The sequence below is a fragment of the Gambusia affinis genome, linkage group LG13, assembly GCF_019740435.1.
Source record: "Gambusia affinis linkage group LG13, SWU_Gaff_1.0, whole genome shotgun sequence".
Lineage (NCBI taxonomy): Eukaryota > Metazoa > Chordata > Actinopteri > Cyprinodontiformes > Poeciliidae > Gambusia > Gambusia affinis.
In genome coordinates, this window is record NC_057880.1 from 8,349,922 (window position 1) to 8,494,100 (window position 144,179).

The following is a 144,179-nucleotide window of genomic DNA, read 5'->3' on the forward strand; positions in this document are numbered from 1 at the left end:
AAAACAACAAAAAAACCCAAAACAAACTAAAGAAAATTCAATCAAAGTCTTGTGACCCCTGAGTATTTTCAACTTTTCCATATAAAAGCCAACAAAGTAACTTTATGATGAAAATGATATGAACATTTTAAGCCCAGCCATAGCCCTTGTTACCTGGAGAAGACTGCAAACAAGCTATTGATTCACAGTCTGAGAGTTTTGGACAGCTTTGCACAGTATTGTCATCTTATGTAGGAAATTTTTCAAAAGAAGATTTACTATTGAAACTGAGTCAAAAGCTTCAACAAAGTCCGAGTCGGGTGTGCATTATTATGCAACCAGCTAATTGCAACTTTTTCTTTTTTTCTTCTAACAGATTTGTTTTCTTTCTCAGTTGAATTTTACAACATAAATATAACAGATGCAATAATAATAATAATAATAATAATAATAATAATAATAATAATAATAATAATAATAATAATAATAATAATAATAATAATAATAATAATAATATGGCTCACTTTAATTCTCATTGGAGATTGAACCTTTAGCTTTGGCGCCCCCTGCTGGCTGCTTATTCATTCGTATAGTCCAAACAGAGCAAGAAACGGCTCCAAGTACTGTGTGGTTGAAGCAGACTGTGGATTTTCTTTCTCAAAAGACAAGAGTTGTTCAGATTATCTTTACTCTTTCAGCCAGTTTGTCAGTGTATGATATCGAAGTGTTCCTCAGTAATCACACAAGACATTATAGCATTTGCTGCCATCAGCAATCACTTTTCCGGATGTAGGTATAAATGTGATGGCGCCCCCTATTGACTCCGCGTAAGATGGAACGATAAAACATTTACAAGTCTACCCTTATAGCTGATGTTGGACAACTCAGTTTCCTAAAAGATAAATACTCTAAGCTCTTTTTTTAAAATAGCTTCTACTGAAATTGCACTCAGACTAAATTTTTTTAGTGTTACTAAATCAACTTTTTCTTTTATCAAATGTCTAAAATTTACTTAAACAGAAATCCTTCACGCTGGTTGAAAAAGCGTTTCAGACGTATTCCAACCTGTCACTTTCTTCACATGAGAGCTATATCCAGATGGGCGAGATCTGATACTATGGAGGACGGTGCATCAGTCCATAGGGTACACCCTGAACGCCTCACCAGTACGTTACAGAGCAACACTGAGACACTATGGAGCAATGTCATTTTGAAGCCATCATACCTGTGGTGGTGTCACTGTGCAAAATCTAAGAAAAGTTGAAAACATATGTTAACTTCAATAAAAGCAAGCAAACATAAGCTAGAACATGTTTCTATCTAAATACAAGCTTATCTAAATAAAAGGCAACATTAATTCTGATATTTTGGAAGGTTTAAGTCGCTCTTTTTAACACACATTTAACCTAGAAAAATATTAGCGACTTTCTTGGCACATAAACTGTGGAGTTCAGCGAGCTCACAGTACTACAACTCCCACCATTACTTCGAGTTTACGGAAGTGGGAACCTCAGCGAGCCAGAAGATGGATGCTTCATTTATTGAACGACAGCACACTGTGATGATTTGGGAGGGGCGGTGATGTCGACTGCCATATAAATGAAGAATACGGTTTTTGTAAAAAAGCTAGTGTGTAATAACAAACACTGCCTTCGTGAGCCTTGGTTACCGTTATGACGTGTTGGGAATGATGGCTGTAGTTGGGTTGTTGTATGTAGCCTAGCAGGTTTATTGACTGTCTGAATGTGGTTTATTGACGGTAATATTTCAATGAAACCATTTGACTCGGATGACGAAGAGGGAGAGCAGCTGGGAGTCAAGCAAAAGGAGCTGAGACGTAAGCTAACACTTTGCTGAGTCGCGTTTGCTAACTCCCTAAGTAGCAGCCAAAATGTTGTTAATGTGTTAAAAGGCTAATTACTGCTCTGCGTTTATTTATAAGCAGAGTTCATTGCAGTTGAATACGAGGAGGTTTGCTTGGCCACAATATCTGAACAAAACTTTTAGGCTTTAGCTGTTGTTAAGCACAAATATGAGTTCAAAGTGAGATATCTGTTATTGTTTGGCGTCAATTGCTTAGAGGATGTGAAATACTTTTTAATTCCACGTAAATAGGGATTAATTAATGCCTTTTCTCATAGCAAAAGCAAAGCTCTTTTCAGAAAATGTGACGTCTTGAATCAATACGAGCTTAGAGGAGCTGAGTGAATAATTTTCCAAATATATGAACTCGTATATTTGAGAGATTCCTACTGAGCCTGTCTAGAGACATGGGAGAGAAAAAAAATCCCATGACTTGTTTAATTGGTAGGCATGACTTAATAATAACATTAATTATTATCATTAATAATGATACTCCGATCTCATTTCGTCTTATTTCAGTCTTGGAATGAATTATAATCACATTCTTCCAACAAGGTACAATGTTAAAATTGGAAAGAAAGAATAACATTTAATTCTCTATATGTTCAGTGTAATAATCGTTCAATGATAAATAATTGAAATTGAAAAGCTATACCACTGTATTACAGTGGCATAGGAAAGCTACGCTGTAAGGATAATATTTAAACAATAATTTTATCTGACATTTTATTTTTCCCCACATTTAAGTTATATTCTTTTTATTTAATAATCTATTGAGAGATTCTGATAATTGTAGCTTTATTTTTATGTATTTAAAACAGGCATTTCCAAATGTATGTAAATTATTATTTATTAACTTATTTATTCTCTGAGTTGTGGTACTTTAGTCCCTTCTAACCATCCAGAAGGAGAGTGACATTTTTGTTTTTACTTCAGCTTCTAAAGTCTGCTGTATTTTCCATTTGTATTTTCTATAAGTAAATATTTTTGACCTTTGTGTTTACACTGGCTTCAGAACGAGCAAACCAGAGCCTCCAACAGCTGAGCGGTGCTCTGGACCAGCTGGACCCTGATGAAGAGGATGTCCGACCCGCTGCAGGTGACGTCTTCACTGAGGAGGACAAGACAGCATGGAGTCACAAGACTCAGAGTGAAGCAGGTGAGTCACTATTACACTATCAATTTGCTGTCTGCCATCGACATTGTACTTGAAGCGCACCACTTCAGATTGTGCCTGATCATGGTCATGTTGTTGGAGCTGAACTGAAAGCTTTGCTTTGTTTGTTGTGTGTGCAGTCAACCAGCTGAAAAGCCTCCTATTGAAGCAAGGCAGAGAAATCCCCACCTCTTTTTCCCCTTCAGGGAAGCATTCTCCATCTAAGGTAGACATGTGTCATTAAATCTTTACAGATTTTAGTCCCTAATATGAAGAGTTTATTAGAATAAAATGCCTCGTTTCAAAAATCATGCAGGCTTATCTCGGTATTCTCAGTATTCAGTATTCTGCTGGTGTTTCATTTTATAACTCAGTTTTATCTTTCTTCTCCTTAGAAAGTGCGCCTGGATGGCAGGTCCAGTTTACCAGCCTTTCGGGACTTGGTTCCAATGAATTATGACCAGTCTGAGTACATTCAGCACCTAGAAGCTGAAATAAAGTTCTGTAAGGTTTGTGCTTAAAAAAAAAAAAAAAAAAAAAAAGTACAAAATCCTTAATGTAAGCTTACCTTTTAAGACAATGCTATAATCTCACACTTGTAATCCAACCTTTTATTTTGGTCAAACTTTTCAGTGGAGGAATAATTATGTATATTATTCACAATAAAATTGTATATAATTTACAAATTCACTAAGGGGAACAATTACTGACACACTTGTCGGTAATATCTTATGCAGGCGGCTTTTGCCTTGGCACAAAAAACAATTATGTCATATCGTGAAATATATTTTTCCCTACATGCTCATAAGGCTGCATTTAATAAAATAGTTACACTCCAACGATAAATATCGTTTGAAGGCATTTGTTTGAAGGTGTTACACATATCTTATAATGCTTATATATAATATAAATGTACATTTTTAAAATGAAAATTCTAATTTGCCTAAGTTTTGACCAGTTTACTGTTCACTCACTGTGTCTTAGGAGGAGCTGCAGGGGCTGAAGCAGCGGATCAGAGTGGTGGTGGTTGAAAATGAGAAGCTGCAGTCTGAGCTCAAATCCAGGATCGTGGATCAGTCTCTGAAAGATTATCCAACCCATAATTCTATGGTAGTATAGTACTAATTATCATCCTGATTGGTTAAAAGTAACGGGGAAAAAAATAGTTAGAGGCTTCATTATGTTTCCTGTTGGCTTCTTTAGGTGCAAAACAACAACTTGACCTCAAAAACGGAGCATAACACCTGGAAAAATGACCTGGTAAGGACACAAATCGTGTTCTCTTCTGTTATCCAGTTACTTTTAAACTTTACAAGTCCATCGAAAGATGTTTTAGCCTTTTTTGCATGTTAAAGGGAAGCCTCTTCAACAACATAAAGCAGTCCACATGAACCATAGAAATACTTTCAAAAAGGGTTTTGCCTCCTTACCCACTGCTTCTATTTTTACTTTTATGTCACACTGAAATCTTTTATATCACCAACTGAGTTTTATTGTCTAACTCACTCTTTGCAAAATCTTGTAGTTGTCAGCTGGGTGTGGTCAGTGAAATTAAACTCAGCTTTCTAACAAATTTTAAAAGTTAATCTATGACCTGACAAGTGTAGTTTATTCCTTTTTCCACACAGAGCCTGGTTGGTTTAGCTAGCCCCCCCACCCCCTTACGTCAATCAAATCCTTATTTAAAAACTGCTTTTTGTATTTACTCAAGTCTTATTAGTCTAATGTAAAAAAAAAAAACCTTGATCTAAAATGCAAAAGTGTGGCAAAAAAAAAAAAGATCTGAAAGGGAGCAAATACTTCTGTTCTTAAGTCTAATACAGTCAGTCAGCAGTGGCTTAATCCCTTTGTCGTCAGAATGCTGTTAAAGTTCAACTATGTGACACACGGTGGAGTCTTCGTGGTTCATAGCAGAGCTTTAGAACGTGTTGACTCATGTGGTAGTACATTTAATTTTTTTAGGGGTGGGGGAGCTTTGTATTTTTTGCTAATTCTGCATTGAAATTGCTGCATGTTTTCACTGGAAGATTGTTTATACAAACATCATCTCCTGACTCAGTTTCTGTCCCATCACACACTGATAAAGGAGCAGTTAAAAGTGATCCACCAGGCCCAGACAGAAAGCTTGGAGGCTCAGCTCATCTCTCTCAGGTCAGTTTGATGCATCCTAAAGAAGAATGTAGCATATTCTCCCTCATCATTTCCTTTGACCTTTTCATACGTGTTGCTTCTGTTAACAGAAAGGATCTCTCAGTGAGTCAGAAGGAGTGTGAGGAGGTGAAGGTTCGTCTGAGACACAAAGAGCAGCAGACTGCAGAAGCGTCGAAGGCCGATGGAGCTGCCCGAGTAGCCGGGTTGTGTCTGCAGTGTGCGCAGCATGAAGCGGTGGTGGCTGGAACTCATGCAAATCTGCATGTGCAGGCTATTGACAGGCTCACAAAGTAAAGCAAAGTTAGCTCAACCAGGCTGGCACTACGAGATAGAGCTCGTGGTGCTCATGTTGCTTCGTTTGTGTGTGTCAGGGAACGGGACGAATTGCTGGCAGCTCTGCGTGCAGTGCGGGCGAGTCAACAAGAGGCCCAGCAGAGAGAGTGGTCAGCCTGCCTGCAGGTCAAACAGGCTGTGGAGATAGCCGAAGAAGCCAATCTACAAAAAACTAGGGTCAGTGCCTTTTCACATGGATTCATTCTGGATATTCTTTAATATACTATCCCTGAGTTATCTGCAAATATATTCTATCTCCACCATTCCTGCCTCCGTTTGCACTCGACTAGGTGGAGATGCAGTGCGAGCAATTATCCAGGGAGCTGGCGCGACAGAGGGAACAGCTGGACAGAGAGGCGCATGCAGTGCGGGCCAAGATGGCGGAGGCCCGAGAGGAGGGCCGGGCTGAGGCACGCAAACAAAAAGAAGAGCTAGCACAAACGGTACATCATGAAGCCAAATACGTCAGTGTATTTTATTGTGATTCAGTAGTTATCAAGAAGAAAATGATACATGACTTTGAAGATGTGAAAAGTGCAAATATATTCCAAGAGGTGATTCAACAAACTGTTGACTCAAAGTGCTGAATATGAATTTATCCCGCAATAAAAGAAGCATTTTACAATGTGTTCATTCATCCATTATCAATCTCAATAAATTCTATTGAAGTATGTCATTGCAATGTTTAATATGAAGACATCATTTCATATTTCATATTCAAATTATGTATTTATGTGTTATTACTATTACTGTGTTGTAGGCGTCCAGCCTGTCTCAGCGGGTAGCCGAGCTGGAGGGGCAGCTGGACCGAGCTCACAGAGACAGGAGTTCACTGACCAATCAGCTGGAGGATACGCTCAGCAAGCTGACCAATCAGGAACAAGACAATGCCAAGGTGCACTGATTTATTTGTTTGAGAAAAACTTCATTCACTCTTCACATTTTTACAGAAAGCAGTGCAGAGTTTGAGTTGAGGCGAAACATAGAACGTCGTCAGGCTTCGTTAACTTTAGCACAACACAGCATTAAGACTGAAACCCACATTTGGTGCCGGTCGTTTTCCCTGATCAAAAGATGGTTACACTGCATATTCATCAAGGGAAGGCGGTCTCAGTGCTCAACACTCAGATGAAGCCAGCAGCATTTACTTGTAATGTTCTTGTATTTCCAGTAGATGGCAGCAGAACATCTGTTTTAGTGTCAGTTTTGCTCTCGAACACAATAGTGAAGAATTAAATCATCCTAAGTTTTGATATATTTAGGTAAAGTTTTAGTTGTGTTTATTGAAGCATCTCGATGAGATGAGAGGTAAAAGTATTTCTATGTAGGTCAGAGAGCTGTAGTGAGGAAAGCTATATAGTAAATGTCAAAGCATATTAAAAGCAGAGGTATTACAAGGTAGTTTGAAACCAGTTAATTATAAATTAGTGGTAATTATAAATTACCAGGTTTTCCAATCAGGTATTGTAAAACCTGATTGTGTTGCTGTCTTCTCCAGGTATGTATGGATCTGCGGTATCAGCTTAGCAATGCCAGCCTGAAGAAAGAGGAGGCTGAGCGAGAGCTCAGAGAGCTGAAGGCCAAGACGAGCAGGCAGAGGGAAAAAGCTGCACAGGTAAGTTTTCATCCAGCCTCTGAATTTATTGTGTTATATCTGTTGTTTTAACAGCAAATAAATTAAAATAATTTATCATTTTAATTAATAGTTGTAGCATAAAACGGTAGATGGACTGAACATATCTAGCGCTTTTCCAAACATTTTAACCATTTGAAGCACTTTACACTAGAGTCACATTCACCCATTCACACTCACAAACGCACACACATTTGTACACTGATCGGAAGGCAATTTAGGGTTAAGTGTCTTGCCCAGAAACACATCGACATGTGGCAGGAGGAATCAAACCTACAACCTTCCGATAGCAAGACGACTACTCAATCCACAAAGCCACAGTCACCATAAAAACTCATCCAGGGGATAGCATGTAATTATTTTGAAACTTTTAATATTGTTGTGCATAAAATTCAAGGATAATCTTAAAATAATAGGCTATCAGCAAAAAGTTTATTTATTTCTGCAATTCAATGTAGAAGGTGCTCAATGTTGATCTCACGTCTTCCCCTTGAAATTGCTTTATAGCTTCTCTAAACTGTGGAGTTTAGATCAGGGTGTCTTGTTGGTTAATCAAGCACAGTAACATCGTTATGCTTAAAGCAGGTGTTGGTACCTTTGGCAGTGTGGGCAGGTGTTAAGCCCAGCTGGAAAACTAAATCAGAATCCCATAAAGGTTGTCAGTAGAGGGAATCATGAAATGCTCTGTAATACTCTGTTAGACGGCAGCTTTGACTGTGAACTCGATCAAACATAGAGGACCAACACTAGCAGATGACATTGTTTCCTAAATCATCAGAAATGTCTCTCTAGACCTCAGGCAACATGGATTGTTTGCCTCTCCAGTGTTCCATCTATCCATCCATCTATCCATCCATCCATCCATCCATTTTCTGAATACCCTTCGTTCCTAATGGGGTCGGGAGGGTTGCTGGTTCATCTCCAGCTACGTTCCGGGCGAGAGGCGGGGTTCACCCTGGACAGGTCGCCAGTCTGTCGCAGCTCTCCAGTGTTCCTTGAGACATAACTACACATGTTTTCCTACCATACAACTTTCCTTTTATAGGCTTGGACACAGCAGTTTGTGAACAAACATCTTCTCTAACAGTAACTCTTTGTTTATCCACCATACGCAGGGACATCAACTACTTTCTGCCTAGTCTAAACTCTCTTTATTTATACTTTATTTATAGTTTATCTCTAATCCTGATCACAGTTTTCTTCCTGTGTTATTTTGGGAGTTGGAAGTTAAATAGTTTTGGTAAAACTCATCTATTGCTTTATTTATTTGTTTGTTATGAAATATGTGCACCGTAACACCATTATTTGTTTTCTTGACTTACCAATTCTTCATGAGATTGCAATCTTGGTTTGTTGTGCTTAATGCGTGATGGCAGAAGATGGGTGTTGTGGAGGATTTCCTCACCTCCGCTAACTCCTCTTCTTCCCTCTCTGTGGGACAGGAAGTGGAAAGTCTGAGCTCAGAGCTGGTTTGCTGTCGGCAGCGTTTGGAGGCGGCCCAAAGGGTTGGGAGCCAATGGCAGTCCAAAGCTCTGAGCCTGGAAGAACAGCTGGCAAATGCCCAGCGCCAACTGCACCTCACCAGGTAGTACCTAATCCTATTATACATGCCACCACACTCACACAAACACACACACACACACACACTCATGGGCACACAGCACTCCCCTCTGCCCAGCTCCTGCCCAGCTCAGCCCAGTCCAGTTCAGACCAGCAGACCAACTGTACCGCACCAGGTAACGGTTAATCCTATTATACGAGCCACACACACACACAAATGTGCATGCGCGCCGCTGTGTGGCGGTCCCGGTACCAACTGGACCTCACTAGGTCACCTCTAATCCTGTTAAGCATGCCACAGCATAATGCAATAAACACGTTCAGACACACGCACACACACCGCTTCGTGCCACCAGGCCAGTGCCCAGCCCAGCAGCAGCTCCAGCAGAGCCAAAATGTCGCCTAAGCCTTTCTCCTATCCCTGGCGTGCACACGCACACACGCCTCAACACACACAAGCACAACAGCGCGGCTGATGGTCACTGGACAGCTTGGCCTCCGTGCCACCCGCCTGAGCTCTGCACCCGTCCTCGCTGCGGGCGCTACCGGCGCTCTCTGTCTGTTTTTCTCATATTTTTCACATTTTCTGTATTTATTTTCGTACCTCCTAATTCCTCAGATAATTTTAGATGTTTATTCCACATATTTATCTGAAGGATTATCTGTGTTTTCCTCTTCCAGCTCAATGGTTTTTAGGTTTTGAGATACTTCCTCATGCTCCTTAATAACTTAAACCTCTCCTATGGTTAAAATAAAAGGGATAATTATTTCACGTGAATTGTTACACACTTTTTCCTCTCCTTTTCTTTGCCCTTTTCCTTCCCCTTCCTTTTCATTTTCCTTTCCTTTCCTTCCCTCTCTCTCCTTTCCTTCCCTCTCCTTTTCTTTTCTTTCTTTTCTCTGTGTTTCTCCTGTCCTCTGCCGGCTTCTGTTTCCCCCTCACCATTCCCTGCCAAGCCCTGCCAGACCACGCCAGCCACTCAGGTCTCTGTCTCGCCCCCGTTGCCCACAGCCGACGTGTGTGAGATGGGCACAGATGTGGCAGAAGTGTCCCGTGGTGCTGGGGGCTGTGGGGTGCTAGTCTGCGTGATCTGTGTGCGCTTGTGTGGTGATGCGTGTGTGTCAATGTCCGCTTCAGCTCCTTGCTCTAATCTGTGCTAAAGTGTGTTGGTCTGTCAGCTTGCCAGCACTTACACATTGGCTCCATGGTGGGCTCTTGTGTGTTTAAATCCTGAAACGAACGGTGTGTGTGTGAGAGTGTGGGTGTGTGATTTTTTCCACCAGCTGTGGAGAATGATGTGCATATTAATGTGGCAAACAATGACTTTGACCTGCATTGGAGGAGCCACTGTACTGAAGCATTTAACGCCGCGTGTGTCAGTGTGTGCATGAGAGAGTTTATAGTTTTATCTGTCCTCAGACGCATGCTAGGTGTTTGACAGCTGTTGACTTGGCCTTGCATGTAGCCATTAAAATTCAATTTTGGCCATTATAAGCAAAAGCCACTTCTAATTTTAAATTATATTGAAGTATTTCTCTTTTAACAACTTATTATTCTTGTGTCTTAAACAAATCATTGCAACATTTAAAACATGGAAATAACAGCAATCAAAATCCGACAAACCTGAGCTTGGACAAGTTTACCTCTTCAGAAACATGACCCCATTTTGTATCCATGTGTCGCTGTTTTACCTTTTCTTCTTGCATTTTGTGCACATGAGCCACTTAAACTATATGGTGCCTGGCCAGTTCATTTCTTTGTTATAATAGTTGAATATTTTTGTGAGTTAAATAGATAAATTGACAGAACAAGTCTCTAATCTTGCGTTCAATACAATTTAATTGCATATTAAACACCCTATAAATTTACAATGCACAATAACTAGGCGAGTTGTATTTTTGTGGCTCCATTTTGTTACCTAACAGTTAAAGTTTTTGTCTGTGTTGGGAACATATCTGTGTGCACAATTATACGGCAACAAATGGAGAGTGGGATTACGATACTACTGCGTTCTTTTCAAAAATTATTAAAATGCTTCTGTTCATCCAGTCTCTGTTTCTAAAGGTGTCGACAACTAACTTTCTGTGCAGCAGCAACCTGAGGCTCACAGGCCGTGTATAGAGTAGCGGATTGTTTTCCTTCACTGTAACTCGTCTGTTTTAAAGAAGTCCATAAGCTCTGAACAGGGTTTGGGTTTGGTGAGGAAGGGGATCATGCAATTCAACACAGTGCAACATCACGTTGTTTCTAAAAATAAAAATAAAAATGAAGACTTTATTTTATGTCCTACTGCTTGAGGGAAAATGTATTTTGAAAGCTGGCAGTAGATCTGGAAGTACATTTTTGTTTTTGGTCCTTCTTTAACCCAAAAGGGTTCAACTAGCCCATCTTTAGTAAAACCATCCTATTCCACCTGAAACTGATTCATTAATGAGTGAATTTAGGGTCCAGGTCAAGAAAGTCATCTCTTAAACTGTTTCATTTTATCACACCACAACAGTTAGATTTAATGTATTTCATTTAAATCCTTAAATATGTTAGACCTACAAAAAGTAAGCCAAATGTATAAACCCGCGTGAAGGGGTCAGGGGTTGAGATCCACATTTCAGGTTGGAGAATTTGTTGATGGGATAACTATCATTAATGGACTTCACAAGAAACAAAACCATTAGAAACGTGTAGAAGAAAAAGAAAATGATCTGGTTAATTGGGGCCTGAAATGAACATTAAGCCTTTATGAAAAATCCTGCGACTGGAGGAAAACGTACACCGCACATGTTGTGATGACTCTCTCCTTGACACAGTGAAACATGGTGGTGGCAGCATCATGATGTGGGGAGGTTTTTCTAAAGCATGTTCAGCGAAGCTGTTCAGAGCTAATGGTAAAATTAATAAAGCTAAATAAAGGAAAATCCTGGAAGAAAACCTCTTCGAAACGACAAAAGACTTGAGACGAAGGAAAAGGTTCACTTTCCTGCAGGACGTCAACCTTGAACACACAACCAATCACGATCTACTACCATAGCAATGCTGTATTTCTTCATCTTCTATTTCTGTTTTTATAAAGGTTTTTTGGGGAACACATTCACTTTATTTATACTTGCCATCTACAAAGCCTTTGTGAGCCTTTGTAGCCTTAGTGGGCTCGTATGCATTGCTGTGCGGATCGTAGCAGGAGTGTGAGATCCACTGCAGCTAAGCTGGAAGCTATTCATCAGCCTCTGAGTTCAAAAGCAGGATTTTGATTATCTTTTTGCAACTTCTTCCCTCCCCTCTTTCATTCTGCTCCCCATTCATGAGCTGAGTGATCATAGCTGGCCTCCAAATAGTGGACAGAAGCATGGGCAGCTATTTCAATTTTATTAGCCCTCCCTTTCCTCACTGTGCAAACTCACACTTGCGCGTGTATTTGTTCAAGAGCATTTCCACAGACGCTGATATGCACATCAGCTGAACCCACATGCCTGCACACGCAGGCATTAATATAGGCTCTCACACACCCGCAGATGCAGGCACGCACGCGGGGGTCCCACGGCGGCTGGTGCGATGCGCTGTGCTCCAGGATTGGATCATCAGCCAGCTGTGAGTTGGACAGCCCAGGATCTGTCCTAATCCCCAGCACTCTGTTCACATCGCCTCGCGTGTGCGCACACACTCGCTCCAGTCCCGGCCCCAGCCCAGCAGAGGGCTTTACAAAGTTTGGTTTTGTTTGTTTGCTCCAGTCTTTCTTTACCTTCTTTCCTCCTTTTCTTGCTTCCATCCGGCCTCGGATCTTCCCTTTGTTGTGTTCGCACATCCCAAAGGCCGTCCTGAAAAAGCGACCAGCATAACTTCTGTCCCCACACATGCCAGGTAGAAACGAGTGGTGGTTGTGCATTTGCATGCGTTAGGGAGTCATGGCTGGCGGCCTGCTATGGTTCGGGATAAGTTCGGTATCTGCGAGGCACCAAATCTTCCACCAGTTCTGTTATCTCCATGAAATCAGGCATTCATGTTCATGAGAGTGACAGCAGAGAACGGAGCTGGTCAAAAACATTACTAGGATGGTTACTCTCACCAAACTTAAGGTTCAGGGTTCCAGTAAAATGAACAATTCATAAAATGTCATTTATCGACATAGAGCTGAAAAACAAACTTGCTAATGAAAGCCTAATGCCAGTAAAGTAGATGGGTCTGGAATAATGAAACTTGTCTGACATTGAGAAATATGAAAAAAGAAGTTATGGACACATTCGGATTGTGCATAGCTGGAACGTTAGTATTAACAAAATCTGTAGCTTGAATTTGAGTTCATATGGTGATGTTGAAAATGAAGAAATCAACATGATTGGTCATTTGAGGAGGAATAGATCAGGAGCAATGTTTTCTAGCAGCTTGGTGACCTAACAAGCCTGCACTCTTCCTGTGGTTTTGGATGCACAGTTGTCTCTAAGTCTGTCTGTAACGGTGACAAATAAACATCTGCCACAACAACTGTCACTGAAAAGGATAAATTCTGGCAACATTCAGATACGTGATGTAATTTCTACTTCAGTGCCGATCGGCATTGTTTTACTGATATGCATGTGTGTGTGCCAGGCCTCTCTGTCCTGAAACATAGAAGTAGTGACTGGAAGCAGCAGAGATTCTTCTCTTTTTTTCACATAACCAGTCTGCTCTTTACACTGGAGCGTTCTTTTGGGTTTTTCATTTTATTTTACCAGGCAGGACAGATTAGGAAGATTCTTATTTACAACTTCTGCCTGGTCAAAAAACGAGACCTTTTGACTGAAACGGGAATAAGGTCTTGCCTTTGAAGGAACAAAGGTCTTAGAAAATGCAGTGGTTTTCACATTAATAAATGTTAATATCACATTTTTTATATTTGAGCTGCCACATCACACCTTGCCTTTAACGTTTTACCCATTTATACTTTTGTTTTTGATGCACTTACTAATCGCTCACACCTACAGACATAAAAAGTGTCATTTTGCTGCTTCAGATTCAGGTGGAACTAGACTTGTGTCCTTCAAACGACATACGAAAACAGCTATTTTATTTTGGACGTTTTGCATAAAAAATAAAGTTTATGAAGTTTTGAAAGCGGAAATCACATTAAAGGTTTGATTAAGCCGTCTTTCTCCTGTTGGCATAAAATGTCATTGATTATATCCTTTACCACTTTGATGTCACAATGTTTTATCAGAGAGTAAAACAAGTTGGTTGGCTGTTTGATTTGTGATTAACCATTGAAGTTGATGTGATGTTGATGATATTGATAAATGATGTAGTCTACTAAAGAAAGTATTGAAGAAACAAACAAAATGACAATTTGAGATGGAAGTAATTTTTGTATTTCTGTTCTTCTCCCTGAGACTCTAAAATCCTAAGATGGACACTCAGAGACAGTCTTAGAGACAGATCTCGTGACCATCTGCTGCGACCCTCATGTACCCTAAAACTTTGCAGAACTCGATTAAACATGCCACGCTGCTCCTCACTCTGCACCTTGACTTTGTTCTCATTTCTCTCCCCCTCCTCGGTTCCGACTCGTGACAGCGAGGCCTGGAAAGGCGGTGAATCGAGCTGAGTGTGTGTGCGAGGGCGGAGAAGTGTAAATGAGGAAGGTGAGGCAGCAGATGCCTCGTCCCGCCAGAGGCTCGCTTTGAGCAGCGAGCGAAATCTGGGCGCGACAAAACTGCTGCAAACCAACTCCGCGGGAGGCACTTGTCCAATCACGGCCCGGAATAAAAGGGCCGGGGCGCCATGCGGGCTGCAGCCACTCAGGAGGAGCGGGGGCCATAATGAACCTCCGAGCGATGCCAGCGAATGCTCACACATTTGAACACGCCGTCGCTCTTGCTACCTGGCATTAACAGTGTCTAACCTCTGTCACCACATGTAGACATGCACTGCCTTCTGCAGCAACTCTGTTTGTGTGTGTGTGTGTGTGTGTTTGTGCGCACATTCTCAGAGCATGGCTGCGTGTTGATGTGTGTGTTTGCGAGCGGTTTGATGAGTTTGTGTGCATCTCTTTGGGGGAATGTTATGTGTTGATACCTTTGGGCTACACCTGTGTCTGTGAAGTTTAATGTGTGTGCGTGTGTATGTGTGTGTGAGAGAGAGAGAGGGAGAGAGAAAAATGGCAGCAGGGCAGTGCCAGGTACAGGGCTTGTTGTGTATCTCTGTGTGTGTGTTTATGGGCGTGTGTGCTTCTCTGGTCGGCGGCCATGTTGTTGGGTAGCAGATGGCACCATGGTTGGCAGGAGAGGGGCTGCTTAGCACAACTAATCAGACAGTTACGGATAGGGCAGCTGGGAGGGCTGTGGGCCAGCCGTGTGCACGTATGTGTGTGTGCACCGCAGAGTGGCATGATGTTGACAGTGGTGGGCCCGTTGGCCCGGTGACGAGACCTTGCTGCGTTCTTCCCTCCTCGCTGTCAGAGTGCCCTCTCTGCCATCCTGCTCCTCACCTCCCTCCATCTCTTCGCTTCTGTCTGTCTCCCTCAATCTGTTGAGACCTACTTATGTTTTTAAATAATATTTTTTGTTGCTTTGATTCTGTCACGGTTGGCGACTGTCTGACTTGTTTGTGGACTTAGCTGATCACCGGACTAAAACCTTTGTCATTTATTTGTGGAAACCAGTTTAAGGCCAATATAAAAACTTATGTTCCTCAAAGTCTTTATAAATATCATATAAATATACATTGTAGAAAGCATAAATGGTCTAGGAAGTAATTTTAAAAAAAGCACTCTGGCAATTTAGACTGTTCCTACTTCTGATTATACCGTCATTCCTGAAGCGTTAAACTTTAAGCTTATATCATGCTACTTTATCTTGGATGTAGGTGCTTAAAACCTTTGCTCCTTTTTTTGATGGAAACTTGCCTCCAATACTTCAGTATTTTACCCAGTCTTGGGCTGTGATTATGCATCTAGTCAGAGAGACTAAGCAATGCATGAAATTGGGTGTAGGGATGCTCGGTATATCGCCACTGACATCAATATCGACCGATATTGGTCATTTTTTTAACATATCGGTATCATCTGGTAAATCAAACTGTTAACAGCCGATGTTTATTATTTGCTTGGTCATGTGACAATGAGTGTAACTGAAGCACAGAAGCGGCGGTGAAGTCAGCGGTATCAAAAGAGTACTGAAATCTATATAATATCGCTAAATATTGGTGATCGGCTTTAACAATGGTATTAGTATTGTCCAAAATTTATACATCAGTTCATCCCTACTTGGGTTCATGAAGATGAGATGAAATGTTTTCATTTAGGTTAAGTGGTACTTTGTTGATCCTGAGGAAATTACGTTCAGTACTTTAGGTGAATCTAGGAATCCAGATTTTTTTTTTTCTTCTCCAACAAATAGATACTCTGAATTTATTTATTGTTTTTTCTATACATATTCATCACTCTAACACACTCAAAAGAGCACAAGTTTAAGATAATGAAACTGATAGCCACAGATTCTCCTTCAGGATTTTCTCGTAGAAAGCAGAATCCAGGTTTCCGTCAATTACGTCAAGCCGTCCAGATCACGAAGGAGCAAAGCAGCCCAGACCATCACACTACCACCACCATCTCAGTAAACATGTTTTTCTAAAGATGCAAAGGGAAACGCATCTTCCATAAAGTTCCACTCTGGTCACATCAGTCCACTTAGGATTTCCACAGACATCTTTGGTGATCATGAAGGTTTTTTTTTGGAATCACGAGACAGCTCTTTGTCTTCTTCCTGTGCTGCCATGGCCCTTCCACTTTTCTCCTAGCTCTTGCAAGCTTTGTGTCGTACATTGTTCCCTTTCTCACTCAATGCACACACTTAGTTAATTTGTGTCTAAACCTTTCAAGTTCACACGTTTCAGATTCAGTAGTTGCGCTTCTCTTTAAGTACGAAGACTCTCAGAATGAATCGTTATCATCTGGCCGTCCGGTGGGGCCGGGTAACGAAACAATAGACAGATCGCTGACTGTGAGACCTCAGGCAACGTGGAGGCAAATCTGTCGGCTACAACTGTTGCCACCCCAGCCAAGTGTGCCCTGGGACACTGGCCTACATACACACACTACTGCTGGGGGACAGAGCGAAAGAGAGCACCAGCCCTCTGTCATGTATCTGCTGCTGTCTTCACCTGATTCTCTGCTTGCCTCTTTCTTTAAGATCCCTCTTTATGCTACACCTAGTTTCCGCCAAGGTTGTTTTTTTTTTGTATTTATCTATTTTTTCAGTTTATTAGGAGAGTTTGTACATTATAAAAGGGTTCCACTGTTTCCATTATGTGGCATATTCATGGATTTTAAATAATTACTGTGTGTATGTGTGTGTGTGTCATCTGGTCAACTTCGGGCCTTCACACACCCCTGCTGTGTGGGTGGCAGCATCAGTGGCTTTACACAGTGCCCACTGCCCAGTAGGCACAGCTTTCATCCAACATGACAGAGCCTCTCTCTGCTCCTCCTTTCCCCTCATTGCTTTCTTTTATCACTGTCACTCTCTTACCTCATTCATCTCTCTCTCTCTCTTTTTTTTTTTAGCTTTTCATGGCTTTTTATCTTTCATATATCACCTCTTTGCTTGTGTTTTGTTTAAACTATTGCCTTCAGTCCTCAGCCTTCTCTTTGTTTCCCTTTACGGCCACAGCAGTAACCAGGTCTCGTGGTGTCTCCGTCATCTGGTTGTACCAGGAGATGCTCAGAGGAAGGAGCAAAACTCAAGACTCAGGAAAGTCAACAGAAAGGCAGGAACTGCAGGGAGGAAATCCACTCAGTAGGGAAAGGAGAAACAAAATGGAAAAGTTAAACGGAAACTGAAAAACTAGGAAAGAACAGAGGGTTTCTAGAGGATTATCTATTGACTTCAGATATTCTTTGTAATAGTAAAAACAAAACATAGTCAATATCATTTCTAAAAAAGAAAACATTTATTGAATTTTTGAAAAAATACCAAATACAGTAATTTTTGCAAGAAATGTAGTCAGTCTAAGCAGTCATATTTGTAGATTTGCAAGAGCTTTGAACCTCAGAAAGAACTGAATAAGTAAATGTAAGAAATAGAAATTGTTTATTTAATTTTGAGACTCCATGCTTCTTATGCAGTTCATTTCAGCTTTATTCAGTTCTGTTTGTTTCAAAACATCTGTTTTGAAAGCGCCAACTTGCAACAAGGATAATCTCTAGTCACTTCTAAAGGAGGTCCAGTCCTCATGCAGCCCAGTAGAATTTGAATCAGATCACATTAGGACTTCATGACGATGAGAAATCATCTGATTACTATACTATTTCTCAGAGATCACCAATAAATCACAGGAAAAACAACCATCCAGACTCATAGATCTAATGCCAATTTACTGGTTCAGCTTTAAGAACCATAAAGTTCGGCTTAATGGTTCTGTACTACAGGAGGAAACCCAAGTACCGTACTCGGAGAGAACAATAAAAGAACATGCAAACTATATACTGAAATAGCCTACATTGGGATTTGAACCCTGGACATTTTTGCTGCAAGTCAACACTGCTAACAACTGGGCCACTACTTCAACTTAACTTACAATATTTACCTACTTTGGACCAACAAATACTTTGTTTTTGTCCATACAAGACCTCGTCTGTTTCAGCTACACTGAATGCACAATGCAACTTTTTAAGAACACGCTGTTTGTATTGGATTTAAAAAGAAAACTCACTTTCTGACACTTCAGCAACAAAACTAATTAAAATAATTGGCCTAGGAGAAATTGGCAGAAGGCTTGAAAGGAAAAAATGCGGGGTAGGTTAGCAGACTGAAATGGTGCCTGTGCCTTCCTGCTGGTTGGCCCCGTTATCATGACAGTTTGGGAAGGTGAGTTGTGTTTCAGACATTATTACTGATGTCTCAGGTGTGAAGTAAATTTCAACGCAGCTGAAACGAGCTCAGCACTGAAGAGTATTTGTTTGCTTTTCTTAATTATGTTCTTTGTTCTTAATAATGTTCTTTAAAAATATTATAATTAAATCAAATTCTTTTCTTTTATCCATCAGTTTGAAGGGTAATAAATTATTTTTCATAATCAGGGACAAATAAGGTGACATTTATCCATTCTACAAAACACGTCTTTTAGAATGACAACATTGACACTTCAATTGAAATGAAATAATTATGTTGTGACTAAATCTGTTTGTCATAACACATTTGAAAATGAATATTGAGAGCATTATTAGCTGATTAAATGTCTTACTTTATGAGTTCAAGTCTTATCAATGCATATCTTTCTCTGAAATGTTATGCAAAGTTTTAGACATAATTTGTAGCTCCAAATCCCTGAATGAAGTTTAAGAAAATGTTTCAAAGGAGGAAGACCATTGAAGTCTAGCAGGTTCCATTAGCAGAAATCCTCAAGCAAAGGCTTTACTATTGACCCGAACTTTAAGTCACCTCTCAATGAACCGGACCGGGTTCCTGGACCCGTGGTTTTGAACTGCCCATTTCTCGGGTCAGTGGATGAGACATGCCGGCACAAAATCTGCTCAATCTGGCCACAGGTCTCTACAGGGAATCACTGGATGTTTGTTGGTTTCTCTCTTTTGAGTTCTGAACTAACAGCAATAAAAGTTGTAGTAATAAGATGGATTTTGTCTCTGTCACTGGTAGAGAAAGAAAAACAAAACTGGTCTTAAATATTCATTAAGATGAGCAGGCTTGAGAGAAAGGTTGACTGTGTACATTACACACAGATCAATAGTTTTCTCTTTTTCTAAAATAAATAAAAAAGATAAATTCAAAACGTAAAAACGTTTTTATTGACCCTTTGAACAATTACTGTGGAGAAGTATCAACATGGTTGCAAAATCATATATTTGATTTTTAGTGTCCATATTGTCCGATTGTGGCAATAGTGTCATCCTTGTTTCTATAATTATAAAAAAATTTTTTTTTTGCCATTTTCAACAAATTAACCGTCTTTCAATCTCAGCTGAGTTTTCAGACAAGCAGGAAAACTCTAGAATGCATTTATTTTGAAAGCCTTTTGAGTTCAAAACTAATAGGAAAAACAATACTGTAACGAAATATTTTGACTTACATTCACAGTTTTATAACTGGTCCAGTCATAAACAACAAATAATGTGGTAAACATTATATCAGGTCAATCTGAGGTTAGAATAAAGACTTTCTGCAAAGGCTTGTCACATGAATGCAAAAATATTGTTGTTTTTTTTTCTTTCTTTGAGTGTCCAAATTGCTTCAATATAACCTAATTAATGAGTACTTTTTGCATAAATCTGACCTTCAACATTTCCACATATGTTAACCACAACCCTCTCCGCAGGGCACAGATTTGACATTGACGTTGAGTCCGGCGATCTGGATTGGGTCGGTGTGGGAGCATATTGTACGTATGCTGCGTGTTTATTTTTAAAATAATCACAGATGCCTGCGCTGCCAGGCTGCTTCTCTTGTGTTAAGACCATCAGTCGCCTGTGCCAATTAAGATTTTTAAACTTCTCTCGCTCTGTTTTGTGACTAGACGAGATGATGACAGAGGCCAATCAGCAGCTAATTACTTCAATCTAGAGCCGGGCTCCTCTCTGTGGGAATGTGTGCTGCAGCAGCAAAATGTTTGTCTCTGTTTGCTGCTGCCCCCGTGTAAATGCCCACAGCACCGAACTGCATTGTAAGACAATCAGATTTGTAGCATTGTCCAAACTTTTAGGGTGGAGATAATAATTAACCGCTGCTGTTTTCTGCCTTTTTTTTTTTTTTGCGGGGGGGGCAAAATTGGCTTATCGCTAACCTTCATGACAGCAGGGGGGAAGATGGGCCTTTAGCGTTCCTTGAAGAAGAAACGAAGCTCGGGCCGCCCGCTGTAAACAAAGTTGACTTGCTAACAGATGGATTGAATGACAGAGGGGCTAACCGAGCCAGGAGCGGGCCTGGCAGCATCGCACCGAGCAAAGAGGGAGGGAGACAAGGGGGGGGGGTGAGGGGTGGGGGGGGAGAGAGGTGGCCAACAGGAGAGGAGGTGTGAACAGGTGCAGGGCCGCTGAAGGAAGAACCAGCAGATGGAGAGAGACACAGCCAGTTTAGTTACAGGAAAAAAAGGGTGGGAGGAGAATGAGGAGGGAGCGATGGAAACAGCAGAAAAACTAGATCAGGCATAGATGGAGACGCTCTGGACGGATAGATGGACAGATAGGTAGAATTAAGAACCGGGCACGCTGCAGACAGGCTCTCAGGCTCCATCCAGCTCCGCCTGTATTTGATTTGTTTGTTTAATTTGGTGGAACAGCGACATGAAGAGGAGAATAAAAAAAATGAGCATAGTGTGATTGATTAAACCCAGAGGTTAAATGAAAATGTGCTAAAACGCACCGAGGTGTTTGTTACCAAGAAAGAAAAAAAATATATGACACATGGATTTTCTTTTTATACACAAAATAATTCAGATGTTTATTGTGTGCTGCTTCATAGCAAGCGCTCAATATGTCGTCGTATTTCCTCCGCCGTGCTCTTATTGTTGTTGGCAGAACCAGAAGACAGGCCTTCACAAGGCCTCTGGCTAATCATGTCTCAGTTACCAATGCGAACAGGCACACTCGCATACTGCAAGCAGAAAGCATCTTTGTAGTTCAGCACCACAAACTGTTGAATATGGATGCAGGTCTGACTGATGCGGTCCATCACAGACAGCTGCAGTGGCGCTCGGCAAGAATGAATCATCGTTGTGGTTTAAGACCAAACAGATGTGGTTTTATACTACGCTACCACCTCACCACAGGAATATTGGCAGTTTTATTTTGAAGAGTATCAAAGCTACAAAACTGGATCCTGTAATGCTTTGGAATGAGTCCAGACCTGTGTATCTTTACACTTTGTCACGTCCCAAGCACAAACCTCAGTTTATTTTATGTTGTAGACCAGCACAAAGTAATGCATAATTGTAATTTTGAAGGATAGGGATGCATGGTTCTCAGTTTATAATTTCACCAATTAAAATCTTAAATGTTTGTATGCATTTATCTTCACCCCACCATTAATTTTTGAATTCATAAGTCTGAAGCGTTTTACTAAATGTCTCCAGCAGTTGTCCACATTTAGACAGAAAAGTTTTGGCCCATTTTATTTTTTTAAATATCTCAAGCTTAGCTAACAATAATTTTTGAATTTTGCACAATCAGAGCAACTTTACTACATGTTAAACACAACATCTACAAATTGCAAATAGGACTTCTTTGGTCTTTCTTCATCTCGGAGCACAACCAATAGATGTTTTACCACTGATTCTCCTACCTGAGCTGTGGGTGTATGCAGCTCCTCCACAGGTACCACTGGCCTTAGCTGCTTCCTTAATTATTGCCTGGACAGGTTTCCTATGCTTGCTTCTATTAGTAAAGTTGTAGATGAATACGTACTAGGAATAGTAGAGGCGATCCAAATGTGACCTCAAATCAGATTGATTTGTATTTTGATTGATTTAGATTTCTCTGGTTCTTCTTAATGAACTCACCATAATCATCAGGATCCGAGGCAGTTGTTGTTGTTTTTTTTTGTTTTGTTTTTTTTGCTGTGAACAAAACTTGTGTTTGAGCCGTAGGCTCAGTTTACAGCCTGTTTATCGTCATATTTATTTCACACCTGTTAGTGTGTAGCAAGAGTAGCCACAATGAATATGCATTAGTTTGATGAACCGTTTCTGTTGCTTTGCAATTGCATGCTAAAGAAATGATTGCTTAGTGTTGCAACTTAATGCATACTTAATGTAACTTTCTGGTTTATCTGATTTGAATGAAACCAAGAGATAGGCTGCACCAGCTGCTCCCGCCACCCTGCATGGACAAGCAGTGTTAGACGATGGATGTTTCACTCTCCAGACTTTATTCCTGATTGAGACTCTAGAATGCAACCAAGTTTCTTAATTATGCAACTAATAAAAAAAAAAAAATCTGAGCTTGCACAGATGCGACCAGTCCGTCGAGGAAAATGAAAAGTCTCTGCAACACTGAAAGACCTTCCTGTGGTGCAACAACAGAGCAACCCAGTCACAGAGCAGTATTTTTTATAAAAGTTACACACTACAGCTTTAAAACACTTTAGAGACTTTGCCAGTAAGCTATCAGTCTTAATCGATCATTTACCTTACCTTGCACCTAACTTCTGTGCTGCTGCATCTAAGGAAAGAAAGTTAACAAAAAGCTAGTTTACAGCCCTGCTGATTATCAAAAATACTGGAACCCATATTTCAAATCTGTTTGCTAAATTACAAACCATTCATCCATTTGCTTCTGGAGACCAAACACTCACTAAAAATGCATCTTGATTCAAAAATCTAGTCCTGATTTTTGTCAATATTTAGTCACATTACACTGTTAGATGGTGATTTTAAAACTGACTCCATTTTAGTTGCCAAGTAAAGCATTGCAACTGCTATGTTATTCCTGTTCCCACACAGAATAAAGTTATCAAAGCTCACAAGCTGTGCTTTAAAGAGCCTGTATTTACAGTCGGATGTTCCAGTCCTGGTTTGACAGAAGTGTTATAGATTTAGATCTTAGATAGTAGAGATAGTAATTTACTTTGCCTCTTTATCAGAAGTTGGAATTCAACATGCAACATGTTCTTTAATGATTGGTGCAACCCACTGACCATCCAGTCCAACAACATGAACATTTTGCACTTAAATATCCACAATGTTATGAAAGCTGATGGAAAAACCAGTTGATTTTATTTTTCCTCTTGTCATTTAATCCTGAATTGTGTGTGTTTGTACCTGAGTGAGTGTAACTGGAGGTCGGGGTGTCTGGCATCGACAACTTTCTTCTGATTCCTCCAAGTACACCGTCTGAGTTTAATTTGTGGTCGTCCTTTGATGAACCGCGGCATTTGGTGGTTCTGGCGTGAGATGCCGGCTTCACCATGGGGTGCAGCAAACTCTGCGCTTGGTCAGGCCCTGGCTCCACACATGTAATGGGCAACAGCTTGAATAGTGCCCACTTAAGCAGGCTGTGTGGACTGGGCTCCCTTTTTTCCTTCCTCACGGCTCCAGCCAGCTAGCCGGCCAGCCGCCGCCTCTGCCACCTCCCACTTACCCAGCAGCCACTGTACCTGGCTGCAGCCCCAGAGCCATTCCAGCCTACCTTAGGCCGCTGGCCCATGCAGCTCCCGCCATACTTATCAAGCTGTCCTGCAGTGCAGCGGGCCATGCATATACAAACAGGCGCAGCTATCTGCTAACTGAACATTCAGTCTATTGCCTCATAGGCCCAAACAAGTTCCAGAGACCATTCACCAATTAACTGGCTGGCAGATTATCGCCCAAGGAGATCTGAGCGGCTCCAGCCCTCCGTATCCAGCCTCTGCTCACGCCGGCGCCCCAAACACCTGCTCCAGGTTGGCTTCCCGCTGACACCTCTTTTTATGCTTTCATTTGGTGGTAGCCATTTTGTGCTTACTTTTAATTGGGTGAGCAGAATGGCGTGGGCTGCCTAAACCACATTAATTAGATTTACTAACTTCAGTTTGAATTTAAGTCAAGTTAAAGTCGATCCAGCCCCCCCACCCCGCTCTCCCCCTGTACTCCAACCTAAAGAAGTAGACGTTTTAATCTGTTTATCCTCTCTGCCTCGGAAGGTAATGGAGAGAAGCATGAGCAACCAGATGCCAAATGTTTAGCTCTCTTGTCTTTTTTGCTTCCCTATCTTCAGTTTTTGTCACCCTCCTCTTCATCACCACCACTCTATAGCTGACTGCTGGAACTTTCTGGCGATCTGTCTGATGCTAATTGGTGGGTAAACAGGTCTGGTGTGAGCTCCCCCTCCGCCCCCCTGTTCCTGATCACACACATACACACACACGCACACACACAAGCTCGTCGTACACACACACACGCACACAGACGAATACAAGGCCCCCTGGAACCTCTTGCAGGACCAAATGGCTGGCAATGCCTGCCCGCCGTCTCCCGCTGAGCCCTGGTGTGCGCTTTGGTGGCTCAGGCTGCTGTTCAAGCCCAGCGGGGGTTCATACACTCACACTCATATGCGTACAGACACACACAGTCTCCTTGTGTCCCCTGCACACCCGCCACCCGCTTTCACACCCCAGACAGCAGGACAGCAGGAGAACACACACACACACCCGCACACGCCGACACACACACACACACACACACACACACACACACGAAGGAACAGACAGACGCGGTCACTTTAGAGATACAGGCCAAGCGCTGTAGGGGAGAAAAGTTTTCACTTAAACTGGAGAATTCTCTCTTCATTAGCGCCTTTGGACTTCAGGAAGAGTTCTGTTTATTTGTTCGTTTTTTTTTTTTTTTGTGCGTCTGTGTTGTGTTTTTTTTTTTCCCTTCTGTCTTTGTAGTTTTTCTTCTCTCTCTTTCTTTGTCTGTCTCTCTGTTGTGTCAATGCGATTGGACTTAGTTGAACGATAAAGTTTGATTCAAGCAGGAACAGAATGCTACCTTGGTTTGGATCTTACCTGCTCGGTCCGGATGATTAAAAGGGTTTGAATGAAACCAAGAATGTCTGCTGCTCAGTCAGTAGGTTCTGGAGCGACTTGAGTCGAGTATGTCAGGAGTTGATCGTGCTGCCGTTGCATGCAAGAAAACAAAATGCACAGTTTTAGGTCTGCGACAGAAATGTTTTTTTTTTTTATTATAGAAGGAATTTTAATCAAGTTTTCAGCCTTGGCTTTGAACCTCTGCAGCAATTCAAACCAGTCTGCAGTGAAACAGAGGTTTATGTGTCACCCATGGGTCGCCAGGCTGGCGGGAGCGTTCAGCCCCTCATGTGCCATCAGTCCTCTCCTCCTCCATCATCCTCTTCCTCACTCTTTCCTGCACTTTCCTATAACTTGTGTCAGAAACACACGTTCAGCACACCGGAGCACAGCTGTCAACTCATGGCGGCACCCTTCATTTTGTTTAAAAACTTTGTGATTGCAACCAGTGGAGACTTCCTAACAAACTAAGCCTGATTTTATTTAATCTGATAAACCAACACACAGTCGTTCACAGTTGAGAAGCAGAACGAAAAGGTTAAATGGTTTTGGAAATGACAATGTTAATAAAAATGTGAAAAGAGTCATTTGCATCCCTTACACTTTGCCCCAAAATGACATCTAGTCCACTTAATTTCTTTTACTAGTCACCTAATTAGCACATGGTTTATTTTACAATTCATACTGAGCTTTACAGAGTTTCCTAATTTGCTGCTGATCCAGTTTCTGGAATCGTTTGGATATTTTTTCTACCAGCTTTTACTCCTAAAGACGATGATGTTTACACTGCTTGTAAAATAGCTCAAGCTCACTTAGATTAAATTTAGAGCAAAAATTTAGTTTTTGCCTCGAATTCTCAATTTTACTTACTTCTGAACTTTGACTGGGCCATTCTGACACGGTGCGCTTTGAGCTGAACCATTATAACTCTGATCCAGCCTCACGTCTTTTGCAGGTTTTCTTCCAGAATTGCCCGGTGTGCAACTCCAGATCCATCTCTCCATCAACTCTGAGCAGCTCGTTTATCTAATGAAATGCATCCCCAGAGCATGATGCTGCCATCATGAGTTTTCTTTTTTTTTTTATGCCTCACATTGCAACTTTAGGCAGAAATACACTTTTGGTTTTATCTGACTGGAGGGGTTTCTTCCTCATGTTTTCCTGTGTCTTTTCCATTGATTACGTTTTCTTGCACTTCACAATTATGTCCCTCAAAAACAAATATACTTTAGTTGAATAAAATGGGAAATGTTTTAAGTTTAGTTAAATAGACTTCATTATGTTTTAACCTATCATGACTATTTTGGGGCCTTTGTTAATAATTGGATCTGGTCGGCGTTGTAGAACCGGGTAGCATCAGATACTTTACTCTACACATTTGTAGTTTTGGATCAATACATGTATTTCCTTTCTGTTTTTTCCACATTTTAATCACCACCATGTGATTGTGATCTGAATCCAATCATGTTCGGTTTTAAGGATTTCTTCCTTTTAGTTGTGACACCATCATGCTTGTAGTCTTTGGTCTGGAGTTTCAATGTGCAGGTTTCCAAAGTTAAAAGGTGCATTTGATGCACCTCCATGTGGCTGATGCTAGGAGAACATTGACTGTTGGTGTTTTTGTGCGTTTTTTTCCTCAGACAGGACAGAGAGAGTGCGGAGCGGGCACATGCAGAGGAAATGGCGTCTGTGACCCTTTCAGCGCGGGAACGGGGGGAGGCGCTGGCAGCCATGCTGCAGAAATCGGAGGCTCAACACCTGCAGAGAGGTCGGTGCTTCAATGCTCAGGTTTTAAACTCCATTTTGTTTTGTTTTTTACTATTATCCAATAACTTTGAGTGTTAGTTCTTGAACTTTTTTCTCTTATCTTGGCATCATCTCCAGTCTTATTTGCCTTATCCTCACCATGCCGTTTTCATCTTACACATTACTCCTTCGTGTTAGTTTTCAAATAGCTTTCACATGCATAACACTCCTGTCACATTTTGTTTAGCTTTGTTTTGCACACAGTTTTCAATCGGTGAATATATTACTTTTAGATTGCAGATTGGCAGATGCTCATACCTCACGTACTCAACTACTTGATGCTACAACCTTTCTACTGCTGCTGTTGGCTGGATAGAAGTAAATAATAATGATGATTAAATGCTAAATATGGAACATCTGAATATAGATACACGTATGCCCTTATGGTGATTGTAAGGCAGGTGGGAAGTGGGCGTGAATCTTCATATATGAAGGTTTTCGGTGACAAACCACGCTTTTTAAAATCTTGACTTTTTACCCACAGGTTTCTCTGCAAATGTGCATTTTGAAAAAATATTCTGTCATAACCTTGCATTAGAGACATAATAACATAGCCAGGAAACTGATCGGATATTTAACAAATCTATCAAATGGTAATATTGATCAATATCTTAGGGGCTGATATTGTTCTACTGAATTGATAATTTTGTAAATATTTATCTACACACCATTACACCACAATGGCTTTTTCTTGACACTGCAATGTTTCAGATCCTCAAACAAACTTGAATATTACGCAAAGGTAACCTGAACAAATCCACTGTGACGATCAGTGATTGCTTTTTATTCAAGGGGAAAAAAGGCACCCAGAACTTTGACTAGGCTAATCAAAAGTCTTCATTTTGTCATGTGTTGAAGATCCAATCAGAGATGGTCTTGGTGACATGTCTTGGCTCACTGCTTTGCTTTTATAGACAAAGTGTGCAGGAAGTTTAGGTAACAAACTGATGATTACATATTCTAGTTTAAGATGTACTTGGTAAAGTCCTGAGTTCAGAGTCAATGACGAAAGGTTTTTCTGGTCCCGATGCAGCAAAACAACCCAAGATCATCATACCAGCACTACCACCATGTTTTACTGCTTTTGCTGAAATATGATTAGTTTACAATGCTTTGACACATGTACTCAGATTAGATAAGAGCATTCCCGTACAGTGAGAGCTGGTTGAGCCGGACCAAAACAAGAACCAGAGCAACCTTGAGCCGGCCGCCCTGGAGATTCATGGCTTCCATCTCCTCCGGAAGGAGATCCCAGCGGGGCGGATATTTGCTGGAACAGGATCTTAAATCTTCCACTGCAATATGTAGTGGAATAAATTCCAGCTGAGTTGAAGTGACCTCAAAAAGATTAGGACAAGAAAAAAAAAAAAGACAGAAGAGAATAGAGTCTCTTAGAAGAGAATAAAGAGTAGCCAAGCGAAGGGAAGATGGGAAGGTGATGGGAGCGGAGCAGAGAGAGAGAGACCCGGCTCGGAGCTCCCTGTCTGTCTGCACAGCAGAGCTGCTGCTGTTACCACATCTGCTGTGCCATCTGGATCCCCCCACCACCCCCAAACACCCACCACCCACCTTCATCCACCCTCCCTTCCCTCGCCTATCTTATCTTTTTATTTACCTGTGGTTCTCTTCAACAACTAGGGAGCCTGCTGGTACGCAGAACAAAGATGGAGGGTATAGAGGGAAGAGTGGATGGTTGGGGGGCGTAAACAAAGCGTTTCTTTCTGGCGCGTGTCGGCGGCACACATGTTGTCTAAAGAGAGCTGACATCAGAGCACAGCAGGAAGCTGTGGATGGGGAGGGGATGGAGGGGTGGATGTCCTTTAGTAACTCGCATCACTTCCTATCCCCATGCAGCCCAACAGACGAGCTGGATAATTAGCTTTCCTGCTCTCCAAATCCCGCCTCTTTGTCCATTCGTTTGTCCTTCCATCCATCCGCCCCCCTCCCTTCTTCGTCGCTCCCCTCCCACCTTTTTTTTCTTTTTCTTTTTTTCATGTTTCTGTTTTTGAGTAAATGTGTACAGACCAACCCCTAGATGATATCAGATATTTGTCCCTCCAACCCTCCCTCCTTCGCTCCCTCCCTCATTTTTCCTCTGTTTGTTTCCAGTGCCAGTTCTGCTGTGTTTCTGTGTCCCAGGGTTCTTTTTGGCCTACACATGGCAAGATATATTCAAAGCCCGCTCAGTTAATTAGCATTCTTCATACAACTTTCTGCAGCCCATGACCAAAACTTCGCTGAGTGTGTGTGTGCGTGCATGTCCGTGGGATTTTGTACTTTTATAGTTTACCGCTCCGTAGCATCCGAGTTCTGCAGGAGCGCTACATTGGCTGAGGCTGCGCGCACATTAAAAACAGTTAATGGGCAAACAAAACGTCACATTTCACCCAATTTAATCATCGTTTGTAGGTAACTTTTAACAAAACACTTCAAGCGAAGGGTCAGATTTCAGCAATGCGATACAGTGCTGCTTTTTGGCTCAAACGAAGACTGCACGCATAGCAAAAACAAACATTATCTGAGTGACTTTTCAAAGTCATCGGTGTTTTTTTTTTTTGTTTTGTTTTTTTGGTTGTGTTTGACAGTAACAGAATGCCGAAGCAGGTGGATCATTCCCACAATCCAAACGGCAGCCATTGTTTTTTTTTTTTTGTTTGTTTTTTTTTTTTCTCCTCTTCTTTTTAAAGAGCAGACATATGTTCGAGAGAGAAACGTAGACCGTTTCAAAGGAGCGATGAAAGCCCGGTGTTGGATTGTTCAGAAAGAGGCCCCCATGTGTGGATGAGGACGTGGCAGGAAGGCTGCAGGAAAAAGGAGGCAGAAAGCATGTTCAAACACAAATCTCGCTCCTTTTACCCTTTTTTCGCACACTTTAGATTTCCACTCTGTCTTCAATGTACAACTGGTTCCCTCTGCATGGCGACTCCTGTTGTTTGAGCACTTTTGATGTTAATGAGAGTGTTGACAAGCGTATTTTTTGGATATCCATTAAAAGAGACATATGTATGTTGCTTTTGCTGCAGTATTCCTCACAATAGGTGTCAGTGCTTTGCTGTGGCCATAAGGTAATGGTTGTCCTCTGATCCATCAGTCTGTTCTAGTTTCGTCTTTTTTTTTTCTTTTTTTTTTAAATTATGTATCAACTGTATAGCCTTTTGAAACCGAGACATTTAGTTTTTTTCCCCCCCCGGTTTGTAGATGTTTGCATAAAAGTAGTTTCTCAGATTAATTTAACTGAAGAATGAAAAGAACTGAATTACATATCATTACTTAATAGGAAAAGTCAGACTCAAATCATTTTTCTCAGAGAGAAATCTTTTGCATCACAGTGCTTGAATTTGTGAATTGCATGTAAAATAGAGAGTTGTAAAGAATCACCAAGCCGTGCAGTCTATCATTTATAGAGGAGGAAAAAGACAGATGTTTCCCTTTCCTGATTTTCTCTTTCTGATCAAGATCGTGCTCGACTGTTGATCACACGACTTGTGTGATGCGAAAAAAGTGTTTCCATTGCAGTTTTGCCAAAAACACGTCAGCATTCAAAACCACTTCATCCTCGCACAGAAAGTTTTTAATTTGAAACGTGAGTTGTTGTTTTTTTTTTAGAAATCGGCAAGTTTCCATTAAGCAAATTTCTTTTTGTAATTCAAACCTGCGCAATTTTATGCTCAGTGGAAATGTGTGATGACACATCTGGGAGAAACTCTGTTACGTGTTCCTCACAAAATATAACACAATATAACACAATACACAATATAACACAATAATACACAATATAACACAATAATACACAGCTACCAGTGGCTGTCCAACTCTTCAACTCCTCTCTGTGACCATAATGGACTGTCGCTAACGCCAGTTTGTTTTTAACAGCATTGTTATTCGTTTTAATTTAGGATAACAGATAGATTCTTATATTTCTGGCTTTTCTATAGCACATTTATACTGAATAACTGAGCCTGTCGTAAAAGTTTAGCCATGCATCGCTTGGAGCTCTACTGCCCATTTTGGATGTTTTTTTGCAAAGCTTTTACCTGTTCATATTAAATTCACTCAATTCTGATTTCCCTTTAAAAACTGCATGACGATATAGAAAGAAATTGCTAACTTATATTAGCAATTATTTGTTAGACCCTACGTTGAAACAGCTATCTTTATTTGTTAATATTGATTCATACTTTCCAAACTAAATGACTCATTCAGATTAAAACATCTATAACACGGTTACTTAACTGAGTTTTATTCAACCTTCCTGTTATCTGCCTTACGGCTCGCTCTCTCCCACAGCCTATTAAAAACAGAAATGTCTCAACATGTAGTTTTTGCTTGAACTGCTTCGTGCATTCTCTCCCTTGTGTAACATCTTCCACCCCAAAGGCTGCTGTGGTTAGTTGATGCATTCAATCAGAAACCACTTTTTCATTTTCTCTCAAGTCAGGAGCTTTTAAGCTGAAAATCAGCCAATTCTGTTCCCCTGTGGTATAAATACCGCTCACGCTCCCTGTCATGCGTTTGTTTCTAACAGTTTTTACCAGAGCTTGAAGCAGGTGTCTGTAAGCGGCTGGTTTTTAAGAGGAAAAATAGACTAACTTCATCTTTTTGGTCATTTCCTCCAGTCGGAGAGATGGAGAATCTCATGGGTTCCCAGAATTCCCTGATCGGGAAGCTCAAAGAGGAATGCTGCAAACTTGGGGCCAAACTGGAAGAGTTGTCTCATCAAAGCAGGTCAGTGTTTCCTCCTAAACATTTATCCCCTGAATTACCCTCTCATTTCCCTCCCCACGTCGCCTGGTAACTCAGTGGCAGAAACTTTTGTTTGTCGTTTTGTTTTCTGTTTCAAGGGAACAGTTGTTTGTTCTCTCACTCTGCGCTTTATTCCCTCCGTCCGTTTGACGGCCGTGTCATCGTTTCACAAAATCATCATCCGCCCCGGCTGTCGGGCAGAACATGTGAAAAAGCTACAAACTGCTCTGCAGTCTGACCTGTTTTCTTGTTAACCTGATGCTACAATAGTCACAGCAGGCCTGCCCAGCTCTCCATCTGGGCTGCCCATGTGTGTTTCTCTGTGTGTGTGCGCGTGTGTACGAGCCTAACCCTGGGCCCAGAGTCCTGTCAGCTGTTGGAGCTGTGCTACACATTAGTCACATGACAGCCCTCAATCTGGCCGAGACAGACCGTACTGGCCTCACCAACCACAGGACAGACACACACACACACGCACACACACAGTCTGAAGTACAGTACTTTCTTGTGGTACACTCTGTACTCCTTTATGCATGTTATAAAGTAATATGCCTGTGTAGACTCTGCTGCAGCGTGTGAAGCTGCAGCAGAGCGGTGTTTGGTGCTGCAGGCTGTTTGCGCTCCTGGAGTCCAGGTCCACTCTAGCGGCTAAAGTCCTGCTGGACGGCTAAGTGAGGGCGCACCAAGACAGCTGCAGCAGGACGAGCAAATAAACTCATTAATTTCAGTAGTTGGTCTCGCTGATGTTGTGTTAACCAGACTTCAGGCTGCTGGTCTGCGGGATGTGACTGATGTGACTGAAGCTGATTTTTAAGGGTTTTAAGGACATTTCTGTTGTTTTCACTGCAAAAACACGAAATCTTACCAAGTATTTTTTTGGTCTAGTTTCTAGCGCAAATACCTTGGTGCACTTGAAATAACTTACAAGTAACTTTTCAGCAAGATATAGAAGCTTGTTTTAAGTCAGTACTTGCACAATATTGATGGAGAAGTTCTTGTTATTTCATCTATAACAAGACATTTTCCCCATGTTGTAAGTGAAATAATCTGCCAGTGGAACGTCTACGTTTTTTTAATCAATACTAAGGAATTACTGACTTATAACAAGATCCTATATATTTCTGAGAAGTTGCTTATAAGTTGGTTTCTTTCATATTTCAAGTTTTACTACGATGTTTGCAGTAGAAACTAGACCAAAAATACTCGGTAAGATTTTGTGTTTTTGCAGACTACAGTGTTTACCATCTCCTGTTTTTACTCTCACTGTTAATGATAACCTTAGTAAGCAGTTTTATGTATTCAAAATTATGAATTATACCTAAACAGTCTGCAGGGATTTTAAATACATTACTGGCTACATTAATGTGGGAAAAACACAAGAGTACACTTGAAATATGACAACTTTTCAGCAGAATACCTGAGCTTGTCTTAAGTTAATAATTCCTTATTATTAATAAAGATTACTGTTCCCACTGTCATAACATGTTACTTATAACATGGGAGAAATGTCTTGTTATAGGATAAATAATCTGCCAGTTGAACTTTTGCTTTATTTTGATCGGTATTAAGGAGTTGTTGAATTATTGAAGGAATTATCAGAGTTTCTATTCAGCCAGAAAGTCTTAAATTTAATTTAAGGATTTTCCAGGTAGCGGTATGGAAAAGAAGAACAGAAAATGGGAACATATTTGAAATATTAGTTGTCAATTATTACTGACTGCAGATTTAATGAAGCAATTCTGCACTGTATGTTTCCTTTTTTCTTTTCTCTTCATTGTTTTCAACATGCCTGTATGTGCAGCACAGGCTGCACTTTCATTTGTTCATCGTTTGCATTCCTGTTGCCTGTGCACAGGAGCGAGCTGGAACAGCTGGCTCTGGAGAAGCAGCACTCGGAGGAGACGGTGAGGAGTCTGAGAGCGCGCTGCTCGGAGATGGAGGAGCAGTGTGTCCAGCATGGACGCATGCACCAGCGCATGAAGGACAGGTGTGGAAACTTTACGCAGAACGTTCTCACCATCACTCAAGCTGAGTCTAAAGTTTCTGCCAAAGCCTGGTGTGGCATCCTAACCCAGACAAGTTCATATCTGCTGCGGGTTTTCTTTTGAAGGAACAGGATTTTGACTGTATTTTGCATGGTTTGCATTTGAGCGTTAGGGGCAAGGATAGAAAAATGTGGAAATTATGGAAGATTTAAAATGCACAGCTGTGGGTCTTTAAGTGACCAAACACTTAAAATGTGACTCATTCAAAACTGCAAGGAAACTTTTGCCAACAGATGAAAACAAATGTTGTCTTTTTTTCTTTTTTTCTTCAGCTGCATGAATTAGAGAATAACTCCTCCCCCACCTGTTGCTGCACACCGAAAGACTCGGCCACACTTTTATTTTTCTGCAGATGCAAAAAAAAAACCGTGATGGTCATTATTAAGAAGCTAACAGGAGAATAAAGGCTGGCTTGTTATACTTCCTGTGCTTCTCTATAAAGAACAGAACTGTGAAAAATAGGTGTCAATAGATATTTTTCATATTTTGCTTAAGTTTGTGCATTAAAATAAAAATAATTAATAGATAGTAACATTATTACAGCTGTAATATTCAGTGTTTTATCATTTTAGCATCAGTGGGAATAATTGTTTCTTCTTTAAATGCCAGTTCTCAATTAGAAACGTTTTGCGTCAAATACTTTTGGTGATACAGTGAAAACATGACACAGTGGTATTTTTTCTTCATGCCTCAACTTATGGCTTGAATTTCAGAAACAAGACATAGTTCCTTAAATCAAGGCACAAACTGAACTGCGTCATAAAAAATTATTAGTGAAAAGAAGAACATGGATTCTCATGTTTTCGTATTTTGTTCAACGTGGCTCTATTTCGATGATCAGATTAATATTTCTAGTTTTTACGTGTTGAAGTTGACTTCTTTTTTTTTTCTTTTTTTTTTTTTCCACTTTGAAAAGCTGCAGTTAAAAGTTGCTCCGTCGCCACGGCGATGCGGGGGTCTCTTCCTCCTGAGTGCGGAGCCCAGTTGGTGCGCGTCTCGGCAGGGCGCCTGGCGTGCAGCCTGGCTCTGCCAGTGTGGGCGTGGGTGTGTGGGTGTTGTTGCCCCACTCTGCAGGATCTCTACCCCAGTACCCCCCCGCCCCCCCCCCTTCTCCACAACCCACCACCACAACCTTCCACGTTTGTCTCACACACACACACACACACACGCGCGCGCGTGCACGCCCACCATCACTGACACTACATATTGTCTTCCTCCCACCGGTGTTAACCTGCCGACAGTCGGGACGCCGCCAAAAAAAACAAAGTTTACCGAGTCACAGCTGTCTCCCGGTCGTGCCGGACTGTTTTTTTTTTTTGTTTGTTTTTTTTTGTGCGTGTAAAAGGGAAAAACAATTTTAAGTTGTCACGCGCTGCAGAGCTTGAATCTTCTGTATGTTTCCGTGCATATGCTGTGGTGGTATTTCTTTCCTCGCCGTGCGCGTGAGCCCGCGTTGCGCGCCTGTGTGCATATGGGTAGTAGCTATTGCACGCTCTCAGGAGGGTAAGCAGAGTTGGATTCCGGCTGCCAAATGTGGGATTGGCTGGGAAGTTGGCACCAAACTTCTCTCTTCTCCCAACTGAACCACGATAATCACTCTTGGCATTTATGAAGTTTTATTTTCTGCTTTGACACTCAGTTTGTTGATGAATCCTCCTGGTAGTTCGAAATCTCCAGAGTTCAGCTCTAGCGGAGGTCAGTTTGGGAGCGAGTTGCTGATCTGCTGACCACGTTTCTGCTTCCTAAGGTGCGCGTGTGTGTGTGTGTGTGTGTGTTTGGAGGGGTTGGAGTGGGCAGGGAAAGTAATTTGTTTGGTTTAAGCAGGAAATTCATGTAGTTTGGATTTGGTTTTGTTGATTTGTTGTTAGGAGGCAGAGCAGAGATGATGGAAAGCTTTTTATTGTTCCTTTTATTTGCAGATGGGATTCTGACGCCTTTCAAAACCACAAATATTTCATTTGCAGCCGAACGAACAAAAAAATACGTAGTTCTCCCGTGTCTATCGAAGCGTTATTGGAGTCTTGCATTTTACTTTGGAGCCCCTGAACTTTCAGCTCTCTTTCAGTGCGTCAGTTTGTTCACATAGTCGCCTATAAGCCGGAACATCATATGGTTCTTTCCTTGCGCTGAACAGCAAATCTCCTGTTAGCGTTCAGGTCTATCCATCGAGTGTTGTTCGCTGCTCCCTGCAGGCCCCGGTTGCTCAGCGGGCCCCCCGCCGCGCCGTTCGGGGGTTAAGGTGTACGTGTTAACAATCTGGTGTAAGTGGGTTCACTATCCAGCGCCCCGCCCCTCCCCACAGCCTCTCCATCGGCCTGCAATCTGTGCTGCGAAGAGCGGCAACAGCGCACCACGCACAAAACATTTGGAAAATCAGCTTGATTTATTTTTACATGGGCAAGCTGATTGCCAAACTACACAGGGGTTTTAGCACACAATGTTTTTGCTGCGCCACTTAATTATTTATTTCACTATTTCTGTGTTGCTGCTTCTTTTCTCTCTCTCTTTTTTTAAGTTGGGAATGAAGCGGACGGGAGTGGGGAAGAGCTGGAGCGGGACAGCAAGGGAGAGTTAGAGCCAGACGCTGCAAAGGATTAATTCACTGTGACTGGAGATGTTTAAATGAAGATAGTTTATATTAAAGTACAGGAACAGAAGTGAACTTTTTTATTTTGTGAAATTGATGTTTTGGATACTTTTTCAGTTTATAAAGCTAGAAGTCGAACAGATTTAAATCGGCTGGTGATTTCCAATTTCCAATTCAGTAAATGCATTGAATCTAAGCAGCCCCATAAAAAACCACATGAAGGTTTGGTACGTATGTTCTGGTGTATATATTTTAAAATTTTCTGTTGCATACAATATTGCTGCATCAATCACAGAACCCACATTGTATTTTTCTCTTTTTTTTTATGGCCGATTGTTGTTCAGCATGAGCAGAAAACAGGAATTGGGTATCGCCTTGGACAAATCTAATGAGAGTGTGCCTTAGATGAATATTTGGAAAAGAATAAAATAATCAATTGACACCTATGTTTTTCTGAAACAATGTCTGCACCGCTCGGGTTTTAGCTTCTGGGGAAATAAAAAACCCCCCAGGAAAACAGGACAGAGTTCATCCAAATGGACAGATATAGATATGCAGAGCCTGACTGTGTGACACGAACTTATTGTGTCGTGTTCGTCCATTTCCCTTGTGATGCTAACATTATGACAACTTCGACGCGTCTACTACCAAAGAGAAGCAAAGGTTGATTGTCTATTTTTGCACAGATGAGTTGTTTTTCTACCTTGAATTTTTCAAATATAATATTTTTCATCTTTACGTAACCTTACCCCAGAAATACTGTGAGAATTACACTAATATTGTGCAGCAAAGGCATTTCCAGAAAGAGAAACATTTCCACATGACATGATCTGCTGGGATAAAAGTTAAAACTGAGTGGAAACATATTCACTCCAGATTGCTCTTCGTGTCGATTTTTCGGTCACATTTCGGATCTAAATCCGGTTCCTCAGCTGCGCCTGCCCTCCTCTTCCTCACCTCTCTCCTCCACTCCAACTTTCTTCCTCTCTCCTCCTCCTCCCCTCGTCCTTCTGTACCGAACACCTCGCAACCTTTCCTCGCCTCACAGCTGTTCACAGGCTGTTTCACCAATTATCACGACGCACACGTACACTCAGGTCGCACACACTTATCCGACAGACCAACAGTTGTTTAAGCTCACATAGCGGCAGCAGAGTGTGTTTGCCGGAGTCGGGTTGCGTGGAGGTGCGGTCTTATACGGAGAGCAGCAACATATACGCAGATGTGCCTGCAGATCCACAGGCTTCGCTCGGCCATATGGCCTCCACCAAGAAGGATTGTGCCTACGTCTGGAGGAAAAAGTGGGAGGGAGGGACGGCGGAGGGATAGAGGGGCCGTGTGTGGCAGGAGCTGTGCAAGCAGTTGTTGAAGTATGCACGCCTGTGGATGTGTGCGTGTGTTTGCACCAGAGGCTCCAGCAGATCGGCTAATGGAACAAATGGCCGCGGCGGGCCGAAGGAGGAAGGAACAGGCTTGCTGCTACCGCAGGCGGACGGCGAGCCTCGGGCGAGGGCTGCTTCATCTGCTGCATACACACAGACACACACACACACACACACCCGTTCTGCTGCTCTCCTGATTCCCTCTCTGCCCCCGTCCTCCTCGCTCCCTAACACTCAGTGTGCTGCCATGCCCCCAGAAGCAAAAGGATGCTCCTCGCAAAACTTTTCATTTGCAAATGAAGTTGGCAGCGGCCGAGCAGAAGAAAGCAGGGCAGCTTTCGTTTGGGATCTGAGAGAGGTACAGATAAACAGAGGGATGATGAAAGAGTGACAAAAAAGGCAGCCCAGTTTTCTTTTCTTTTTTTTTTTCTCTTTTATTGTTGGTTCTGATTCGCATTATGCCGCGAGTATTAACAGGACTCCTGTCATCGTTTTTTAGTGCAGTTCTCAGCTGCATTCTGCATAGAGATCACACGTTTTTACACTTTCTTTTTTTCTCCAAATAAAAGCTCTGCAGTGGGATTTTTCAGCTGTTAATGGTTACAAAATAGCATCAGCTTTGAATGCATTTTTTATTACACATTTAATGTCCTTCATAAGGATGCTAAACGTCCATCCGGTAGTCGTGTTCTTGGACTGCGGGAGGAAGTGCACAGCAAAAACACAAAATGTTAAGTATTTTGGATTTTGCTTCTAATGAAAATATCTCAGTACACTTGAAATAAGAATAAACTGACTTAAAGGTAACTTTTAAGCAGGAAACAGAAGCTCTTTGTTCAAGTATTGATTCCTAAATATTGATGAAAATGCACTAGTTTCATTGTCAGATTATTTCTCTTAGTCATTTATAATCAATATTAAGAAATGATTGACTTAAAACAAGCTCACATTTCTTTCTGAAAAGGTACTTGAGTTAGTTTTGTCTAAGATATTTGCACTAGAAGCGAGAGCAAAAATACTTTTTAAGATTTTGTATTTTCGCAGTCTGTCAAAGAGAAACCGTGCATGCATATGAAAAAAAAAACAAGAATTAAAAAAAACGATTTGAATCCGTTTTCTAGCTGCTGTTATCCGCTGACGCACAGAGGAACCTTCACTTCCTATCATCTCTCTGCGTCTCTCACATGCTTTGCGTTCTTTCCCCTGGATGGCGCTGGTTAGTCGTCTTCCTCTTTCATCTCTCCCATCTCCGCTCTGCCCAGCTGGCTTTTGTAGCCAAGAGCGACCGCAGGGCAGCCTGCTGAAAGAGCATTGTCAAACGGTGGCTTTACAGCTCACACACACTCACACACACACACACACACACACACGCACGCATACACGCATGGAGACGCACAGATTTGCAGCTCAGATGTCGGGCCGTAGCCAGAGGCTCGCAAGCTGGAGCGTTAACCACGTATAGCGACACATCTAGAGTCCCAGTCGCTGACACTGAGGCGACTTTATATAAATATAAATGGAAATGTGGGGCAGTAACACCTGTCCGTTTTGTCGGGGGAAAGAAGTGAAAAGAAGCATCAGCAGAAATGCTTTTACGTTAAAACACGAGACATAAAAAGAGCGAGCTGGCCTCGCAGCCTTGACGTTGAGTGGGAAGATTCAGCCGCCTGCAGCAGATCGGCCACCTCCGTCAATACAGCAAAAATCAACAAAGTCTGAGCCCATCCAGAGCTGCAGTCGTCAGATCGTTCCTCCCTCAAACTTTCCAATGAGGCTTAATAAAAGTACCAGCCAAGAGCGTTTTTATTTCACGCTGCTTGATCCTGTGTCAGTCGACGCTGAACTCCTGCCTGGAAACGTTAATAAACACAGGAGCGTCTGGCTGCAGCAGGTTGTCAGGCCAGACGGATAAAAAATAAAAAACAATTTCTTTCATTTATCGTTTTTTTTTTATTCCTAGTTTTTTTGTTGTTGTTGATAGAAAATTGTCAGTTTTTATTTTTTTTATTTTTTGTACAATAAAATAATCTGTCTAAATGTTAGAGTCATAATAAAATTAAATTATGAAAGGAATAAGACTTTTGTGTGGCAAAATGATGGGAAACAGTAAATGGAGCACAGCAGCAGGAGGTTTGTGAGGCCCGCCTGTTTTCTCTCTCTCTAATCGACATGTAAATCACCCTGCATGGTAAAATCAGCTTTATAGGTCGATGTTTCACATATTTGGAGCAACATGTCCGTAACACATTTTCTTAAATATTTCGTACTGACGATAAACCAGTTCAAAAAATTATTGTGTGAACGACTTTTTATAGATTTCCATCTCAAATCCTCAAAATAAAATATTAAAAGTTACTTCAATTAAAAAAAAAAAGAAAAAAAAGTTCCATCAAGAACTTAAAAGCACATCAGAAACAGCAACGTCAGCCTGTTTGTAATGCATTTGTTTTATTATGACAATGTAACATTTTAGAGTCTCTGCAGCCCGGTAGAAATGAGGCAAATGTTTGCTCTCATTGGTTTGTATCTGTTGGATATAAAAAGGCATCAAGCGGAACAGTGGCGAATAAGTAATACAGTTTACAGACTTAGTCAGGAACTATTATTGAAAAAAAATCAAATACAATTTAATATTGTTGAATTTCATTGTCTTACTTTTACTGAAAATAACTAGTTAAATATCGTCAACAGTGGAGACGACCTGTTTTCTAAAGTGTGAAAAGATTACATCTGGGAAATGGTTATTATTATTATTATTATTTCTTTATTTTTAATAGACTTTATATGAACATATTGCCCAATTTCAGATGGGCTGGGATGTTAATGTGTGACTAACATCTGGCGCGTCAGAGCTGCAACAAAAACCGTATGAAAGCGGAGCGTTCGGCACAGCTGGAGAACAGCTGGGAGCCGGGAAATAAATGAAAAACAGGACTCGGTTTGTGTTTGTCTTTTTGGATGCTAATTTTAAACATTAAGATAATTGTTTGTTTGTTTTTTCATGTTTGAGGAGAGGACAGGAAGGGTGGTAAAGATTAATTTTGTATGTTAGAAAGTGACGGGCTGCGTTTAATGAGAGCAGAGAGGCACGACGTGTGTGGCAGCCTCATCCTCCTCCGTGTCACCAATCGCGTTCTCGTGTCAAATGTGCATGTTAGCGAGAGCAACAACTGGCATGACAGGTTGGTGGAGAAGACGAGGGCCATGGCCGTCAGGCAAACACACACACACACACGCACGCACACACATGGTGTACAGTTGTGTGCCAGCCAAGATTTTGCTCGAATGCTGGGGTATGAGGGTGGATTGTCTGGGTCTGGGTGTAACGTTGATGTGTGTGTGTGTGTGTACCAGGTTTTTATTCTTATGGGAACCTATTCCTGTCTACAATGTGGGGTTACGGGGACCATTGCTCCTTGTGGGGACATTTTCTCGGTCCCCATGAGGGAAATTGTTGTTTTTGGGTTAGTGGTTAGCTCTGTAATGGTTGGGTTTAGGGTTAGGATTATGGTAAAGGTTAGGGTGTATTAATCAATGGAAGTCAATGTGAAATCCCCACAAGTGATGAAAACACGACTGTGTGAGCGTGTGTGCGTGTGTGTATGTGTGTGTGTCAGCTGTACCCGCCAGGCCTCTGGCAGTGTTTCCGTAACCAGGAGAATTGAAGGCGTCTGCCTGCGTTCTTCACCCCCTCTGGACGATTAAGCCCCTCAAACAAACGGACACGGAGCTTCACTGCGTCAAATACCTGCTGCTTAAATGAGGCTATGCTTCAGTTTTACACCTGATTTCCGTTTCATTTCTAATTTTCCCTGTACACAAGCTTAAGGTGAAGCTCTTCGTGTGTCTTGTTGCACATCTTGTTCAGACCCAGAACCAGTCTGGGTCACCAGTGTCCAGGTGGCAGAAAGCTGCGGTTTAAAATGCCCGAGTTTTCTGATGAAATGCCACAGATTGTGACTATGAACCGTTCCCTTCCCCCACCTATTGCTGAACATTTCCACCAATACAAACTGCCTTACAGGCACATGCTATTTGTATGTGATGAACCAAGGTTTTAATAAACTGCCTTATGTTTGTGTTACATTTAAAAACCGCTGAATGTTTTCCATCATGGCATCCCTTTATCTTAACGCCATTTGGATCAGAATAGAAGGAAATTGTCAGAATGACTGGCTGAAATCAAGTGACTTCCATTGTTCCTTTAGTCACATTAGAAACTAATTTGGCTGTTAAGAAATATTTCCAGCTGCAACAAAGTGCAGACAGACATGGTGTGAAAACCATAACAGTGCCACTCATCGCTCTTATCGCTAAAACAACAACCAGCAAGCTACACATTGCGATCTTGTTAAGCAGCTGACTGGAGGCTCTACCGGAGCAGAAAACCTGGCTAATTAAGCTAATTGTATTTGTTACTCTGAAAAGAGCAAAGCAGCAAATGTATTCTGTACTCAACTTAAAAACTGACTCCTTATTATTTGGATTTCTGTTCTAATGTGAGCATCAAATAAGTTAATATTGCAATCATTTTTCTGCAAATTATTAATACACGATTTGCAGATCATTGTAGCCTTTCTATTTAATAGTGCTGTGTGATTTCATACAGCTTTGTGTAAATGCTGTGATACTATTGGGTATACACATGCCACTAACATCGATATCAACCGATAAATCAAACTGCGCCGGTGTTAACAGATGATATTTATCTCCATCCTGCTGCTGTTCGTTTCTGGAGGGGGAGTGGAGCAGGATGGTGATTTTGTATGGTCATGTGACAGTGATGCAGCAAAGGATTGTGGGAGTTTAACTGAAGCAGAGAAGCAGTGGTGTGGTTCTTTTCTTCAAGGTGTCTAAAGTGTAGCGATATCTGTTCTCTGAGATAGCAATATAAACATCGGATTTCAACATTGGCCCAAATTTTCATATCAGTACGTGCATAGATACTATAGTGGTTTTTGTAATCAAGGTTATTATGCAGTCAGAATCTCATACTGGCCTAGAAATGATTTTGTCTCTAATTTTATGGTTAAAGAACCTCCTTTGACTCCAGTTTAGATCGTCTCCCCGGTTGACCTCCCATCTTACTTGTGAATCAGATGAGTGTTGCTGTAAAAGCAGCCGCTCCATGTGAGCGGCTGAGTGACAGACCTGAACGCCGCCCGCAGATCTTCTGGATCAGTGTTTCTCCGACGTGGCGTTAGCACTTTCCCTTCAGACCGTGCCTCCAGGACATATGCTCCCACCTGTAAATAAATATGCAAACACAGACAAACACAACAGAGTTCAGACTCTAGCTGTGGGCTATGACTGATACACGCCACAGAGAGGTAGGTCTGTGTGTTTGCGTGATGTAATTAAGCTCCTCGGTTGCAGCAGTCAATAGAGAGCGCTGCGGTTGGAGGTGCAGAGTTTGATTATTGGGCCGTCAGGGGAAATTACTGCAAAGTGCCTCCCAGCAAAACTTCCTTCTTCACGTCTGCTGGAGAGCTAAACACACACTTGGGCTACGTTCAAACAACAGGCGAATGCAGCCCAAACCTGCTTTTTTTCTTTTTTGGCCCAAACGCGACCTATATCCTGCTTTTTCACCGCAGTCTGTTCGGTCCAATTCTGATCTTTCCACTCCACCCCCCAAAAAAAAATCTGATCTGTGCCAATGTGGCAGTAAGTCAGATACGAATCTGATTGTTTTCAAAATGCCTGCAGTCGCATTTTATCCAGCTTTTATGTCATTGATGTGAGACGTGCATCATAATTCTCCACCCAAAAAAAAAAAACATCTGGGTGTGCCTGAGTCACATCACTGACGGTCCAAACAGACTCCTCCATAGTAGCTGCAGACAGTGCTCCTCAGAACGCCATTGCTATGAGTTGTTCTTTCTTTTTATTAGCTTCAATAGTGTTGTTATGATATTGTGACGATACTGTCGGCTCTCGCTGCTGAATAAACTTTAAAATTGATCCATTCGTGATTATTTCCTTAAACCATGTGTGTGTGTGTGACATCTACGTTTCTCTTCGGCGAATACTGTTCACTTTGGGTTCTTGAAACCGTTCATACACAAAAGTCTCATTGCAGTCGGGTTTAATTAGTATGAGCAGCCGTGGAAAAAAAAATTGGATTTTAGCAAAAAAATAAATAAAAAATCATAATTGAACATCAAGAACTGCTGTGTGAACGTGGCCTTGAAGGCTGTTTCAGGCAGGGATTTCCCACTCATTTCAGTGCAGATTGAAGTGAACCGTTGGCTCCAGCAGGTGGTGTTGTTTCCCCGGGTCAGGAAGGAAGCTCTCCCCGTGTGACCCCGAGCTCTCCGCTGTCCGCCCCGCCGGCAGCAGCAGCAGGGCGACGGCTGGAGACCGCTGCCTCTCCATCTCTGAGACCGCATATCGTCAACCCTCATCTTTCAGCGTCCGCAGACCCCGTCAACTCAGTCAATCCACAAATCCGTCCAAGCCTCCAGCCCTCCTTCTCACTTCCCAGCAGCCAGATGAGTGTGTGTGTGGGTGTGTGTGTGTATGTGTGGATGGATTAGTGAGGGGCAGTGTCTGCGCATTAGGCTGTATTAAGCCCTAATTAAAGATTGTGCCAGTCGATGGAGGCCAGTTATTGGATTTGCTGCTTTAGCGGCTGGAAGGAGCGCTACTTTAATCATACACACACACACACGCACATACACACTCGCCTTGCCTCTCAGGGACAGAGCAGGAAGGTGAGATGAGGTGGATTAGAGCGAGGCCAGAGGTTGGCAGCTCTCCACTCCGACAAACACGGCGCGTTTGGTCGTCTGCGTAGCCGGGTCGCAGCTTTTACTCACCGCGTTGCATAAACCTTCAGCTTACAACCTGCGGCCGGTTTAAACATCTCAGGCCGTGACCTGACCGACTGATTTACTGGCTGGGCTGAGACGGAGCCTTTTACACAGCCATGCCAACGTGTTCACAGCCCTTTAACATGTTCGCATTGTGTCACGTTACCTCAATGTGTTTTTATTGGGGTCCCAGGGGACAGACCAGGGGTCTGCAACCTTTATCCAGAGACGTAAACCAGAGGATGAATACATCTGAAGGTGAACGTGAGACTGACATGATGCCGTCACATGCATGACATAACATCTGTCAGGAACATGAAGGAGTCTTCATGAATGTTGTGATGACGTATAATTTCAATTATGGGGTAAATAATGACACTTGTGTGTGGTGATGCTGCGTCTGCCTGTATTGAGGGGTTTGATCAGACTCCTTACAGCTGAAAATCTTCTGCGTAAAACCAGAAGATGAAATGGCGCTGTGATCCTCGGCGACGGCAGATTCTGGTTCTGTTTGTCTTGGCAGGATGTCGTCTGGTTCACTTCTGAGGAATAACTTCCCAGACTGACAATAAATCCTTTGTTGCAGTGTCACATTTATCTCCGGCAGAAGACAAAAGTGTAAAACTTTTCTTGGCGAAACATTTTCATGCCTCTCTCACCGTGTCACAAACCCACAGCGGATTTTACATCCAGCCACTCGTCGCGACAAATTCTCCGCAACGAGCTTCTGGAAGTTTCTCTTTGATCGACTGGCAGCGTCGGGTGGATTTCTGTGCTTCGGTGAGGGGAAGCTGTAACTGGATAAGGACTGACATTTTCTGTGTGTGTGTGTGACTCAGATTAGCTCGGTGGTGTGGAGCTGAAGGCCTGCAGTCGGAACATTCTCAACACTTCCCTCATCAAACCTTTACAGAACAACAGGCTCTGTTTCTGACCTTTAGGCTGATGTCTGCCGCTCTTCGTGAGCAGAACATCGCTGCTTTGGACTCTTTCTGTGTTTGTGTTTGTGTGTGTGTGTGTGTGTGTGTGCGATGGTTGTGTGATGTCGTGCTGTGCAGTGGCGTAGGAGGGAGAGGCAGAGTGGGAGGAAGCAGCGAGGGGGCGGCTGGTCAGGACAGCTTGGAAGCCGGCTGCAGGAGCGCCAGGCGGGGAGGAGGGTCGCCGCCCTCGGCCTCCAGGAACCGGACCGAGCCGCAGGTCTGGGATAAAACACTCCCTCAGGCGGAGGGCAGGTTAACGCTGAGAGTGTGTAAGGAGGATGATGCTGAAGAAGATGTGTGTGTGTGTGTGTGTGTGCTGGGGTTTCCAAATGAAGAGGTAGAGGAGGATTAAAGTGGAGACCATGCAGGGCCTGGTGAGGGCGGGGGAGCAGGGAGCAGATTGTGTCGCAGAGTTGGGATGTTCGCCTCCTCCGTCTGTCACACCGAGGCAGGGAGGCGGGCCAGCCGCTGCCAACATGACCAGCAGGGTAGGGCCGCTTGCCCCAAGCCCAAAACCCTCATCATCATCATCCTCTTCCTCCTCCGTAGCTAGCCATCTTCCTGGCTGCCATTTGAACCCGAAGCTGTAGTTGGCTTGGCTTCTGTTCTTTAAAGGGGACATGTTATGCATGTTTCAAGATTCTTATACAGGATTCAGTTTTTGGATGTTTTTGTACTTCCATTTGATTCTCTACTGATTCTGAAAACAGCTAAACACCTAAAAAAACAAACAAAAAAAAACAGCTGTTTTCTGGCAACAAGTCAATGATTTTTTGTGTCTGGGTGGGTTTAACACTGAGCTGCTGGTGGGAAATGTTCAGGAAGATTCTTTCCCCAAATACTCACATTATTTTTCCAGCCTCACCCTTCAGCCACACACACACACACGCACACACACGCACACACACACACACACACACACACACACTCTAATCCCAGTGAGCAGTGAAAGGGTTCATTGTCTGCAGGAGCCGCTGGGTCAGAGGGGTCGCACTAATTGGAATATTTTGGTGAAACTACACACATTCCTACAATTCTCTTTGTAAAACCAAAAAAATAAATCAATTATGCATTTTAAATTATGCATTAGATGACTAATAAAACAGTTTTGAAATAAAAGTTCATATATGCATGAACATCTGTAGTAATGTTCCTGTGTTGTTTGCTGTAGCAGCTTCTGTCTATCATATTTTATTAAAAATATCTGCTTGCTTCTTAGACTTTCAGCTCGAACCGTTTCACTTGCCGTTTCTTTTTAGGGGTTGAAAATAATGTGCTTTTTCTTCTATTACATTTTTGGAAATTTTTATTTTTATTTTTATTATAAAGCCTGAAAATAGAAATAAAATGTTGGTTACTCAACAGGTAGATATTCATCAAAAACAAGAAAAAGCCTCTTCAAAAAGTAACGTAACATTTGTGGCTTTAAACAAGCTTTTGTTTTGTTTTCCTAATTGGACTGTTAAATTAAAATTAAAAACCTCTGATCTAAATTATCACTTTGTTCTCTTATTCTTTCACGGTTCCCTAACAACAAAGGTCTGTCAAATTTAGCTGCTTAGTTTTTTAACCTTTAAGAAAATGTTTATTTTACTGCAAACATCTTCTACTCCTTGGGGATTCTTCTTGTCTATATTCTTCATCTCGATTCCTCCAGTACTTGTTTTCCTGAATGTCTGATTGGTGGTGAGTCTGATGCAAACCGCTCACCTTTCACCTCTTCACACAATCCCGGAGCTTTAGGTCTAATTAAAATATTTATCCTGACGTAGAAGGTATTCTCTTCATCTGAAGTATATAAAAGTTGAACTGAGATAATCATTGATCCACTCCTGTGCTAAAAGATGCTTTCTTTACATGAAAACCTCCATTAGCTCATCAGACGATGAGGATCCATCTGACTAGTCTTGATGTTCTCCTCCACTGTCTCAAACACATCTGGCCTACGTTTCCTCTTTCCACCACAGTGCCATCGTCTCCTTGTCAGCAGTGTTGATTGTTTGAACAACACAAAGTCCAGTGAAATTAGAAGCTCTTCGTGGATCCAGCTCTGTTTCAATATTTAACATTTGATTTTATATTTGTCAGGAGAGCTGGTTATTCCCCAAATACTACAGTGAGGATCCACTGCTTCTGACGGAGACCGAAGCCTGTGGAAGGTTATGGGTTAGAGCCCTAAGATGTAGAGTTTTAGGTTATGTAAATGGAAGTCAGTGCAAAGTCTCTGTGAAGATAGAAAGTCATACTGTGTGTGTGTGTGTGTGTGTGTGTGTTGCAGGCTGCAGCAGTTGGACCGACACTGTCAGAGCAGCGCCCAGCAGGTGTGTGAGCTTCTGGCCAAACAGAGCCAGCTGATGCAGGAAAGAAACGCGCTTAGTGAGGAGATGCAGAACCTACGCATCGAGGTACACACACACACACACACACACGACGAACTGATCACTAATTAAATAAATCTGGAGTCGACTTCATTCTGAGGATAAAAGTCAAAGTGTTGTGTTGTTTGTTTTTTTTTATACCACGTTTAAACTAATGAATCATCTGGTTGTGGATTTGTGGAGGGTCTCTTTATTCTGCTTTGCATCATTATGAGCTGTGCACACACACACACACACACACACAGTGTTGGTATTAATTATTGTTTGTTTTTGTTTTTTTATCTTTCTAGATACCCAATCTGAGACGAAATGAACCAGTGAGCACATGAGCACATCGGTTCCGGTTCCTCCTCTTCAGTCTTTCGTTCTGGATGTTTTCTACTCTGTTAAACAGAAACAAAACAGACAGTTTTTCTACTCTATTCCCCATCAGGATGTTGTTTTATGTAACTTTCACTGTGAATGACGTGTTTAAGGTGTGACGTATCAAGGACTATGGTGCTTAACATTAATAAAACCCAAAGCAACACTTTTAAAATTACTTGATTTGCTTTTCTTCTCATCTTGTTTATTGGAGTTTGGGTTACTCTGTTGACCTGTGAAATTGATCAAATATTGTTTTTACCTCAAACTATCTCAGAATTTGTCATTGTCAAAATTTCCCTTCCCTTTCTGCTTTTGTGCTGTAAATTAGAGTTCACAGCAAAAAGAACTCTGTGTAGTTTTGACAAAAAGCATAATGATGGACAGTGGCAGCTAATCCAGTAGTTCATAAAAGCGATGTCAGCATTTATGCAGGCGAAACACTTTTTTGTATGTTTAATATACATTTATTTCACTGTGACTCCCAAAAAACATGAGCTGAGTTATCAAAGAGTCATATCAAAACCGAGAGCTAGCATTAGCTGGCCATTTTAGCTAACTGCTCCCTATGCAAAGATCCTCTCTAAAAGCGAGATGTATTTACTGAGGACTTTGTAGCCCTATATGTCATGTCATAAACTCCTCAGTATCACATGTTTATCTGAAACACGAGACACTGATGAACCATGTTCTTTATATGTATATCAACTTTTAAAAATGTGTTGGAAGTAAATTCTGAATCATTTAACTGTAGAAAAACTGGAAATATTACTTTGCTCATAAAACATTTTTTATTGAAATTTGTTGGCTTTTGTATTTAAGTGGAGAATAGTTGATTACATAGATAAATGTGGCGTTATGGGACTTCATAAATGTAAAATAAAGGTAAAAAAACAAAACAGTTTGGTAGCACTCTTGGACTGACAAAAACATATTTTTGTTAATTTCTTAATAAGTTTAACTTCAGGCCTAATCATATACAATGATTTATGAATAGTCTAAATGTTTCCCCCCTTAAATGTTAGTTTCAGACATTAAAGGTTCCCTTGTTCTTTCAGACCTTTTTGGCAATAACACATATGCAAACTGGTAGCTCTAAAGGTACACACACACACACACACATATATATATATATATATCTTCACCTGGTGGAAAACAAGAATATGTGACATTTTGAGGGACTTAACACCAGGAAGTAAAGTTTTAAAAAATAAATCTTTACTGCAAACGTTTTGTATTTGAAAAGACATATACCGGTAATTCAATTTTGCACTTAAAGATATAATTCAATTCCCCTACACTTGTTTGATAAAATACAAAAGCCATCCATTAAAGACAAATGAAAGAAACTCACCACAGCTCAGCAGATTGACATAGTGCTTTATTGAAGCCGTCTGTAAGAAGGAAAATAATGTGCATCCCTATCTGATACATCTTATGTGTAAAAATACTAAGGATGTACAGAATAATAATTAAAAAAAACAGCTCCATGTTGATGGTAATGTGTTCTCACATCCTTGTGGCCACTCTGGCCCAAAACCACGGCAACCTGACGGCATGAAGGACAGAAAGGCTGCTTGATCCGCTCTGCTGTCATTTCCTGTCTTGGAAACACGGCCTTCCCCCCTCACTACTGTTCAGCTACAGTGGGTAATGGACATGGCGCTTTAGTATTTATACATGTTTGCTGCTTCTAAACTCAATAAATGACTCTCATGCTGTTAATAATCAGGTTGACGGAGGTAAACCGGGGGAGGAATATGCTGCAGAAAGGAAGTCTCATCTCTTCAGCTCGGTCCGTTTCAAACACAAGCCCGCTTGCTGTTTGGCGGCGGCGCGGCGAGCATCGGGTGAATTTTGGCCGACGTCAACGGAACGAGACGGACGCAGAGCAGCTGAGACGCGACTGGAGTCGGAGCACTAGCGTTGGGAGGTGGAAGGTACAAACGGCAGCAGCTTTAGGACGGACAGCGCGGCGTCCCGGATTTCACACGCCGTTTGGTTACGATGATGTCGTGGTGGTGGAGGTGGTGAGGGATCCTGTAAAACTGCGAGGAAGCAGAAACTGGCTTTCTGAGACGCCTGCCACGGTCAGGGAAAAAAAAACCCCCACAGTGATTAGTATCGACAAGTAGGCTACTCTTCATCATCTCAAGTCAAGTTCTTCACGCCTGACCCCAGAATCCGCCCAAACACGGAGAGCTGGAGGCTCACCGGACGAAAAACTTTTCAGTGCAATTGACGATCAACGTTTGGGTTTCTAAACTGCCTCACCGCCGGCCGACTGCTGCGCGCTTCAGCCACGTCTGTTAAATCTAGACATCAGAGCCAAATGGTTGTATCTGGAGATTTGTTTAGTGGTTAAAGATCGTCGTCTTTGTTTTTTTTTTTTTTTGTTTTTTTTTTTGTTCTTTAAAAACCTTTTTAAAAAAAGCTAAAAATCTTGCTTTGAAGCAGGGCTGAATCAAATTCCTCTGAATCGTATCAAAAAGTGATGGGATGCGAAAAGTGCTGTGTTCAAAGCTATAAAGCCGTATTTTATGAACTCTGGTTGTTTTTTTTGGTTTTATTTCCTAATGGTTTTTGGCGTTAACGTGTTCGCACACAGCTAGAACTCCTCAGCTGCTCGCCGACCTGAGTCAAGTCAAAGCTGAAATCCTTCCAAATACTTGAGAGCGCTTCCTTGAGCCTGTCAGGGGTGCCAGCTGGGTGGGATTTGGACTTTTCCCGGCTACCAAACAGGCCGCGTCGATCACACACTCTCACGAGTATTTTTCATCGGAGTTCAGAGCGCCATTTTGACTCGGGGCTGATGGACGGAGGAGAACTGCAGCATGCAGGCCAGCGCCGTCCATTTTTTTTAATTTTCATTTTTTTGCTTCTTTTCCTTTCTGAACTTTCTGCCATTAAGCGGGTTTGCTAGCTATTTGCAGTTTAATGGTAGTGCAACAGTAAAGCATGTGGACTTGAGAGCAGCAGAAAAACAGGTAAGAGGTTGTGTGTAAGACGTACCTTTAAACAAAGAAAAAATTAAAACATTTATTTTAAGAACAAAACTACAACCTCGCCTTACTGCTAAAGGCCCAAAACAAAACAACAACGACAACGAATAAATTAAATAGAAAACAAATTCAAGTTATCCAAAGACATTCAAATAAATAATATACTGGAGTAATGTTTTCTCTGCCTCAGAGCAACTCCCCTGATACCCTCGGTGTGTGTAAGCCAGATGCTAAAAACACAACAGGTTGTCTTTGATTATTATTTTTTTCCTCTCTCTTTTAGACTCAGACGTTTTTGACCTTGTGAATGAAGTGAAACCATCAGGCTTCCCCAACAGCGACTGGAGACAGAGAAATCGAGGGGAATTTCTAAAACGGCACGGCACGTTTTAGGAGACGGCACGGGCCGAAGACATCAGGGGTCACGGGTCGGTCTGCCATCGACATTCAGGTAGAGGTGCACCGATCACAGGTTTGTGGCCAATTTCAGATTCAGACAAAACGATTTATCTTCGGCAGGGTTTGAAATATTTGTTGCCAGCCTTACTGTCGTTAGCCAATGCTAATCAGTCCAGTTAGCATTTATAAAACAGCAATCTGCTCCTTGAGAGAAAGATGACTCCTTTCATTTTAAAGGAGTCAACGCTATTATAAATTAAAGGTTTCAGACTCTCCTAATTTAATTTACACTTCATGGTTATTGACAGCATGTTAGTCTATTATAATCAGTGTTTTTAAGCCAAATCATCTTGTTAAATGATCAATTTGCCTTTACAAAGGAGCATGAATAACATAATGAGAAGGCCTTGATATTGCACTCCAAAACAAATCACAATGGACTGGTTTCAGATGCACAATATGTAGGTTCAAAGGTGACTTGCTGGGCTATTGAGTTTCTGTTGTTACAGTGTAATAACATCTGAATTCCTTAACCAGATCATCAACAAACAGAAGTGAATGTTGGAAACCTACCCTACTTCTAAACACTGTGAATGAATATTCACATCCTGGATGTTGTCAGACTTTTAAAGTCGTTGGCAACAGGACTGAACCGCCATAGAATCTACTGTTTCATTCACATAGCTTAAAACATCTCACACACTTCCTCTGATTTCCTTTAAATGTCTCTCCTGTCCTGAAAACAGCCAGTTATGAGTCTTCTCTCTGTAACAACTTCCACAGGAAGAGGGTTACTGTTAAGTCCTGGTAGTGGTTGGGTACGGTGCATTCACTGACTGGAAAGAATCTGAAAACTGCCTGTTTTCAGTCATCCGCCAACTTCTCGGTGACTCTCTACCTTGCATACTAAACTCTTTTTGTCTCTTTTCTCAACACACTTACACATCACCCTTCCTCATTCTCCCTTTGATCCACTTCCACTTCCTCTCTGAACGCCGCCTTGGCCGTCACCAAACACACGTCTAACAAATAAAAATCAGGGACATTCAGGCGTCAACATGAAACCGATAAGCCGTCTTCAGTGTGTGCCGTCTCCTCCGGCCGTCACATTTTGGTCACAGAACAACACAAAGCCTAAAATAAAAAAAAAAACAAAGAAATGGAGCAGGAAGGCTTTCTGCTTTCCCTCCGACATTCTTGAGCCATTTTTGTTTCTTGAGGTGCAATATTTCTCTCAATCTTAAGAAACAACAATATACTTTTTAAATCATGTAATAACAATAGAAAAGGTTAAATATAAAACCAATGTGTAGAGCAATAAATAGAACATATATATATATATTATAGCAATTGTTGTGATTCTTGTAAACTCACATCAGCTTCTGTTTACTTCCTCACAGACAGTGTCGTTTTAAAAACCGCCTTAATTAACTTGCAGAAAACAGTAGCTAAGCTGTTACCTCACTACATCATAAGTGATCACATTATAAATCATTATTAATATTGCATTTTTTTTTTCCTCCCCACCTCGTCGCTTCTAATAACAGTCCCTTTCCTAAATCTGACATTCCGGATTCACCGCTAAGAGGTACAGCCGTGTGGATCCCAAAGCCGTGATAACCGCGAGTCACAGTAAAGCTGAGAAAGTACCATTTCAGTTAAGCTTTTCCCTTTCTGGAGATTTAAGGTAAATTCAAATAAAAGAAAGAAAAAAAAGATAAAGAGAAAAAAAAACTTCGGTTGGGGAGGGGGAAAACATTCAAACCAGCTGTTTTATTCTAACTTTCACTTCTTCTTGCATTTCCGCCGCATCGTTGGTGACGTAGTAAAGCTAACTGTATTAGCCGGAGCTTCATCTGCTTGGACTGCTGTGCTTTGAGTTGCCAGGAAAGAAAAGCCCATGGTGATCATCGGTTGATGACATTTAAGAGCAGCAGAGTAAAAGGTAGCAGCTGGACGAGCATAGTTTGGGGCGTTTAGCTGTCGCCTGGGTAACGGTTAGCTGGAGGTGTAGCACCGGATTTCAGTAGTAGCAGTAGAAGAAGAGCGGTACCTGTAGTCGTTGTGGTTGTAGTTGAAATAGCAGCAACAACATGACTTGCACTGAGCAGCACCTGAGGGAAGGAGTGTGTGGGGTCCCCACGCTGCTCAGTCCGACCCGGAATCACCGAACCGACGACAAGTCGCGACACACAAACGTCTCTCCGAGTTTGTGTTCGCGAAAGCCTGAGTTACGACCCGCTATGGCAGTTTGGGTTCCAACAACTGAAAGCGCTGAATCGCTGTCGCGCAGATACGAACACTACCTGAAAACTGCGCCGGCTAATATCTTAGAGCTTGGGCTTTTCTTTTTTCTTTTATTTTTAGAGCAACAGGTGTCAAAGCACAGCAAGGGGCCGGTGAAGCTCCCGTCGTTAAAGGGTCGTTAAAAAAAGTCAACCTATCGCGTGCGTCGCAGTTCAGAGTGCAGGAGTGAACTCAGATTTTGCCTCGAGGTTTTGACCTCTGAAGAGATTCACAAAAAAGAGAGAGAGAGAAACAAATCAATAAAGTAACAAGCAGACTGAAGAGTAGGAATGGAGGAGAAAAGGGCAAAAATCCTTCAAGTCTGGGTTGGTCCGAAGCTGCGGGGTCTTCGTGTCCCACGCTGGCGGCCTCAGAGACCAGCTGTGACAATGTCACCGTGATGGACAGTTCATTCTCGCCCGCTGGCCGAGTACGAGAACTGCGGGAAGTGCGGTCGCCTCTCGTTGTCCAGACAGTCCATTCCATCCTCATCGACTAATGAGGGGAAGATTGACAAGTAAATAATGTCAAGAATATTTGCACCGAGCTTTTGTTTTATATCTATATTTTTAACAGCGCATCTACAGCATCCTGCTAAAGTATTCATATAGCCTTCGTGACATTTCCACATTCTGTCATGTCACAACTACTTTAATGTAATTCATTGAGATTTTAAGTTGTGAAATTGTGCATAATTGTAAGGCAGAAGGGAAATTACAATGATTTCAAAGTTGTCTACGAATGGAAATCTGAAAAGTGTGGTGTGCCTTTGTTTTTAGCCTGAACTCACCACAGCGGACATGGATGGTGGTGGCAATATTATGTTGTGGGCATCCGGAGCTACAATGGAATGTCTTGGATCATGTGTTTGAATGGAACAAAGCCCAGCCCTGTCTAGAAATCCATGGCAAGGCTGAAAAATTAATGTTTCACACAGTCCGAGTCAAAGGTGAATGTTTCTATTTTTATTTCTACGAGTTTTTATTTCCTTGTCACAAATATCCACCATGTTGTGTTGGTTCACTGGATAAAATCTCAACAAAACACATCTAGGTTAATGCGTTGTAACATGACAAAATATGAAAAAAAATAATTATTTATTTTTTGAAGACAGTACTAATATTTGTTTTAGTGGTGAAGAAGTAAACTGAGAACAATTCAATTAACAAGCATGCATCTGATGTGTGAAACTCCTGCAGTGTTGTGTGAGCTGCAGATCACTCATGCATAATTCAGTGCAGAACACACTGAAAACAGCAGCATGTTCTTAAAAGTGTGCAAAGAAGAAGTGCTAGTGGCCGGAGGACTAACGGAGACATCGATTATTTCTTCATGCAGTTATTTTGAAAACAGGAAATACTGTTGTTGTTTTTTTTTAGACATGTCTTTGACGACACAGGACATTCATGTACACCAGGGAGGATCAGAAAACATGGAAGGGACTCACATTTCTCTGGTGGAGTGATTGTGATGGTCTGAGCTGTGAACTCCTCGTCGAAGTACCTGGTGTCCGTCTCCGACGTCACCTGAGGCTTGAAGGGAGGGACGAGCTGGGACACAGAGGAGACATCAGATCAGTGCTCCGCATGTGCAGCAGAGATGACGACGACGACAACGACTGTCGGTTTTAGATCATGGAGTTGACGGTCAGACATGTCGACAGGTTTTTAGACGTCCTGGTGTCTGACAAAAGCACCGGGCTGCTTGATTTTGTCGCTTGTGTGTCAGAGTTGCAGACGTACCAGAAAAACAAAAAAAAAATGATTAATTGCGTTAAAGTTTTTAGCAGATTAAAATCAAATTAATCAACGGGACTTAATCAGTGCTCATGTCCCGAGTCCTATTAAATACCAATTTAACCAGTTATGGGTTAGGTAGGACTTTTTTGCCTGAAAATCTGTCGGTCACGTAAATATTATTTTCCTGCAAACTCCACCAATATGCAGTTCGGGCAAAAATTGTTGATAAGTTTTTTGTTGTTGTTGTTGATCAAATAATTTCTGTGACTCTTTGGAAGCAAATACATTTTTATATAAATTTCATTAACTGCACGGGTCTAAAAAAATTAAATTAAATAAGTATGGTATTTATCCTTATAGTTTCTGATTTAGTTTAGTGTGTTGTCAAAACAATCACAGCGCCACATGGTTTTGTTATTGGGTGTCCGTGTCATTGAGTTAGCTTGAAATGCTTCACAAATGCAAAAAAAAAAAAAAAAAAAAAAAAAAACACAAAGGAGAAGGAAAGGAGGAGAAAAACAGAGCGAGGAGTAAGCAGGAAGCTCAGCACCTGCGAAAGACGCCGCAGGTGCTGCCTCCCGGGACACAAGTCTCACTCAGTAGTGTGTGAGCAAACACTGATTCTTAGGAGACAAAGTCACACCTCTTTGTGACGCTGCATGTTTTTAACAGCTGCCTATCGGCTCCTCCTATAGATCTGCTGCATGACAACTGTCGCACAGTCTTGACCTCTGTGCAGAATTTACGGGCAAGCAGTTCAATAAATCTCTCGCATAAGAAAAAAGTGGATGCTGTTACGCTTCAGAGAAAGCCGCCACAGCCGAAGTAAACCCCGCGGTTTTTACCGTGGCGTACCTTTTTGTCGTAAACGTCCTGCCAGTCGATGCCAGAGAAGAAACTGTGCCTCATTATTTCTTTAGCGTCTTCTGGTCCGCCCCCGAGCCTGGTTCAGGGAAGAGGGAAACAAAACAAAAGCTGGGATTAGCAGAGCGCTTCATGTTTACTAAAATGATGGAGCAAAACACAATCGCATCTGCCTGGAGATGAAGAATCAGAACCGGAGAGTGCAAAAAACCTGAGCTAATGAATGAAAAGTTTTATTTTAAACATAGAAACTCTTGAGACTGGTAAAATGACGTCAGAAGAGAAACCTTTTCTACCCTACCATCACAAACATAAACGTGTGGATTTTGGTAAACTCATTGGATGTGCTCTGGTCGGACCAGACTGAGACTTGAAGGGCATGAAACAAAGGATGAAGGAGTAGAAAACCAACTCAAGTCCTTTATAAGAAGAGCAGAGAACCTGTGATGCTGTGGATGTGTTTCTATTCCAAAGGCTTTGGGAAACTCGTCAGTGTGCATGGGACAGCTTGGAAAAGTCTGATGTTTTATTTATGTTTTTTTTTTCCAAATCTGGAAAAGTACGAGATGATTTTTCTTAAAGAAATGCATCCATCTTGATTGCCTTTTAATTAAATTTATTCACAAATTCAGTAATTTAGGAGCTTGTTTTAAGTCAATAATTCCTTAATATTGATTTAGAAAAAGGCTTTTAAAAAAGTAATTGTTCTACTGGCAGATTTTCCCTCATAGTATGTAACAAAAGTTTTATTATAAGTGAAATAATCCACCAGTGGAACTAGTGCTCTTAAATAAATATTAAGAAATGACAAAAAACAAAGACCTATATCTTGCTGAACAGTTACTTGTAAGTTACTTTTGTTTCATTTCGAGTTTACTAAGATTTTGGACTGAAAACTAGACCAAAAATACTTGATGAGCTTTTGTGTTTTTTTTTGCTTTTTTTGGATTTTTCAAAACGTTTCACTGTGAGATTATTCTCCTGCCATAAAAAGCACAGCACTTTTTCATGATAACGTTAAATTGTGATCCACCTTAAAGATGCCGATACATGACGACTCAAGAGACAGCTGCATCAGTAGAGCCACACCTTTTGTTTGGGTCTTTGATGAGCAGGCCGGACAGCAGCGACTTGGCGTCGGCCGACAGCGTGCGCGGGAACTTGATGTCCTCCATGAGGATGAGCTCGAACAGCTTCTCGTGGTCCTGGTTGTAGAACGGCAGCCGGCCGCACATCATCTCGTACGTCACCACGCCCAGCCCCCACCAGTCCACGGCTCGGCCATAGTCGTTGTCCTCCAGGACCTGAGGACAGCGGCGGACGGAGGGGCAGAGGGACAGAAATGCACGGTTTCTAAGAGGGATCGTTCGTTTTATCGGACATCTGCGTTCAGTCTTTTTTTTTTTTGGAGATGATGCCGACTGCAAAGAGACAGATGAAGAAGAAAAGGCGGGACGGGAGAAGAAGTATGTCGAGATGCTTCCAGGGAGAAGTAAAAGCTGAAAAGTTGTTTTGGAGTTAGAAGTGAGTAGAAGCAAAACATCATGAGGTGCATACACCGTAAAAAACACAAAATCCATTTTTGGTCAAGTTTCTAGTGCACATAACTTTTGTTGTAAGTCAATAATTCTTTAATATTGATGCAAAAGTTCTAGTTCCACTGTCATTATTTCACTCATAACTAGCACTTTTTCATCAATTTTGAAGAATTACTGACTTAAAAACAGGCTCTTCTATCTTGCGGAAAAGTAACTTGTAAGTTAGTTTTGTTATTTCTAGTGCACTAACATATTCACACTAGAAACGAGACAAAAATACTTGGGAAGATTTAGTGTTTTTGCGGCGTACGGCTCCTCAGAGGTCTGTGGTCCAGGGAAAGCTGCCAGCTCTCCCTGGACCACCGAACCCTCCTGGCAGCCGCAGACAGGAAGAATCCTGGATGGGGAAAACGTAGGGACAGCCCTCAGCCGGAGTCAAGGCTGTCCTGACCTCTAAGCTGGGCAGCGCAGGTGCTGCTGAACCGTAAGATCTGCTGAGAAGAAGATGTGCGGGGGAGAAAGTCATCTCTACATGAAAGTCTTTATCTGGGCAGATTCCCCTGTCTCCGTCCTCTGTTCACGTCTTCCTTCCTCTCTTTCATCGAGAACAGAGGTAACTCAGGTGCTGTTGACTCCCTCATTACCATAATAAGCTTATTACCATGATGAGTGTATGTGTTGTGCCTGAGCGCGTGGGACAGACAGACAGAGATGGAGAGAAGCCAGAACAGCATATGTTGTTCATCACGCCAATAATAATAACATCTCACTCACTGTTAATGGACCAGTCAGACACAAGGACACAAACATTCACAAACACACTCACAGAAAACCTGTTCAGAACGCGACAATTCTCAATTACAGCAGACAATTACGCCGAAGATGTCACAACAGGAGGAGACTTAGAACTGCGGCACACGCTGAAGCACCGCCAGCAGGGAGCAGGAGACAGAAAGGGCCGCCGTTGCAAATATAGAAACTCACACACACACGCAGACAGACACACACACACAGTGATCAGAGGACAGACGCGTCTATATGAGCGGCGCCCTAAACGTAATCCGTCTGTCTGATTTAAATTTGCTCTGATTCGAAAAAGGTGAACAAGTGGGACCATCGCATAAAAACACTAGCTTTTATAGATAGGCAAGCAGAAATGAATGGAAAATACATTTTCCATCTTTAAAAGTTATTTTGCAGAACAACGTCTGTATCGCTGAATTTGGCAACAACAAAAAAAAGTCTAAAAAAGCTGAAACCTTTGGGCTTCATTGTCATTTTTTTGGCCTCAGGGTCAATTCTCTAATTGGCCAATTGCCATTTTATGATCATAATGAAACCCGTTGTGTACACATGTAGCGACCCATTTCAAATCAGCTCCTTTCTTTGAGTAGTTTAGTATTTTGATACGGTATGAATTGTAAATAATTATAAAATTGATTAAATCTGGGCTATAATTTTCAAAGCTTTTATATTACTTCATATTTTGGCCTGATTCTTTGAAAATATAAGAGAAATAATGTTTCCTCATCAAAACAGAGAAAAACTCCAGCTTAAAGAGTCACAAAACTAAATATGATTACTGTGGGCTTTGATTTAAAAAAAGACCTTATAATCATTAGCTGCCTAACATCATCATAAACATCCCAGAAAAAAATGGCAGCTTTTTATTGTAAAAGGTTTGGATAACAGGCCATATCTGACGCTCTAAAGAATGAGATGATGAAGCAGCAAAACCAAAAAGTAATTTGAACACATCCTCTATAACTCCAGTCTGAAGCTTAAACTCAAAACCTCACTGAAACAGCTGCTATTATCGGTTCCTCTCTGTGCCTGTAAGTCGCATCCAGAAATGATGGACCTTTGCGATTTTAATCTGAGTTCATGTGATGCGTGGAAGAAGGAAAACGATTCATGGTTCTCAAATTACTTAAACAAAAGCATGAAAAGTGTGCCATGAATTTGCATTCAGTCACATCTAGAGTCTCACTGTTGTTTGCTTTTCACTCATTTTTCTTTGTGAAACAGGTCCAGCTCAAATGAAGATGAATTTGTTTTACTGTCACAAATTTGATTTGGGTTCTCTACTTTGACTGGACCGTTCGAACACGGGAATATGGTTTGATCTAAACCATTCTGTTGTAGCTGTATTTCCCTGTGTTTAGCGCCACCATGTTACCATCAGCTTTTAACGGTTAAGCTGTTCCTGAAGAAGAAATTCTTCCCATTTCTCATCCGTTTCGAATCTCATAGCATGATGATGCCACCACCATGCTCTACTGTCGTTATCGTTTCCTCTGGGTCATGTGCACTGATGGTTTCCATGCAGCTTTTTTGCACGCAAGTCAAAAAGTCCCCATGTTTATTGTGACAAACCGAACCTCTTCATTTCTTTCAACAAAGATTTTTTTTTTTTTCTCCTTCCAGTTGTGTTCTGCTTCATACGGCTCTATAACATAAACTCCTAATAAAATACATGTGACAGAATGTGGAGGAAAAAAAAAAAAAAAAAAAAAGCTGAAGTGGTCTTAATTCTCCTGCGAGGCGCCGCGCGTGGAAGTAAATAAGTGAGTTACGAGAGAGATTTTTTCTTTTTTTTTTATGTGCGAATATGTTTGCGTGTGAATCAAGCTGGTCACCCAGTTGGCAGCTGCAGGGAAGAGCCGAGGGAATGAAGTGCGCCGCCAGCTCCAGATACACACTTCTGACTGGTACGGCTGGAGGGATAACACCGGCTTAGACTGCTGGGAGACTGTCAGACACACACTCATACACGGCAGATGGAATATTTATCCATCCTCATCAAATTCATAAAGTTTGGAGAGTGAGGCAAACTGGGAGATGTTTCGTGTTGTTTCAGTGCACACACACACACGCACACACACACGCACACACACACAGAGGGCTGCAGTTTATGAAATTCAGAGCAGCTTGGAGGTGTGGGGGACTGCTTTTGGTGCTAATCTACTCTAAACTGTACGTTGCGCCTTTTGCATAAAGAAATAGCACAGAGATGTAGATAAATCAGTTTTTCACTCGCTAAGGCATTTAGTTGATTTCTTTCCCCCACATGATATAAAATGATTTTTTTAAAACAAATTCAAAATAAAAAGCATAAATTGTTGTTTTTCGCATCAACTCTAGTCAGCTTTCCTGTCCCTCCTGATCAGCATGATGCTGCCACCACCACTACGTTTCTCTGTACAAAAACCTGGTGAAAAAAAAACGCCTAAAAGTTGAGTTTTAGTTCCACCTGAGCAGAGATGAACAGTTTTCCTCTACATGGTTTGCAGCAAACCGTAAACATAACTTCTTTCATCTGTCTCCCAGCGATGGCTTTATTCCTGCCACATCTGTTAAAGTGCACAGCTAAGCTCTGTTACTGAGCTGTGGATCTCTGCAGCTCCTCCAGAGTCGCCGCTGACCTCTTGGCTGCTTCTTTGACAAATGCTCTTCTTGCTCTGCCTCTCAGATTACATGGACAAACAGGTTCACAGCGGTGAGTTACTCGTTCCAAATTCCTCCCTGACCTTTCTGATAGGTTCCTCAGTCTCCATCACATCAACAATTCTCAGAAAAGCTCATTTTTTACTGACATTTTACACACAAATGAACTTTGTTTACTAATTTGTTGCATCTGGAGCCAGTTAGTTGCACTGGCTTTATTTTATGGATGTTGGAGTGACAAGGAATTTCATACGAGGAGGATTAGCAGTGCTCCGTGTGGAGGATCGCCTCCACTGCCCAAATATTAAACCATTAGCATGTCATGACAGTCATGAGTCACACAGCAGCAGTCTTCAGTCAGAAGCCTCTTTAGATTTGTTGCGAGACTGACAGCTACCGGAAAACGACTCTGAAAATATTTGGATGATGTAAGTTACGAAAACATTTTGTCCCTTTGGGATAAATAAAGTATTTTTGAAATTAATGAATACATCCACACGCACACACACGCAAACAAGAGTAAACTATGCCACACTTTCCTATCAAACACCAACATTATGCGCCACTAGTATCAAATAAAATACACCGAACTTTGAAGTTGCGGCGTGACAAAACGCAAAGAGAAGCTCAATGGGAGTGATTTTTTTTCTTTTTTTGCAAGGCTCTGTACACATGTGCATGTAGCTGTGTGTTTTAGGCTGACCCATGACTGAAGGAGGTGGTGGCAGCTCGGCTGCAGGCAGGGAGCAGATTAATCCACACAGAGCCAGAATGCTGCCCTAGAGCCCCAGGCGCCGAGGCATCGGGGTGTGTGTGTGTGTGTGGGTACAATTTAGCGACAGGGCTGACAAATAAATGGGACAAGACGAGTTATGGACAATTTGAACCATCAGCAGGAAAGATGGAGCCGAGATTAAAAGCAGCAGAGAGGGAGAAGGTCCCGACCCGTCCCCACCGGGGCCGCCATGTGGCAGCTAGCTGCTGTCCGCCGGACGGGGGGCTTTGGCAAAGCGGGCATGACTACACGGGACAGGACAGGCGCACAACGCCTGTGGCTGCACCAGCACAGATAGCCAGCAGGGGAGCACACACACACACACACACACCCACACACGCACACACACACTCTCCCACATACACACACCTCATATACTGTGGCCATACAATCCCATATTGCTGATGTCAGACACAGACCTTCTCTCTGCACAGTGTCATTATTTGGAAACGGGTCTACCCTGACAATCTGCTAGCGTTTCTCAAATGTTCCGCTAACAGCTGAGTGCGCCGCTATGTTTGTAAAACATTTACAGTAGAAAGGTCACATATACGGCACACCAAAATAAAAGAGAAACGCAGGAATGGAAAAGGACCAGATCCACCCCCTTTTAACACTTGCAAAACTGCCACAAAGAAATGTGTCAAACACAGAAAATATGGAGGAAAGAGCAGAGAAAACACTCCCCACGTGTCCCATCTCTCTGTTCATTATTCTCACGTTGATGTTCTTTCGTTTTTTATTATTTACTGTGGCCGTCCTTGAAACAACAACACCTCGAGTTAACGCTTAGCGTCTTCAGTGGTGCAGTGAGTCGGTCTTCCTTCACTCCTCATCTGCCCCTTTCCACAGACAGCAAAAAAGCGGGAACCATCCGACTTCCTCTCCTGTAACCCTGAAATATTTTCTCGTCTTCCTCCAGGCCCCCGCCTCACCCCCTCCCTGAGCCCCCCTTCCTCTTTTTAATCCCGGCTACTTTGCATCTCTGTAACTTGGCTCCGAGCGAACCGTGTTATTTTTACATGCGGGCGAGCAGAGTGTGCGGGCGGGCGGGCGGGCGAGTGGCGGTGGTGTAGATTTCCAGGGTTTTTTTTTTTCTTCTTCTTTTTTTTTTTTTCCGAGCACCTTCCTCCAACCTCGCCCATCTGCCGCCATCTGCCTCGCTTTAGCCCGCACTTTCCACAGCACTGACACACACGCACATAAATGCACACAGAGACGCACATCCTGTGAAAAAAATAACCAACAGCCTCCAATCAGCTTTTGGCACGCAAAGGAAGGGACTACAAAAAAAGGCACAAAATGCTGCGCCAAATTGTCCTCCATACTTTTTTTTTGAGTGGGATCTACACTCTGCCTCTTTTCTCCTCCTGCCTTTACATCCACATCTCCATCGCTCCGTCTCCCACCACCTACAGTCCCCCGCATCCATCTCGCCAGTTGATCCGCTGGCCTCCCGCTGAGGCAGCGCTGACGGCTGGACAGCGTACGGCAGCAAAAAGAAGAAGAAGAAGGAAAAAAAAAAAAAGGAGCACAAGAATGTGGCTGTTTCGGTGTGTTCCCTTTTCCAGTTCAACCAGCAACACCCTCATTCACACTCAGGAGCTGCATATTTACTCTTCACCCTGATATTACGAAGTCTGAGAAAAACAAATTCAAACATACTCACAAAAGGAAACACAATATGTGTTTGTGAGAGCCACCGGAAATTAGTGTGTACCCAAAAACTGTAGTTATGAAGTTATGAATAACTTCATAATTATTTATGTTTTCTTTCTGTTTTATTTTAAAAGGGCTTCCACTTCCACTGTTAAATGTTCACTAGTGTTTACAGCTATCTGATCCTTGAGGATGTGCTCTTGCATTATTGTGCCATTACCATTGTATTACTTGAAAATTACAGTACATTACAATATTACAATATAATCATTTATCGCAATAAGTTCTGGGCCAATTGATCGTCCGGCTAAATTTGTTATCATGATTGGCCGACTCAAGAGTAGCGAAACTTTATTAAAAAAAAACGAAGAAAATAAGCTACTCAATAAAAAGTAAAAAGTATATAGCTTAGAAAGAAATTACACACTGCTTAGTCACCATGTTCAACTAACGTGGTACAACCGCACTTCATGTCACATCTGTTATTCTACCTTTCATATGCAGCTCATTTTACCTCATCTGTGGCTCATCTTGATGATTTAAAGAGACATAGCTCATCCTAGGCTACGTCTACGTCTCACCCACCTGTTGCTGAGCACTGCCGGTCAGCTGACTGTGAAAGCGCTTTGATGTTTTAAACATACTGACAGAAAAAAAAAAAGAAAAAAGCTATTTGGTTGTTACCAGTAGCAACTCAAGGAGCCCCACCCATCCCACTCATCTAAGTAAAGCCGCTTTAAAACTACAGTTGCCATGCCACCAGCTGGTTGGCAAGCTGTTTCACAGAGGACCTATGACAAATGCAAACAGTCACGGTGTGTAAACCGAAGGAGCATCAGCTATCAATCTCATTAGATTAACACCTTTTTATAGAAACTATGTTTTCCTGATAAGCAGCAAGGCAGCACGATATCAAGAAAACCTATAATCCTGACCGTACTACTGAATATCGATTATGATTAACCCCCATTTTACCAACTAATATTAACCCGACATACTTACATTGACTTCAGTCAATGTATAACAAAATAAAATGTTATAGCTAGTGTTACTCTAGCTGCATATAATCTAGATTATCAAATGAAAATTAATTTGATAATGTACGTTTAGATCACATACATGTTTGTTTCACTATTTCTGTGAGCAGTGAAACAACGAATCTCTAAAAAAAATTGGAATTTCATTCAAGGCTTCTATACTATAAGCACTTTGATTTGCCTGGTTGCTGAAAATGTGCTTTAAAAATAACCTTTACCTTTATCTATACATGTCAGTTACTGTTTCTGGTCCATTCTTAGCTGGTCCAAAACGTAAAAAACGACCCAAAACTGGACGTTTGGATGTTACATGCAAGACCTTTCTCAATAAATATTAAAAGAATACTTATTATTATCATTTATTATTGCAGTAATATAATCCTGGACAATAACAAAATGGCACAGAGAATTTCTCTATCTCATTATCCATCAGAGTTTGTAGGTAGATAGATTTTCAGGTCTAGGTTGGGTTTAGGCCATTTCTTTTGAATATATACATTTGCCTTTAATAGCATGACCACTGCAATAAAAGATGTTTATTATACACTTATTTACCTGGGGGGCTAGTAAATATGGAAGATACTGCAAAATCCAGGCACTGAAATCGTCTTGAATCCATTTAGAAAAATTTTTTTGGCCCATTTTGATTCCAAACGGAGATCTTTTACAGTTCTGGTAGATCTTTTCACTTAATATTTTGTCAACTTCATTCAGAGGTGTACGATTAGGACACAAAACAGGTAAACAGGAAGACTCAACACAGGAATGTTAACAATTAGCATAAAGCGTTACCTCTGGAGCGAGGTACTCTGGCGTTCCACAGAAGGTCTTCATTGTAGCAGCATCAGTGATGCCCTCCTTGCAGAGTCCAAAATCTGTGATTTTTATATGACCATCTTTATCCAGCATCAGGTTTTCCAACTGGACCCAAAACAAAAGACACAAGCGATTGTCATCATCCATCACTGAGAAGCACCACAATACCTACAGTGAAGGGCTTTGTTGACAGATCAAGGACAATTGTGTGGACAGTGACGCCAAGATTTAACCTCTCCAAAGCAGGAGAGCAGAGGCGGACACGTAAACACCAGCAGTGTGTAAGGCAGTAGCAGGCGCACTCAAAACACACAACTGAAGAAATGAGGGAAATAAACTTCAGGCATGTTGTGGAGCCACTCAACCTTTTAATTTTAATGGCTGAAGTGTTTTTCTCACTCTGCGTCTGCCTTTTCTCTTTCTTTTTTTTTTTTCCTCCAGTTTTCTTGGCTGCTGTCAGCGGGTCTGAGGCCAAGGCTGCCAGGCAGGCGCTCAGACGGAGCAATCTACCTCTCTACCTCTGTGGCATCAGCACCCCTCCCGCCCCCCCTCCCCGTCTCCCTTCGCCGCCATCTTCTCTGCTTTGTGTCGGTTTCTGTCCCACTTTTTAATTACAACCGATTCTGAGCCCCTTGCCTCAACCTGGACAAATAAAACCTAAATAAACCAAAGACACACAACTGTGGAGCTGTAAAGGGAAAAAAAACCAAAAAAAAACAAGTGCCCCCCTCCAGCCTCCCCTTTTTACTCCTTTGGTTGTGTTTACCTTGAGGTCCCGGTACACAATCTTGGCTGAATGCAGGTAGTTGAGAGCTGAGACAATCTCGGCGCCGTAGAAGCGCGTGCGCTCCTCAGAGAACACTCGCTCTCTGGACAAATGGAAAAACAGCTGCAGGAGAAGGAGAGAGGGAGAGAGAGAGGGGTGAGAGTAAGCAAAAAAAGAAAGCAAAAAAATGGGGGGGGGAAGGGTAAAGTGGGGGAGACAGCAGGGACGGCACAGCAATAATTACTGATTTATTGGAGGAAATTAGCACAACACAAACTGGCTGCCCGCACCATATTGAGATGATAGATAGCGGAGGGGAGAGTGATAGTAGGGGGGGGCTGGCGTCTCGGAGGAGGGTTGGTGGAGGCGCCCGGCAGCTGGCGCCTCATCTAGCAACCCCCCGCGCCCCCCCTCCCAACCCACCTACCCTCCGTACTGCAGATACTTCTTCCATGTTACCCTCTGGGCTGCGTTGGCACGGCGCTGGCGAGGAGCGATGGGGGCCAAATCACCGGGTTTAATCAATACAGCATTCCAGTTAAAGACGGAGCGACGATGGCTGCCACAGCCAACACCGCCACCTTCACCATCCTACCTCCACTGCAGCACTGATTACCGGCCTAACCGGCTTCGTCCTCTTGGGCCTCCATCTTTGCTTCCTATTTTCTCACATCTGGTGTTGGAACGAGACTAATTCTACACCAAACAACTCATTTTTAACCCCCCATGTGGGTTTACGTCATACCATGGGGGAAATAATTATTGAATACAACCTCTTTTTTGTTTTTTAAATACATTTCTAACAAGACTGTTGGCATGAAATTCACATAAGCTACAGGTAACAACTTAAATAATATATCAATCAATCACTCAGAAAAAACACATTACATTACCAACGTACACAAACGTTGTCTTATAACAATTCATCTATACGAGTAAATAGGAGCAAGAAGAAGAAAAACCTTATAAAAACCTGCCCCTTTCTCAATAATCACAAAATAAATCTTTTTGCTCTCATGCCCACATATATAAAATGAAAACTATAACTTACACGCAATATATAATTCTCCTCATTGTTAAAAAGTGTGTGACAATCTTCTTTTTTTTTTCCATATAAAGTAATTTAAATTAGTTTAAAGTAGGAATTTTTTTTTCAAATCCTCATCCAAACTATTCCATAATTTGACTCCAGGGACCAAAATGCACATTTGTTTTAAAGTAGTCCGCACAATTTTACTTTCGAAATCATACGCTTCCCCTCGCTGTCAGATATCAAGTTAACACACGTGGCCTCGGACTGACACAAGCCTGCTGTGCTACATCACTCAAGTTGTGCAACTTACCCAAGAGACCAAAGGCTACAGGTCTCCCATTAATAGAACAGGGAGGTTTGCATGTAGACACTGGAGTGACGCTTACAGACAACCTTGCTCAAAGGCCTTTTGTGTCTAGGCGTGAGAGAGAGTGTGTGTGTGTGAGAGAGAGGATCCGGGGGGGTAGAAACGACAGGTGGGCCTTCATCAGTGCACTGGCAGCTGTGACTGTGGCAGGTTTGTAATGGTTTGCGAGTGGATGTGTTCGTGTGGCATGCGTGGTCACAATTTGTCCAGCTAGGTAAAAATGTTCTCCGTGTGTGTCGTTGCTGGTGTTCTCCTTGTGTGTGTTTGCTCAAGCCTGGCACCGGCCTGAGCCGCATAACTAACTGGGAGGGGAGCAGGTGACAGTTGCACTAAGGGAATGAACCAAGATTGCAAAATCGGCCCGATTAAAAATTTGAGAAATGGGAAAGTGAGGGAATCCAAACTCATTTCCTCTTTGACTGTTATTCGGGCTACCTGTCTGCCCCTTAGGTGTGTTTGTAAATAGGCACGAGCAGCAGAGGAATGGGAAAGAAAAGAAAGATGAGAAGGCAAGACAGAGGCCAGTTGGTTGGCAAAGAACTGCTAGGAAGAATCCAACAGAGAAACTTTAGCCCCTTCTAGAGTGATTGTGCTTTCTTTTGCTGCACTGCTGTGGATTTATACTGTTCATGACTAGAAAAGTTCTGCGATTCTCCAAAGAACAGTTGTATGTACAGATTATCTGAGTAAATATAAAAAATAGTTTTCCAATTATGATTTTATTACAACAACTAGTCTAATAACTAGTTTTGCCATCTTTGGATGCAAGAAGTGCCATTCAGCACTTGTGAAGATTGAAGGAGGAATTTTGGCCCACTCTTGTACGCTGAATTGCTGAATTGGGGGGGGTTAGCAATAGCTACTTGCTATAGCATCTACTTCTTTTTAAGAAACAATGTTGAGTGTATTTGTCCTTGTTACATAAAAACATTTAAATAAATGTTAGGGTACATAATTACAGGGGAAATACAATAAATGCATGCCATACTTTCCAGATTTGTTTTTGTCCAAAGAAATGTGCAACATTTTACAATTTTTTCCACTTTACAATAATTGCTACACAAACTTACTAAACTTTGTTAACAAAGTACTTCATGTTGGTGTCCGTATCACATAAAATCTGAACAAATACTCCAAAATGTGGGTGTGACGTGACAAAAAGCGGCCATTTTGCCTTTTCGTCTATTCCTGACATCAAACTCAGGATTTATTATTGTTTTCTTCATTTTCACTACAATTAACATGCATCATCCTGAGTGTACTAAAACTAACTTTAACTGCTTTATTCCTCCCCTAAAAAAAACCATTTTGATAAGACACTTAAGAGCTATCCCTTGCTTCATCACAGTGTGGAGTCAGTTGACTGTAGAGTTAGCGGCGCGCTAATTGCTGACGGTTGCTGTGGTGTAGTTGCGGTTCAACTGGCTGTTTAAAGCAGCAACATAAACTCGGCTAACCACGAATGTGTTTGCATGAGACCTACCTCCCCTCCATTCACGTACTCCATGACAAAACAGAGACGGTCTTTAGTCTGGAATGAATACTTCAGCGACTGAAACAAATAAAAAAAAACAAAAAAACACACACACACACATTTCCAATGAAATTAACAAAGTGCATTTATGTGTGTGTGGGTGCATGTGTGTGCGTGTGTGGGCGTGTGTGTGTGTGTTTCAAACACAGCTGCATTCAGTGGGCAAGCCCAACGTACAGACCTGCATTTACTGAGACTTTCATTTTTCTAAGAATACACAGAGGAGCTGATCATTCTTTGGGGAATTTGGACAATATAGTAGCATCCAGATTTTCCTTGTGTTCCTGTAACGCCACAAACATTACCTGTTACAGACCAATAAACCGAGTACTAACAAACCTATATATTCATTTTGCCTGTTTAACATGTCTTTGTCCCCACATCCTCTCACCCTGAAGTAAACAGCGAAGTGGGAGAACAATTGTGAGCGCAGGTGGAACTCTAGTCCCATTGTAGCCAAGACAGCAGGCACAACAAAACATCATCATACTTTGCCTCCAACTGTTTATGCCTCTGTGCAATTGTTCAAAGAAAGTACCGTTCGAGTATACGTGTGTGGATTAGATGTGTGCACGTGTTTTCTTTTGTGTTTTCTTTTGAGGGGAAAAGGCTGCTGAGCAAAAGAACAGTTGGCCGCCGTCTCTTTGTGGCTGCAGGTGTGACGGGGGTGAACGCAGATACAAACTATAATTGCTCCCTTGATGAACATGCGCATCCGCGTGCTTGTGTACGTTAAAAGACGGGGTGAGAGAAAGAAAAAAAAGCCAACAACCGAAATCAATTAAGTCCAAGCGACTGATGGCGGTGCTCTGTCTACAGAAAGGTCAGATATGCTGATGATAAATGCGCACATATTAGAGACGCTGTGAGAAACTGAACGATTCTCAGCCCTAACCAGCGGCCAGTTGGCGGGAAAACTTCAAAGTTTTATTCAGATAACACTCCATACCTGGTTTTGCTGATTGCGACACTCTTCGGTGTTGACATAGTTACTGAGAAGACTCAGAGGAAGCCATTTGCAGTATCAGTATATTGTTAAACATCGAGTCAAAAGCTATTTGAAAGGAAATTGTATTTCTACAACCTGCTTACTGTTCACTCAGTAAACTGCAAGAGGGTGAGAGAGAGAGCAGTACATGCAGTAGATAACAGCAAGGCTGAATGTGTTACATCTAACTTGCTCTGCTTTATTATTTTGAACTTTCAAATGTCTGTCATAGTGGTCCACTCGGTGGAACTTTCGCCTTGCAGGTTGCGACCTGGCATGCCAACACCAAGGACTGCACTACTTACAAATATAAAATAATGAAGGAAGTTTAACATGGGAATACTAATAATTTTGTAGTTGTTTTAAATAATAGTGAAACCCTGTTTTACAGCGACTGCTCTCTCACAAAGCAGCTTTTAACATAAATACGTAAAGTCTGGTAACAGCAGGAACGATAGACAATAATATTGTAATAATAATTTAAACTCTGATTTAAACTTTATTTCTATATTAGAGAAATATATTCTCTAGTGTATTAGAGAATATTATCCTCTAACATTCTAGAATTGGTAATGGCAGACTAAAGGATTAACAAATTTAAATTAGCCATAAAATATTCTTCTGTGCTTTGATGCTACATATTCTGTTGCATGTATGAGATACTTACAGTGAGAAAAGGATGCCTGGTGTTTTTCAGTACTCGGCTCTCTGTGAGTGTGTGAGCAACTTCATCCTGTACACACAACAGAGGATAAAACCATTTTCAGTGCACGACGTGGAAATGCATCAAAATATTATTTACACAAATGCATTTGACAAACCTTGGCTATGATGACTTCTTTTTTAAGGATTTTCATGGCGTAATACTTCCCGCTGGCCTTTTCCCGGACAAGGATGACTTTACCAAACGTTCCCTTTCCCAGCAGCTTCAGGTAATCAAAGTCACTCATCGTCTGTTGTTGTGAAACAAAGAAGAGTCGCTGTCAAAGTAAGACGCTGTAGGCTTGTTGAGAACTCTGCTAAAGTGAGATACATTTAATATACCCAGAGATAGTAATGAGCAAAAGAGTGAAATATTTCACTTTTACTGAATTGTTAAATAAATGCCAGTGAAACCAGCTTTTTTTGTATCTGTTTTCAGTCGTGTGTCATGTTAGAGACGTCTTGCTGACATTCATAGGAAGATGTTTTGAAATGAGTTAAAAACTTCTTCCAAAAGAATAGATAATTTTATTGTCAGTAACAATGTCTATTTTTCCTCACGGTCACTAATGTCTTGAGGTTACCTTAGAAGTTTGATAAAAACAGAAGAGAAGAAGAAAAATAGATTTAAAAAAAAAAAAAAAAACATAAAACAAAGTGAGAAATTCCCTCATTTCTGTAGTTTACATGGATGCAGCACAGGGAGTTTCTTTTTTGAAGTGTCTAAAAATCTGACACTATTTTTATTTGTACAAGAAGTGCACATAAAGAAAAAAAAAATATGTCAGTGTTATGGCCGGTGGCCTTGTATGTTTCCTTTGTCTCTTTCTTTTCTGTATATCTGCAGCTTTCTAATGAAATTAACTTCACTGGGAACTGGCTGCAGCCCTAATCCTCCTGTGCCACTCCCTGAGGTCTACAGCAGAGCTGATTGGCTCATCAATTATCAGCTCCACCAATCCCTGAAGAGGCCTCCCTTTTTAAACCCAAGACTTCCTGGGCTGATTCTTTACAGAGACAGGTTGCCACTTTGCTGGATGTTTGTTGACTGCTGTATACTGCATTGTCTTTTTGTGAGCTTTTGTAAATCTTTGTTGCCTGTGATAGTCCCTGTGGGGGGCTTTGTATGCAAGCTTATAGTAGCCTACTAGAGTTTTGTTGTTAACCTTAGGTTTTGGTCCTGTTTTGTTTGGTTAAGATCTTTGGTTTCCAACTGTGGTTGTTTTGTGGAAATTGTTTTATTCAGTGTTTTGTTTTTGGTTATAACACCATAACCTTTGATTGTAAGGTTGTTGTTTTTTTTTACCTTTTTATTTTGTTAAACCCAAACAATAAATTCCAAACTGATAAACCTTAACATCTAGGTTTCTTTAATGTTACTTCTCCTTCCCCCTGGCTGAGCTGGGTCGCAACAGTCAGTAGCAAAATAGCTTAAAGCTACAGCAATAAACATGTAATCAGAGGATTTTCTTAAGGCAACAATTATAGAGACTCTCAAAAATAAAAGTAGATGATTAAATATATCTACCTAATTTGTGTAAGGAGGCCTACTTGTGATAGTCTGAAGTTAATTAACAATTTGTTGACCCGAGCGGAGCTGTAAATAAGGTCACGCTCCTATAAGACTGTAAATACAATGCTACAATTTGAGTAACTGGGAGCAAATTATTCATTATTTTCACAAACAATCTGCTTTAATGCGCAGAAAAAACAGAATTAAAATAGAGTAGAATAATCATTTATTAACTTCACTTCCTACAGCAACACAGAGACAAAATATACCCTATTGAATATGAAAATAAATCTAAAAACAATGTAAACGGTATATTAATAAAATACCGATTAGACAATAAATATAAAAATAAACAAACACCTGAAAAGTGGGAGATTTTTGATATATAAATACCCAACCAATTTAAATTTATTTAAATAGAAAAAGTTCTTATTTCAATTTCAGCTAAAGTGGAGCAGAGAAACAGCTGTGACGACGTGCATTACGACTGTGTGCAGCACCTTGCGTTTGTGGTGTGTAGTGGAGATGTCCATTTCCTCCTCCACCATGTTGTCAATATTGGAGGTGGGGCTGCACTGGATCCTCTCCTCCTCTTGTCTCTGCAGCTTGTCTGCCACCATCTGGATGGCCTCTGTCCACTCATCTCTGGTGATGGAGACAGTTATTCATTTCTTTCAGCTCCGATGAAGCTTCGGGTTTGTTTTCAGCACGACATTCTGTACTGAAACGATTTGTACGTTGTCATGGAAAAATTACAATAAACTTATAGCAGCACAGGCCCAAACAAGCCCAAAAATCTGACAGGTCAATCCATTCTCACCCCGTCCTTAAATTGGATAACTGATGTATTTCCCAGACCGGGTCTTTCAGGTTGCTGAAGTGTTTTTAATTAACATAAACACCTATTTGTTCAACAGAGAAGAAAACACGGTCAGCTAGAGAATCAACCAGATGAGCAATGATCAAAGAGCAGAACTAATGCCTGTCGGCGTGGGTGTGTGTGTGCGTGCGTGGGTGTGTGTGTGCGTGGATGTGACGGTGAGCGGGTGTGCTCCAACACACCCCAATCCATCAGAGGGAACAATGCATTGTTGTTTGCTAACATCGTTCCTCCCCATTGACTTTCCATTAGCAGTGCTGTTCAACATCTGTTGGGAGGAAGCAAGTGAGTTTGACTGTCTGGGTGTGTGTGTGTGGGTGTGCGTGTGTGTGTGTGTGTGTGTGTGTGTCGATGGGATTCTGCAACAGAAGGCCAGCCATGCAACAGGATGTGTGGACACATTACGGGGTTTTTAACAATGATGAATGTCATGGATCATACACAGGGCAGTGCTTCGCTCCGCTCTGCTACGCCGCAGAGGAGAGGAGAAATTCAGACGATGGACAGCAAAACGTTGGAGCTTTCTTTTAATTCTATGTGCATGGAAATAATAGTTAGTTGTTATAGATCACATGATTATAATAAGTCTTTTATGTCTTTTATACTTCAGGGCGACAACTAACAAATATTGTACTAACTAATCATTCTATTGATTATTATGATAATTAATAGATTAATCAGATTTTTTTAAAAGTTGACACTTTCTGGAGATTTTCCATTGAACCAACAAGGCTTATTTTATACAATATTAGAAATATATAAAAAATATGCACACAAAAAATGGAAAAAAGCAAGTCCTTATTAAAACAATAAAGTAAACAATTTGTTGCCTAAAATGCAAAGCCTCAGCATTCCTTTAATGTCTGCTTGATCATTTGTAGCAAAGGATGCAACTGCAGCTAAAAACATTCCAACATCAACATGTGAAAAGCTCTTCTGCTTAACATTATTACAGTGTAGGACTGATCTGGTTCTTTCACTTAATCAAATAACTGGATAGTGAAAAGGGCTTAATAAACATTTTTGGTTTAGTTTAGTTTTTATTTATTTTACAGTTTCATTCAGGTGAAACTAAAACTAGGCTGCTTGAGGAGTGCTAGGTAAAGCAAATTTACAGACAAAGGTGGATTCTTTTTTTGGGTGAAATGAAAAATGTATTTATTTTTTGTACAACTTTGGAATAATTACCACTCTGAGTAGGTTGGTATTTCAGAAAATAACCATTTTTCAGTCTATTTATTCCAGTTAATTTTGCAGATGATTGTTAATAAATTGGTACAAACTCATCAATAAAACTAAGTACAAAGTTCTTCATGAATAGTTAGCTCTGAAGATCTCATGTCCAGCCATGATGTTCACATGTTCTAGCATTTCTAAATCCTCGGGACCCTGCAGGAGCGACGCTGAACATTTTCAAATACATGTACCTGCAATGAAGTCCCGATGAGAAAAATATCAATGAAACGTTCCTGAGTCATCGGGGATCACCTTTGTTTCTCTTTGTGTTGCGTTAAGCACCCATATGTTCCTTTGAGGGTTCTACAGGATCGGTCGTCTAAACCTAAACGCAGCACCGTGGCTTTAAGATCTATATTCCTTTCTTCTGCAAAGACTCCGGAGAGTATCCTAGACGTTTCAAAAACAAGGGCAAACTCAAGTTACGCTCCATCCCCGACAGCGGAGCGTTAATTTGTGGCACGAGAGATGATGTGTGTGTGTGTGCTTGTGCAAACAGGGTATGTGAAAAGCAATGGGAACTCTCTCAAGGTCAGGCAGCAGATAAATGCTCTTTCTCGGTTAAAGTGGTTTTTTTTTTGTATAATGAGCCTCTTTTCCTCATTTTTTTCCTCCTTTTGCTAATGAGAGATAATGGGCCTGCCTACAGTCGGGCACCGCGCCAACACGTGCCACCCTCTCCCCACACGGCTGGGGCTGTAGTAGCTGGAGGCCTGCCAGCACTGGTACAGTAACAGCCCCATACAGTAACACACGCGCACGCACCCAGTTGTGGCACAATACACACTGCTTTCTTCTTATCAACAAGCTTTGAGTTTTATTGCTTCAGTGGTGCTGAATATGTGCAAACACTCTGAATCGACAGCAAAACACAAACACATCTGGAGCCGCGTTCGCTGCCAGAGACGCCCGCTTTATAAGCTAATTAATAGGAAGTTATGCGATTTATTTTAACTCTGAGAGCTCCATTTGATGATGCGGAGGCAAAACTTCAACAAAAAACATATAAGGAGGAGAAACTTGGACGGACAGCTGCAACACACACACACACGCATACACTTATATATATACACGCAACCTCAAAGCGTGCACAGAAGCATCTGTGGTCTTCTGGGCAAAGCTGTTCATTTTCTGGAGATAAACACCTCAGCTCCTCAGAAAGGAACTGAGCAGCTGGAGAATTTATGCCAACACCACTTGAAAGGTCTCCTCTCCACTCAGTCTCTTTCTCAGACACCAACAAAGCACAAACTCTCTACAGTGAAGCCCTTCATATACATACCTCTGCTCCTATTAATGCTGCTGAATATACTGCACCCGATATTTTTTCTATGGTTTATCCAAAACATATTCATTTTTAAGTGTTTTTTTTTATTTATTATTTTTACCGACCTGTGTTAAGATTTTTTTGCTGCTTTTCTACTTTTTGTTTAGTTAAATGGCAATCCTGTGAACTAAATCTGCTCAACTTCAAAGTGACTTCCTCAAACTTTTCAAAAGAAAAAAAAAAAAGTCTCAGTTTTCACACATGTTCTAACAGGGACATTTAAGGGAAGCTACCAAACTTCAGCCCTGAGAGATAAACAGATACACATATGTATTCTCCGGGTACATAATATCATTTTATAGCATGAAGTAACTACATTACCTTCAAAATGAAGTATATATATCAAACATGACATAAAGGAAATCTGACTTCACAATTTGACGCCTTGAAGTTGGGCCTATGTCTCTTTAAGAAGCTCCTGCTCTTTCTGACACTCCGTCTCCTGCACATTATGTCATTTACAAACATTCTTAGGAGCGATGCACTCAGAAGTGGTCTGCACAATCAAAGTCGCACTAGCTGTTTGCTAATTGCTGCTGCCGCTAGTCAGTAGGAGCTGAGTGGGGAAGGTGCACCATACTGCTTCCTCTCATCAGTGTCAAAACAACACTGGTGTTTTTTGAGAAAACAAAGCTAAAAGTCAGGCTGAGCGGGTATATGCTATGATATTTCAGGATTTAATCTTTTAAGGAGCCAACCGTTCATCAGGCGAATCCACATGGAAGGTCCTTTCAATGACAGTGGTCCACTGAAGGCAGCGTATGATGAAGGTGTTTGGCTTCGGCCTCTCTGTCTTCATCAGCTGGCATTCTGGAATAAAAACCCAAGTGGTGAATTGTCTGGAGAAAGGATTTCATCCTCAAAACACAAAATGAAGAGAGCAAAGCAAAATTTATAAGAAGTTCAAATCTCAAGAAGACAATTGAAAGAAGTAAGACTTTTTATTAACAATTATTGTAGACTTAAAATTGTCAAGTTAGTTTTTTTTAAATGTATTTCAGTTTTTATTTCTTATGTAAAATAAAGATCATAAAATGAAATAAATCTACCTTTTTCCAGTCAGCCCTGCATGTTAACTTTTAAAGTGCTTTAATGTTGGCTACAGCCTCTATATAGCTGGAAACTCACTGGGAGTCTTACGCTGAAACAACAAGTTGTCATGAAGAAAACACAGTTCGTGTTTTAATTTGTTGGTGTAAAAATAGGAAATCACTCCGAAAGCCGATAACTTAAAAAAAGCTGCTTTCTTGTGCCAAAGGATCTTATGTGTTGCGTCGCACACGCATCTGGCGGCTCTCCGATGAGACACATTTCTATGAGAACAGGCAGCCCAGTAGGCCGTTATTACACAGAAGCATAATACAGTACACAAACACAGAAACGTCGGCATACACAGCCAGATGGGGCTGTGAGCTCGCTGTGGGAAGGAATGCATCTTCATTGTCCCCTCAGCAGTCTCTGTGCTTATGAAGGACATGAAGTGGTGTAAAACAGCATTACGATCCGTCTTCTGTCCTCTCATCTGCCCCGCTTGTTCTACATGGCTCAGCCTTCATTTCTTCTCCTCGTTTCCCCTCTCCTCTGCTCTCCTTTTTGACTTCCTGTCCGTCCAATCAGAGCCTCTGCTTCCGTTATCTCTCCTTGTCTGTCCATCACTGTCTCTTAACAGGATTTGTACACACTTTTTCCCCCTTGTCTTTCATTTTTTACATTTTCCTTTCAAGAAATTTGCGGACTGAAAACGTCGGAGTTCCCAAGTTCTTCTTATGTTTTTCTTCAGTACTTTAAGAAAAAACCTGCATTGTAGAGAGTGTGCTTTACATATGAAACTTGAAAGATACAAGAAAGACGGCGAGGAATGTAAGAAAACAAGATACGAAAGAAGGAAGGAGGAAAACACAGATTGAAAGAGAAAGACAAGCACAACAGTAAAAGCAGAAAGGACAATAGTAATGATTGGCAAAAGTAGGAAAGAAAGAATTAGAGAATGAATTAGAAAAGAGGAAGGAATTAAAGAAGATACGTAAGAGATAAGACAGAGAGAAAGGAATGAAGAGCAACAGGAAGAAAGGAAATGTGAAATAAGACAGAGGACTTACCAAAGAAGGTCAGGAAGTTAAGACAAGATAAAACTGAAGAATAAAAAGCAAGGAAGGAAGATAAGAAGTTAATGAGGAAGGAAAGTTACACAATAGGAAGGAAGGTAGGATGCAAGGACAGGAGGAGGGAAGGAGGACATTATGTTGGATAGAAAGAAGAAAGGAGGCCAACCAAGAAAGGAAAGAAGGAGAAGAAGAATGAAAGGTTTTAAAGGAAAGAGAAGGAGAAAAAACAGGATGGACACAATAAATAAAGTAAGAGCAGGAAAAGGAAGGAAAGAAACAAGACAGAAAGTATGGAAGGAACCTACTTTCATACATTCTTAATATGTCCTTTATATTGTCTGAAAGGACATCTTTCAGACCATGGGATATAAACTGAGGTCTGGAAACAGAAATACTTATCCCCGCTTTCGTTTTCCCATTTTTGCCCAGACCTGACAATCTGATCGATCAAATTTCAGACGTTTTCCAGATCACGAAGGAGGCCTTTGTTTTAAGCGTGGCCCAGCTCAGCATGCCAAGGCTCCGTCTAAATATAGACAGGAAGGTTAATGGCAAAACCACCCAGGTCATCCACGCAGCGGCGCCTCAATGTAAAGTCAAACAAAGCGGTTGCTACCTGACTCGTGAACAGGGCCTGCTGCGCTGCCAGTAAACAAGGTCACACTATTGTCGGTGCCAAAACAAAACCTAATGTCCTCACATGGACACACACAGGCAACTCTATGTAAAATGAACTTTGAATGTTAGCTGAAATTGGGTTGTTTGCCACAGCAGGCGACGGTGAGGTCTGTGTAGCAGTTTAACGGGTGTGTGTGTGTGTGTGTGTGTGTGTGTCAAGCTTGTATGTATGAGTCCCTCTGCAGGGAACAGGCCTGTACCATCTCTGTTCCATCTGACCACTTCTGTTGTTCGCACACACAAATGCGCGTAGACACACACGTCTGCACACAAGTAAACAAATACACACAGGGAACACACACGCCACCTGGCTTCCCAGCTTTGGGCAACAGATGTGGCGGAGCCGGTGCTGTGCCAAGCAGCCGGGGCCGGATGTATGGCCTGGCTTGTCCTCCGCGCAAACTCTTTTTCCCTCTTCTTCCCTCCATCTCCAACCCGGTGTTCACCTCCTCCTCCCTGTCTGTTCAGCACTCCTCCTTCCCTCTCCAACACACCTCATCCATAAAAGGCCTCCCCTTTCATTCCTCCATCTCCATCTTCACTCCTCCAAGATTTCATCTTCCTCTCTTTTTCCCCTCCACTGCCACCTCTGATCCTCTCCCATCCCTCATTCTGCATACTTGTCCTCCTTTCCAGGGTTGTGTCCTACCCTCCTTCCCTCCTCCCGTGTCCTTCGGCGTACCGTCTCTTTCTCGCTTTCTCTGAGGTATCAGTTTGTAATCCGCCATTCCTCGTGTTTTCTGTTTTGGCGGTCAAGCAGCCGGTTCTACTGTATCATTCTCGACTCAACTCCGCAGATTAATCACACGGAGCTTTCCCGAAGCCATCTGATTTTAGCGGACTAAGCCTGTTTTGGTTTCATTTTGATTAATTTAAAGACAGTAATTGAGAGCAATTTTTTCATATCTAAAGGACCCCAGCTGAATTACACTATACGTAGAAGGTGACATCTGAATCAGCTTAGTGGATGTCTGATTATGTTCACAAAACAGAAAAAACATAATCATGTCACAGATTAAACTGCTAAATGATAAGCCTTCGTTTACGTATTAGGAGATGGATGGTGGGTGATAAGTGGCATATTTAAAAAATATACAATAATTAAAATGTAATCTCTGCGAATGAAAACCTGGGAAGGATTTTAAGCTGAAAACATTTTAGCATCTGCTTCGTCTGACCAGCTTTACTGCTGATGAATTTTGTTTCAAGTATATTTGTAAACCCAGCTTTATAATGTTTGAAAAACAGAAATCTGAAGAGTTAACATTTGTAGTACTAATGTAATTTTTTGTTTTTGGTTTAAAGTTTAAATTGGTGTATTTTGGGTTTGCAAAACATATCTTCATTTTTGATTAAGTTGTGTAGAGTTTCCAGATTTCTTAGACCTCCAACTAGGGGTGGGCGATAAGAACTTCAAATTTTATCGCAACATTTTGTGGTACTGTTATTATCATTTAGATTATGATTAAAAAACTATTTATTACTTATTTTTAGGCATTAAATAGTTTTGCAGGACAATGACAGCATTGCATAGCATTCCTAACATTAAAACAGAAATATTGCTCTTATAAAAGTTTCATCTGAATTATGCTTCTTCAGGATGTCACTTACTTTAAAAAAGTGTGGTTTGTATTACTAAATTCATAATTATTGATACTCTCGTGGAACAATAATAACATTTTTGATCACGTGGTCAGTTTTGGGCATCTTTGTAAAAAAAAATTAATAAATAAAAAAAACTGTATTGTGAGAACAATAAATTAAAATAACACATATATGCCGACCTCTGCCTCCAACTGACTGTACAATCACCAATCAAGCCAGCCAATAGGAGGAGAGATTGTATTCACAGTCTCCGGGAAATAAAGATGTCTCCGTTATTAAAGTACATAAGTTTCACTGCATGTAAAGTATTGGTACAAAACAATTCTCCAAACCAAGATTTCATAATCCATCACTTTCATTAGCAAAAGTATTGTAGAAACACTGATAAATAGTGTATTGGCCATTAATTATTAGTTGATCAGACTTATTTGTATAAAAAGAGTATGAGATGAATGGCTTCATAGTTCACAATAACCTTTGTCTCTATCCTGATTGGCCAGTTTCATTAGTCATTGTCCAATCTCTCTGGGGGGTACAGACTCAAGAAGCACATGTGTTGATCAGCAACCCTTTCATTATATACATTTCTGCTTTGTATCAGATGTTCACAAACTGCACAGAATTAAATCGCAACTACAAATGTTTTAAACAGGCACAAATCCATTTTCTACAAATACAAAAACTTTAATTACAAAGACAAACAAACCTCTATTTGTCTGGTTATTCGTTGCATAAGCTTACACACTTGATGGACAAGATTAGTTTGCATATCCAACACTAAACAGAAAATATTTAATGTAGCAAAAGGAGGTGATGCTGGAAATTATGCATTAAGCTAGTCTTGGTGAGACAATAATTGGAGAATTAAACATGTCAACAATGTCCTGGAGTCTGCTAACCAGGTGTTGACACACAGCGAACAGCCAATTAGAGGATGTAGTGGATCCTGTAACACACGACCACGCTGTGAAGATGGATAACAAGGATAATGACAGCATTGATGGATGTAATATTACACCGAGGCTCTGTTTGATGGAACTATAGGAAGATACATGGCAGCATTTCAGTAAAACATGGGCTATAATTTCCTTCAGATATAGAAATCTGCTAGTTTCTAAACCAGCTGCACCGATTCTTCTCTAAACTTAACAGGTTGATTAGCAGGTTGTGATGTCATTATTACTCCAAAGGAAATGAAATGGAAGGGGAAAAAAAGACTAGGTAAACTTTATGCAGTGGAAGCATACATTTAAACTACAGTCTATATTCTCCAAGGCAGAACAAAAGGAATAGATTCATGTGCTGGCAATTCCTTAAAGAGAGATGGTATATAATTAATGCTTTCTGATTTTATAGGTGAGCGTTCAAAGTTTATTTGGCTCACATACTCTGATTAATTTCACTCATTTCAATGTTTTTTTTTTTGGTTCAGACGTGCAGAAAACTCAGATAGCATCACTGCATATTTTCAGCTTGATCAATCCTCTTTTCAAAAATTTTAATGGCTGCATTCTCTACAGAATACACACAAAGACATAGCTTTACTGATGCTAACCTGTGCTAATTGCTCATTTAAAATGTTTAAAATGGCTTAAAATGTAAATCTAGTAAGAAACCCAGTGAAGGAAAACTTTATTTTACACTCATGTCTCTCTCACCTGAATAGGGCAGTTTCATCTCCGCTACTAATCTAAAACTTAATGACAACAGAGTGCAGGAAAAAATTAACTTTAAACGTATTTACTAGGGGTTTTACTGAGACTAAATCGGAAATTGACTGGTAAAAGTTTCCAAAATTGGAAATCACATATCGGCAGCTCAGTTCTAAGCTGCCGATAAGAACAAGAGTAGAGTAAAGAATCTGTGGCAGTGTGTAAATGTCACTGCAACATACTTGCTACTGAAAAGTTATTTAGAGGATAAGGGAGGTCTGCATCCTGAGGTTTCTCTTTGTAGCCGATGAAGGAGCCGTCTGTCTTCAGCAGGAAGTAACGTGGCCGCCAGTTCTTTATGTATTCACCTGGACAGAGACGCAAATACACAGAGAGGAAAACATAAGCATATATTTTGATATCTGGTGCAAATACTGTGGATAGAAGATCATGAGGAATCGTGATGTTTCTCAGGGTTGTAACAGTTAATCAGTATGATGTATGGAAAGTAGGATTAACAACAAAAATAATGATGCGGATGATTTAAATATTGACTTTATTCCCCGGACGGTTAAGAGCCGCTCAACTGTCATCTGTTCTGATTATATGACACGCACTTTTACACACTGTAGTATTTATACACACAAATACACACGCACACAGACACAGCATCTCTACAGCTCCCACAACGCCTGCCAGATTCAGATCGGATTATTGTGTAAAAGATGAAAAAAAAAGAAAAAAAACATGTTTACCAGCGCAACACTCAACATATCCATGCCAGAAACATCATCTGGCTGATACATGGGCAGGTGTTGAGGTGATGACCCTTCCACCACACACACTAATACACACAAACCACTGGTCAGCTGCAGCGACACAGGATGAGATGATGTGACATGAGACCAAACAGGATTACACATGGAGGAGTTATTCTTCTTAGACGTCAGCGGGAACGACGAACATCTGCTGCGCATCTGCCGACAAAAGTATTATCCGACCGCGCTTTGGCACCGGTGACTGACCGTTGCCTTTTTAGCTGACCCACAAGAGGATTACACGAGTGCCAAACACCACGCCACAGTGGTGGATAACACACACCGGGAACATGGAGCCACATATGGGCTAAACTGCACATAGATGTGGATTCACATAGGTTCTTTTGAGAATAATGAGTACAAAAAGAAATTATTCTGTGCATAACCTTACGTGCGTAGAATACGTTTGCACATACGTATTTGCACCCAGCAACAAATTTTTGATTTTTGTCAGGTTACAATCACATGCTTCGCTTCATTTCATTGGGATTTTAATTGACAGACCAACACAAAGTAGTGCATAATTGTTAAGTGGAAGGGAAATTATACATGATTTTTAACATTTTTACACGTAAGAGTCTTAAAAGTGAGGGGTGCATTTGTATGCAACTCCCTATGAATGCAAATTTTGTTTAGAGAGACCTCATAATCAATTTTATTCATGGTTTATTGAAAAACCATGAATTTTTCAATAATTCATGGTTAGACATTTAAAATGTCTTCCAGTTCCAGTGCTAAGTGTTCTTAAAGATTATTGACTTTATATTATTATGCCATTATTCATATATTACTTGAAGATGGTCTCAAAGCAATAATGTGTCTATGCTGAAAAGTAAACCTTTTATCCGACTAGCTCTATATTTAACGCCATTCGGCTTCCAATCAGCTCTTCCCTAATGCATAACAACACCATGATACTGCCACCACCATGTGTGACTGCTGCAGAGTGATGTCTTGTTAAACATGGAACCTCTAAGGCCCTCACAGAACATCTTTATTTACACTGAGATTAAATTACACACCAACTACGTGACTTTTAAAGGGAACTGACTGAAGTAGGTTTTCTTCGGGGCATTAGACTAAAGGGGTGTGTGTCCCGCTCTGATCACCCTGTTTCAGTTCATTCTCCAGGAGACGAGAACAGTCAGTGTCTGTGTTCTATTTGTGACATCCATTTAAAGCAGAAATGACAGCAGGCCGTGCTCGTTAACACGTCGCAGGAAAACACCTGCTCCGCCGAAGGAACCATGCGAGCGCCGGCCCCGCCGGTACCTCTGGGTGCTGGTGAGAATGCACATGTTGGTGTGTGTGTGTGTGTGTGTGTGTGCTTGTGAGACGGTGTGTTGGTGACTAGAACAAACCGCCACAGAGGGACACCAAAAAAAAAAGAAAGAAAAGGAAAAACACACTGGTGCCAGTGTATCACTAAGGCTTCAGAATCACACCTCTCCTCTCTTCTCTCTGTTTTTCACAAATACACCCACTCTCTCCTGCTCTCTCGTTTCCTTCTCCTGTTCTTTCAGGAACAAAGCATATTCTCTGGATCACTTGCTACTTATAAACAGAGTGCCGTGAGAGGGGTTGGACGGGAGGACTGGAGTGAGGCATAAGGAAGAGGGAGAAGAAAATATTCTAAGAGGCAAGACGAAAAAACACACACACAGAGAGAAAGAGAGAAGTTAACTGAGAGTAAGCCGAAATAAAACATGCCACAAACGATGACAAACCAATAAAAGTCACGCCGTTATTAGACAGATCATGCTGACTGAAGTTATCATCTGGAAAGGAGGAACTTTCCTCGACTCCAAACTGGATTGCAGAAAGATGGATGGACTGTCAAAATGGATGAGGATGAGGAAAAAAAGTTAAGCTGATAAAACTATTATAAACTGGCTGCGACTACTGGCTCGCTGGTCCACGTCCAGTCATTTCTATGAGTCAGATTCTGGATGAGGTGTCCAACCAATGGAAGCCTGTGGTTGGCCGCTTCATCCCTCAGCTGTCCAGTACAACTGAAAACATTTAAGCAATCCTTATGGCCAGGCCGAGATGCTACGCGTGTGTACGTATGTGTGTGTTTCTGCGTGTCCACTGAGGGTGGCGGGGGAGGGGGCAGCCAGGGGTGGCACAGACGGAGAGCGAGGGGACGGACAGTTGTCTGCGCGCGCGTGGCTCCTAACAAACGTGGCGGCGAGTGCGCATACACACGCAGGCGGGCTAAAAACAATTCAGCTCCGACCGTTCCAACTCTCCGTATGATCCAACGGTGTTCTGTCAAGCTATCCCGTCTTGGCCCTGCCTGTAATGAGTCCAGCGAGCTCTCCCACTCTGGACAGCTTGTCTGGGGAGCCACATGTCTCTAGTTTGGACTGCTGGAGAAAACAGAACAGCCGGTCTCCTTCCCACACCATCTCTCTCAGACTCCTCACTTCACTTTCATTTAGTTCTCTGCACAACTTTACTTTTCCCTTCAGGCCAATTAGAAAATACTACACTGCGGAGCACGGAGCAAACCGCGTAGGTTATCTGAAGGATGAAAAAGGGCAGAGACCTTTAAAGTCCTAATTGTTCAGCTGGTTCAAAACCAATATCTGCTTCAGTGGTGGCTACTGGCCATTTCACCGCTTTGTTACTTTGGACTTCTGCAATCCTTTTGTACCAAAGTGGCAGTAGGTAACTTTTATAAACAATATCCTTTTTACTGAATTGTTTAAACTGTCACCATGTTATGACAGTAAAACATGAGTCAGATAATCACAGAAAAATCAAATTTGCTCCTCTGCCTTTTTACTGTGGTCCTAAAGCCACGTGCAGAAACATACTGCTGATTGGTTGTCAGGAACAACCAATCAGAGGCAGGAGGAGGGTCTTAGCGCTGTCAATAAAGCTTCTGTATGCACAACTCACACCCTCCCCTTGCTCTTGTAAGCTACAACTTACACATCAGCCACATCGGAGCATGCTACCTATTTGTGCTAGCAACTAGCTAAGGTTAGTTAGCATGGTCACCGATTACTGCATATAAACAGTTTCCCTGTAATAGTATGTATATCCTGTATATGTATATCGGCAAAGAGGTAAACTGACCCAGAGGCTTCAGCAGTACTTTCTAAATGTTCCATTTTATATTTAGTTGGCATTCTTTACTAGATTTATTGTTTGGACATTGCAACGCTAGTTGAGGGACCTAAGTGCTCCGAATCAGGAGAGTAGTACATGTCTGCTGTAAAACAAGTGAAATAAAGAGGTGAACTCTTTTACGTGTGTCTGTGTTTGAGAGGCACAAACTAAGCAGCGGAAACAGAGCCAGGCTTTTTAGAAGTCATTTCGAATTTCTATGAGAAATAAATCTTGCTGGCACATCTTCCAGTTGCAGCTTGTGGATTTAGCAGTAAGAGGCAGAGATGAATCAGCTGTGACTGCGTCTGTTCCAAGGTTTCTGATTGGAATTAGAACAATGCGCTAGCTAACTGTCACTCAATTAGCAGACCCATTAGCTGTTCACATCGGGACAGAGGGGAGACGGCGAGATTGAAATGCATTAAGGAGACAGGTACACATGGCAGTGCTGAACGTCAGCCAGCACAATCGGAATGAGGCACAAACTTGTACAAACTTTACACTTTCTCCCACTGCTCAGTCTTACACAAAGTCCTTCAAGACACCCGGCACACCTTTGTTCTCCTAGTTTGATGTATTCTAGCTAAAAACATGGTAGACAAAAAAAGGAAAAGCCATAATGGCAATTAAATAAATAACTCCGTAACTATGTGAGCTCACCAGCCATTTGTTAATCAACCCAAACAGGGATTTAATTTAATGCTTTGGCCAAGGCAGGCGCTGATATGCAGATGGTGCAATAGACTGGGCTGTGTGACTGGCGCTCTGGAAGCTGGAGAGCTGTTTAGTGGTGGAGTACAGAGGCAGGCAGAGGCGGAGATACGGGTGGACTGAAATTCCTGCCATGTTCCAATGCGTAGACCGCCCCAACCCAAAGAAACAACACTGCACACACACAATCAGCTACACAGATCCACATTAATACACTATTTTAATTACTCGTTTTGCTAAAAACAAATACAAACGGAGATGTTTTATTATTTAACAAAACTGGTGGAAATGCAAAGGTAGACTGCAAAAAACTAAGAGCACATTTTTTCACTCCAGATATCAAGGATAAAGGTAATAGCCAAATAGACAACTGAGAAAAAGCACCCTTCTTTGCTGATTAAGAGTCTTCACCTCATACTTGATAGGAAGAGCACTGATGAGTTGGGATGGCTTTCAAAGGATTTAAAAACTGTACAATCATTCACCAGATCCGTGGTTTTCAAACTTTTAGAGGTAGAGGTAGCCCTGACGCTGCTCAGAAGAAAGTTTGGCTTAAATTGTATCAGTTATTCTTGAATATAAAAAGTTCTACCGTAATGTGGACCTAATAAGTAGGAGCCAGAAAGATCACTCACCCAAATTTGTCTTGGCTTTATCAGAAACTGTGCAAAAAGGCAGTGGAGGCAATTTTGAGAACTCCCTGGATGAACTTCACTATACAACGTGATGGTGGCTAGAGATTTTGCATTTCGTTCATCATTTGATTAGGGGACACATGAAACCAAACTTAATTGAGTTCCACTGTTGTGAAGTACTGCATGTGTGAAAAATAGCAAAATATAAATTGTAATAAGTGCACACAATTTGTTTTTCGCACTGCTTAAGTTTAGCAAAGCTTTGATTAAATAACAGTTCAGATTTTTATATATGTTTTTGATTCCCTTGCTCAGCATTTATTTACCTACAAAGCCTGGTAAAGCCTTAGAAGATTGCTTTGCTTTTTATATAACTGTACAAAGAAATATAACAGGGTTATAATCATACTGCATTCACATAAATACATAATACACACCATAAAACTGTAGACAATGTCCTTGGGGAAACTTTAGAAAAGCAATATCTAACATAAATTTGGACAAATCAAATACATATCTGGGCATTATTTACTTCTTAAAACTTGTCATAATTAAATTTTTTGGAAATGTTTTGTATATTTTTTTAAATCAGAAAGGAACAGTAAATGAGACAGAACCAGTTGAACAGCAGACAGGAAACTATTCTGTCAAAGGAGTGATGGAAGGGGGAGGTAATTGTGAGCAGCACAGGAGTTGGGAGGTTGAAAGGTTAAGAAAGTGAGGAATTGTGTCGGTAAGACGCTTGAGGAAGACATCTGTCCCACAGTTTGTCCATGGAGGATGGGAGCTGGTTGAAACTCAGGATTCCGGGCAGGAAATCAGATTCCCAAAACGTGAAAAACATTATTAAGAAAAAATAAGTGAGAACAAACCTCCTCCTCTCTGCAGATCCACAGTGAATAGATATGTTTACAAGGACATGGCCGTGTGCGTGACCCCAACCCCAGCAGTTTTAACTCCAGTCCGCTCAGACATCTTAAGGCGAATCTAGCCTCTTCAAAGCCAATCCACTTAAACTGCATTAGTCTCATTATCACACTAGGCCTGGATTTTGAGCTTGTTCGCGTGTATGTGTGTGTGCGCGGGTTTGTGTAAATGCTTTAAATACAATCCCAATCCCTGACACTATGAAAGAGGAGCTGCATGTCCTTCTAAAAACTTAAGGGGTGTTTTCGCTCTTACATAACCAGACAGGATTCAAAGAAACACATTCACTTTGAAGCCGGAGTTGCTGCTGCGTTTAAAGGTTCAATGCTGGCGTGCAGACACTACAGTAGTGTAGGGATGAATAAAATGCTGGAATGACAGAGATGAAGGCTGAGCCTTAGAAATGCATGCGAGAAGGGCCTTACTGTAAGCTGCTGAGGCCGTGATGGTTCCAGAGAGCCAGGACAGGGCAGCCTGGCAGATGGGAGAGTGGTTTTCCCTTGGGGACCGAAGGGGGCAATAGGAGGTTTTACCCAGCCAGCTGCACACAGCCAGAGTCTGCTGCTAGTTTGTGCTTGGTGCATACAAACACACACAAGCCCATGCATGGATGCATGCATGGATGCGTGCATGCATGCTACCATGATGCCCCTCTGCTCCCCCAGCTGGTACAAAAAGAGCTGCTCACACATACCCCAACTTTTCTCAATGCTATGTCGCTATGGAGACTCCCTGGTCCAAGTAACCTGAAGTTGAATATACAATCTCCTGTTCATTTTTACTCAAGGTTTACCTAAGACAAAACAGCTGAGTATCTCCTCACTAATTGCATTTAAATATCTTACTGTTCGTTCTAAATGTGTCAGATGTCAGTTATTTGGGGGAAAAAAACTAAGAAACTGGATACATAATAGAAAATAACAAAACTAAAAACTCTGATTATATTACCAATACCATAACAATCCCATCCCCTGTTTTATATGTGCAATTTTTCCCTTACTCCTTTTTCTGCTGCAGTACTGCTACAATCCAGTAGATGGTGGTGGCTCCTTGGATCACCACTGCTGCGATGCTGACATAGAGCCTGAGAGTGAGTGACAGACATGGTGCAGCCAAGACAGCTCTCATCCTAATCCTCACCATACTGATGTGTGTGAGAGAGAAAGAGAGAAAGACAGAGAAAGGAAGAGAAAGAGAGAGAGATAGAGACAGAGCGAGAGTGTGTGGACAATCTATGTAAAATGCTCTCCCTGGGTGACTGTCAGTTTGTGTGGGTGTGGGCATTTCTGCCTTCAGACACTTTAAATCTCAATTTGTGTGAAGAATGTGTCGCTTCCTATAAAAGCCATAGGATTTGCTGTGGTAGTAACATATTAGCATCTTAGTAGAGCGCTGCAGTTGAGTGGCACCTGTGCCAGACAGGAGTCTTTGGTTACCAAGCTAAACTGTGGGTGGGTGAAGGTCACTTAGCCAAGGCTACTCCAATCTTATCATCAGACTTTATGACTCTAACCACATTCTCTCCCCTTTTGACCTGGTACAACTAAAGAAAAACACATTGGGCAGTATTTTGTTTTCTTAAAATTGATTTTTTTAAAATATGATTAGTCATTTCATATTAAATATAATGTCAAATTGGTTCTTACTGTTGGTAATTGTGTGATTCAGGTAACGGCTTGAGGCTTTGACTCAAAGCCGATGACGAGGTAATCAAAGTTGAAGGTAGTAGGAGATGGTGGGAAACTATTTGAAGATGACAAAAAGACTGAACACAACGTAGCCAAGTGGCTCCGCCTCCCCGGAGGGTTTGTTGATGAACATGTGGGAATTGGAAAAGTTGGTGCCTTTTGAACGGACGTAAGGTGAAGATTTACATTGTCTCGCAGTTTACCACGTTGATTATTTTCATTTTGGGTTTACGAGAAATTAATAGTAAAAACCTTGTTTTACAGCAACTGCTCTCCAGCAAACACTACAGTTTTATTCAATTAATTAAAATATACTTCTCTCAATGCCTCGGATGAGTCGAATGAATGAGTCTCGTTTGTCAGATTACAAGTACCTTTTGAAAATAACTACCTTCAAGCCGGTATTAAACATGCATTTCAATAAGCCCACGTTTCTGTTTTTCAAAGTAGTTCCTGTTTACAGGTCGGATGTGAATATTAAAGTGTGTTTTTATTAGCTGTAATTAGAAACTCATCATGATTAAGAAAAATAAAGGTGTTAAAACATCAGTCTTTGTTTAATTAATCTACGTAATGCGTTTAGCTTGGTAGTGGACTTACTAAAATTAATGGATTTTTCGGTAATTTTATAATTTATAGAATCTATTACAATGAGCTAATGATGAGTAAAAAACTGGAAAACTGAAAACACCAGAGATCAGAAATTAGCCACTAAATTTTGATCAGTGCATCTCGAATAATAAATGATATCATCACCATTTGGATCAGAAAGTCATGAAATGCTATTAAAATGTAACAGATATGGTTTATTCCATCGTTTCATTGTTTTCTGGTCTGCCAAGTGAACAAGCACAAGGACAGGACACCAGCACTCCCACCTGGCCCCGTGTGACCTTCTGTGCACAACACACTCACAACAATCGCTGCTCTTCACACGTTACAGAACTTTGGCAGCTCTTTGCAGCCAGTTCTCTCACATCTCATTCAGAGATTCTGAAAACATGCTGAAATAAATACAAGAGACTTATCTTTTTTTAAGGAAGAGTCAAAAAGAACATACTGTCAGCACAGAGCAAAAGGCTTTTAAAATATTATATCATCAAGCAGGGAAACTCAGGTTTCATCTATGGTTAATCCTATCAGGAATATTAAAACACAGCTCAGTCAGAAGGTCTATATCCCTAACGTACACACATCCATCAACCCACCCACACACAACTAGCAATGCGAACACGGCTTGGGGAAGAAAAAAAAACCCCATAAAGACTGATCCGCTTGGATGTCTTCTAGCGCGTCAAGAAGGTAAAAATACAATCTGAGCGAACCAGAACAAAAAGCCCTTGCATTTTAACACGCGATAACATTAGGAATGCCATGGCGCTTGTCTTCAAAATGCAGTGAATCCAATGTGATTAGGGAAGGCACACACAGCCAATGAGCTGGCTAATCAAATTGCATTGATTGCTGGTTTATTGCCCCTTTCTCTTCCCTCTCTTTTGGAGAGCTCTGCATGTTGGCACCATCAATTTTTATTTTTTTATTTTACATCATTGATGTCTACATTAAGCAGTTTATTTATGCAAAATGCTTCCTATACAGATTTATTGGCTAAAAAAAAACAAAACAAAAAAAAAAACACTGCATCATTTGTAAAATAAAGGGACCTGTTGAAGAGAAATCACTTTCAACCAAAGCCATCTGCTACAGCCCTTTTTTTTTTTTTTTTAAGAATTTGTGACTTGGGGTTCGACTCCAAATATTTGTTTATTGTCAGTTGAAGTGCGTATGACGCCGATGCTGTTCACACACAAATATCATTCAAATGTCGCTCGGGAAAAGAAAATTGAGGCTCGTCAAGTCATGCTCCTTCCCGTCTTTTTTTTCATGTCATTCAGCAATTATTACTTGCACACATTTCTTTGAGATCCTGACATTCATATTCAAATTCTCATTCTGCGTCTTTCCCTCATTGGATGCGAAACCGTCCAATCAGAGAAGCGGAGGAGCGCAGCTGGACAAATCAGTCAATAAGAAGAAGTGACATAAGAAAAAGAAGGGAAAGGTCAGGCAGACAGGCCGACAGACACAGCTGTCCAACTATCGCCTACAACAGACGAGCAACATGGAGCGTGTGTGTGCGTGTGTGTGCTGTGGAGCCCAATCCTGTCCAGTTGAGCAGTGGTGAACAGGTGCAAAGCTTTGTGGTTGTGTGTGTAAGTCACCATTATTCCAGAGTGGCCCTGTATTATTAATTCAGAATCGCTGGGCTGGGGCTGTGGGCAGCAGCTGGTCTTGCGAGCGCATGCATGCACTTGTGTGGACAACATAAGACCCCCTCTGGTCTTTTGTGAAGCCTTCGTACTTTTCCAAGAGCAACATAAAAGCCCGGAGCTGCATGTTTCTCCTTCGAATGCACACGTTCACAACGAAGACACACACACATACACACTCGCATACCGTTGAGCACAATTGCCAAGTCCATTGGGGAAAGAGTAAACAATCAAGTGCCGTACCCCAAGTATTGTCAAGTGCACCGCCCGCTCCCTCTCACGCACCCCCAAGCCCACAGCGGCTGACACAAACACCAGCCCAGTCGTGCTTCATTCAAAGGTTTCATTCATGTGTTAGACTGAAGGGCCAGCAGTAAGTGCTCTCCACCTAACTAACTGCTGCTCCCTGGTCCCCTCTCCGTCCTGGTTGGCTACCTGTCTGGACTCTCCACCTGCTCCAGCCCAGGCTCATCGGTCCACGCATGACGTATAAAAAGTCAAACTTGGAATTTCCTAAACTTCTGTTTCTACAGATAGACAGGAGAAACATCCATGATAATAACGCTGATACCTTCTTATCGGTGTGATTATTGGAACTCACATTCCCGCTATAGCATATAGTAAAGCAATTTATTTGTTTGTTTTTAATCAAATAGGCAATCCTTATCAAACGCCATCCTCTTTTTGAAAAGATCCGGTTTCAAACCTGCAAATTTACTGTTCCACAAGCGTTTAAACTCTTAAACGAGACCAGAGAAATGTCAGTGATAATTTAACTGCAGCGCCTAGAAAAACTATTAATCACCCCGTTGGATGGTTTATTGTTTTCATTGCCTTAACAAATAAACTGTGATCAAGAAATCTGGCTTTTATGGCAAAAAGAAAAAACTTTTAATGTGAAAACTGAATTCTACAAAATGACAATATAAACTGTGCAAGACCTGCCAGATTCAAATATATTTTTCACTGATGCGTTTACAGGCTGGGAAGATTTAGCAAAGCCAATCACTTTGCTGCATCTACACTGCCAATCACTGGCCAAGGGGATAACTGGTGCATCTCTAATGAGAAGACACTGGTGTTAGTTAGTGGGAGCTTCTAAAACACACCTGACTTTGAACAAATCAGTGTTATGGCAATATTACTGTATACGGTTTATTAGATTTAAAGGGGAAATTAAACACTTCTCCTTTTGCATTTAGTTTCATACTAAAACAAAACATCAAATATCTTTTGGTTTCATTTTATTGAAAGTATTTCTACAGAATGCCAGACACCATAAGATGTTCTGCATCACTTTCTTCTGTAATATTTGTAAAATACTGAAATGTGTGTGAAACCTCCTGTTCAATCCAACAAAATATCAAGAGGAGCATATCTCAGGTCTGTTGAAACTCAAGATATTATGATATTGCGATAAAACCACAGCGCAACATCTGAATATGGCAGATGTTGCTTCTCTTCTCTTGTTCTCAACCACAAACCCCCGTCCCATACAGCGGTCTGCTGAACCCCCTGCTCTGCTGTGAGACATCTGCACCTCACTCACTGTTTCTTTATGTCGTTTCCGTCTCGTCTTTCATCTTTTAACACACACGCACACATTCTTCTTCGCTTAATGACAGATGGCAAGTCAACAATCGTATAGCATCAGCCTCCCTAAAACATGGACACACACACACACCCCCGCATGCACCCACAAACAAACACCAACTCCTTGTGCTGGTGTCCCTTTGTGGCCTGTTAAATGCTTTGATTTGTCTCTTACTGACTGTATGCTAGAGTGTGTGTGTGGGCGTGTGTGTGTGTGTGTATCCCTTTACCTTGGTATATTAAGCACCAGTTTAATGAGAGCATGCTAAGAAGTGGGCCCCAGCCAGTGGACCATATGGGGGCCATTTAGCCCCCTCAGAACCCTGAGCCAAGCCTCGCTGACATGATTACCACCACCGTCCGCTGCTCTACACCAGTGTCAGAGTGGGAATGGGGAATTTTATCATGGACAGCTAATTAATGACTGCAAATTGGCAACGAGAGGTGGAGGAGGAAAAGAGGATAAAACATTTTATCACTGCTTTACCCGGCTGAATAACTGATGCACAAAAACCACGGAGAATGCACCCACACTCACACAGATGCATACGTAAGACAGTCATGTTTCAGTTAAGCTAAAACGCATTTGCATATTTCTTTCTTGCAATAACAATCATATTTTATGTATGTTTAAGCCCAGGGAGCATTATTCAAACTGAGAATCTTAGTTGTTGTTAAAGGGAGTTGCTCCTCTCCACTGTCACCATATCCTTCCTCAGGAGGAAGATTCCCTCAAAGTCAATGACTCAATCTAACTGGCTGGGCTTCCTTAAGACATTTTTCCTATTGTCATTATTAAATTAACTCGCTTCGATCATATCATGCAGTAATTAGGATCACAATAGACTGTATATTGGGAGTTTTCACGCCTGATAGTCCAGTGGACTCGGTTTTATTGGGCACCAAAGTTGCAACATTTGTTACGTTTTCATGATCCCAGTTGGATTTCACATGCCCTGATATAAATTGGACATGCACGTCTTGTTAAGCTCGTTAAGATGACATTGGCTGTGTCTTGATGCTACACAGTATAAGTAAACTAAATTGAATTAAATCGGTCTACATCAGGGCATTCATGCATGACTAACATCTTCATTGTCTCTGTCTGTGTAGCCAGGCAGGTTAAAGCTAGTGGTTTGGTTAATCCTGTCAGAGACAGATTACAGGTGGGAAGATATAAATAGAATCACTGTCCCTTTAACCTGACCACCTCCTTTTGCAGCTCAACTATTAAGACAGGCGGAAGAAATGCAAGCCACTCCTACTGGAAGTAGTCCGGAATAGATGTTTATTTGATGGAAAGGCCAAACGGACTTGATGGTGCATCCTGCAAAGCTAAATAAATATGTGTAGATACGTTCTCAGGGTTCAGACATGCAATCTTTGATTCCACTAAGCCGCCGTACACTTACTCTACTAGAGAGGCCTGTTTATGAAGATGTGTACACCACTATGGTATAGGCGAGATTGGATCAGTATTACCACTGGATTATTCTGTATGTGCTGCTGCTGCACTGTGTGCAAGCTTATTGGCACTTACTTACCAAAAAATGTGGATGAAAACATGTATATGTCCTTCGCAGGCAGTCTCTTCACAAAGTATTTGAGGCAACAGGGAAAAGGCGGGGACTAAAGTCTACAAGGATTTTTCAGCAACATTATGACAACTGAGGATTCAGCAGTTCCTGGATCCGTTTCCTGTACAACCTGAATGGTTGTATGCTACTTCCATGCAATGATAGAACAAAAATACTGACATTATTCACAGAAACAATGTGCAAGGAGGATTCTATGAGTTATCATTTAACAAAAGCCATACACTAAATTTGCCTCCAATGGATGTTTCCATTGAAAAGTTATCTCACCTGGGCTCCAGGTTACAGTCGAGACCAGAATTATTGATACTCCTTTCAGATTTAGGTTCAAAGTAATCTTTTATTTTTCCCCAACATGTTTTCTCTGACTGGAAATTATATTAACAATTTAGCAGTGTCCTGATTTGAGTCCGACAGAACATCTGTGAAGGAAGATAAAGAGTAGAGTGATGGGAAGGAGGCCTTCAAAATACCAGTGGAAACATGAAAACGTTGTGTCAGCACTTATGACTAGGCCCAAAATTAGTTATACTCCAGGCTAATATAGATTGTTTTTCATTCAACCAAGATGTTTGTTTGAATTTTTTATTTATTTTTGGGGGGGTTTTTTATTATTATTTTTATCTACATTTACTTAAAAAAGTAAAATAATGAAAACTATTTATACTCTTTTCTATAATAATTAGAAGAGTATAAGAAAATGTTCTACTTAGTATAGAAAAGAGTATAATAAGAGAAAGTTCTACTTATTATAGAAAAGAGTAGAAATAATTTTCAACATTTTACTTTTTTAATCAAACGTAGATAAAAATTAATAAAAAAAAAAACAAATAAAAAAATTCAAACAAACATCTTGGTTGAATAAAAAAAAAAACTATCTACATTAGCCTGGGGTATAAATAATTTTGGGAATAATCAAACTTTCCACCATAAGCACAAACTAATTCATTTTTAAAAAAATCAAATGGGTCAAAGTGAAAGGGTTTGTTTTCACTGCAAATCTGATGCTGTAGTTGGTTCCACATTATATTCTCTTCTTAATAAAACTACAGTGACAGACAGGAAGGCTGTATTTTTATTTTACTTGGTGTTGGTGAGGTGCTGAACTTAGAAAATCTACTCAAAAAAAAGAATCATGGTGGCTGACACTTTTAGCAGCATGTCAGAACAACCGCAGGTAAAGAAAACCTTGCTTATTAAAAGGTAAGTATTGGATACGGTTGTCAAGTTTACACACTAATGACAATTCCCTAGTGGGTAAGACTTGTAATAAGGTGGAGATATAAGGTAGGATGTGCCGACAGTGGTAGGATTAAATGTAAGGTTTCTCTGTTCCCAGAACAGGAATGACTGGAAGATGACGACTATGACAGTCACAGTCACTTGACAAAGAACGAACTGTGCGCAACCACAGATCGCAGAACTGTTTAAGGCTGCTAGTGTAACCCATAGCATAGGTTTTCCAGACAGACTGTAGTGCGTTATTTAAGTACCGTACATGAAACCCAAGGAGTATAACACAGCCATGATCAAAGGTGGAAATGGGACAAGAGAGAAAATCTATTTTCAGAACAGTGCTTAAGCAAGTTCAAAGAGGATTACTGTACATTTTTGGAATAATGGACTGCTGAAGAAAAATGTCATTGACCACCACATGAACAAGATACTGGGTAACTGTGTGAAAGGAACATGTTACTGGAGTCATGAAGTTGTCAATAATTAGTACTGGGGGCAAGAAAATTCTCTTTGAGGTTTTGTTCTCAAAGCTCTGTTAAAGGAAAGTACAGGACTTTTGAATTAAACAAAATGGCCAAGATTGTTGTCGGAAACTGTTTCATGCAAAAGGCTACTTTGCTTCATGGGGATTATTTTGGTGTGCGTCTGTCTGTCTGTTTGTCTGTCTGTCTGCCCTTGTGTTGACGAGAGCAAGATTGTTCCATGAAGTTTATTAGCGATAGAACATTAGCATGGTTTGTGGAGTTAAAAATCCAGGCCTTACCATCAAAGAAAATTTTGCATCCAAGTACTAAATTTACTGTCAGAGTGGTACCTTTGGCAGCAAAACCGAAGCAATAGTAACTGGAGTGATCTTCTGCTAAGGTGGCAGATATGAAGCTCTATATTATTCATTGTGAATTTACTGATCAGAATGTGTATTACACCAACCTCTGGCCACTTTGGCACTCTCTCTGGCATTTCATGAAAACAGACAAACTTCAGAAAAAGTGATAGAAAATGTTTGACTTTATGGAGACTGTTTTTAAAACCTTCATATCTGTAATACTGTTGTTAATTTAAAAAATGCCGTAACTTTAGTTGTATTATTTTATAGGAGGAGACTTTTGGAAAAAAAAAAAAGAATTAAACATACACATTTCCTAGAGCTCACTAAAACATAACTAAAGGAAAGTGGTATTATTTGCCCAGTATGGTGCCTCTCCTGCAGTCTAGCTCTTACAGTAGTTGTTACCCACTTGGCATTCATCTGTTTGCCTAAATCAGCCAAACTCACCCGCACTCAAGCCTCCCTCCACTAACCTCCACTATCCCAAAGTCGAATCCAAACAGCCCTCACTACCTCAAGAAGTCAACTACACTCCACCTCTCTGGCCTAATCTCTGTTAGCCCGTTTAAACATAGACTATGGTTTTCCACATGTACTCAGATGGCTTTTCAAGTAAGGACAACGCTGTCACTGTCAATAAATCAAAATGGTAGTAAAGGGAAATCGTAACACGAGTTGACAGGGATCCTTTCATAAACACAAATGGACATCTGCAGTAATAAGGAAGAAACGGGTAAAATCAACCAGAGAAAGCAAAATATTGAGACAGGATAGAGAAATCACTGTTTGGTGTTGGACAATTTGTTTATGTCATGACATTAACATTTCATATCTTCTTCAGATACAAATGCATTCTCCAAAAACAACACCCGCTGGCATTTGACAAATTACTTCCTGCAGATATATAGAAAGTTTTTAAAAGACTCTGAATGCGGTGTAACAGTGCTGGAAAAACGTTCTGTGGACTTATGGACGTTGCATTCAATTACAGTACAGTATTTCCGAACGATTCTGGCATTCTGACAAACATGGTAGTAGAAGTGTGATTATCTGAGGCTGCTTGGCTGCTTCAGGAACTGAAGGATCTGTCGTAAATAATGAAGGAACAAAATTCTAAAGGAGACAGCTAGACATCAGTTTGCAACCTTTAACTGCAGCGCACTTGGGCTATGCAGCAGGACAAAAGTCTACTTCTGACTGCTTACAAATATGGTTTTGGAGAGGCGTGGTCAAATTACATTGTGACTTTAAGTAGGTTATTCATGTTAGAAAAGACATGTGTGGTTGAATTAAAACAACTCTGCAAAAAAAAAAGAAAAAAGAAAAAAAAGAGTGGGCTAAACCTCCTTCACAGGGACTTAAAAGATTCCTTACCAGTTATCAGAACACTTAGGGCACTTGTTGCTGTGAGGGTGTAGGGGGGAAATACTATTTCACATAAGGCAAGGTTGATTGTGATACCTCTCCCTCCCTAATAAATGCAATAGTTGAGTGGCATCTAAATGAGTTGATGTCTCTTGTAACAACTCAGGTTATCTTAAGTAAAATTCTATGTGACTAACAATGAAAAATTTATATAAAAAAAATCTAAAGAGTGGGATAGTTTTTACGGCACTATAAAAGATTTAAATGAGTAGGTCTGATTACGACAAAATATATAATTAGTAGTGAGAACAATTAGTAAGTAGTGCCTGAGCAAATCTCCAAGCATCCGTCCATATTGTGATCCAATGGTTGAGGTCAGCATTTTGATGATCCTCAGCTGCAGACTAATCGCATTATGCAACCTCTCCTCCTTTCATCCCCTCCTGCTTCCTCTCTCCAAGTTGTGCATACGCAATGATCAGCACTCCATTCATTGATCCATTCATTCATTTATCCAAGACTACCTCACTCTACATTAGTCCATTCACATTGCCCATCCATTAATCCTTCTGCTGGCACGGGCTTTAAAAGCATGCTTCTCTCAATGCAGATCTTACTGACTTCAAACAGTTAAAGTGTCCACATCTATTTAGCTCAGAACATCATAAACAAACACACAAGGTCATTTTGATGTAGCAGAAAAAAAAAAAAAAAGCTAAACTCCCTCTAGCCTGATTGGGTAGTGGTCAAAAAAAATAAATAAATAAAAAATCGGGGATGTGCTGTGGTGACGCAGGGGTTAAGCACAACCCACGTAGGGAGGCCTTGGTCCTCGACATGGCCGTCACGGGTTCAATTCCCGGCCTGGTGACCTTTGCCGCATGTCTTTCCACTTCTCTCATTGCCCCCTTTCCTGTTAATTAACTATCAAATAAAGGCCAATAGAGCCAATAAAACCTTTAAAAAAAAATCAGTACTGAAGTTGTTTTGTTTTCTTTTCTTTTCTTTTGTGGCGTCTAGTTTCAATAAATGGGTCATATCTGCTGACACTACTGTCACTGATGTCCAAAATTAGCTCCTCTTCCCAAAAATTAAGTTCTGTAAATTTAAAAACTCCTTTCATTTTCACATCCTCCTCGATTCTCGCAGTTCCTGTCTCTTCTTTTTTTGCGGTGGCTGTATCTGTCACAAACTATCCGTCTCCCTTTCCTGTGCCGTTTGTCTGTGGGCTCTGCAGACTAGTCCTTCTGTGCTGTGCTGTGCTGTCAGTCTGTCTGGCTGACTGCCATTATCTGCAGTGTAGAGTGAGTCATTCTTAGGACAATGGAGACAGTTTGTAAAACCACACTGGAGAGTACACTTCCTCCGGATGTGCAAGGGGATGCCATTCATAACAAAGCCTGCACTGTCTGCGTGTCGGCTGCTGCCGTGGATGTGCATGCATTGCAGGCTTTGGAGGATCAGAGGGAGCGGAGAGAAGGAGTACAAGGTGATGGGAGCTGAAAAAGAAATGAGAAGCGGAGGAGGAGAGGAGAGAGAAGTGGGAACCGGCAAACAGTGGCGGCGGCAGCGACTGGTGATTGATATCAGAGATCTGGCACTGCCACCTGATCCAGCCAGCCTCCAGCAACACTGAACTCGCTGAACTTACTGAGGCAAGATGGCTGCTCCACTGCACTGCACCCAATGAACCCCACAGCGGTAATATGTACACAGTAAAGCAAATACAGTTGTTCCAGGGAGAGTGGAGAACAAAGAAGGAATAAAAGGGGAGAAGTGATGGCTTTCATTTCAAACCCAAATATCCAGCGATGCAGCCGTGCTGAGAGAGATGCATGAAATAAGGGAGCAAAACTCACCCAGGCATCTTCTGAGTCTCTCCATCAGCAGGACTAATACTGTGATCTAAATTATACATTTCATAGATGTGGTCAGCAACCAGATGTCAAACTGTCCGCATTGAGTAGAGAAAAAAAAAAAGGTGCATGAGAGACTTTTTTTTTTTTACTTATTCAAGATGCTTTATAACATTTAAATCAATAAAGACTGTATTTATACACGTTCCAAAATGACTAGTAACGCACTAGTAGAAATTTTACTTTTATTCGCATCATAACGAAAAAGCAAAATGTATTTCATTACAATCCCATGTAACTTAACCTGTAATTTAAGCGATAATATGGACTTTTAAACATACTCCAGTATCAGGATTTATTTCTATAACATACCATTAAATATGAGACTTAATTAAAACATTTAATTACAGTTCAAACTGCTAAAAATCCGTTCATGCTGAGACGCTGCAAGAACAGAAGCTGATAAATACAGAGGCTATAAACACAGACCCATCGGGGAAAGTGCTGGTTCCAAGTAATCTGACAATTTTTAGCTCGACTGGTACTGACTGATGGTTGATTCGGCCATAAACTTTAAAAATTCAATCTTTCTGGATTCTCAGTGAATGTACAAGCCTGGTCATTGCCTTCCTATGCAGTTCCACTCGATTCTCCTCTCCTTTTAGTGTTCTGTCTGGGATTTCTCCCATTAGAGTGGATTTCTCCAGTAGAATTTCAACCAGGCCGATCAGCAAACAGAAGAAGTTGTGAACTATGATGATTTTCTGCGCTGTTTTTTTTATTTTAGCAAAGGCAGCGGAGGAAGTGAACGAAGTCGTTGAGTCCATATTGGTCACACTTCCAAATACTGAATTAGCATTAGCAGCCGCCTTGTTTGAATTGGTACTTCGCTGTTGTTTACAGCATTGGCAAGTCCCGATAAGCTTCATGGCATCAAACTGGAATTATATACGGCGCAACCAAATGTTAGCGATTTGGGAAAATTTCAAACTTCAACAAAGTCCACCTAATAGTTTCTCAATAGAATCCCTGCACAAAGCAAAGCATAGAACAAGAGACTGGTTTTATCAGGCTGTGAATGTACCATCCCTTAGTCTTAATAGGCTATGCCAATAACACTCTTCAGTGTGTGGAGTTAGTGAAAGAAAGTATTTTGAAGTTACCCATTTTCAGAATCAGTAAAGTCCTCTTAGACAAAGTTAGCACAAAAGATACAAAGTTATTTAAAATGAAACTGTATTTCTACAGGCAAGGCTAAAGAGTTAAATAAGACTTCATCTGTCACCACAAAGGCCAAAAGCAGTACCGCAAATTTGCTCTACTTTATCCTATTAATCTTTCAGAGTGTGTTTGTAGTGGGACATGGTAAAGTTAACAATGCTAATCATAACAAGTGCTCATCTAAGAAGCAAGAGATGGTTTCATGAGTCAACTCTGTAACCATTTTGCCCACAAAACCTTTTAGTTGGTATCTGATGTGTCATAACAAAAAACTTGCAAGCGACAGATTCGCCGCTCTCAAAGCAACCAAGGCTCACTTTGCTTTGACTTTGCTGTTTCACCTCTGATCTGTAACTTTGCGTTATAAAAGAAAACACTGGAGGACAATGAGTTGTGTCCAAGAAAAGATGATGCGGATCTCCTCATCTGTCCCCTCCCTCCCGACCATCTGCTGTGCTGACTGCTGTGTGTGCTGATGCTGGTGAAGGTAACAGTATCCACCCGGTGCAGTGGCTGAGAGAGTGACCCCTGTAGCCTCACATGGGCTGAAAGAAGGTAAACTCCTGGCAGTAGCGGAAATTAAGAAGGGCATTCTTGCTGAGAGGGGAGCGACGCACGTTTTCTCAAAAACTGACCCGTTCTGGTGTCGTTTTGGTCGTATTCATCAGAATAAAACAAATGTTTTTAAACTGTTCATTTTGCTTTCTTGCAACTATGTTGTTTTTGTGGTGAAGTTCGCAAGAGGTAGCAAGATTGCACAACGTGCATGATTTCCTTACACAAAGAGGTGATGCAGTTGATTGCACTCCACACCCTGATTCAGTGAAAGGAGGAAGGAAATCCTAGTCATGTCGGTGAGTACACAAAGGCAGGGTCATCTAAGGGCATATTGTGCTGTATTTGGTGGAAAATATGATCTGTATTCGAGAGGATTCATTTCATTCCAGAATAAGTAGAGCTGAATTAGTCATTTCAACCACTCCAGTATATCTGCTTAAGGGCTATGCTGCTGCATCATATGGTGTGGTAAGAGTTGAAAAAAAATACGCATGGACGTTTTTTGTATTCAAGCATCGCTACATTTGGTTACCATCCGTCGCTGCGTGTGTGAAAGTGGGTGAATGTTTAGTAATTTTTGACCAGTTTTTATAACAGTAGTCGGCCAAACAAAAGAGCCATTTCTCCAAATCGGTTCCGCCATAAAACATGCAAAACTTTCCCGTGAGAGTTTGTGACCATAAGAAGTCTTCTTTACCCCTGAGATGTGCTCTTTAGTCCCCCAAACAATTGACTAATAAATAATTTCCATTCAACACCAAACCCATTAGCAAGAGGAAAAACGGTGTAAAAGGATCCAGAGAAAACAACACATTTACAACAATTTAAAAAATGAATGATTTTATGAGCTTTCTAGATTCAAGATCACTCAGTCGAGTCCAATCATTAAAAATAGACATCAGCAAAAGCCCTAAAACAGTGGAAGACAATGCTGTTTCTATTTATTTACTTATAAGCCAAAATTGTGGGAGTGCTTTGGCCTATTTATAAGAAAAAACAATCAGATTGTTTTGGTGTCAGATCATAGAAAGTTAAGAGTGATGTTTGGACAAGTAATTGCTGCATCATTAGTATTTATATAAAAATCATGTCCACTATTTTCCAACAGCGCATAAAAAAAATGGAGCTATATAAAAGTAATATTGAATTAATTTTATTGACTTCTTTGAAATTGGCAACATGTTTGCAGGCTGAGAGATGACTTCTAATTGCTGCCTCACAAGAAAGGAAAACTTGTCGCAATTGAAACGTCTTAGGTTAAGGCAGTGGTTCCCAAAGTGTGGGGGGTGCAGTGCAGCCATTGCAGGGGGGGCTGCGGGAAGCGGTACGGATGAATAAAAAGAAAAAAGAAAGAACAGTTACACAAAAGTGTTTCACTGTAAAGATGGTTTGTAGTTTTGTTGCAACTTGAAGGCTGAAATAAACTTCAGTGGAGTTTGAAAACAAAATATGTGTATAGGTTTATGTCTGGTTGAACGATGTGTGTGCCCAGTTGATTCTTTTTTCTTTTTTGCGGGGGATTTTATTGTAATCCAGAGGGGGGCCCAGAAAATCTTTGGGAACCACTGGGTTATGAGAAGAGTCATGGTCTGGCTACTAAAGAAGCATCACCCATCGCTCTTACCAAGATAAAAAAAAAATAGCTGTTTTTAAGCAGCATCTGTAGCTACTTCCATAGACGTCCAGCTGACAAACTAATTGTTTATCCATCTCTTGTATACTACTACTAAATTTAGAGGGTTTTTAGTTTTACATTTTTGCTTAAGTCTTTGTATCAAAATAACAATAAATGCATATAGCATTAAAATACATTTTTGAACAATAGGAAAATTCAACTTGCTTAGGAACAATTTGACCAAATACCCTGTTTATACAGTTTATCATGCAAAATAAGTTTATTTGGGGTTAGTTACACTTTAAATTTTAGCAGTAGTTGGAATGATTGTTGCTTTTCTGTTTTAAAATTTCTCCGTTTTGTATTTTTTTATCCAAGCTTATCATACTTTGGTCATACCAACCCATTTCTCCATGAAACAAAGAATAGAGTAATAAGAAAAAGATTCAATATTTATCTAATCTAGGCAATCCGACTAACTCGCATATGCAAAATGTGGTATTTTGAAGCTTGTGGCCTTAAGGGACCTTACAGGCCTGTCATCATTTCGCTTCTTTGTTTCTGTTCTTTTTCTTCATGTCACTTACTCAACCAGAAACATGGTCCATAATTCAATCCTGGAGAACTTTCCATGCATGGAAGATGCTCAACATCTCTGATTTGAGTAACAGTCTGTCTAAAGACTAAGACTGCAGTCTATGCTGTATCCCGACCCGGACAGTGAGTCAGCACTCTGACCCTGCATCTCTTCCCGCACTCTGCTACAGACAAAGATTTATCATACAATGCAGACAAACATTCATATTCCTGACACAAACAGAAGTCCCTCTCCTTCTCCTCTTCTTCCGTCCCTTCCTAAACTCTTCCTCACACTGAGAAACACTGGCATCGCCGAGTCGTGACTGAGGGCGATGTTTTCCTCTTAATATGCACAGACAACTGAGGATCCCACTGGCACGCCGGGAGACAAAAAAAGACCCCCCCCCCACACACCTCACCCCGCTCTGCTTGCAGACTGCGTGCTTTATCTTTGCGTGTGTGTGTGTGTGTGTGTTCGCGTGTCTGCGCTTTAGTCACGGAACATTCACCCTGTGAATGTGCGGAGCAGCATCTTCTCCCGGTGCGCTTCCTACATTACCCAGAAACCTGTTGTCTGTTGTGTATCCATGTCACTTCCTGCTCGGCGGTTTTCTGTTGCACATTCCTAGACACCGTCCCATGGTGAAGGGGAATGATGCTCGTTGGCCTAAAAAACAGGAAATCCCCCTTTTTTTTCCCCCTCTCTCCAAACACACACATTTATTCACAAACCCTACATCTGCTGGATGGATCTCTATCGGCATCAGACACACAAGCACACACATTTGGGGTTAATTACACCAAAAAAGACGTTTCTAGTCACCCCTGCTGACCTCATGGAACTAATAACATTCTCAGCCGTTTCTGGATCAGTTCCACCTGTTGTGACTGTCTTTGGTCTGGGAACGTCTGAGAACAGGGAAGCACTATTTCTGCCACATGCTCTCTGACCGTTGCACTTTTTTCACTCATTTGGTTGTAAACAGGATGTGTTGTCACTACCCTTTCTACACTTTAACTGCTCCCTTAAACCTTTGTCGTATGACTGTCAGTGACACTATTCAGGATATTCCCCCCACCCCTCCCACACACACACACACACACACACACTTCTGAACTTAACATATTATGATGTTGGAAAAAAAAAACACTTCAGAAGGCAGAACTAACTAGATTTCACAGACATGAGCCGGCACACTGGCATGACACAACACTGCAACACCAGCAATGTCACCACAGGGATTCGTTAGATGTTACTACAGTAACTGCATGCTCACGCTTGTGCATGCCCCCAGCTTTTCCAGACATAATCTGACTGAATAAAACAGGGATTTAGCAGGCTAGCAGCCAGTCAGGCTTACGGTAAAGAGACACATGGCTAACGCAAACACACACACACCGGTGATCAGACATCCATGTGATCACTCACACTCAGTCGCGCGCACCGACATCCTCCCAGCCGGCACATGTGGACAGGCACGGCCAGGCCCCTCGGTCTAGACGAGGGGACGCAGACTAGAAGCGCATCGGAAGGGAGCAGGAGAAGGCTCTGGATGTACTCACCCCTTTTCTGGAGCCATCCCTCTCTAACGATGGTGACATCGCTCATGGTTCCTTCACGCCGAGTCTGATGCCGTTACACGCCTGCTCCACACAGCCAGAGAGGGAGGGGAGGGGAGGAGAAGAGGAGAGGAGAGGAGAAAGCGAGGGAGAGGAGAGGAGGAGGTGGAGGGGAGGGGGAAACGGCTCTCCCAGCCTCCGCGTCACTCTCCCTCCCTTTCTTCCTTTCCCGTTCACCCTCTATAACTCGCCCAGCCTCTCTCTCTCGCGCTCTCTCTCCCCCTCAGACGCAGACAAGCGCACGCACACGAAACAAGCGGTGTGTAGGTCTGAGCGCGCGCGTCGTTTTGCTTCCTGTCGTGGCTTATCTCCCTCTCTTCTTCGTCTTCTTCTTCGTCTTCCCCTCCTCCTCCACCTCCTCCTCCTCTCACGTTCCCTCTCCAGACCTTCCTTCTTCACCAGTTGTGACTCAGCCTGAAAGGAAGTGAAAGGAGAGAGGAAAAAAAACATGATATAGAAAAAAGAAGCATGGCTTTATTTTGCTTCTCTGCTACACCATCAACCCCCCCCCCCCACCTCCTCAAAGCTCTTTCATAATGTCTGACAAGACAAACAACTTGTTATTGAGAGGTGAAAGCTTCCTCTGCTCCCCCCCGCCGCCCAACGATACACCCGGTTCCTCTTTCTATTGCAAACACTCCCTCTTATAAACAGGATGAAATATTGCAGAGCTCTTTCTGAAGAAAAAAATAACAAAAAAAGACCTTGATTGCCAAGTAGATATCTCTAAGCTCCACCTCTCATTCATTCAAGGATCCCCCCCACCCCCTGCATCGAACAGACACTGAATACCAAAGCGAATCCACCGCTCTTGCTTTTTATGTAACTCTTTACATTAAAGAATGTGAGTCAGTGTGTGGATCTGGTGACTGACTTGTCTGTGTTTGAGGAGTGGGAGAGCATCTCAGGACAGTGGAGTAGAGAGCCCGGTTAAAAATAGCAACCACGGCAGTTAGGGATACTCTCACACTCTTTCTCTCACGGCAAATCTCTGCACCTCTCTGCCGTCTCCCACCCCCGCCTCTCTCTCTCTCTCTGCGGCCGTGTTCGCCTCAAATGCACCCTACTTCCATGGTCTGACACGACGCGCAGCAGCAGTACAGCTTGAACGGGGAACTGCGGTTTTAGAGCGACCGACGGAGTCGTTTGAGGCTGAAAATCAGTATTCACATCAGCTTCTGTCTGCGCCGCCTGCCGCAGACATCTGGGGGGACTGCAGCGTCAGGGCGAAGGCTGGAACACACCCCGCAGACGCACACACACGCACACACACGTCTGTACATTTCTGCCTTTATTTTTTATTTTTTTTATGTTGAGGTAGCAGAATCGTGACTGTGTGGAATCTAGGTGAACAAAAGCAGACTTGTCCAACCCGCTTTGACGCTTTCATGACCAAATTTGCCACTAAACTGGATTTGAGCTATGCTTTTTCACTAATTAACATCCATTTTTTGTTCATTTATTACAGTTAATGATGCTACTTCATAGAAAATTAGATGCAGCTAGTAGTAGTTTGAGGAGAACCTACTGCTGGACAATATGGTTGAAGAAGGCGTCACGATATGAGGGTTTCAAATCAGTTGATATCAATAATTATCAATAAATATCTGAAATACTGCCTAACTAGTGATGTGAACATTCCTGTTTTATCAATAGCTTTCTTTTTTCTTTTTTTTTTAAGCAGCTATGAGACAAGGTGAAACTGCTGCTGCCCAAGTTACTTAATAAGTTGTTGCTAGGTAACCAAAGAGTGAGTGAGTATGTTGATGCCACCCACCTTGCTAAGCTGGCTGTGGTTTAGAAGCTAAAGCCTTTCCTCTGCCTACATCACCCAGAATGCTGTGCAGTTTTGGAATAGCTTTCAATGAAATTATTGGAAATTCTATCAAAGGTATGTATATATTGTTATTGATTTGTTGTCCAACCCCAGTTTTGTGTGATTTTTCTACCAAAAAAGAAAATGTGCACACTTATAGTAATAAAATACATAGTTCTTTGCCAACATATTCATAGCATAACATATACATACATACTTTTTCCACGTTTTGTCTATTTTACAAGCATAAACTTCAACGTATTTTATTGGGAAAACATGTGAAAGACCAACACAAAGCATCTAGAGACTGAAAGTTAATTATTCTTCTCTTGTAAACTGTGAACTCCTTGAACTACTTCTTTCCAGTTTTGCCACAACTTCTCAATCAGATATAAGCCCCGACTCAGACTGGCCCATTCTAACACATAGCACATGAATATGCTTCGATCAGCAGTTCTGGGTGTATGTTAAGTATGCATGTTGTCCGGCAGGAAGGTGAAACTTCTCCTCGGTCTTTGACAGCATCGGACAGGTTTACAACCAGAACTGCCCTGTGTTTAGTTCCGTCCATCTTTCTATAAACCAGTTTCCATGTCCCCGATGAAGAAAAGCTTCCACAGTTACTCTGTTCCCTACACGAATCGTGCCAAACTGAAATCAGAACTTATTATGCTTTTCTTTTAATAATGTCTTTCTTCTGACCACTCTACAGTAAAAGCTAGAAGCGTTAAGTCCACAACTAATATTTGTCCTTTCAAAAGCTTCTGCCACCCAAGGCTGTTGATCAATTCAGGTTTCTTGGCTGCTTCTCCAATTAATTGTCTTGTTAGTTTAAGTGGACAGCCATGTTTTGATGTATCTGCAGCTGTGCTATGCTCTTTTCATTTCAGATGATATATTGACAGGTCTCCCCATAAAGATTTGCTTTGCTGCTTCCAACTTCTTTGCAATCTCTGCCCCTGGTTTAAGTTTTCATTATGCTACTCGTTCTCTTATGTCTAACAAAAAAAGAGCAGCTCTACACAAGTGAACTATTTTTTAATTACATGATCTCTAAAGGCAAGTGGTTGCCACGGGATTTTATACCTATAAATGTATATTGTGCTTTTCAGATTCTATTTGTAAAGTCTTTTTAGAAACAAACATATTTTCCTTACAGCTCACCACTTTGCACTACTTTGTGTTGCTCCATCATCTAATATCTCAATGACACAAACTGACATTTGTTGTTTTGTGACAAAATGTGAAAAGATTTGAGGGTAGTGAATACTTTACATATATTGCATTAAATAACTTAAATCCTATCATTAGTGCAAAAAGACTGGAAAAAAATCATCTTTTCACATCTGTAGTATTTAGGCCTGTCGCGATAAACGAGAAATCGATTAATCGTACGATAAATTAAAACTATCTACGTCATTTTAATTATCGCCGTTATCGTCTCTTCCAGCCTTTTTCTCTTTCTGTTGATGACACTAAATGAAAAAGGCTCAACTCCGGTGCTCGCCACTGACCCTCCCTTCCTCATTTCCTTAGTGTAATGCCCAGCGCACACTACACCATCTTAGTGCTGTCGGTCGATTGTCGGCCCATTTTCAAAATCTGAGACCACACATTAACCGACAGAAATCCTAGGTATAACGGTTCCAATGGCTGGCTACAAGTCCAGCTAACTAATTTTAAAACCAGGCATTAATCAATTCTTTACTACAATCTACCTGCAAAGCATGTGGCTCTAGTGTCAGCGTAACGTCCTGACTGAATGAAAATCATTAGAACCGATTTATGTCACGTTAACGAAGAACAGCTGAAAAGTTACCGGGTTCATCAACGTAGCGATTTCGCTCCAACTCCTCCCTCGTCATTTCTATATTCTTTGTACAAAATGTTTTATAAACATTAATGTTGTTTCCACATATCATCTCCAATGTCCGCTGGACTTCGGGTTGCGCCGTGTCAGCTGTTTGGGATTCCCCTCGGTAATTTCCCCTCAGAAAGCGCGGAGCAGAATCCGGCTTTCTGATTGGCTACCTGTCACATTCAACAGGCTGCGGTAACGATCCCAGCGGGGAAAACCCCTGATTTAGATCGGAGCGGCCACAACGATCTAGCGTAACACACCACACACTACAGGATGATCACAAGAGACAATCTTAGTACGATAAAAGTTCTAAGATTGTCATAAGGGGAAAATGTAGGTGTGAACTAACGTGTAGTGTGAACTATTGCATCAGGTAGTCGATGTGCCCATCTTCTCTATTTAAATCTAAGGATTACTGAAGGGCAATATGGTAAACAGACTTTATAATCTGAACTCTTTTGGCTGAATGCAGTATTTATTTACACTTTGGCTTTATGTTATTTCTTTTTTATTCAAGTACATGTTTGCTAATGGAGACTGAGAATCAATTTTATTTTTATTTTTGGTTGTTTTGTTTATTTTGTTTATCAGTTCCAGTGTTTAATGTTCTTTTTAAAATAAAGTGCATCCATCTTTGGCAGGAAATCGCATGCATTATTACGTCATTTCCATTAAATCAGTGTAAAAAGGTCTTCAAACAATACTATCGTCTATCGCAATAGTTTTTTGAGACAATTAATCGTTCAGCAAAATTTGCTATCGTGACAGGCCTAGTAGTATTAAAGAAAGGACTCTAGTCGAACTAATTTAAAAAAAAAAGGAAAAGAAGTGTAGATTTTAACATGCATTGAAAAGAAAAGATGAAAGTATTAGTACTTTCTCTAGGCTGTAATGCCATTGGAAATAAGCTTCAAGGGCAAACCCAATAGTGCAATCCTCTTGTGAGGTCGGGGAGCACTCTTTGCCTCATCTTACCTCAGAAAACTTTCCTAAAACCAATCAGTGGCCTCATACAAACTTTGGCAGACGTAATCTGCAGCAGGGAATCCATGATCATCCTTCTAAAAGAAAAGCCAATTTGGCAGGACCGCAAATGTTACACTGCACACAGAAGGATGCGTGTCTCAGCCGCATATTTTGCATCGATCTAAAACACGTGATGAAAGCGGCTCTAATTTGATCAACGTAGCTTCCCGGAGCAGGAACGAGTCCGTTTTCGGAGGCTTGTGTATTCATCTGTACTGCCCGCCCAATTCATGCTACCGCTGATAGAGGACACTTGACTTATTCACACGCTTTTATAACATGTGTATGGAAGATCTAGAAAGAAAAATCTAGATTTTTGTGCTTTTTTTTTCGTTTTTGACCTATCACAAGAGGCAACACCCGGGCTTGCATTAACGTGCGGATGTAAAGGCGCATAAGCTCACGTGGAGGAACACGCCGTTCTCCACACCAGTGCAGTTTTCAGGTATCAGATTTTGTGACGCTGCAAGGCTATTTTAAAAATATGCTCCTGCAAACAGAACTATGGCGTTTCTGTTTGACGGAAACAACAGAACAACAGAGTTAAGATCTATCAGAAAGGAGCAACCAGACAACACAAAAACGGAGCCGAATTATGAAATCTGTGATCTTATACGCAGCTAAAAACGGAAGCACATTTTTAGGGAATGACAAAAAGATGCAAGACTAACCACAGGTAAATTTGTCTTCCTGTTATGACAGAAAGAAATCATAGTAACGTCAAAAATCGACATAGGGGTACTCAGTCTCTGCAGAGAGTGATGCACACTAACACATAGATAAATAAGAAAAGCACTCCAGAGCTACAAACCCAACAATGGATAGTTAATTACTAGGGATGCACAATATTAGTGCCGTGGCATCGGTAGATATTAACAGTAAAATTTAATGTCGGACATCCGAAATTCCATTAAAATAACTCACTGATACAAGAGGCATAGTTTTTATATGACAAACCAGTGACAATAATGGCTGCAGTACAGCACGACTTCAAATTTGCACTGTTTGTTTTTCTATGTTGGCAGATGTCGTGAATAAATTTGATATTAAACGTAATTCAAGTTGAAAGTGTTACATCGTTTTCAGAACCTTTTTAGCATTTACATTTGGTATCAGGCTAAACTGACGAAGATAATGCAGTATTTTAAATCCACAATAGAGAAATCAATATAGTTTCAGTAAGAATGTATAGCAAAAAAAATATTGGTATTGCTATCGGTTACCAGCCAAATTAGTTTTAGTATATTTAGCATATTGGCTATATTGGATATCGACCAAAATAATCCAATAAACCAATATTGTGCATCCCTATTATTTACCCCTAACATATTACTGAATGCCGACCTGAAAAGCAATTACGTTAAATTGTTGTGACGAGGGGAACAAGAATGATTGAGCCAACACGACTTCAAAGCTGACACCAAAAAGCCAGGCCCTCACTCTGCAAATATCAGCCTCCTTACATGGAACTGTCCATCATTAAACAATCTTAAGATTTGGTCGCAAACGGCAGTTGGTGGACTGCTGTCGTCCAGCAACCAGAGGCAAATTTATTTATCTCAAAAACAGAAACGACCAATGTCAAATATCAAGCAGTGGCAGAAAATCCGATCGCTGCTTTGGCTCAAATCATATTATTGCCGTTCTGTTTTTGCCAACCTCGAGCTCTTCCCCAGCCGTCTCCTTTTCCTTACCATTTCCTCCCTCTTTTCACAGTTCGACTCCAAAAGCAGGACCGTAACTTGTTGTCCAACCATTGTTGGACTGACTTCTCTGTTGGATTATTCTGACAAGATTGTATCACAACCAAGTTCACATATGTGGGCATGTTCAAGTCCTCTACGAGTTTTGAAAGATCACATAATGTGCGCAGAAAAGGCCACAGCATGATGCTGTCAACGCCAAGCGTCACTTTGTGGATGCTGTATTCAGGGTGATGAGCAGGGTAAGTGGTTTGTTTATTTCAGCACAGTGTTTAGCCCAAATAGTTAAATTTTTGTGTTATGTGGATGACTAACAGATACAATGTGGACAGATTCACTTAGCTTAGGTTTTATGCAAGAGACAATATATTAATACACATATCTTGTTGTCCAATCACTGTTAGACCGATGTCTCTGTCTGACCTGTGCAGCACCATAATCAAGGAATCTGGCATCTCCAATTGCAGTGACAAGTCAAGACGTGATTTATCATCGTGTATTATAAAATATGCACATAAACATGTAGCTTACACAACAACAGGCCTAAAGCAAAAGGCCAGGTGCATCAAACATGATAGTGCAACAACCTGCTGTTGATGGAAGCCTCTTTTTTTCCATCTATTTCAAATAAAAAGTCAATTGCTGTTATTGTATTTTGTGGTGGCAAAGCGTGGCAATGCTTTTTGATATGTGCATATGATTCTGAAAAGTTCAACCACCCTGCAAAACAATATGCCACCCCAGCAGCACACAGCTAGCATCAATTATGTTCTCTTCGTGGACAGAATTGACGCAAACATTTGTGCAGTAGCCTCTAAAATGTCTTAAACAGAAACAATCACCTTTAGAACTCAGTTCTTTCTACAACAGACGGCTAATAGCTTGAAAATATTTCCTCCAGGAGTTTTGATAGGTTGGCATCACGTGCCTGCACATTACACATAATTAATAACACAAGATTAAATGGAAGATAGATAGATAGATAGATAGATAGATAGATAGATAGATAGATAGATAGATAGATAGATAGATAGATAGATAGATAGATAGATAGATAGATAGATAGATAGATAGATAGATAGATAGATAGATAGATAGATAGATAGATAGATAGATAGATAGATAGATAGATAGATAGATAGATAGATAGATAGATAGATAGATAGATAGATAGATAGATAGATAGATAGAAATTTATGTACTGAGCTTTTTCATCAGTAAAAGTTAGAAACGCAGACCTCTAAAGCATCAGTCATAGTGGTCTGTCAACTCGGAGCCGCCCCCGCATGTTATCCTGACATAAACACACAATTTACCTCGCTTTCCGTGTCATGTTTACCGTCACAACAATGTCGTGCTAGCAGCGGCGTATTACCTGCAGCAGCGACAGGTGCTGTGCCAGTGTGTCCCCCTACCTCCCTGCACCTGCTCTTCACACACCGCTCCTATTTCTGCCTTTAACTCCGGTCTGAGTGAAGCTATGCGGGGCTGCGAGCTAAGCTAAACGGCGGTCTCCGACAGAGTCATCAAACGGATTTCCGACTTGCTGCGGGGGAAGCTACCGTTACCGCGGCCAACGGCTGTTTTGATTCTCAGGAAAGCCAGAAACGTCACTGAGGGAAGCGGCACCCCCTATCTGTCATGAACCCACCCACTACCTCCACATGAACACACACACAACAAATTCAGACACGAACACATCCCTGGCACAGACCTACCGCTTTCGGTGATGAGGGATTCTACTCGACGTCTGATTCTCCACCACTGAGCGGTTCTCTCATCATCCCTCTCCAACATCCTGTGGGGATCCTCTGGTTCACAAGCTAACTATCGCGAGAACTCGAAGTTAAGGCCGTTTACGTGCGAGAAGTAATGTGGCTGCTTTGTCCTAGTTTGAACATTTACCTAGAGAGAGAGATACGTATGAAGTCGTTTTTATGGGTGGGAGAACGTATTAAAGTTTAACATTAAACATAATTTCAAGCTCATTGCGCGTTTCATCATTTAAAAGTAGATATATAAAGTTCATAACACGTGGAACAATTCGGATCATATCATAATCATTTTTGATAAATTTAAATATTGTTGAAAAAAAATGTTTATTTCAGTAACTCAAATCACAAAATTAAATCATATAAATTAATTACTCACTAACTGTTTTTAAGCCTTTATTTCTGTGAAATATGTTGTAATGAAAAGCCTACATTTTAGTTAAATATATTATATAAGACCATTTAAAAACACACACATTTAGTATATAAATGAAAAGCTTAATGCTTAAAAGTTATTTTAAAGGTACTTTTAATGACAAAGCTCATCAGAATGCATATTTTATTTATCTGTCTGTATGATGTTTATGACATCATTCAGAGATCATAATTTTAGGTATAATTAGCGGTTCATCAAAGTTAAACTGAAAGATTTTAAGCAGTATAGTAACTGATAACACAAGGTGGATAATTTTTTCACATGCTGTTCAATATGCCCTTCAACATTTTGTAAATATCCAATTTTGGTTTAGTGTTGCAATTTTTTTATTTGATCTAAAATGGAAGCTAGTTTTCAGTTCTTATATATTTCTTCTTTTTTGTCAAACCTAAAAGCTTCTAAACATCAGAAAAAGTCATTATTAGACAATAATCTGAATATATACAAAGTGAAGTTTTAAATTTTGATGTAATGTTTTCCCAAACCTTTTAGCAATCATCAAGGTGTATCAGTTCTCGGTGTGGCTTTCTGGAATCTCCAAGCATTGAAAATGTTGTTATAATTGACAACAACATCAAGTAATAGATGTCAATAATTTTATCTTTCATCTGTTCTTAAATTTCTTTAGCTCAGGGCATGATGTGTTGCTTTTTAAGGCTTTTCATCCTACATCATGTTGCCAGGTAGGTTCTGTTTCCATAGTTTTAAGATTGTACAAGTCAAGCTGTAATCAGCAAAATTAAACAACATAAAAAGGGTGTTTAAACACGGTTAGTTCCTGCCCCCATGGAGGGCTGCATTAATATTCAAATAGGGATAGGTTTTTTGCATTGCTAATGAAGTCATCTATTAAAACAGCATTATGTATTTAGTCAGGGTTTCTTTGTCTCAGAATAAAACTTGTTTGACCCACAGGACTGTAAGAAAATGAGGGGGATCAAACCCATAAACAAAGTTGTTAGAAAATCAAATTTTATATTCAATCATAAGGAAGTTGTTTTCCCTGAAACAACAAGTAGTGTGAAAATATGTTATTTTTAGTTATCAATATCAAAGGTGTGTTTTGGCAGGAAATCATGCAGAATTTAAGAGGAACTACCCCAACTGAAAAAGGACCTTGTTTTGAATTAAAGCAGCAGTGGGATTTTTTTTTTCATCACATAGGGAAATAACAGATTCCGTAACACACCACTAAATTAAGGAAACAAACGACACAGCATGAATGAGAGATTTTTATCCTCAGAACAGAAGACAGACTACTTCAAAAGTTGCCTGCTGAATGTTGGTTCCCTTTCCAGACAAAAGATACATGAAATCTCATTAATCCGTTGCAGAAAAGTCAGAAGGATGACTCTGTTGACTCCTCTACAGGTCAATTTTATACATTATTTACTCAGATATGTTGACACAAAATAACAGAGTCGTTGCGTTCACAGGTAATATTTGCAATTCATGCAAGATTGAAGAGAAGGGGTGCGGCGGTGGCACAGGGGTAAAGCGAGGGAACCGTATGAAGGTGTTGATTCTGTTTTACTGCCAGTAAATGCAATTATAATTACATCCATGAACACATTTTGTGTACTTTATTTAAATGAAGATGCTAGCGAGAGTGCAGCATTGACTAAACTGAAAGGCTTTAAGCATAAAATAATGATAAAATAAAAATAAATAACATTTTGCACGTGGTAATTTAAAAAAAAAAACAAAACCTTTTGTTTAATGTTTGAAAGTAACGAATGAGGGTGGAAACTAAAAAATTGTTGTTGAAACAATCGAAAAGAAAACTTTGGTCAACACAGCAAACGTGAAGTGAAATGAACTGTTCAGTATTCTCTTTGGTTCCCATTAATATGGGTGATGGAGTACAGATACGGTCACTTTGAGGGTGATGCTTTACAATTCAACAAATCTCAAAAATTTATTTATTTGTCAAAGGCTGTTTTATGAATCTTTAAAATGTTTTTATTTTTATTCAGGGTGATATTTATTTACACAAAAACTGGCGGCAAGAGGAGATGCACTAAAAGTGACCAAAACATGAAACATTTCCAGTCAGAGTAACGACCCAAAACAGTGAGATAGCATTATAAAAAATGAGCATTTACTTAAACCACTGCAATAGTTTTGACACTTTACAGCATTTATGTTAAATAGGGACTCCAATATGTTACCTACTTCAGATGGGACATTGGCCACTTATTACTCTTCAGCAAAACCTTACTAAATAATTAAATAAATGATCCAGACCTTTCTGTTTCAGGTATTAGACTACATTCTTAAAACTGAGATCAGAGTCGGAAACATTAAATTAAAATACTGCAACAGACTTGTTAAAAAATATAGCTGTGCATAAAAATAGTCAAGGAGTCTTACGAAGTTGGGAAGCATTTCCATAAAACGACATTAAAGAAGAAAAAATAATAAGTGCCGTAAAATCTGCTCAAGATTTATCACTAGGTCTCTTTCTTTTTTTATTATAGCTACTGTAAAGATATATGAGAGACAAAGTAATATGTTTATGGGGATGTTGTTTCAGCTTTGTATTCTCTCACACACATTCCACTTTCTTATAACATGTTTATGAATGAGGCAGCTGCACGGCGCAGGTCTCCGCACAACAGCTGATCAGCTGAAAGCAAACCAAATGTTTTGTGCCCATTTAAGGCTCAGGTTGTTTATAAGCTGCATTTCTTGAATTCTTGTCCAATGCAGCTCTTTCCAATGTGGTCAGCTGTCCTGCTGTGGTCCTCTAGGACTCATCCAGCCAACAGTCAGCATGGGTACAGAAAGAAAGAATTACAGAAAACTGAACAAACATTATTAGAATTTTGTTCTTGAAAATGCTTTGCATGAGCAAATACAGGGAAAGATATAAATTTCTTGACATCATGGCACAACAACGCCCCCCCCTTCATCTGATTTCTCCTGCCCGTGGACTGGGCAGCTGGGCGGCAGAGGCAGAGCATGTAGTCATGGGGCAAGGGACATAGAGGGGACACAGGTGGACCTAACGTCACACACCATATGCGAGTACCGCGTTCTGGCCTCTCTTAACACACACTCACATACATTCACGTCATCAGCTGGCTTTTTGCTCGCAACTCTGTGCAAAAGGGAGGCGGATGGGCAGAAACCAGCAGCAGGAAAAGGTGTGTGTGTGTGTGCATTTGTGTGTGTGCCCTTGTTTACAGTTGATGTAATTGTGTGTATACGTTTACATATACATACATGTATATGCTATACATATGCATATGTATAGCATATGTTTTGCAGTTGTACTGCGCTCTGCTGGTTAGATTTAGAGGTATTATGTGAATTAAATGTTGTCTAATAGGGTTAGGAATAGATTAGTAAGGGTTAGGGCTAGGCAAAATGTATGGGTGCTAAGTCAGTGCAATGTCCTCAGTTTATACTTAAGTACAAGGGTGTGTGCGTGTGTGTGTGTGTGTGTGTTGTGGAACACAACACACACACACACACACACACACACACACAGTGGAAGTAAAAGTAAAAAGACAGCTTGAAAACGCAAAAAGGCCACACAGGGGATCCCTTCTGTTGCTGTAGCTGTGGCCAGAAGTGTCCCTGTGACACACTTACACATGAAAAAAAATGTCAAAAGTTAGTGTAAATATGCATTAAAATAACAAATTTGATCTACAGAGTTTATAGAGCCCTTTAAAAAGTGTGATACTGCCATGCAAAAGTGTTTATGGCACTTGAATGTGTCCTCAGTTTTGTACATTTTGAGATTTTACGTACAAGACCAAAAAAAAGTATCACCTAACTGTAAAATTAAATGAAAAATCTGAAAAATGTGACATACACTGGAAATAAAAAATTGCCTTCAGAAATCACCTAATTATCATCAACCCCATAAAACAGATATTTGAAATGTGTAACGCTCTGTCTAATGAACCGACATTATATGAATTTCAACACAGGAATTCAATTACTCTAAATAAGACCACAATTGGGTGCAAGTTTAGAGTCGCCCAGTCCCACATTGCTTTGAAATTTCTAACGAGTTTTCGCTCAAGATTGCAAGCCGTTCCATCCATCTTCCTTTAAAGGCCCCGTGATCTAAAACACTAAAGCAATACAGTGAGGTTTGTGGTCGTAACGTGACAAAATGTGAAGAAAGGTCAAGGAGTACGTACACTTTCTCAAGACGCAGTATACAAAGCGAGGTAAAAATACACCCTTCCCAATATTGTAAATGTAGGGACTGTGGATTAGCTGTGATTGTGAGCAGCACTCTGGACGGTAGCTGTATCGGTTCTGGCCTCCCTGGAGTCATCATTACAAACACTCCTCGCAGTGGAAGAGTGAATCTGCCCACACAATTACATCAACTGTAAAGCGACACATGAAGGTTGGATCCTCTTGGCACGTTTTGCTCAACAGTGCGTGTTCTTACAATGTAAGAGCAACACATGGTGGATGTTTGTGAACTTCATGCCTTTTTTTGCATCTCAATTGTGCAAAAGATTCTTAAATGTCTATAAAAGTAAAATTTATACTTTTATCGTACAATAAATGTTGTGAGTTGGAGTCCTTCGTATTGCATTTTGAACCCAGTTCAGAGTAAAAAAAAAAAAAACCTGGATTGTGTTCCTGGGGTTAAATGGAAATTACCATTAACAGGTTTGTTGTTTTCCTTCAGTTTCTTTTTCTGTCCTATTTTATGATGTATTATTAGTAATCTAAGCAAAAGGGTAATTACTGGTTTGACTGTGGCCTGGTAAAAAGCAGCCCCTTATTCTAAGTTTTGCTTCGTACACAAGCAATTGAGAAACGATTGCTTGCTAGAGGCGTGGATTCTGTTGAAGTTTTAAATTGTACCCAATCTCTATCATTTGCCCATGACGCATGTAATGAACAAGTTTGACACTTTGAAGCATAGCGGAATTTGGTAGTGCTGTAAACAACCATCCTTCACTGTCCGGCGAAAACGAGGACGAGGCGACCAAGATGGTCAGCTGTTAATGTGAATTCAATATATGGAAATGTGACCAACATAGACTGAACGACTTCATTCACGTCCTCTGCTGCCACCACTAAAACTACAGGCAGACTACAAGCGCAGAAAATCGACGTTTTCATTCACAACCTCCCTTTCTGTTTGCTGATTGGCCCAGTTGAAATTCTACCGGAGAAATCCAGGTCAATGGGAGAAATCCCAGAGAGAGCACTGAAGGGAGAAACATCAGAAAGCACTGGCCAAGCTAGTTTGACTGTAAAGATTTTGAAACTGATATTTCCTTAAATGTAACATGATTGCATGTCACTTTTTACCCATCATCCTCTTTGGTTGAGGTGACATGCTACTATGTGCTGCCTCCTTAGTTGACCCAGAAGCACAGAAGCCTGTTCAGGTTGTACAAAAAAGCACACAGACTTTTTTAAAACTAAAGTTTCAGGTTTAAACAGAAACATCCCCACACCGCTCTCCCTCCACCCCTAGTTTACATCCCCCTTTCACCTCCTGCAGCACACACACCTCTCTCCACCCCTCCACCCCCTCCAGACCCAGTTCCCCCCGCTCCCAAAGCCCTGGGAAGCAGCAGCCGTGCTGGACGGCCCGGCACCCTGTGCCACCGAAGCCCCGTCCCTGCTCTCTTTGATGCGGCTTCACGAGAGAGGTCAGCCTCACCCCGGAGACGTGCATGGAGGTAGGGACAGCTGCGGTCAGACAGACCGGGCACACTGGATGCAGACATACAGACACGGGCAGACACACAGGTATGCCCACACGAGACCGGACAGAGCAGCTGTAGCCACGGTGTTGAAGGTGTGCAGTACAGCTCAGGGTCCTGTATGGTCCAGCACGGCTTCGCTCTCTTCTGTTCTGGGTCACCTACTTTGCACTCAGGTGTGAAATGCGGTCCACGGATCACCAGATGTCCAAATAAAATTTATTTAGATGTCTAAATAGGGCTGCAATCTGTAAACACTTTGCTGTTGTGTGCCATTGTTCAGGCAGTGAAAACATGCTGTGCATTTTCTATTAAATGTAATCAGAAATGTTAACCAAATTACTCTGGTCTCTGTTTATTTCTTGGAAAAAAAATAATAATGAAGTTTTGCCATGATTACTTCACAATTTTTATTGTATGTGGCCTATTTTCTTCAGACATAATTTGACTTCACAGCTGTTCTGTTTGTGTTTGTGTGGGTTTTTGTCAACGAGCAGCAGAAATTAGGTGGTTTATCACAGCTAATCTTTGGATGATCAAGGACGGGTTTGCTTTTTCCAAATAGTGCCGTGTTGGTTTAGATGGCTTTTGGACACCTTAAATGAGCACATTGAGCTTAAATGCATCTTACTGTGGATGAACATGTTCAAATGTGGATCCCTCTCATCACTCCACCACAGTAAAGTTATCTCTCAAACATCCACAGAGATAAATTTCAGGAGGAGCTTTCACATCAGCAAGCTGCATTTCCTGGATCTCTGCTGGCAGAATAATTTATGAGTGAGGGTAAAAGCAATTACATGATTAACCGCTGCTTAGCAGGAGCCGTTTCGGTAATATTCTAGTCCTTTTTCACCCCAGTGGTTAGGTGGTAGCAGAGCCACAAAGCACAGACTCTTGATAAGCTGTTCAGGTTTGCTCTGGATCTCAGCAGTAATGTCATAGGCTCTTGCACAGCCCCAGATGAATGACACTGCGTATTTCACAGTGAGATTGTGTGTTTGCAGGGGTGTCGGTGTGGTCGCTTTGCTTCCCGTTGATGGGGAGGATTTTCAGACAGATGTCACCAGCAGGACGCAGAGAAGTCAGCCAGTAAATCCATCTAAACTTCAGCAGCTCTCCAGCGAGTGGCATGAACATGCATGTTGGATCTCCGTCTTTCTTTCCATGCAAACAAACACACGCATTCATATGATCATATCCCCTCGCTGCATGCTGGAGTTCTGGGTGGAGTTCATATATCTTTTCTGGGTGCAATCAGTGTGCATTTTACTCAGCTGCTGAACCACTCATCGATGCAACAAGAAGACCAAGCGAGGAGCTGTGAGGGTTCATCCTCCACATGTAGGTTTTATTAGAAGGGCAAAAAAAGGTGTAAATCCTTAAAGCTGAATAAAATGAACTGGTTTAGAAACCGCAAGTACAAACAGACAAGCAAGTCAGAAGAGGAAATTGAAAATTATACAGAGCCAACGACTGACAATGAGGGCAGCAGTAAACATTCCTAATCTTTTTCCTGCTCCTTGTTTAAAAAATTACAAAGTTTGAAGAAAGAAGACAACAGAAAGTTGCTCTGCAATAATAATTGGACTAAATTACTGCTGCTGCAATGTGGATCTTCAACTTCAAACTCGCAAGTGATTAAAAACAACAATAAACGGTACTGATTAGAGTTGAACTCTTTCACATTTTGTCACACCAACTTCAATGGGTTTTACTGGGATTTTGAGTAACACACTGAAACAATCAGCCATTGTTGCATTTATATTACAGACATCTAATTGTTTTAGTAAAAATACAATCATGCTGTGCAATTAAAAACAACGTTCTTTTGGCTGCTTGGAAAATAGAAGTGTAGTCTGAGTGTCACTTCCTTAACAGGTCTCATCTTGAGATTTTCTGTGAAAAATTAAATTGATAATTAACTTAACTTTCCAGTATTTAATTAAATGATTACTTAAATGGCAATGACATAAACTCAAATCATTTTTAATGAAGTAAAATATCAGAGTTCTGTTTAGTTCATTTGATCATTTCCTTCTCCTAGGTGTGCACAGGCAAAACATTCCCCAGGCTTGTGATCATTTCATTTTCCTGCAACACACCAGGAAATAGAACGGGGAGCATGTTTCCACAATATGGGGCGTTTTATATTAGGTTTTGTGTAATAATTGGATTAAATTAAAATGTTTTATTTTGCCTGGTTTTGTACGTAACGTATTGTGTCATTAGATCTTCCTTTAGTGTAAATACTCTGGTTTTGCTTATCAACTTTCACTTGCGTAGTCCTTGGAGTGGTTTCCCTCAATTTAGTTCATCCTTTATCTAAGCAATGTGTTTGCTGCTGCACTAATATTAAAGAAGCTTTTCACTGGTGTCGGTCTGAGCGTGTTCTTGAAACCGTTTGGGTCCCACCTCCATGACTGCTCGACCGCCAAGACAAGCATGTGACACAGACCAACAGAAAGCAATGCAAATAATGAGGAGGAAGGACGATGATGCAGGGTTCTGAAGAAATACAAAGTTAGCAAAGTTAGCATTTTATTCAGACGTGTCGCCACACCTGCCAAAATGATCAAGTAGAAAGTCCTTCAAGTTCGCAAAAACGCCTCCATCTTTTTTTTCTTTTTTTTTACTGTTTAACTATAAACTGTCACATAGCTGGTTGGTTGGATTTTGTTTTTTGTGAATATCGTTGTTTTTTCTTTCTTTTTTTTTGGTTATTTATGCTCACAAGTCTGGACAAATTCTGATCAGTTGCTTTTTTAGATATTGCCAAATGAGCTTATTCCTTCATTATTTACTTATTCATGGTTCTGTACCAGTGTCTCCATGTTGTGTCTGAATAATAAAAATAATTTTAAAAAACCCAACAACTTGCCTTTTGGAACAGATTTTGCTCCAAACACAATCAGAGTGTGTGTTCTTTCTATTTTTTGTTACCCTGGGCTGTATTTGGAGAGTGCTGTAGCTGTTTCAAAGCTGCTGTACTAAAAAAAACAAAAAACAACAGAGGTATGTATGGGCCGAATTAAAATATTAGTCTAAAACAGTAAAAGCGGCACTACCAGCTGTCCCTGTTGCAAACAATGATATTTCTCAACCAATTCTTTTCTGCTTGTCTGCAAAATCCACTCTGGGCCACTAGGGAGACCTAGTAGCCTATGTCCCCCCCCTCTCTATCTTTCTCTCTTTCTCTGAATCCTATTTAGTAAACACATCTGTATGAGACAGATTTTATGTGTTTTGGTCATAAAACATCTGGAACAGCAGAACAGTAAGTCCTGGGGGCGGGGGAGCTCAGCAGCTTACCATCATGGGGCTGACGTTGGTTTCTGGAGAAGCATTGTGGTATTTGTTGAAAACCTGTCTCCAGTGGGAACGAAAGAAGGATGTGCCTTATTGTCTCTACTGTGTGTGTGTGTGTGTGTGTGTGTGTGGTGTGCGTGTGTGCGTGTGTGTGTGTGTGTGTCTGTGAGAGGAAGCAGGAATGTGCGCGTCACATCTGTCAACATCTGGGAGCGCAGACTGTGTTTGGCTTTCCAACAACTGGGTGAGATGAACATCACAGCCCCCCCCCACACACACACATTTTGAGAACAGCCAGAGGACAGAGCAGCAGAGGCTCCCTTCGTTTACAAACACACACACACGCCTCCAAAGGTTCTGATGGCCCCTGAGGGCCCAAACGCTTCCGAACCTGCCACTTCCTATTTCTGGTCCTCATTTTTTTTTTTTATAGGACACGTTTCTCACATTTAGAAATTTTTTTGTTGTTGTCATTTTTATTTCCACACACAAATACACACACACTTACGGAGAAGCCCAGTAGCGGTTTATGTGTGGAAGTGTTTTTCCCCGGGATGCTCGCTCCTGGGGGATGCACAGGAGGAGTCGTCTTCTCCTTCCCTGAACAAACTGCTGCGAAACATCTGTCTGCAGGCGGAGAGGGACAGATGTGAGGAGCATTGCTGTCATGGGAGGAGACGTCTCTTCCCTCAGACGCTTGCATTTTTCAAACTGCGTCATATGGAGGATTTGACAGGCTGACCACTTCAGACACATGGTGGAGTTTCTAAAAGTTTTCCCAAACCTTCGACATGTTGTGACGCCGCAACCGGAAACTTTTAATCTATTTCATCAGGATTTCAGGATGTACTGATGGGCAATTGTGAAGCAGAGGAAAAACATGTTTTTATTGTTTTCAAATAAAATCCTGGAAACCACGCCACGCATCTGTATTCAATCAATGCTTTATGAAATCACCTTTCACTCCCATTACGGCAGCAAGCCGATTGGGATATTCCCAATCTTTGCCCATGTTTTTTGAAAAACAGCTCAACGCCAATCAGATTCAACATTTATTTTTCAATTCTTGCCACAGAAAAATAAACAAACTGTGGGCTGAATGTCATTTTGTCCAGTTGCCTCAAGCAGATCATCCTCCAGGATTGTCCAGTGTCTGTTTTCCCATAGAGGAAGATGGATGACCAACTTCCATGTCCCTGCTGAAGAAAATGATGGCCTGAGCATGATGCTGCCACCTTCTTGTTTTACAATGGAGTTGTTCAAGATGGTTGTCAAGGAAAATATGTTTTTGAACTAAATTTGTCCATATTTATCAAAGGTTATAGCACACTTTTGGTGTCAAATCACACATAACTGGACCTATAGAACTCACTCTACTAATAATCTTTTGATTTTTCAAGCTGGCCGCCGTGGTTGTGAAAGAAATGTTATTTTTGCACTAAAATTTAGACGAATGTGTGTGGTGTCCAATCATAGCCCTGCATATTTTGATCAACAGAAATAATATCAATTTTCTTGAACTTGTGTTTCCTTTTTCTGGTGGACATTTATCAAAATGACCACCGTGGTTGTCATGGAGATTAAAGGTTTGCACTAAAATCGGCTGTATAAATTTTATATTTTATGGCAATAATAGGTTTAAAAAACTCAAACACGACATATTGAGAAAACAGCTGTCATCCTAAAACTCAAGTGGCCAATGGGAAATATGATAAACATATAACCAGAGGGACGACTATAGAAGTTTAATGCTTGTATCCACTAATGGATTCTATTCAGAAGGCAAATTTGTTGCATTAAATATTTTCTATGGTTATCAAAGTAAAGGAAGATGCACCACCCACATAAACTTTTCCTTCCACTTCACAGCAAAGTGCTATTTTATGTTGACTTAGTTCAGAAAATCCAAATAAAATAAATCAGGGTTTGTGAAAAATTATTCATGGGGATGTATACTTTCACAAACGACTGCAAATTGACTCATTTTTCTCTGAAAACCCTGCTGCATTTTTTTGAAAGCCAAACGGTTTGTTGACCAAAACAGCTCTATTGTTAAAACTGCCAAACAGACGAGGAGATATCACTGAAGTGTAAATATCAACATCAGACCTGCGGTAATTCACGTGAGAAACGGATCATACATTTGTCATTATTGCAGATTTAGGGGGATAACATCCCGGAGTAGTCCAACAAACACAAGGGCCTCACTCCTCCGCGTCCAGTTGTTGTTTACTTGGTGAGTCTGACGGCTGGCTGGAGGTCCCACACAGGGGAGGTCTGCGTCACGCTGCCACTGTGACAGATCACCATATGGGGGGGGGCTGGGAGTGTGTGTGCCGCCTCTGTAAGCCCTGTGGAAGTCCGTGCACATGGATCTCACAGACACGGCTAAAGCAGCCTCACAGATGCCACCTCAGTGGTTATCATGGCACGCACACACACACTCAAAACAGCTGAATCTGCCCCAATATTACAGCTACTCCCGTCCAGATGATCAAGCTAATTGTGTCCCGCTGTTTGATGGGACATGTTGTGTTTTTGTTTCCAGAATGGTTCTCCTGTTTATGGACGGATGTTTGCTCCTGGTTGTTTGGAAAGCGGCGGCTGCGGAGCTCACAGAAAGGACAGAAGGTGACCTCATGGTAACCTGCTCCTATGTCAGAGTAGATTTATTAAAGTCTCTGTGTACAATAGCCAACGTCTATTTTTGTTGTTTTAATGCTGCTGTTTATGCTCTTGGTATTCTTAAATCTGCATGTTTATGTTCTTGTAAAGCAGGAAAACTGTCCATATAAATAGAAGGTAAAGGCTATTATTCACAAAATGCTGGTTAACTTTTTATTCTTAATTATTATTATTATGTTTGTGGTCTTTTTTGTTGTTGGTTTGTTTACTTTGTGCTTGGTCTTTCCAGCAACAACAGCAGTTTGACTAATTAAAAGGAAGCTATATAAATCCACCTGTACACTCCAAACCACAGCTAATAGCAGATAGAGGCAGATGCTCCATTCGGGAGTTGGAGGAAAGCAAAACAATAGTATGCACTCTTCCAAATTGCGGCACTGCCACATAGGGGGGAAAAAAGGACATTTGAATTGTAATGATTATTTCTTTGAGTCTGGGGACTCAAAGAATGTGGGACTACATTGTAAGATCTGTGCATACTCAGTAAGAACATATAAATATATTCTCTGAGGTGGTAAGAGCAATGTTTTTCAATACCGGGACACTTTATATTGAACAAAAACTTACGTTCGTCAGTGTAGTAACCGGACCACTTCAGATTTCTGATCAAACATACAACAGGTGTTGGGTCAGCTCATAAGAAAATGTTTCGGCCCAAATGACAAGATACAAGAACTCTCAAACCAGCCCTGCAACAACAGAGCAATGAGGGTTGTTTCTTAATTTTTAGAAAGAGAAAATATGTATCTTTAAATGTGTTTTCCAGCTCTAGTGGCCTTTATTTGTCAGTGGCTTGACAGGAAAGCAGGTTGTAAGAGAGGGCAAAGGTAAACAGGCTGGGACTGGAACCCGTGACGGCCACGGGTCACGGGTTCAAGACCTCTGGATAAGGGTCACAAGCTTTACCCGCGCAACTTTGCCAGCCCCGGAAATATTTTTTTAGGATGAATATTGGCAACATGATCTTACAAATGTAATGAATAGGTGTAATGTATTTCATTGCATTGACAAATAGAACAATTTCATAGGTGGTGATAAAGGCTAATACAGAGCTCACTTCTCATGTTAGCTAGGATTTCCATGTTAGCTAGGAAAACCCAGCAGGTTTTGGGTTTATCACAATACAAAGCCACACGTGTTGAAAACTCATACATCTTGGTTTCAATATACCTGCTGACTCTCAGTAGCCTGGTAAAAACCAACCCCTTGTTCTATGGTTTGCTTCGTCCTGAGGTTCAAAGCCAGTGGTGCCCAAAGTCAGTCCTGGAGGGCCAACATACTGCAAGTTTTATTTCTCTCCCTGGTTTAACGCACCTGGATCAAATGATGGCTCATTAGAAGGCCTAAGAAGAACACTGACATGCAGAAAAGGTTGTTACTACCTGCAGGGAGAGAACTAAAACATGCAGGATGCCGGCCCTCGAGGACCGACTTTGGGGACCTCTGTTCTAGACTTTCAAATATTGAGAAACAATTGTTTTCAAGAGGCTTGGACTCTGTTTAAATCTTATAGTCGCTAACGTTTGGCCGTGACGTATGTAATGCATCATCGCGATTGTGACGTGAGAGAAGCTACAAAAAGAAGATAACTGAAAATTGAGTGAGCTGTAACCAACCCCACGACGTCTTTGCCAGCAAAAAAAGTGTCTTTATGCATTTCTCTTCCCTCAACTTTAATTGTTCAATTTTTGGAAGTGTAGCCAACACAAATTGAACGACTTCATTCAGTACCTCCATCGCTGTTGCCAAATTACAACTACAGGCAGACTACAATCCAAAAACAATGCAGAAAATCAATTCACAACTTCTTCTATTCGCTGAGTGGCTCTGTTGAAATGCTTCCTGAGAAATCGGGCTCAATGGGACAAACAGGGCTAACGGATAAAGAATGTAACAACCAGAAGTGGATTTTTAGTTTAAATTAGTCCCTCCATTTTTGAAAAGACCAACATAAGACATTGACAGCAATTATGCATACGAATGAAATCGGCAAGTGTTTGCTTAGGAAAAAGGTCAGGTGCTCTAGCACCACCTAGTCTCAGTCTGTGCACATGCCTCCTTACTTAGGAAGCGCATAGAGGTCCTTGTGTCTCCACCTTATAGGAGTGATGAAATTATTTATCTCCCTCGCTCCTTCCTCTCTCTTCTCCTCCCTGTTGACGCTTGTTCTCTCTCCTACACTGGAAAGCAGCAGTTGCAGTTTACTGGTTGTGAATAATGAGAGTGTGGCGCTCTCCATTTAGCCCGAGGCTTACAGAACTAACATCTGGGCTGCTTGGCAGGCTGGTCACCATCAGCCTTGTTGGAAAGCCTCTTCAATGCTACTCCAGATGCAGGCGAGGGAGGCCCAGCGCACACAGATGGAGACACACACATACGCAACCGAGCTGCCACACACACATACCGAAAACAACATCACAAACACATCAGCACACAGACACAGAGGATGCTTTACACAATAAAGGCATTCATGGACCCATTGATGAAATTTCAAATACAGATGTGGGAAGCATTAAAGCCACAGAAGAGCTGCTGACAAACACACACGCTCACAAGTCTAATATTGGGCCCAGATGGAGACGGAATTGCGAGCGATGTGGTGGGCAGAGTCGGCACGCTGTTGGCACAGGTACCATGTTCTCAACAGCTGGCGCAGGTTAGACATTCCTGGGAATTGGAGCCACAAGGCAAATGTTCCCTCTGGCTCGAGGGGGGTGGTGGCGATGCTGTGGCAGGCGGGCTGACGGGCTGGCATACACAAACGCATCAAACAAAACGAATAAATCCAGAAGAGAGAAAGAGAGGGGGGGAAAAAAAAGGAAGTTACATAAATGCTGTCACATAAATGTACCGAGCGGTTTAAGCTGAGCGCGGACAGCGGCACTGAGGAGCCGCTCAGGTAAAAATAAACCGTCAAAGCGCTGGTGGAGAAGCATGCTAACCTTTAGTGACATCTATGGCTTTGTTTGCTGCGGCGTGCGCGCACATGCGCCGTCGTTCTGGTCTGGCACTTCGGTGTGGAAGAAGTGCGTTAGCCCCTTTTCACTGCCTGGGGGCTCATTTCCTGCTGCAGCTGTTGGCTAGTTCCTCTGACATCTGGACTGAGGGGAGACAGACAGGCGGGCAAAGTCACAGACAGAACACAGGCGACTGCGGAGCTTTTCGTTTCAACTTTTATTTCTCAGGTTTCAGCAGAGAGGTATCGGGAGATCAGAGCGCCGCTTGTTGCACTCTCAGCCTTCTTCCGCTGTGGCTGGATTTATTTAAAGCTCTGTCCATGTCGGTGTTTATCCCTCTCACTTATTGTTTGTGCTGCGTGTGTGTGGATTCTGCTGGGGACAGATAGCAGCTGCAGCAGGCCTCACTTCTGCTAATACCTGGATCACAGACACTGCATTTTCAAAATAGCACAAACACAGAAATCCCTTTGTACAGCACACGTTGATTATTTCCTCTTAGATTCTGAACAGACGAAAGTTGATCAAGTTCTCCTCCATCTTCTACTTGATCGAGTTGGTAGCATCATCGGTTTGAGGGGTTATTAGGGAAACCCAGAGATCCCTCTCCCCATTGAGTCAAGTTTAGCACATTTTAGCAGCAAAGTGCTTTAAATTACGTCATAAAAACACAATACAGTCACCAATTATGAAACAAGCCATAAATATTACATTTTGTCAAATGCCACCAACAAATGAAATACACATCAAATACATTGATCAATGCTTCAGTTATTAGAAATCAAAGGCAACTGCAAACAAATAGGCTTTAAGCCGTCATTTAAAGGAACTCTGTGTTTTGGCAGTTTTGCAGTTTTCTGGAAGTGTGTTCCAGATTAGAGGAGTGTTTGAGAAAGAATGATGAATTGATAAAGTTTTTCTTTTGCCATTACATTCCTTCTTGCTAGAGTTGGCTGTTTGGTCTGACTTTTCTTCTGTCATCTGTCTCAGATGAAAGATCTCTCAGATATCCCCATTTATCAACGTGGACTGTATTTCCACCAAATGTTCTGAATTTATATTCACTCTAGTCTTGTAAAGTCACCTAGGTCACACGTGGTTTCGATTAATTTGATTGTTTTACCTGTTTTTTTTCCCTATGTTACTGTGTTGGAATATTTAGTTTTTGTTGCTTTGTCCAGCAAAGCATCAAAACAGTCATTAAATAATCAGGAAATCCAGTTGTATTTACTTACAATTGCATATACCTGGAGTAGATTTGAAGTTTGGCACTCCTTATTTTGATTTTTGTGTGTCTAACTTTGTCACTAAGCACCTAAATATGTTTGTTTGAGTTTTGTTTTGTGCCATGTTTCCACCCATTTCTAGACCCCCTGGTGTTTAAACTGTTTTATGCAGTTTTGGGTGCAATATGGAGCACAGACAAGATGATTTCCTGCTAAAAGAAGATCAAGGTGCCAAACTCTCCCTTTAAAGAGAATATTTGTTTGCATTCTACGTCTAAAAATAGAGAGAGTTTCTTACATTTGTGTCGGAGTGTTTTGTACCACAAATGTAATGTTCACCTCTTCGAAAACCAATTGAATTTATACACTGAATTTTCATCTTCATTTTGAAACTCGATGCTAATATAGATCTCCACCTCTGATGGCAAATTGTTAGATTTTTCATTAGCGAATATTCTGAAGACAACGCACAAAATAATGAATCTGGAAGGCAAAAGCTCTTAATTGTCCAAAGACGTTTGTCTTTGGTTCAACGTCTGGCCAGATGTAAAATTCAGCACAAATCCACCTCCCCACTTTACTAACATGCTCACACACATACACACACACATCTCTTTTATCTCAGCTAGAAGACGGCTGGCTGGCTCTTGGCTTGGAGGCGCCATTAACCAATTTAGCTTCCAGATGTCCATCATACAACCGCTGCCAAAGCTGCACAGTTTTCTGAGAGCTTCACGCGAACGCAAAGACGCGCTCAGAGAGAGCTGTGATGTGCGGATGCTAGGAGACAAAAATATACCTAAAGATTGGACTGGGTTTTACGTGCGAAAATGCAAAAAAAAGACGCTCCGTTTAACACATCACACGCGGTGCAGAGACGACTGCATAATGTGCTCCTCACCTTGTGTTTATGTCTTCATATGAGAGCGATATTTGATTGGCAAGTGCAAATCCTGATAAAACTGAGACTTGCTGTTTGATCATCTCTAAAATAATCCTCCACCATCTGGAGGAGATAAGCAAGTTAAATACACAGTTGTTCCTCCTAATGTCTTGTCCCCCAGAGACACGAACACGCACACACACCAACCCGTGCCCCTGTGCACACACACGCACATACACGCAGGAAAGCACGTGTAAACGCCAGCATCGGCTCACACAAACCCACATTCGCTCTCCTCAGATGGACAGATGCTGCACCTCTAGAGGCACAGGGACCCAACAGCTGTTCCCAAGCCAGTCAGATGGGCGACCATTGATAGTTCATGAATATTTTACACTCAGCCAAAATGGCTGCTTTCCAGGCCGCCTACGAGAGCAGCCGCACCGGACCAGATGATCATCGTTAAAACTGTGGACTTTATTCCACAGTTTATCAATCCGAGCCGCTTTAATATTCCTTGGAAGTTCTGACACCGACAGAAAGTTTCGACTGGATCTGTGGTCGGAGTGTGAGTTGAATGTAAAATGGGTGTGTATTTTCCACGTTTCAACTTATCGTGGAGCATAGTAATGGCTCCATCATTCTGAGGGGATGCGTTTTTCTTCAGGTTTAGATGGTTTCATTCCTATTTGGCCTGCTTTTTGCGATCGTTTGGCCCAGTACTCGACTGTCTTCACATAAATGTATTTTTATTGGCTTATTGTGTCATTAAGGTGAAAACAACCTCCAACAACTCAAAGGATAAACCTGCATTTCTTTACCTGACGGACAATTTATGAAGCAAATAAAGGTTTTAGAAAACCTTATTTGTCAAATAAGGAAATAAGATTATTTAACATCTGGAGCTGAAGAGACTAACTCTACACTAGAGTGTAACAGGTCATTTTTAGCTGAATATAGTCATATTCAGTAAATTATAATATACATCTCAATGAGTCTTATTTGTCAGATTTAAAGATTCATTAAAACAAACAAACAAACAAACAAAAAAACAACAACAGCAACCTTCAAGCCAGTTTTAAACATACTTTTCATTTGTTTTTATTTATTTTTTTTTTATTTTTTTTTATTGGTCTGATGTGATATCCTAATTTTGAATGTTGTGTTTTCATGAGATATTAGCACAAAATCAACACTCAAATATCAGTCTTTGCTTATGTTGCTCCATATAATATGTTTCACTTGGTGAAGGAGTTATTGAAATTGATCGACTTTTCAATAATATTCTAGTCTGTATTTATGAAGTTTTGAATATAAAAAGTTGATAGACAAAAAACTTGTATTTTAGCCAATTACTAGCTGAAAATCCATACACAGTGGTCTGGCATTTGAAGCAGTATTTTATAAAACAATATCTGAATCACTTCCTGCTAAGATCATTAGGGTTCGCAGAAGACTGTTAACTTCTACTCATTAAAATAATATGTCTCTTTGTTTTAAAGCATTTTGAATGTTCCTATGAATAAATGGTGCTGTAAAAAAATAAACTTGTCTTCCCTTTTGCTGATGCAAAGAAGCATCTAACATCTGCAGGACACTAACCGTTGAGGATCAGAATCAAGGGCCAATGCAGAATAACGTGTGGAAATGCCTGCGATGAGAGTCAGCTCGTCTAAGTTTGAAGCAACGGTTCTCAACCAAATAAAGCTGGATTTCTCCCTCTGGGTCGGGGGGTCGGGCTTTGGATCAGTCAGAGTTAAGGTGTCTTGATCAACAGTTGGGGTAGGATGGAGCAGGAGACAGAGGAGGCTGCGGTACCTCGGGCACGGATCCTGTCAGTGAGGGAGGAGAAACTGCTGAGCCCAAAGGTGAAGTTTTCCCAACTGTGTGAGAAACGGATTATAATCGAAACAACAAGATCCCAGACACAAGCTGCTGTAATGAGCTCTCTCTGGAGCGTGGCAGAGGGACGAGCTCTGTTACCTCTGGATGGGGGTTTAAAAGAAGAGCTTCTGCTTTTTAGCATCGAAAGGAGTCAGAGGAAAGGGTTTAGACATCCGACCATTATGCCTCCTATAGAGAACAGAGTCTGGGCAAAAATAATAGAAAACTTTCTCTTTTTTCCCTCTCTTTTCACAGGTCTAGAGGCAGACATTTAGTATTAATCTGTATTCTCTCTGTGCTTCTTTCTATTCTCTACTTCTATCTCCTTCTTTCCCTGTAAACCTTGTCCCCACCTTTGTCAACCCAGAGCAATTTCTAATAAAGTTTCATGTAAGTGCATCAAGTGGAGCATCGTGACGAAAGCTATAATGCTTGTGCCTCATCTTGACACTCAGAAAGCATTTCTGACTGCCACTCTGCCGGACAGTTCACTTAGAAACCCCCCCAAAAACACCAAAAGTCACTCGGGAGAGGGATGCTTTTGGTTTCCCAGACCTCTTATCTCTGTGACCTGATGTTGGTGAAGCAGAAAACAACTGATGACTTTCCACCTGTTTACTTTTCTCATTTTTAGGCACACACACAGCACAATATGCTGTCACGGTCAGGTGCAAGAACAGGACCAAAAAAATGTCACGGGGAAACATCAACCAGAGTCCGAAGAAGATCTTTCAAATATCTGCTAGAAGTCTTGGGAACACTTGATTTTATTCAAGAATATCAGAGTAAATGGTCGTCAATAACATTTTTAACTCAACATTAAATGATTGCAAGAACACCTAAATTCTTGGAAGCAGAAGTTAGACATAGTTCAAACCTTTTTTTTCCCCCATCATAATCCACATGAGATCCATCATTGGATCACATCTTCTTTTGTTCAACAGAACAGAAACAAACAGAAGTTGCAGGTCTCCTTGATGCGGTGCTTGCTTAGGACCTAAATATACAAAAACACATTGATGATATTTTCACACCGTCCGCGTGCGACTGATAGGAGAGAGGTGAGAACATACCGTGTGTGTTTGATTGGCAGCTTGGCTCTGGGACCTGGAATGGCTCCAGAACCTCTGCAAGGGAGAAAATGTCTCAATATGTACAGTACTGCCGGTTTTACTCAAAGCCAAGGTTTTTATTACATCCTCTACCTCTCTGGTTCTGCCTCTGCCTAGGAGGATAGATTAATCTCAGATGCCCCGGGGCTGAGATTCAAACATCTGTTTGCCCCTCTCCCCATCTCTTCGTTTTTGACTCTGTCTGCCAGCCAGTGCGTCCCAGAGTGAAGCCCCTCTTGCGCAGCCCCATTATGGATATGATGAGGGAAGTCGTGGGACTTCAGGTTTCAGAGACTCTTAAACAGACAGGAAGCCGACCAAGGTAGAGTCTTTATAAAACAACAGGAAAACGCAGGCAGATAATCCGCTCTGAAGTGTCTGAGAGGAGAAATTGGTAATAAAAATAATGTTGTTTACTCTGTTCCCTGTTATCACTCTGAGCTTCTTTTCTTAATGTTTCCTTGGGTGTTTTTTTGGCGCCCTGCTGAGTTGAACGAGTTGCCGGCACAAAAATCTACAATTTAGGGTTTCTCCTCAGGCTCATACGTCATTCTGAGTAACAATTTTTCACTGGTAAGTCAAATGGATTATTATTATTATTTCTTTGTTCATAAGATTGTATTTAAATTGTTCAGTTTAAACTTCCCCTGCACGTGCTCAGATACTGCATTAACATAGAGTCGTGCAAATGTACTCGTACTGCATGAACCGTTTTACATTTGAACAAAATACAGCCTCAAACTTCCATGTGATTTACCAGGATCTCAATCGATCCTTAAAACTCCTTCTTTTAAATGTTTGCTGGATCTCTTGGTAGTTTTCCTTCTCTCTCCCACCCGAGCTGTGGATCTCTGTCGCTCCTCCAGTTACATGTCAGTTTCAGTGTACAGGTGTGTTGAGATGTTTATATTATTTTACACCCCAACGTTTCTTTAAACTACTTCATAGTGTAATCTCTAATCTGTCTGCTGTCTTGCTTGGTTTTTAGGATGTTGTCACTCATGTTCTCTGACAAACTCGAAAGGATTTCCAGAACAGCTGGATTTATGCTAACATTAAATCAAAAACAAGCAGACTCGATTTACCTATAATTGGTTGCAATGGATTTTTTAGGGGGATCGCAATAGGGTTGACCGTTTTCAGATTTTTAAATAAAACAATGCATAGGCCATGTATGCATTGTCAGTGGACTGTGACTGTCACGATGTATTTCTGATTTGCTGAAGAAGTGTTTTCCGATAGCTGCTGCATGTAGAAGACCTTTGGATATGAAATCAGTCGACAGAAAAGATGTGATGGGAGCTGGTAAAGGGGGATCTGCAGTGGGAATGATTCAGGTCTAGTCAGCTTTTTAAGTAAATTGCTTTTCCTTTGCTTCAGGGGAGAAATAATAGCCACACGGAGGACGTTGTGTGGAAAGATTAAAGAGGAGGTGTAACAACAACAACAAAAAAATCCACCTTAAAGTAAAAACAAATCTGATGTGTAGCTGTAGGTTAGATTTGAGTCCTGTAAGTAACACTGCTGGAACCAAAATGTTAAGGCACAAAGTCCACTTTGATTTTCTCTTGATGGAGACAATTGTGTGGATAATATGGGATCTACAGCGACCTCCAGAGGTAGAAAGTAGTACTTCTGCTGGAAACAGTGCTGTATTTACTTTAAAACAACACACAGGATTAAATTAGCTTATAGTTTCCCTCAGCCATCTTCATCTGTGTAACTTATTTCTGAAATAAGCAAGTGTCAGCGCTGCTTTTATCACTATGACAGTATCTGAAAAAGGTCTGGCTGTTCTCCTCTAAACACATCAGACTGTTTCTAGATAAACATACTTCATTGTTTTCTGTTGGTTTAAAGTAGAAGACCTTCACACAAACTTTCTGTAGTGTTTTACATGGGTGTTTTACATGCTTTTTTAGTTTTTTTTAAACCACTTCATTATTACTTTTCAGCTGCAAAAAAACAACAAAACAAAACATCTTTATAGACTTACTTTCAACATGTCTCTCTCAGTGCTTTCCCGGTCACATGCGCAGACATGAACACATGCACGCCTCTGTTCTGGCATCTGCCATGGTGAAACAATGAGTGGACAGGGAGGGAGGGGAGGAACACAGGAAAGGTGTCAGATGTTTGGGAAAACTGCATGGGAATTTCTTGAGAGGGACACACAGTCTAGAATTCAGGCTATCTGGGAAAGAGCTACACCAAACAAGAGTCTAAAACCTTCTAAAATAGTAGCACTGCTTTATATTTATCATCCAAATTAGCCAAGAGTTTTGAAAACTTTGCCCCTAAAATCTAATTTTCTCCTATAGGCTCATTGTCGGTGTGCTTGTTGGCCCTAATTGAACTTTCATGCATGAACAAGGGGCTCATTGTAACATGCTAGTAACACGGACCCCCAAATTGATAGACACATAACAGGGCCATCATTCATTTGCATTTTAACTAGTCCTTCAGCGATGACACCAGATCGTGTGAATTCATTATCATACAGGGCTGCAGTTCATCCAGCCATCTATTAGTAACGCCAATTAGTTTACTGGGACAGGTTTGAGGAATGCAAATAGGGCTGCAGACACACACACACACACACACACACACACACACACACACACACACACACACACACACACACATGCAGATACAGACAGGCCCAAACCTTTTCTCTGTCTTTTACATCAGGCCTCTGTTAACAAGCAGAAATGTGATAAAAGGGTTTTTGTCCCAGTGACCCACATCTGAGACCAATTTCAAGCAAACGTGTAAAGTGCAGCATTCTTAAATGCATAAGTTCATTGACATATCTGTGATTTGTAATGGTGGAGACCCCATTTGATGCTTGCATAATGACTATAATGTGAGAGAAATATATCACATAGCAGGTATAAATATACGGGCACTTTTTAGGCGCACCTGTCAGTGAGTGTGAACACAAGTGTTGATGTGGAGAACAATTTGATTATTGTAAACAGCCTCTTACAGGTTAAACAAGCCTTGCCACACAAAGCCTCGGTATTACAAGGCAAAGCGAGTCATAGGTCTGCCATTAAAGTGCCAGTCATGCGTCTCCAGGGAGAGCTAAAACCTCTCAGCTAGCACAGAAAAGCTGCAACATTTACATCTGTTTCTTCATGCAAAGCTACTCCTTGTTCTTTTATTCAGGTACTGAAAATATTGAATATTTTTGGCGCTTATTCATGTTCCAAAAATGTTTTGAAGACGCAAAAGTTACTTTTAGTGATAGATAAGTGGAACTCCGGTCGGTCTCCTTTAACTGAGATCATCCTGTGGTCTTTAAAACATGTTTATTTGGAAACCAGCTTGAGGAATACTTTCATCCCCCATGAGATTTTAGAGGCAAACTAGAAAATTCCTGAAGAAATTTAACTGGGGCCTGCCAAAGTGTGCCCGTCGGTTTGGACCCAGCGTTCTGATGCTAAGAATTTGCATCAATGCTAAAGAAAGCTGCAATGTAAACAATAGAATCACAAGAATGTTAAGTAAACTGGACATGCACCATTCAGTATGATAAAGTAAGTGTATTAGCTAAAATGAGCAAAAATGCTAATATTAGCGTGAATGCTCTCAGTAGCATGTGGGATATTATTAGAATGTTCTCTGTAATTTACTCAATTCCTTCAGTATACTAAACATGGCAGATAAGTAAGAAAAATAGGTAATAGCTTATTTAAGCTAAAAGGCTAATGCTAATGAACAGCTCCCTCACCTGAGAGAACCAGATAATGCAGAATGATATCATTGCTTTATTTTGAAATTTGCAGTAAGCTTCATATTAAATGCCCACACTAATCCAATGTGTAAGAGTGCTTTGGATAAACCAGTCACATAAAGCCAAAAAGAGCAATTACATGATGTAAAAATTTCCAAGGCTTTTATTTTGAAATTTTTGTTAAGCTTCATTTGAAAGGGTCAAAGTCATCCCATGTGTAACAGTCATTGGATTAAATCAGTCATATAACGCTCAAAAAAGCAATGACCTGATGTAAAAATTTTCAAGGGCTTTTATTTTGAAATTTTCAGTAAGCTTCATTTCAAAGGGCTAGACTCATCCCATGTGTAACAGTGACAGGGTTAAATCAGTTATATACAGCCCATAGCAGCAAGTTGTTGTAAAGGCCAGCTCAGTCCTCCTCTGTTTTAACTGAACTACTAGTTAGAACTACAGTGATGCGTATTTGTAGTCCTAAGCAGCTCTCCCTGATCTGGGTTCCGTTGCCATGGTAAATAATCCTCTCTGCCAGCTGTGAGTGAGACATCCAGGGAGACAATTCTCTGTTTGAGCCAGCCAGTTTGACTAAAAAGCATTGCAAACAACTGTTTCCTGCTCGGGAACCGTAATACATATTCGAAAACCGTTTGAAGCATGTCCGCCATTCATATCTCTACCTCACTCACAGTATTAACAGCGATGAGATAAAAAAGTGTGTGCCAAGGTCTGAAATTTTCAGAAATACATGGAAGTGAATCAGTGAGATCTGTCTGCTACCCTGGCGCATGACTTTGCTCTGAAGCACCTGGAGAAAACTGTGCGCTTAGATAATTTTTGAAAACATTTGACCGTCATGACCAAGTTTGATACCAATCATGCAATATTTGTGAGCGTGAGGGCGAGTTAAAAATGATTTGGGGTCAAAATGTCGCTCTGACTCTCACTCTAGCGGAGCGACCTTCACACTCTGATTTTTCCAAAAATGAAAAACTTTGGGTCGCTTAGAAAGAAGTTGTGGACAAACCATAATACATATTGACGTGCTGTCTTCACTTTAAAAGAGATCACGGACGTATCTACAAAATGAAGTTTGAATGGCGTTTCTACATAAAGTTATGACGACACAGAAAATCCTCAAAAATAGGGTATTTTCAGGATTTACTGGTTGCCTCTCCCCTTGACGCACGAGACTTGCACCTGGTGAGCTCGTTAGTGATTTTGGGGTCGTAACTCCAAATCCCACCAAAAGTAATAGCTCCAATGCCGGGTTCGAGCCGCACGCTTTGATACCACTTTTGTGGGTGGGCTCAAGAGCGGCACGAGCCGGGAAGAAAAATAAATAATAAAGAGGCATTCTATTGGGTGTAGAACAATAGGTGCCTGCCATACAATGCATGGAGGCAGTGACTGACTTGCTTCGCAAGTCAGTCACTGCTCTCCTTATGCAATGCTATGGGGCAGGCCCCAATTACAAGTTTGACAAGTCTGTGTTTCTGTAGAAGAGAACGTTAAAGCTCATATGTTTTTGTAAATTAATAAATATATAAAGACAATAAAAGTTAAAAGCTCTTATAAAACTTGTGTTTAAGATTTTCTGTGTAGGAGTAAGAATTTAAGTTTTTGGTCAGTTTTAGCAACTGTGCTAATGCTAAAGTTACACTTGCTAGCACATTGAGATTATTAACACTGAGGCAGCAATGAACAACACTTATTAGCTGTGTGAGATTTGTTACCATTTCACTTGTATTTTGTTCCCTAACCCCAAACTAATAAAACATTACTGAAATACTAAGAAACCTTTTAAACCTCTTAGAACAAAGTAGAGTAACATTTTCTCTGATAACTGCAGCTGAAATGGCAATGACTGTTTTAGGGTTAAGAACCTAAGCTTGCTAGCAACTTCATTATCAGTAGATTTGCCAAACTATTTAAAGGTGGAGGAAAACAAACATAATTGCTCTCACACAGAAACTTTGTTAACCACAGGTTTAATAACATTGCACAGCTAGGATTTATTTTAAATTTGTTGATACATGAATTTCTAAAACAGAGAAAACAAAATCAAACAATGTTAAAACAGTTGATGGACAAATTATGTACTATTATAAAAAATAACGATCATAATTGATTGGTTTTTGAACTTTGTTGGCATGCTTGTTTCTTCTTTTCACTTATGTAATATAATGTAATATAATATAATATGATATATGATAAATATGAACCTTACAGTTCCTTGATGGACTTTTCACAAGACAAATAGAAATAACAGTTGAGTGAACCAATATTAGTTTAATTCTCTTTAATATACTTAGCTAGGGTATTATTTGTTAATATTTAACCATAACTTAACATTATATTTACAAACTGAGTTACTTGATTCATTTTTGACAAATTAAATGGCTAACATTCTCTGCTATACATCACATATAACGCATAGGAAAGCTGAACCTTATTCAGTGAAATTAGAATCAAAATGTCTAGATAGATGTCATCACCAAAGTATCTGATTTTGCGAGAATTCAACCTTTACTGGACATTACATTTGAAAAGTGATATACATAATAAAATATTAATGATTTCAATAACTTATAATTACACTTCCAAGATGTATCTTACCAGTTGCTTTATTAAAGATATGTATTTGCCTCTCTTTCCTCTCCATGACTGAAAAGGACTAAGATTTGCTTATGAATGCAGTGTGCTACCATACGACTCATTTATTACATCTGTTTACTCATTATGAGGACTAAACAGGCACTTCTGGTGGAGGCACAGCTGTTATGCCACTGATTAAGACCTGAGTGTATATTCCTGTTATTCCAACAATCAAACATTAAGCAGTATCCAGCTCCATTGAAACCAGCTGTGTGTTTTTCAGTCAAGGTGGTGCACCTGCTCTCGTCAGCTCCGCCTCCTCCCCATCACCCCCACCCTTCCTCCTTGACTACAGTACCCAGAGCGCATCGCGCCTCTCTCCACTCGCTCTGTGCTGCGCCAGTAAGTCCGCCCCGCTGACTCGCAGAACCAGTTGGTTTGGCCCAGCGTCTTCTTTTCCTGCCTCCTCACTGTGTGTGTACTGCTGCTGCCGCCGCCGCTGCTGTTGTTGCCTGGTGTCAACCTACGCCAACGAGAGAAAAAGAAGACATATCCCTCCCTCTCTCACTCCTCCACTGTGAGACGGCCTTGACTTTTTTCCTCCACCTCCTCCGCCTCCTCGCCGGCACCGCTGGCTTCCGTGCCGTGCCAGTCAACTCGCCTCCTTCCCCGGCTCGAGTTCAGCAGCAACAAGCTCGGAAACATCTGGCCGCCGCAGAGTGCTACACTCCCCCTGTTCCTGCAAAGCGCCTGCTCGCCCTGGCAGCCTGCTATGGAAATTAGTCCAAAGTCAACCTAGTTTGGTCTCGGAAGGGAAGGAAAAGAAGAAGAAGACGGGGAGGAATTGACGGAGGAGGACCTTGTTGTCTGTAAGTGTTGCCTCCGATACGGGAGTCCTATTAAAGGAGGGTTACGGAGGAGGGGAAAAGTAGCTAAACCTTCCTTAGCATGACCGTGTTGTCTCTTCGCTCTAACGGTCGCTATGTTGGCCGTCCCTCCGCGGTGTTTCACCAGCTGTTGTCATAGCACCGGGGCCTTCGGAACAACCGTAAATAGCTCAGGACTACCGGAGCCCCGGTCCGCCTTTACTTTTGTTAGCCGTGGCCGGGGCTACAGCTAGCTGCGTGGGTCAGTGTGTCTCCGGGTTTGTTTGTTGTGTCTTCTGGTGAGAAATTAATAACAGCCCGCTCCCGTTCGGCAGCTGTAACACCACTGCGACTTTTAAGCTGATTTTCCCCCAGAAAACAAGGCTTAAATTGTGCTTAAGGAAGGCTGCGGTACCCGAAGCCAACTTAAACAATCGAGGTAATTTATTAGAGTTATTTACTTCTTTATTACGTACAGAAACACATGTAATAAATATCTCTACCTAAAAAGGGATTTCTAAAGTTAATGTAAAGTTTGTTTAAAACGTGTAGCTTTTTAAAAAAACTTTTCTGATCAGCGCAAAACTTTTAATTATTTAAAGGTAAATATTAAAAAGCTCTATAAGACAAATACAAATACTACATTTGTAATTAATAATTTATTTTCTAGCTATAATAGCTTTATTCTTATAATCCTTACACAACTAGTCGTATGTTCATGCTCTTATAAATTAAATAGCAGGTAAACTTATCTGAAGCTTTACATTTACAAAGATGTTACAGATTAAGGTGTAACAGTTTCAAAACCTATCAGGCTCAAAATAAATAAAAGAATCTCCTTCATAATGCTCATCTGGTAGAAAATAAAATTAATTTGATGTCAAGGAAAGTGACCAAAGTTCCCTACCATAGATTAACCAAAACTGCCCCTCCTGCACACTGACAAACAGATGACTGAAAAATGATTCCCACACGTTTCTCACAGAAAACATAAGAGGATAACTGGAACTTCAATTTGGGAATCTAAAGTTTCTCCAGCTGTTATTGTTAATGTAAAGAGCTGCTTAAAATTAAAACTTTACATTGTTTATGGCTTTATTTTTCTCGTGAAGATATTAAGATCTTTACCGAATCAAAATGGACAATCTCCTGCAAAATTGTGCACTTTCACTCAAAGCTGAAACGAAAGCGAAATAACAAGCTCATAATAAGTTGCTCCCCGTCTGCAATTTCTTTTCTTTTTGAGCTCCTTATTTACGACTTGTTCTCATTGTTTTCCCCTCATTTCATCCTTGTCCGAAACAGAGGAGGCGGAGTGGGGTTGCGAGTGGGAGTTGGGGGAGAGTGAGAGGGGCACAGTTTGGTGAATGAATAAAATGACGGAGGGAATGAATACAAGACGAGGCGCAGCGGCGCTGAACCGTAAAAAAGTGGGAAACAATATCAGCTGCGTGCGTTTGTCAGTTGCGAATGTGCTGTGCTGGCCTTTGTTTATGCTTACTGGAAGGAGCTGCATTTAAAAACATCCAAAACAGTTCAGCAAAGGAAAAACAAAAAAAAAAAGTTTTTAACCTCAATTCCTTTTGGTGCCTTTTTTTGGCAAACTTTCCCTTCTCTCTCTGGAAGGTAGCTCTCCTCTAGTTTAATGATGACACAAATCAGCATCCCACTGCATTTAGTAGCTTTTTCTTCCCAGAGAGAGAGATAGCAAAAGGGAAGGGTGGTGGGGGTAGGAGGAGGTGGGATGAGGGGTGGGGGGGGACAAAGTTGTGGAGTGTTGGTAGAATGAAAGAGGAGTCTGGTGGCAGGAGTGTAGAGGAGGCAGCATATGGCTGTAGAAAGAGCACAGCTGGAGGTAGCATCTCCATCTGAGGATGATGTCAGAGCAGCTGACAGGCTGCCATCCACCCCACCTCCTCCTCCGTCCCTCCGCCCCCCCCCCCACCTCCCTCCCCGATCCTTTATTGTGAGTCTCAGCGGCAGCCTGGGAGAGTTAGCGCTACGTTTGTGTGTGTGTGTGTGCGCGCGCGGCGATCAGCGCTGGTTAGAAGAAGAAGAAGAAGGAGGAGGAGGAGACGGAGGAGGAGGAGGAAGAGGAGGGAGGTGGTATCTCGTTCCCCCTCCAACATCTCCTCCACTTTGCATCTGTCCCTTGCAGTTTGAACAGCGTGCT

General features: G+C 41.2%; 3 protein-coding genes across 8 annotated transcripts in view; 2 read left to right on the forward strand and 1 right to left on the reverse strand.

The window, feature by feature from the left end:
• Nucleotides 1-1,599: 1,599 nt before the first annotated feature.
• sdccag8 (SHH signaling and ciliogenesis regulator sdccag8) lies at nucleotides 1,600-50,657 on the forward strand. Of its 3 annotated transcripts, XM_044135612.1 has the most exons (18): nucleotides 1,602-1,816; nucleotides 2,858-3,001; nucleotides 3,139-3,224; nucleotides 3,394-3,507; nucleotides 3,983-4,108; nucleotides 4,202-4,258; nucleotides 5,085-5,149; nucleotides 5,239-5,439; nucleotides 5,521-5,659; nucleotides 5,773-5,925; nucleotides 6,243-6,377; nucleotides 6,981-7,097; nucleotides 8,558-8,700; nucleotides 26,795-26,922; nucleotides 31,577-31,685; nucleotides 33,559-33,690; nucleotides 47,791-47,917; nucleotides 48,181-50,657. In XM_044135612.1, exons 1-18 carry the CDS (start codon nucleotides 1,723-1,725, stop codon nucleotides 48,217-48,219), a joined length of 2,109 nt encoding a protein of 702 aa, XP_043991547.1. In that variant the 5' UTR covers nucleotides 1,602-1,722; the 3' UTR covers nucleotides 48,220-50,657. The 3 variants fall into 3 exon arrangements, with proteins under 3 accessions (XP_043991546.1, XP_043991547.1, XP_043991548.1); XM_044135611.1 differs by lacking the exons at nucleotides 47,791-47,917; nucleotides 48,181-50,657 and adding an exon at nucleotides 43,979-47,765 and having other exon boundaries at nucleotides 1,600-1,816; XM_044135613.1 differs by lacking the exons at nucleotides 47,791-47,917; nucleotides 48,181-50,657 and adding an exon at nucleotides 34,021-34,271.
• Nucleotides 50,658-50,804: 147 nt separating this feature from the next.
• Nucleotides 50,805-114,710, reverse strand: akt3a (v-akt murine thymoma viral oncogene homolog 3a). Of its 3 annotated transcripts, none has more exons than XM_044135614.1 (14): nucleotides 114,562-114,710; nucleotides 106,381-106,851; nucleotides 82,444-82,569; nucleotides 76,860-76,971; nucleotides 73,219-73,363; nucleotides 71,325-71,456; nucleotides 71,171-71,236; nucleotides 69,465-69,533; nucleotides 66,582-66,704; nucleotides 65,792-65,920; nucleotides 57,633-57,847; nucleotides 56,535-56,622; nucleotides 55,388-55,490; nucleotides 50,805-54,435 (listed from the first exon to the last, which is right to left on the reverse strand). In XM_044135614.1, the coding sequence occupies exons 2-14, from the start codon at nucleotides 106,424-106,426 to the stop codon at nucleotides 54,350-54,352; spliced, it is 1,440 nt and encodes a 479-aa protein (XP_043991549.1). In that variant the 5' UTR covers nucleotides 106,427-106,851; nucleotides 114,562-114,710; the 3' UTR covers nucleotides 50,805-54,349. The 3 variants fall into 3 exon arrangements, with proteins under 3 accessions (XP_043991549.1, XP_043991550.1, XP_043991551.1); XM_044135615.1 differs by lacking the exon at nucleotides 114,562-114,710 and adding an exon at nucleotides 114,219-114,391; XM_044135616.1 differs by lacking the exon at nucleotides 69,465-69,533.
• A 25,894-nt stretch (nucleotides 114,711-140,604) lies between these two features.
• zbtb18 (zinc finger and BTB domain containing 18) overlaps nucleotides 140,605-144,179 on the forward strand; it is an 11,533-nt gene continuing 7,958 nt past the window's right edge. Inside the window, exon 1 of one of the 2 annotated variants that reach the window (XM_044135620.1) lies at nucleotides 140,605-142,445. The gene's annotated coding sequence lies outside the window, so the exon portion shown is untranslated. Of the gene's footprint in view, nucleotides 142,446-143,995 lie in introns of those variants that run through there. The other variant, XM_044135619.1, reaches the window with a different exon arrangement.

Coding starts and splice junctions, on each gene's coding strand:
- sdccag8 (XM_044135611.1), top strand. CDS start 1,723: ATGTGGTTTATTGACGGTAATATTTCAATGAAACCATTTGACTCGGAT. Junction 3,508..3,982: donor CTGAAATAAAGTTCTGTAAG/GTTTGTGCTTAA, acceptor ACTGTGTCTTAG/GAGGAGCTGCAGGGGCTGAA. Junction 26,923..31,576: donor GGCTCAACACCTGCAGAGAG/GTCGGTGCTTCA, acceptor CATTTCCTCCAG/TCGGAGAGATGGAGAATCTC.
- akt3a (XM_044135614.1), bottom strand. CDS start 106,426: ATGAGCGATGTCACCATCGTTAGAGAGGGATGGCTCCAGAAAAGGG. Junction 71,457..73,218: donor CTACACACCACAAACGCAAG/GTGCTGCACACA, acceptor TCACAACAACAG/ACGATGAGTGACTTTGATTA. Junction 54,436..55,387: donor AATCACTCCACCAGAGAAAT/GTGAGTCCCTTC, acceptor TCCCCTCATTAG/TCGATGAGGATGGAATGGAC.